Source organism: Hibiscus syriacus, unplaced genomic scaffold, assembly GCF_006381635.1.
Source record: "Hibiscus syriacus cultivar Baekdansim isolate YM2019G1 unplaced genomic scaffold, ASM638163v2 tig00111993_pilon, whole genome shotgun sequence".
In the NCBI taxonomy this organism is placed as follows: Eukaryota; Viridiplantae; Streptophyta; class Magnoliopsida; order Malvales; family Malvaceae; genus Hibiscus; species Hibiscus syriacus.
The window spans coordinates 511,586-627,294 of record NW_024063232.1 but is presented as its reverse complement, the minus strand read 5'-3'; the positions used below and the strand labels follow the sequence as shown (position 1 = coordinate 627,294).

Here is a 115,709-nt window from a genome sequence, read left to right as displayed (position 1 = left end):
TTATATGTTTTATATGCCTCACTAAGTCAACGACTTAGCGTGTGATTGTTTCATACGTAGGTTTCGAGAAGAGTAAAGAGTAATGCGGAGCAAGACAGGTCAGTTCTCCTTACCAAATGTCAGATCAGAAAATATATGTATTGTATATAGAGTGTAGTTGGCATGTAATCTAAAGATATAAATTGTATGAACTCTGATATATTTTTTAAAAGTTTTGAATAAGTTAAATGTTATAAAAGTTTTTAAATTACTCACTATTTTATACGAATAAATGTTTGAAAAGTCAATGTGACACTTCGGACTCGTATCCGGGTCGGATACGGGTTGGGGGTGTTACATTTAATGGTATCAGAGCTACGGTTTAGCCGATTCTAGGCTAAAAATGAAATCAAAAGTGTTTTAAAAAGTGCACATGCCAATACAAAGTGAAAAAAAAAATCTGATCTGATAGGGTAAGAAGTGTGTTGTCTTGTTAATAGAGTTAAATTGTTATGTTATATGATATGATAGATGATATGTGAACATATGCAAATGACATATTATATGATATGAATTGGATGATTATATGCACACGTGATATGTGACAGAAGAAATGATATGAGAGTTTGTAAAGTGAAATACAAGACGATAGACCTGAAGGTAATAACATTCACCTGCCCTGGCCAGGCAGGGAGAAGAGCGAAAACCTCAGGGAATGTCTGTATAAGATTAGAGAATGATTCATGATGTTGAATGATATTCCGATGTGTTTTCAATTGTATACTTCGTTAACTCATAGAATTAATGTATTAAAATAGTTAAAAGAGTTATTAGCACCCGAGCTCAAGGGTGAATTTGAGGAAGGCTCTGTTGTTACAGACCTTTGGATAAATGATATGAAGAAAATGATAGAAGATGTTCATTTCTCCATAGTGGAGAAATTAAATTGAGAAGTTTGTTATTATGTGGATAAGATGGAATATGGTGAACGAGTGTCACCATAAGGACGTTAAAAAGATTAAATGAATTAGTGAGAATTTGTAAAAGAGTTCAAGGATAAGTGCATCAGTAACAAGTGTATAAGGTATATGAAGCCAGAGCTTATGAGTTTGAAACGAAGGGATAATATTGGGTATAAGCAAGAGTGTGGATATGATTAAGAGAATTGGTGCTTCATAGAGTTCAGTACCATCAAAGAGAGTCAGACAGACTCAATTAGTATGGTCTGGTACTGAAAGATTAAACAATGATTTAATCGATAATAAACCAAGGTTAAAGACAACCTTTGTGAATTAGATTAAAAGTTCTGTTAGAGTTATGAAAATTGAAGCGGGAAAAGTGTTATAAAGGGGTGAGATGAGTATTGAGATTTGGTAATTGTTGAAATAATTCCAATTGCAAAGAATGTATATGAATGGTTAGATGAAGGTTTTCTCTTTAGATTAGAAGAATCGATGTTGTTTAACAGAGTTATGAAGTTAGAGTATATTAAGTTAAAGGATTAGAAGCTGATGAAGGAAAATACAATTATAAGAAGATTTTGATAATAAAAGGATAAATGGATAAAGAAATGAAAAGATGGTGTTTAAAGGATTAAATATGATAAAGGGTTATAAGGAAGTGTAGATTATAAGTTTGATTAGAAGTAAGAAAAGTATGTAAGGTTATATTAAGAGATTATGTGTATCGTAATACAGACAAGGATGAAAGAATGAGTAAAAGTTTGGATTGTGGTGAATTAATTAGAAAATGAGGAAAGAAATCAATTGATTGATTTTTGATTTAGAGTGATAAGAATTGATGTTACTGTCTACAGGATAAGTAACATTATATGAATTTTAGAAAGGTCAAAGGAAAAATGCATAATTGAATGAGAGAAAAGACAACAATGGATTGGTATTACTGGTTATTGTTTATATGATAAGCAACAGAAGATGAATGTATAAACGAAAATATAGTTGGAAAACTAAAGGATTGAAAAGCAAGTTTCTGATGATGACAAGAAAGAATAAGTCAGAGAAGCAACATAAGAACATTAGAAGATATGTTCTTATTGAGATGTGCAGTGAAAATTCGAGGACGAATTTTCTTATAAGGAGAGGAGAGTTGTAACATCCCAAACTATGGGTTAGTGACTAAATGGTAAAGTTGCAGAAATTTGGTGATTAAGTAGAAGAATGGATTAGTTCAATGATTTATCTGGAAATAAATCCTAAAAGTTATTAGTAATTATCAAATGAAGTAGAGGGCAAAATGGTCATTTGACTAATAAATGAATTAAAAATAGATATGATAAGGATATATATGTTAGAGGAGATAAGGATGAAGAGATATTCTCTTCATCTTCTTCTTCTTCTTCTTCTTCTTCTTCTTCTTCTTCTTCTTCATGTACGAGAGAGAGAAGAGCCAAGCTTGCAAAGGTAAGATTCCTTGTTAGCTGATTATTTGTTAATTTTAAGAGTGGGTTTTGATCATTAGGTAATACTTAAGCTTATGGAAAGCTTAAGTTGTCCTAAAATCAAAAGATAAAGAAGTTATGAAAGATTAAAGAAAATGAGTTTCTTAAGGAAATTCTGGAAAAGAGTTAGTAAGTGAATTTTGAGAAGGAATTTGACTTGTCATCAATCTAATTAAGGAATACGGAGTGTTAGAATTAGATTTAAAACATGTTAAAAATATGGTATGATTCTTGAAGTTAATAAAGAGGGGAGGATATTAAGGTTAAAGACGATATAATTTATTATAAATGAGTTTAAACATGTATATGAAAGTTAGGAATATGAAAGGGGATGAAATATGAAGCATTTGAGTGAAGAGTGGATGATTTTCGGGTTCAAAAAGAAGTTTTGGGCAGAGTGCATCGATGCACATTCATAGTGCATCGATGCATCAAGGTTAAAACCCAGAAATTTATTTGAAGGTGTATCGATGCACTCTTTTAAAATAAATACATAGAATGCAATTCATGCATCGATGCATAAGTAGTGCATCGATGCATCCCATTAATAGTGAAACATCGAATGCAATTGGTGCATCGATGCATAAGGAGTGCATCGATGCATCTCAGCAATAATACTACATCGAATACCTTTTTATGCACCGATGCATCAGTAGTGCATCGATGCATACCTTCATTAAAAGATGAAATTGACTTTTCTCTTGGTCTAAAGAGTGAACCATTATAGTATATTAGTTATGATACTAATATAGATCTATGTATGATTATGTAGATATAGAACGTGATCCCGTTCTGAATCAACTGAAGGATTAGAATCGAATCAAAGCAAAGCTAAGGTGAGTGCAATTTAATTTGTACTTATATTATTGAATAAACATTTGGCTTGCAATGAGCCAGTAATGGAGTTACTATGGTAAGAAGTAACTCCTATAAATGAAATTATATGATGAATGTGATATGATAAAGCTATAAGAAATGATTTATGTGAATACATACATTGTGATACGTGATATGATATAGATATAGTTTACCATACATATGGTATGTGACCGAAGAATGAACATGTGATTATAGATCAATGATTACATACATTTGGTACGTGACTGAAAAGAAAGATATATGTTCATAAGAAAAAGGATATGAATAAGTAAATTGAACTGTTATGAATGTTAAATCCCATGTTATGTGATAAGAGAGCTAGTGGTATAGTTGGCATGCCAAGGGTCGAGGGTTTACCTATGTTCTTCGGGACATATGGACTGTTTACCTATGTTCTTCGGGACATATGGACTGTTTACCTATGTTCTTCGGGACATATGGACTGTTTACCTAGGTTCTTCGGAATCTATGGACTGGTCATTCGGGACGAATACTGAACTAAGGTTCGGGCCCCATGAGGGAATTGATACGAGCTGTGGTGACAGCATTGGTGCACAACTCAATGTACTCACATACCTTAAGTTCTCAATAGTGTACATGGGCTAATAAAGATATCAAACAAACATATTGAATGGATATGTATACGATGGGTTTATAAATGGTTCAAAGGTAAGTGGTTTTCGAGAAGAGTAAAGAGTAATGCGGAGCAAGACAGGTCAGTTCTCCTTACCAAATGTCAGATCAGAAAATATATGTACTGTATATAGAGTGTAGTTGCAGTAATCTAAAGATATAAATTGTATGAACTCTGATATATTTGTAAAGGTTTTGAATAAATTAAATTTATACAAGGGTTTTTAAATTACTCACTATTTTATACGAATAAATGTTTGAAAAGTCAATGTGACACTTCAGACTCGTATCCGGGTCGGATACGGGTTGGGGGTGTTACATTTAATGGTATCAGAGCTATGGTTTAGCCGATTCTAGGCTAAAAACGAAATCAAAAGTGTTTTAATGGTATAAGAGCTACTGTTTTAAAGCCGATAAGGAATCGGAATTTCGAATCGAATTGGATTGTTACAAAAATTTGAAGGATGTTATAAAATGGTTGGAAATATTATTGTAATATTTTAGATCAGAGAAAGTTGGTCTGGAAATGTGCAAATTTTCAGATTTAACCGAAACAGTGGAATTTAGTGACTAAAACGTAAGTTTTGAAAATTTTAGGTCATTTTCGTAGGTCAAAGTCAAATTAAATTATATTTGACTTTGTAATATCAGATGGCATGGTTTTATGGTGATTTTGGATTCATTAAGGGTGATTTGGTTATCCCAATTAAATGAATTTTATATTCATTTAAAGTGAGATATTATGTTAATTAAGATGAAATGCACTCAAAATGTCTTCTAAATTTGCTTTCTTCTTCTTCAAACCAGACATGGGTTTCTTCAAAGGATCATGGTTGATTTGCAATTGAAGCAACTCAAGTATAAAAAGGGTATATTGTGGACAATAGTGAGGCTCATATATTTTGAAAGAAATAAAGTCTCAAGGTGAGTGCAATACATGCGTGAAATTATACATGGATGTTCTATACATCATAAGGAAGACTTGCGATAAGTCGACCTTGTTTATATCGACATGATTTTATATTATTTTTATAAATTGACATTGAGATGTCAGAGTATGAAATTAAAATGCATTGATCATGAATGAAAAATGTGATTTTTACCATGAATGTTTTCGGGTATGAACTGCCCAATGTTAAATTTGATAATATACTTTGCCATGGATGGATCGAATAAAATAGACTATATGCCCAAGTAAGTCATTGAGGGACAGGGTATAGTTGGCATGCCATAGAGTATAGCAGCTGCAGGTTTATAATACACTTCGGTGTATATGGTGGGCACGACCTTATGTGTAATACACTTCGGTGTATATGGTGGGCACGACCTTATGTGTAATACACTTCGGTGTATATGGTGGGCACGACCTTATGTGTAGCACTACGATTTAAATATTACTCGAATACCCAGGGTCCTCAGGGTTGTATATTGGGCTATAGGCTATGGTTTATGGTTTATTGCTTAATAAATGGTAAGCATACAAATAAGCTTATGAGCTTTTGGAATAATGGCAAGTATATGGGTAAAATAAGCTTACGAGCTTATGGGATAAATGGTAAGGGATTTTATATTATTTTGATCATGGTAAAATGATTTTATGGAAACTCAATTTTTGACATTGAAAATCATGCATGAATTGTATTGCACTGTTAAATGTTTTAATTGCCTCACTAAGTTTATACTTAGCGTGTGATGATTTTCACGCGTAGGTAAAAAGCAAAGAATAAGTATAAAGAGTTCAGAACGCCATCAAGCACCGAGAGGTATATTTCAATATTAGTAAGACATCCTATGATGGAATTTGATTTAGATAGTGGCATGTAACTTGAAAATGTTAAATTTATTTTGTTGAATAAATTTTGGAAATTGTTATAGTGATGAAAGGTTAATTTTTATGAGATTTATATGAAATTTTCGAAAGTTACTGTAGCATGAGCAGTAACCCCATTTTTTAGCAAATTTCCAGATTACAAAAGGGGAACTGATTCCCCTGCTACAGGGAATCGATTCCCCCACTATTCACTGTTACTGTTCACGGGTACTATTAACTATTCATATAAAATAAATGTTTTAAATTAAATTGGTTACAAGGAAACATGATTTATATGACATGGTATTTTTATAATATTATTTACTATTTCAATTAAATAAATTTTAAATCGCTTTTGAATCGTATAATGGTTTTAGAAATTTTGGATAACATCCGTAATCTGTATATGTATAAATATACGGGTTACGGGTGTTACATTTATTGGCATCAGAGCTACATGTTTAGCCGATTCTAGGACTAAACCGAGGTTATTTTGAGTTAAAAAGTGTATACATGCCACTAGGATGTCAAAAGTTACTGATATTTGTATATATACTGTGATGATGTTTATAGGGAGTAAAGTTACTCTTTAATAATGTATGATGATTCTGACTATGTTCAGATGTTGAAATTAAAGACAAAGGTTAGAAAGTTGAAAAGAAAGTCGAGATTGAAGTCGACAAAAAGGAATCTGAAACGACTGTTATAATATACCTTAAAAGGGTGAATGTTGTAAGGGATTTTCTCCAGATTGTGGAAGAAATGCCTAGTTTTTAATTAAGATTCTGAATAGGAGAATCGATTAAAAAGTTTGAATGACTTACAAGAAAAGTCGAATCGGATGAGGATCTAGAGGAGATTTCTGAATCTAGTGATGATTCTGAGGTTCTCCAGGTAAGCTTAAATAAGTGAGAAATATTTAAGCTAGGCAATAATTGTTAAAAGCATTGTTGATTTGAGCAAGAGGAAATACATAAGCGGTAATATGATTTCCGCTAAATGCTTAAAGAAAGTTGAATTATTAGTAAATCAAATGGTTATGAGTTGGTTTGAAAATGGATATCAAGTCTATAAAATTGGATAGAGTTACCTTGTGAAGGTAAATATGTGAAAATGGATTGTCTAACTTTCCATGCTACAATGAATTATTGTTTACATTGAGATGGATTCTCAAGAACTTTAAAAGTGTCAAGTTCGTAATGATAAGAAAAGGAGTATATTTGTTTACTAGTGTGATTTTAGCATTAATTGCTATGAAGTTATTGCTACAAATTTATCAAGTTTCCTTATTGAATGATGTGAACATTAAGACTTTCCTTGGAGATGGAAAAGTTATAAATATTTCCTTAAGGATGAAGTAAGGAATTTCAAAGTAAAAATATTCAATTCTACTTGATATTGAGTGATATTATTGTGGAAGATCATAGGTCATGGTCATGATACAAGTGTTAAACGAACAAATCGTAAAGATTCAGGAGCTTATGTTTCTGATGAATCCGATGGGATTAACGAGTTAAGATCATTTTGATCATGAGTTGGTTATCTCTGCATTAAAGTTGGGTCAATGGTCACAAGAAGCGATTAATTAAAAAAAAGAAAGCAGAGAAATTAAAAATTTTAATGATTGATGAAAAGTGAAATCTTATTTCCATAACTTGGGAATTTCCATAAGTCTTTTTAGATTATTATTATGGGTTACCTCCAGATTGAGAGGTAGAATTCAATATTGATAGTTATCAAGACATTAATCTTGTATCTATGGGTTCATATCGAATGATTTCGATGGAGCTAAGAGAAAAAGAACTAATGCAAGAATTGATAGATGAGGATGCATTAGACTGAATATTTTATACCTTGGGTAAACAGGTATTGGTTATAAAAAAAGGATATATGCAACTATACATAGATTATTGAAAAGATTATTGATAGTTAAACAAAGTAACTATCAGAAACAATATCCTATTTGAGGATGATGACTTGTTTTATCAGCTTAAAAGGAGCAATAAGTTTCTAAAATTGATATTCGAATGGAATATCACCAGTTAAAGATTAAAGAGGAAGATGTCCAAAGATAGTTTTCAAGAACGTATAGACACTACGAGTCGTAGTAAAGCCGTTTGGTTTGAAAAGGCTCAGGTAGCATTCATAGACTTGATGAATCAAGTAATTCAATTTTACTTGGATTAATTTGAGGTGGTTGTATTGATGACATTCGAGTATACTCGAATACGAAGATAGAGCATGATGTTCATATTGTATTGTGCTCGAGATAATTAAGAGTAAAAAATTTTATGCCAAAATGTCAAAGTGTGAGTTTTGGCTATCAGAAGTTGCTCTTCTTGGTTATTATCGAAGGTTTGTGAAAAAGTTTTCGATGGTTGCTTCTCCTTTTATCAAGCTCTTGAGAAAGGATGTTTCATTTGCTTAGACTGAGAAATGTCAAGAGAGTTTTACAGTTTTAAAGAATATTTTAACAAAAGCACCAGTGTTGGTACAACTGGAATTAAACAAAAAGTATGTGGTGTATAGTGATACATCTCATAATGAGGAATTGAACAAAGATGTTCTTTCTGAAACAAATTATAGTTCATTGACTATGCTTTCAGGTGGGAAAAATGTATCAGGATGTAAAGAGTCATTTTGGTGGCCACGTATGAAAAGAAATATTATTGAGTTTGTTGCTACATGTTTGGCATGTCAACAAGTAAAATCTTAGAATCAAGTGCTTTCGAAATTGTTGAAACTGATTTTGTTGAGTTAATCGAATGACGAAATTGGCCAAGAGGGGGGTGAATTGGCAATAAAAAATTTGTGGAAGCTTTTGCAGAAAATTGAAAGTAATTGCACAGCGATTTACAGTGGTTCGACTTTCTCAAACAAAGTCTACGTCCACTACCTTAGCTATCCACACTAAGGATTTTCCAACAAATTCACTAATTTGTTCTTTCTTTTGAGGCCAAAGAGATAACCTTACAATTCCCTCAAGAGTATAACCCCAACTCTTGAGAACACTTTTCTCAAGAGAAGATTACAAATTAGCAAACTTACAAGAAACCTCACAAGGTAAGATGTTTGCACAATTCTAGAACAAAGAAAAGAACACTCAAAGATGAATACAATTGAGCACAAAAAGTGTTCTTGAAAGAAAAATGAATATTGAATGAAAATAGGCTTGAAATGCTCAAACTTGAGGTTTGATGCTTTCTCTTTGATTCTCTCTTGATTCTAGTTGCTTGATGTTTCTTGTTGTTGATCAATGGCTTCTAAGCTTGCTTAAATACACCTTGGATCACTTCTGAACGTTGGGGATGATTAGAGAGATATTATAGCCGTTTTAGTGTGAAAACATTTAATAAAACAGCTTGGAGCGTGGGGGGAATCGGTTCCCCCTCATAGGGAATCGGTTCCCTAAGTATAAAATTCAAATATTTCGACCGTTGAACAGGGGGGAATCGGTACCCCCTTGGGGGGGATCGGTTCCCTCCGAGCATACTGGAATTCTCGGAACAAAAATGTTTAGGGGGAATCGGTTCCTCCTATGGGGGAATCGGTTCCCTCCGAGCATTCTGGAAATCTCAGAGCCAAACCATTCAGGGGGGAATCGGTTCCTCCTATGGGGGGGAATCGGTTCCCTCTGAGCAATCTGTAATTTTTGGCTTTGAATTGGTTCGAAATACTTTGTAAAATTATTTGAAATTGTTTTATGATTAAAACTTAATTTTACACTTAAGTAAGGATTAAAAATGATTTTTGAAATATTTGGAGTAATGTTTTGATATTCGAATAGTTTATCGAATATACTTAGAAAATCATTTGGAAAATCTTAAAATCCATTTAACTTAATTTGTTATATCGAAATATTAAAATGTTTCAACAATCTCCCCCTTTTTGATATAACAAAACATTTTAGTAATTTTAAGATTTTTTGAAATCAAGTTTTGAAATTACTCCCCCTTACTTTAACACTTCTTCATTTATCATGTAAACATTTAACACCTATTCTTCTCCCCCTTTTTGTTAAATCAAAAAGACATTGTAAAACAAGGTTTTGAAATTATTAGCCAATTGATTTATTAATTATAAGCTTAAGCTGCTAAGATCACAATCAAAAGAGAGGTTAGCCATTAGTTTTAAATCAATATTCATAAATAATGTGATATGGCAAAATTGGTCATGTTGCTAATGATGATGTAAATGATGCAAAATGAATAAAACACCAAACATATAAGTTCACACCATTCATAAATCCAAATCCAACAATCCACAAAATCAAACAATTCAAAATGTTGAACAATATTCATTTTGTTCAAAGTTTTAAAGCTAAACATAAAATCAAGCATCCGGATCGGTAGGAGGAAAACGGGCTCGCATAGCAGCCATTTCATGAGTTAGTTCATTGATACGAGCGTTGGTTAATTCATTGTTTGCACGCATCTCCGAAGAATCTCTAATTGTTGAGCTCCCATTGTGGATAAATGAGACTCTATAGAGGAAAAGCGCGAGTCCATGGTAGCGTATCGAAATCGAATGTCTCCATAAAGGATTGAAAATATGGAGGCATTTGATGCGTTTGTTGTGCTTGCTCTCGGGCTGCTCTTCGGGCTGATCAGGCTCATCTTCGGCTTCATCGATATCTTGCATTAATTGCTCAAGCTCGGGATCTTCGTCAGCTTCGGGTGGAGCTTGTGAAGAACTAGCTCCCGGAGTAGAAGATCGAACCCATTCACCGGTTTCTTTGTTCTTTACCCATCCCGCTCTCGTTAAGGAAAGAAGATTTATTTGTTTCTTAAGAGGAAAAACGGCATCTAGACCGACTCTAAGCCCAGCTTTGGAAAAACAGATTACTCAAAAAGCAACCGTAAACTAGAGATGAACAGTGTCTTGTTAGGAACAAGATTTACGGTTTCAACAATTTCAGCAAAAATAATCTGAGGTAGGTTAATTTTAATACGGTTTTCGAAACAATGTAACCACCAAAGATCCAAAGCTCTAAGAGTAGAATAACGACTCCGGATGGTCGAAACCACCAAGAAATCATTAGATGAGAAAACGCTCATGTAGGTCTAAGACACTCGCACTCTCTCTTTTATAACGAGATCCTAAAATTTGTTTTTCATTCGAAATACCATCATTATCTAATCCAAATGTATTGGCTATATATGCAGGGTCAATATATAAGAATTGTCCTCGGAGGTAGGAACGAATTCCTATGGTTTCGGTTTCAGCTTGGTTTTTAACACATACGGCATTAGAGTAGAATATACGAACAAGTTGATGGTAAACGATGGGTTCAAGATCAAATAGTTTATCAAATTTCCATTCTTGTAAAATGGGAAGATATTTAAAATCGATAGCTAACATAGCTTGACGAGAAGGAATACGTTCTTCCCGGATTTGTAAGAATCGAAATATTGATAATAACAAAATCGGTGATTTCTAGACCCAGGATGATTAAAACACGAATTTTGAATAGTCAAGTTAGGATCAGTGGGATTGGGATTAGAAATTGGAATAGAAGGAGGATTTGGAGGTGGATTTGGTTGACGACTAGAATGACTAGATGAAGACCTAGGACGTTTAGGATTTGACATGGTGAAGGAAATCGGAATAGATAGAATAACCTGCAATTTTAAAACAAATGTATGCAACTCAATTAATCCCAAAACTCAATTGAGTCCTCAATATTTCAAGGTTCTCTAAATCAATCCTAATGGGCAAAGTTTTTGAGAAACTTTTGAAAAATATGGTTTTGAGAAACAATATATGTATAGTTTTCATAATAACAACATAATTTAATCAAAACACAATAATTTGAAAAATAACATTTTTTTTAATTTCGAAAATTAAAAATTTTTGAAAAATTCTTGTGTTTTTGATGAAATTAGTTGTAACATCTAGTTTCTAATCCCTAAATAAGCAATGCCCGATCACTATTTCAACATAGAACTAATTACAACTAATCCTATGTTCAAAAATAAAATAGAGAGTTTAGAAAATTACCTTGAAAGATGAAGATTGAGGGGATTTAGATGTTGTTTGCACGACTTTAATGATTTCAACAGGTTTAGAAGATGATATTTGAAGTAAATTCCGATTAATATCGTCGATTTGAGACAAAAATGGAGATTTGAGGGTGTAGGAGGTGAAAAACGGCGGAAGAGAGGGAGAGAAGAGGGTTTAGGGATTTTGGGGGTGTTCTGCCCGATTTTAACAGAACCCCAGGTGGGTATTGATTCCCCTGTGGGGGGAATCGGTTCCCCTTCAAAGGGGGAATCGGTTCCCTCAGGGGGGGATCGATTCCCTCTGCACCAAAATGCTAAAATCCGATTTTTTAAAGCACAAAATGCTAAATTAATCTTTTCTAGTGGTATTGGCAACTCATATATCAAAAATTAATTATGTTCAAACAATTAAATTAATATTTAATCGATTTTTGAACATAAAATTAATTTTCACTAAGAATCACAAACTCCCCCTAACTAATAGCAAGAATGTAATCAAAAATTATTATTATAAGCATTTTTCAAGATTTATTAAAAGTGCTAAAATTATTTTAAACACTAAGTGAAGATAGGTTGGTCAAACCTAATTCTCTCCTAAGTGTCCAAAATCTTTCCTTGTCTAAGGGTTTTGTAAAGATATCCGCTAATTGGTGCAAAGTATCAACAAATTCTAGAACTACATCTTCCTTAGTGACATGGTCTCTAATGAAGTGATGTCTTATTTCAATGTGTTTAGTTCTAGAGTGTTGGATGGGATTTTTGGTGAGACAAATAGCACTAGTATTGTCACACTTGATAGGAATAGTACCTACTTCAATTCCATAATCAAAAAGTTGTTGTTTCATCCATAAAACTTGTGCACAGCAACTACCGGCTGAAATGTATTCCGCTTCAGTGGTAGATAATGCAACACAATTTGTTTCTTTGAAAACCAAGAAATCAGCATATTTCCAAGGAATTGGCAAGTACCGGAGGTGCTTTTCCTATCTAATTTGCATCCTCCATAATCCGCATCAGAAAAAGCATGCAAGCTAAAACTAGTCTCTAGGATACCAAAGTCCTAAACTAGGAGTGTCCTTAAGGTATCTAAAGATTCTCTTAACAGCTAGTAAATGTGATTCTTTAGGACATGATTGAAACCTAGCACACAGAAAACACTAAACATAATATCCGGTCTACTTGCGTTAGATAAAGCAAAGAGCCAATCATTGACCTATATAATTTAACATCTACACATTTACCTCCTTCATCTAAGTCAAGCTTTGTTGAAGAGCTCATTGGAGTGTTATGAGGTTTCCCATTTTCCAGTCCAAACTTCTTGAGCATATCTTTGACGTACTTAGCTTGATTAATGAAGATGCCATCTTTTCTTTGCTTGATTTGGAGTCCCAAGAAAAATGAGAGCTCCCCCATCATGCTCATCTCAAACTCACTTTGCATTAGCTTAGAAAATTCTTGACAAAGAACATCATTAGTAGAACCAAATATTATATCATCAACATAAATTTGAACTACTAATAAATCTTTACCTTTTCTCTTTAAAAACAATGTAGTGTCAACCTTTCCTTTTAAAAAACCTTTTTCAATTAAAAAATTTGACAATCTTTCATACCAAGCTCTAGGAGCTTGTTTTAAACCATAAAGAGCTTTTGTCAATTTTAAAACATGATCCGAAAATTTGAATCTTCAAAACCTGGAGGGTTGTTCCACGTACACTTCTTCTTTTATAAAACCATTTAAAAATGCACTTTTAACATCCATTTGATATAATTTAAATTCATGAAAACATGCAAATCCTAATAACATTCTAATTGCTTCCATCCTAGCTACGGGAGCATATGTTTCATCGTAGTCTATGCCTTCTTCTTGAGTATAGCCTTGAGCAAAAAGTCTAGCCTTGTTCCTCACTATGTTACCACTTTCATCAAGTTTATTTCTAAAAACCCATCTAGTACCTACAGTAGATTTATTACTAGGCCTTTCAACTAATGTCCATACTTTACTTCTCTCAAATTGATTTAATTCTTCTTGCATAGCCATAATCCAATGTTCATCTTTTAATGCTTCTTTGATGTTCTTAGGCTCTATGCATGAAATAAATGCAACATAATTACAGATATTTCTAAGAGAAGATCGAGTAGTTACCCCTTTTGATGGATCACCTATAACTTCACCATCCTTGACATAGTTGTACTCTCTTGGAAAAGATACTTCCCTTTCTTCAATGGTTGGATTCTCGAGGGGATCATGAGTTTCCTCATCTTTTGTTTCTTCCTTTGATGATGATTCTCCAACGTCATGTCTAACGTCATTTGCTTGTACAATACCTACATCATTATTAACAGAAGAATCCTTCCTCGGAAGGGGATTATCATCGAAAACAACATGTATAGACTCTTCTACAACTAAAGTTCTTTTATTAAATACACGATAAGCTTTAGAATTTAAGGAATAACCCAGAAAAATTCCTTCATCACTTTTAGCATCAAATTTACCAAGATTTTCTTTACCGTTGTTTAAAACAAAACATTTACATCCAAAAGGATGAAAGTAACTAATGTTAGGCTTTTTTTTTGAGAATTTCATATGGAGTTTTCTTTAAAATTGGCCTAATCATTACTCGATTTACAACATAACAAGCGGTATTTGTGGCTTCCGCCCAAAATATTTTGGCAAATTATTTTCACAAAGCATGGTTCTAGCCATTTCTTCTAAAGTTCGATTTTTCCTCTCAACAACTCCATTTTGTTGAGGGTTCTAGGTGCTGAAAATTGTGGCTAATACCATTAGAATTACAAAACTCAATAAATCCAAGATTTTCAAATTCAGTTCCATGATCACTTCTAACACTAGTGATAGAGTAACCTTTTTCATTTTGGATTATTTTTGAAAATGTGATGAAATTTTCTAATGCTTCATCTTTAGTACTTAAGAATAGAACCCAAGTGTATCTAGAATAGTCATCTACCAAGACAATGCATATTTTTTCCTCCCAAGCTAGTAGTTCTAGTTGGCCCAAAAAGATCTAAATGGATCAATTGTAATACTCTACTAGTTGATACATCATTAATAGATTTAAAAGAAACTCGTTTTTGTTTTCCTTTAGCACAAGCATCACAGATTTATCATTATCAAATTTAAGCTTAGGCAACCCTCGAACTAAATTACCTTGAATTAGCCGTTGCAAAACACTCATACTAGCATGTCCTAGTCTCCTATGCCATAACCAACTATCATGCTCATCCTTAGCAACTAGGCATAAATTAGTCATATCAATAGAATCTAAATGCACCATGTAAATTTCCTATTCTATGACCAACAAGCATAATCCGATTAGATGCAATGTCAATGACTTTACAACCATTAATTTCAAATAAGACATTGAATCCTTTATCGCATAATTGACTAATACTCAATAGATTATGCTTTAATCCATTCACATATAAAACATTCTTAATTTGTATGGAAGAGGTATTACCTATTGTACCAATACCTTCAATGTGACCTTTTGAATTATCTCCAAAAGTCACTTCTCCTCCATTTTTGGCGTTAAGCTCATGAACCGGCTTTTGTCTCCGGTCATATGTCTTGAGCATCCACTATCAAGGTACCATGAATTTGAATTTGTTTCCCGTGCCTTGTAGCAATGCTCCTTTCCCTACAAACATAGATTAATTTTTGATTTTTGGTACCCAAATTCTTTTGGGTCCATATTCATTAGTTTCCAAAATCCTAGTCCCCTTAGGTATCCATTTGTGTAGGATATTTTTATCTTTAGTAGTAATGAGTTCTTTAGGAACCCACATACTTCTAATGATTTTTCCATTAGAGGTTCTTTGGGGACCTCTATGATTGTAGTTTCTAAAACTTTTTCTAACAAAGTTGGATTTTGAATTTCCACCTTTTTCAAAATGTTTTGTTCCAACTTTATCAAAAGAAGTTTTAAGATCATCATTTTCTTTTGATGATCATCATTGATCTTTGAAAGTAAATTTTGCAAATCTAAATTTTTCTTTTCAAACTCTTCTAGTTTGATTTGCAAATCTTTGATTTTACTTTCAAGATCGTTGTTGGTTTTGGATATGAGTTTGTTTTCATTTTTCAATTTTGAAACATCATTTTTATATTTTAAAAACAATTTCTCATAATCCGAAGCCAACCCATTGTATTCCTCAAATAACTCATCATAAGATAAATCATCAAAATCGGATGAGTTAGAGGTTACCTTAGAATCTTCCCCGAATGCCATCAAGCACAAGTTTGCTACTTCTTGTTCCTCTTCATCAGAACCTTCTTCATCGCTCCATGTAGCCACATGAGCCTTGTGCTTATTCTTTGATTGACCCTTCTTCTTCAATTGTGGGCAATCATTTGACATGCCCTGGCTTTTTGCATTCATAGCAAATGATCGGGTCCTTCTCTTTTGGTTCATCTTTGAGGCATTCATTTCGTTTGAATTTTCTTCCTCGGTAAGGTCTCATCATTTTTCTGAACCGTTTGGCAAACAATGCCATTTCCTCGTCATCATCATCATCATTAGAATCACTCTCATCTTTTGTGGATTTGAGAGCAACTCCAATGTTTTTCTTCTTCTCCTTCTCCTTTGGTGTCTCTTCAACTTTATCAAGGTCCACCTCATCTTCAAGCATCATCTCATGAGTGAGGAGTGAACCGATAAGTTCTTCAAGAGTTAAGGACGATAGGTCCTTAGACTCGATGATTGCCGTCTTCTTTGATTGCCATGATTTTGGGAGGGAGTAGACTAACTTCCTCACAAGCTTTTCATTTGAGATGATTTCTCCATATGATTTGAGACCATTGACAATCGTTGAAAATCTATCCGTCATAGCTTTGATGTTTTCATTTGGTTTCATCCTGAAATTTTCATAGCTATGCGTTAGAATACTAATTTTTTATTTCTTTACCTCATCGGTACCTTCATGTGTGACTTGAAGCTTGTCCCATATTTCTTTGGCGGTTGTACACGATGAAACTCTTCCGTATTCATCTGGTCCAAGAGCACAAAAGATAATATGGATGGCTTTGGAGTTGAGCTTGAACATTTTTGTATCTCCTTCACTCCACAACCTTGGATGAGTGATAGGCTTAATGTATCCTTCTTCTACGGCATTCCATGCTCCCATGTCACTTGCTTGAATGAAGTACATCATTCTATTCTTCCAATAGGCGTAGTTAGCTCCATTGAAGAAATGAGGCTTGTTGACGGGCATCGAATCGAGACCAGAGTCGAAGTTTGAAGCGGAGGCCATTGATGACTTTAATAATCGATATAACTCTTCCCGAATCGACTCAAGAGGCGATAAAACCTTCAAATGAGTTAGGCTCTGATACCAATTGTTGAGTTAATCGAATGACGAAATTGGCCAAGAGGGGGTGAATTGGCAATAAAAAATTTGTGGAAGCTTTTGCAGAAAATTGAAAGTAATTGCACAGCGATTTACAGTGGTTCGACTTTCTCAAACAAAGTCTACGTCCACTACCTTAGCTATCCACACTAAGGATTTTCCAACAAATTCACTAATTTGTTCTTTCTTTTGAGGCCAAAGAGATAACCTTACAATTCCCTTCAAATGAGTTAGGCTCTGATACCATTGTTGAGTTAATCGAATGACGAAATTGGCCAAGAGGGGGTGAATGGCAATAAAAAATTTGTGGAAGCTTTTGCAGAAATTGAAAGTAATTGCACAGCGATTTCACAGGTTCGACTTTCTCAAACAAGTCTACGTCCACTACCTTAGCTATCCACACTAAGGATTTCCAACAAATTCACTAATTTGTTCTTTCTTTTGAGGCCAAAGAGATAACCTTACAATTCCCTCAAGAGTATACCCCAACTCTTGAGAACACTATTTTCTCAAAGAGAAGATTACAAATTTGCAAACTTACAAGAAAACCTCACAAGGTAAGATGTTTGCACAATTCTAGAACAAAGAAAAGAACACTCAAAGATGAATACAATTGAGCACAAAAGTGTTCTTGAAAGCAAAATGAATATTGAATGAAAATAGGCTTGAAATGCTCAAACTTGAGGTTTGATGCTTTCTCTTTGATTCTCTCTTGATTCTAGTGCTTGATGTTTCTTGTTGTTGATCATGGCTTCTAAGCTTGCTTAAATACACCTTGGATCACTTCTGAACGTTGGGGAGATTAGAGAAGATATTATAGCCGTTTTAGTGTGAAAACATTTAATAAAACAGCTTGGAGCGTGGGGGGAATCGGTTCCCCCTCATAGGGAATCGGTTCCCTAAGTGTAAAATTCAAATATTTCGACCGTTGAACAGGGGGGAATCGGTACCCCCTTGGGGGGGATCGGTTCCCTCCGAGCATACTGGAATTCTCGGAACAAAAATGTTTAGGGGGGAATCGGTTCCTCCTATGGGGGAATCGGTTCCCTCCGAGCATTCTGGAAATCTCGGAGCCAAACCATTCAGGGGGGAATCGGTTCCTCCTATGGGGGGGGAATCGGTTCCCTCTGAGCAATCTGTAATTTTTGGCTTTGAATTGGTTCGAAATACTTTGTAAAATTATTTTGAAATTGTTTTATGATTAAAACTTAATTTTACACTTAAGTAAGGATTAAAAATGATTTTTGAAATATTTGGAGTAATGTTTTGATATTCGAATAGTTATATCGAATATACTTAGAAAATCATTTGGAAAATCTTAAAATCCATTTAACTTAATTTGTTATATCGAAATATTAAAATGTTTCAACAGATTTCTATTCCAGAGTGGAAATAGTAAAGAGTCACTATGGATTTGGTTACAGGGTTACCTTTGACATCAAATAAAAAGGATTCCATTTGGGTGATAGTGACCGGTTAATTAAATCGGCACATTTTATTCCGATGTGAATGGACTAGCATGGATAAATAACAGAGTTGTATATCAAGGAGATAGATCGATTACAAGGAATACAAGTATCCATTATATCCAACAGAGATCCAAAGTTCACTTTAAGACTTTGGAAATATTTGCATAAAGTGTTGGGTACTTGATTGAATTTCAATGCGATCTTTCATCCACAGAAGGATGGTAAGTCAGAAAGTATAATTCATATATTTGAAGATATGTTGAGTGCATGTGTGATTGATTCCAAGGAATCATGGGAAAGGAAAATTATTTAATTTTAGTAGAATTTTTCTACAATGACATTATTAAATTAAGCATCAAGATAACTCCGTGTGAAGTTTTATATGGGAGAAAATGTCGAACACCATTGAATGGGTTCAAATTAAAAGATTGAAATTTTGTTGGCCTAGATTTATTGAAAGAGGTTTATGATAAAGTACAGATAATTTAAGAAAATCTCAAGATGATATGTAATTGGTAAAAGTCTTATGCAGACTTGAAGTGATAAGAGTTTGAATTTTATGAAGGTGATAAAGTAGTTCTCAAGGTAACATTTTGGAAAAAAAAATATTGTGCGCTCAAAAAGGCAAAGAAGAACTAAGCTTAAGATTCATTGGATCTTATGAGATAAAAAAAATTAGACTGATGGATTATCAGTTATCATTTATTATGGAGGTAATGGAGAACTAGAGTTGGACAAAGTACACAATGTTTTTCATGTGTCGATACTTAGAAAGTATTGATTGGATCTTTCACATGTTATTTCATCAAAGGAAATTAAGAGCCGACCATATTGATTATAAAAAAATCAGTTTGGATATTAGCTCAAATCAAAGAACTGCGTAACAAGATGATTTCTCTAGTTAAAGTGATTCAGAAATCATAATGTAGAGGACGTTACTTGGGATAAGAGGAGATATGAAAATGTGTAGATATTTTTAAATCAGATTGAAAAATTTGATTAAACAGTTCAAAATAATAATGTGCATGATCTTTACAAAATTCTCAAGTAAAGAGAAAAAAAATTTGAAATTCAAGAAGTTGACAGAAGAGGTTTTTGTATGAGACGAGATTATGTCTTACCAGTTTGTATAACCCTAAATTAGGGTTATGAATCTACAATAGAAAGTGCAATCCTCATAAAAGAGAAGTTATGGTTTCATAGAAAGCTTAAATTCGAGGACGAATTTTCTTAAGGAGGGGAGAATTGTAATACCCCAAAATTTAGATAATGACCAAAATGCAAAATTTGAAAGTTTGATGGTCAAAGTTAAACTTGGGAAAAGTTTAGGGAATTAAGTGATAAATTTCCTAAAAAGATTTTTATTCCATAAATATATGGTTTACTCTTGAGATTAGAGTTTTATGGAAATCACATTTATGGATTTGGAATTTAGTAAAGAAAAATTAGAAAGGGTTAAAGCCGATAAGAATCGGAATTTCGAATCGAATTGGAATGTTACAAAAATTTGAAGGATGTTATAAAATGGTTGGAAATATTATTGTAATATTCAGATCAGAAAGTTGGTCTGGAATGTGCAAAGTTTCAGATTTAACCGAAACAGTGGAATTTAGTGACTAAAACGCAAGTTTTGAAAATTTTAGGGCATTTTCGTAGGTCAAAGTCAATTAATTATATTTGACTTTGTAATATCAGATGGCATGGTTTTATGGTGATTTTGGAGATTCATTAAGGGTTTTTTGGTCTTATCCCAATTAAATGAATTTTATTCATTTAAAGTGAGATATTATGTTAATTAAGATGAAATGCACTCAAAATGTCATCTAAATTTGCTTTCTTCTTCTTCAAACCAGACGTGGGTTTCTTCAAAGGATCATGGTTGATTTGCAATTAAAGCAAGTCAAGTATAAAAAGGGTATATTGTGGACAATAGTGAGGCTCATATATTTTTGAAAGACATAAAGTGTCAAGGTGAGCAATACATGCATGAAATTATACATGGATGTTCTATACATCATAAGGAGACTTGCGATAAGTCGACCTTGTTTATATCGACATGATTTTATTTTTATAATTGACATTGAGATGTCAGAGTATGAAATTAAAATGCATTGATCATGAATGAAAAATGTGATATTTTACCATGAATGTTTTCGGGTATGAACTGCCCAATGTTAAATTTGATAATATACTTTGCCATGGATGGATCGAATAAAATAGACTATATGCCCAAGTAAGTCATTGAGGGACAGGGTATAGTTGGCATGCCATAGAGTATAGCAGCTGCAGGTTTATAATACACTTCGGTGTATATGGTGGGCACGACCTTATGTGTAATCACTTCGGTGTATATGGTGGGCACGACCTTATGTAATACCTCGGTGTATATGGTGGACACGACCTTATGTGTAGCACTACGGTTTAAATATTACTCGAATACCCAGGGTCCTCAGGGTTGTATATTGGGCTATAGGCTATGGTTTATGGTTTATTGCTTAATAAATGGTAAGCATACAAATAAGCTTATGAGCTTTTGGAATAATGGCAAGTATATGGGTAAAATAAGCTTACGAGCTTATGGGATAAATGGTAAGGGATTTTATATTATTTTGATCATGGTAAAATGATTTTATGGAAACTCAATTTTTGACATTGAAAATCATGCATGAATTGTATTGCACTGTTAAATGTTTTAATTGCCTCACTAAGTTTATACTTAAGCGTGTGATGATTTTCACGCGTAGGTAAAAAGCAAAGAATAAGTAAAAGTCAGAACGCCATCAAGCACCGAGAGGTATATTTCAATATCAGTAAGACATCCTATGATGGAATTTGATTTAGATAGTGGCATGTAACTTGAAAATATTAAATTTATTTTGTTGAATAAATTTTGGAAATTGTTATAGTGATGAAAGGTTAATTTTTATGAGATTTATATGAAATTTTCGAAAGTTACTGTAGCATGAACAGTAACCCCATTTTTTTAGCAAATTTCCAGATTACAAAAGGGGAACCGATTCCCCTACTACAGGGAATCGATTCCCCCAGCTACAGGGAATCGATTCCCCCACTATTCACTGTTACTGTTCATGGGTACTATTCACTATTCATATAAAATAAATGTTTTAAATTAAATTGGTTACAACGAAACATGATTTATATGACATGGTATTTTTATAATATTATTTACTATTTCAATTAAATAAATTTAAATCGCTTTTGAATCGTATAATGGTTTTAGAAATTTCGGATAACATCCGTAATCTGTATATGTATAAATATACGGGTTACGGGTGTTTCAATAGATCTATGTATGATTATGTAGATATAGAACGTGATCATGTTCTGAATCAACTGAAGGATTAGAATCGAATCAAAGCAAAGGTAAGGTGAGTGCAATTTAATTTGTACTTATATTATTGAATAAATATTTGGCTTGCGATGAGCCAGTAATGGAGTTACTATGGTAAGAAGTAACTCCTAAAATGTTATTTGATTGGTGATCAATGTTATGATCTGTGTGATTATGAGATATATAAGTTATATGGAAAGTATATGTGAAATAAGATATGAGCTTATATGAATATGTTATATGAATAAAGCTATAAGAAATGATTTATATGAATACATGCATTTGTGATGCGTGTTATATGATGTTAGATATATGTTTACACATACATATGGTATGTGACCGAAGAGAATGAACATGTGATTATAAGATCAATGATTACACGTACATTTGGTACGTGACTGAAAAGAAAATATATATGTTCATAAGAAAAAGGATATGAATAAGTAAATTGAACTGTTATGAATGTTAATGCCTATGTTATGTGATAAGAGAGCTAGTGGTATAGTTGGCATGCCAAGGGTCGAGGGTTTACCTATGTTCTTCGGGACATATGGACTGTTTACCTATGTTCTTCGGGACATATGGACTGTTTACCTATGTTCTTCAGGACATATGGACTGTTTACCATTGTTATTCGGGACATATGGACTGTTTACCTAGGTTCTTCGGAATCTATGGACTGGTCCTTCGGGACGAATACTGAACTAAGGTTCGGTGCCCCATGAGGGAATTGATACGAGCTGTGGTGACAGCATTGGTGCACAACCTCAATGTACTCACATACCTTAAGTTCTCAATAGTGTACATGGGCTAATAAAGATATCAAACAAACATATTGAATGTGATATGTATACGATGGGTTTATAAATGGTTATCAAAGGTAAGTGGTTTGAAATGTGTTACATGAACCATATGATGTTATGTGTGTTTCTTAATGATAATGATGGTATATGTTTATGTATGATTTATGTTATATGAAATATTATATGTTTTATATGCCTCACTAAGTCAACGACTTAGCGTGTGATTGTTTCACACGTAGGTTTCGAGAAGAGTAAAGAGTAATACGGAGCAAGACAGGTCAGTTCTCCTTACCAAATGTCAGATCAGAAAATATATGTACTGTATATAGAGTGTAGTTGGCATGCAATCTAAAGATATAAATTGTATGAACTCTGATATATTTTGTAAACGTTTTGAATAAGTTAAATGTTATAAAAGTTTTTAAATTACTCACTATTTTATACGAATAAATGTTTGAAAAGTCAATGTGACACTTCGGACTCGTATCCGGGTCAGATACGGGTTGGGGGTGTTACAAGCACACTCAGTGCTCCATATGGAAATCTATACACTCAGTATGATTTCCTTACCATTTTAGCACATAAAATGCCCTATCTGGAAATCCATATTTTTAATATGATTTCCTTATCATTTAGCACACTCAGTGCTCCATATGGAAATCTATACACTCAGTATGATTTCCTTACCATTTTAGCACACAAAGTGTCATTCGGTAATCACTATACATACATCAATAAATTATATTATTTTAACTATTACAACATGTATGTACATAATTAAATGCACTCACCTGGTTCGTCTTGTTATTATCTCCAATACGCAATTATGATTACACAGCTACTTTGTCGTTGCCTTTCGTTTTGCTAGACTCGGGAGCTTGATTTCAATCTACTCAAGAATCCATTAACATTCAATATCACTTATTAGTATATTGAAATCTTTCATTTCTTAAACTAAAAGAAAGGTTATTTTCATTTATTTATTTAATGTATGCATCCATACATTTTATAGTGTATCGATGCATCCTCTCACTGGTGCATCGGTACACAGCCTATGCATCGATGCACTATCTACATTCAATGTTTATTTATTTAAGTGTGCATCGGTACACTCCTTGTGCATCGATGCACTTTTCCAGAATTTACATTTTGAGCACGAAAATCACTTAATTCCAGCTCAAATGCTCCATATTCCAACCCCTTTCATACCCTTAACTCCAATACCTTCATCTAAACTCATTTATACACATTTACTACATCTTTAACCTCAAGATATTTTCTTCTACATGAGATTAAAGAATCATACCAATTTTCAACATGTTCTAAATTCAATTCTAACACTTCATATCTCTTAATTAAGTTGATGACAAGTCAAATCTACCATAAAACATTCATAAACCTTCATATTTCATCATGTCACTCAAAAACTCATTTTCTTTAATATCTAATATCTCATCAATAACTTAGTTTTAATCTCATTTAAACCTTCCTTTAGCTTTCATAATAAACAAAGCTTCAATCCCTATAAAAAAATCGAATGAAATAACCATTAAATTGGAAACTTACCTTTGAGCTGAAGGGGAGAGTTTTCCACGGCAAGAAGAGAAGAAGATGAAAGGGTTAACTTCCTATTCCCCTCTTCATCTTATCTCTTAATTCCCCACTAATTGAATATTAAATTCAATTTAATCCAATTGACTAAACTATCCTTTTAATCATCCTTTCTTACAATTTAGTCTAAACTATGAATCCTATTCATCCTCGTCTTTCATTATTTAATTTAATTTAATAAATCCTCGTATTTTTAAATCATTTCAATTTAATCCTTAAATAAATTTTTGGGGCATTACACCAACCGAGTTTACTCCATTCGCAATCGTCAGGATTCGAACTCATGTCATTCTTAAGAGATCTAGCACCTCATCTTACTAGACCAGCTGGTTGTTGGTAAAAAAAAATCATTTTACATGAAAAGCGTCACGAGCATGAGCCAAGTCAAATATACTACGTGTATATATTAATATTATATTAAATCACTAAATAAATTTATGTTTAAAAGTTTATATTTAAACGCTTATAAGTTCTCATATCTAAATAATGTCTGAAAATGATGTATGATATGAAAATTTTATTTAGCTTTTAAATATCATATTATTTAGATATGCGATTTTCAAGCGTTTAAATATATACTTATTGAGTGAATGGAATTAAGATTAATGGATATGTTGTTGTCGTTGCTTGACTAGTGTTCAATTCGTGTAATTGTGTGTTTTTGACCTACACAAATATTGTGTTACTTTTGGCTCATTTTTTTTCTTTCATTTTAGTTCAATGTGTGCCCATACAGTCTTCTCACCTTACGGAACGTGCTTTCAAATATGTCTTTTACGTAACATTAACCGAATAAAAAATGTCTTAATCTAAAAAATAATCGAAAATCAATGTAAGAACAAAAAAATATGTTTTTATTGGATAGTTTTTAGGTAAAAGGGCCTTTTATTAAGCAAATTATGTAATATGTTTACAATTTGTAATGCAATTCATTGTTTAAGCCCTTTCCCTATCGAATAACTAGATATTTATCGAATAGGTTAGAAGAAAAAGAAAGTCCTGGAATATATTTACGATTTGTCCAAAGAGGCGAGGGAGGGTATGATTGAAAAGGACTTGTTAATATTAGATTCTTGCCATTAGAATTGGGTTCAAAACTCAATTTCTTTAATAACCTCTTGATTATTATTTTAAAAATATACTTTTCCTCATTAATATAGATAAATTTTGGATTATGCCAACAAATAACTATAACTGTTTAAATAAAGGTCTCGAGTTTAATTCCTTGTATATGCAGAAAATTTTCGTCGGAAACGTCACCCATTAAAATCATATGTACATCACGAATCAACCAAATTAGTCAGATAAAAGCCCTAGATAACCCCAGGAGGCCAACAAAAACAAAAAAGGACAGCCGATCAAATAGAGGAATATCGTTTGTGGCTAGTAAACAACCACATTAACCATCTTCTAATAGCCGATGGACTCAACAAAACAACACTCTATAGTCATAAGACCATGTTGTAACTTTTAATAGTTGAAAAACTTAATAGAGCATTGTCATACAATCGATGACCATTTGTGTACCTTCCTCGTAGTTGAAATTGATACACTTTCTCACTTAAAATCTTAAACTTCTGATTGACGGATTTTACATTTTTTTTTTCATTTTCATCCTTCAAAAGCAAACTTTAGAAATCGGATTTCCAAACCATTTTTTTGCAAGATCTATAATCATTTTCTTACTTCGAATCTTAACCATCTAATTAACAAAATTTTCGATATTTCTTCAATTTTATCCTCCATACCAAGCAAAGCCTAACATCATTATCAAGGAAACGTAGTATTTGTCTGCCATCACTACATGTTCTTAGAGCATGTCAGGAGGCAAAGGCAATTGCAGCCGTATCAAAATCATCAATAATTTGCAACGACACAAGAACATGAATGGTTCAAATGCTTGTAATGACACCAAAAAATGAGTAATAGTAATAATAATGATAAATCTTCAAAATAGAATCCTCAATTTCAATCAAAGCAACATGAAGTTAACACACATTAAATACACAAAAAAGATTAATGAATTAAAGATCATGTTCAAGATGATGAGCAGCAAGCACTTTTCGTGTTGGCCTCTGGTGCTCCAACATCAATGGTTTTCCCTTCTTTAATACTAGCGGCTGCTGGCTCATCAGAAGAAAGTGACTTCTTACTGATTTTGCGATATATTTCGGAGAGAATGGTCTGGAAAGCCTTCTCAACATTTGTTGCTTCTAGTGCAGATGTCTCGATAAACGAAAGGCCTTCTTTCTCGGCATAGCTTTGACCATCTTCTGTGGCAACTGCTCGGAGATGCTTCAGATCAGTCTTGTTCCCAATCATCATGATTACAATATTAGAATCCGCATGGTCCCTGAGCTCCTTCAGCCATCGGCTCACGTTTTCAAATGTCGTTGGCTTGGTAACATCATAGACCAGTAGAGCTCCAAGAGCACCTCTATAGTAAGCACTGGTTATTGCTCTGTACCGTTCCTGACCAGCAGTGTCCCATATTTGAGCTTTCACAGTCCTTCCCTCGACCTGACACAAGGCACATTGACAACATTTACCTGAAAGCACATGCAAAAAAGGAGGCAGGCAGAAAGACCGAAAACACATTCGAGGCTTTCTTCAAGAAACAGACATACTTAATATGCTCTCTCTAAAGGGACCAACTCTTCCGACAACAGAAACAAAAAGCCTAAAATCTAAAGTTCTTGATATTAGATCAGTTCTAATAACATTTCCAATTTTTACCAGTGATGTAAATAAGAGAATTAAAAAGATCATTGGTAAATAAGTTTAGCACAACATTTTCTTAAGGCCTTTAATCATCCCCCAAATTAGTGCAGATAACCGATGACAAACTCGGCAGTTGCCACCCAGTTTGAGAGAAGTTAAACTCATGGGATCGTGTGTTTCTTTATTCCCCTATGCTATTTTTGGAAATATAAATCTGAAAATTTTTGTTTCACTATGCCACCATTCAACTAAATTAGTCAAGATTCAACATGAATATGTATTTTAAAAAGATAAAAACATAAGTTTTAATTTATAACTATGTCGTTGAATAAGTGATATTATTATTTTTTCTTGTGAATATCTTCTCATTTACTACTATTAATTTCTACAGTCTATTTTCCTCATCTAACTATCTAAAAAGGTGTAAAACTAATTGTCTGAGCCGATCTACGTCTCTCTCTCTCTCTCTCGATATAATCAGTTTTGTTTATTTACTATGCCTAGCCCAGTTAGGCATTGTATCTATCTTACTTTTAAATTCACATCTAGATAGTCGTCCATCAAATCCATCGCAATCAATGAGAAAATTTTACATTTTTGCTCACTTATCTCGTTGATTCAACACAATTCAACCGTATTCACAAAAGATTATCAAAATCAGGACAAATCTGATCCATTTTCAATTAAAATTATCGCTGATTGGCCCAATCTAAAATATAACTGGTAAAAACATTGAAAAACAGTAGAAATTCAAATTAAAAAGCCAAGGAATCAGATCTGACGCATGTCTAGAAAGGGAAATAGTAGATCTAAATCCAATCATCTAATAGAACCTAAAATTACAGTTCATTACAGAAACACGAATAAATAACTAAATAAAAGCAGAAAAAAGGGGATATTTATTACTTGGAGAGTGCGGGTGGCGAATTCGACGCCGATGGTAGATTTAGATTCTAAGCAAAACTCGTTCCGAGTAAATCGAGAAAGCAAATTAGATTTTCCCACGCCGGAATCGCCTATTAATACAACCTTGAACAAGTAGTCGTATTCCTCGTCCGGCCTCCTCGCCATAAGAGTTGAGGATGAAGATAGAAAATGAGAATAGCGGGGGAGTCCTCGTCTTTTCCAAGGGACTGAGACACGGATCAATTACAGAAAATTATAACAATTTACCCATTTTATATTTTTTCCATAAACAAAATATTTTAGGGTAAAGTATAGTAATGGTCACTGCACTTTTCTAAATCTTTCATTAAGGTCCCTAACTTTTAAAAATTGCAATACAATCCTCCCACATTTAGTCCGTTTGCAATATGTTCCCCGACGTAACCGACCGTTTGCAATACAGTCCTTCCACATTTAGTACGTTTGCAATATGGTCAAATTATTTAAGTGAAATTCGAAAGGGAAATTCTTCTAAGTAGCTATTATGCATTCTGCATTACATAGGAAGTTGAAGATGGAACATATTTTATATAATTACACTCATAAATCAATGGGATAGTTGATGGATTTGTAGATGTTAATAAGCATTAAAAATGATTTTAACTTTACCGCCTTCTATTTAAATTGGGATCCATTGACCAGCAGAAGGATAGATGGGCAGAGGTTATAGTCAATTAGCTTAAGTGTGTATGTAGATGGAGATGTTAGCTGCTTCAAGTAGTTTAGGATGTAAAACGATATAAATTTAAAGGAATTTATTAAAAACTGTCATTTTCAGGGTTTTTACTGGATTAGTAGTATAATCTTTTGTAGGGATTGGCTGTGGTATCTGGTTCTTCTTGCTAGTGTAGTGTGTTTGAATTACTTGTAGGTCTTGCATGCAGGAAAACCAAACAAAAATGCCTATAAGGCACTCATTGCCGCTGAATATTCTGGTGTGGAGGTCAGACTGGTTGAGAACTTTGAGATGGGTATCTCAAATAAGACTCCTGAATTCCTCAAGATGAACCCTTTGGGGAAGGTAACCATGCTTATAAATAGTTTGAAACTAGAGAAAAATCCTTTTTATATGTAATGTAACCTTTTTTTTTCTAGATCATTCACTGAAAGGATATCTCTGACTTTAGGTTCCTGTGTTGGAAACACCTGAGGGTCCTGTATTTGAGAGCAATGCCATTGCTCATCTTGCTTCCAACACATTTCTTGTTGGACATATAGTCACCCTTGCTGACGTTATCATGACATGCAACCTCTACTTGGGCTTCTCTGAGATCATGACCAAGAGTTTTACCTCAGAGTTCCCTTATGTTGAGAGGTACTTATGGACCATGGTTAACCAGCCAAATGTCAAGAAGTTTCTTGGTGAAGTGAAGCAGGCAGTGTCTGTGCCAACTGTTCCTTCAAAGAAGCCTGCTGTCCAGCCAAAAGAAACAAAACCCAAAGCCAAGGATGAACCTAAGAAAGAAGCAGAAAAGGAGGTTGAGAAACAGCCAGCAAAGGCAGAAGCCGCTGGGGAGTAAGAGGCACCAAAGCCCAAACCAAAAAATCCTCTTGGTTTGCTGCCTCCGATGATACTGGGTGACTGGAAGAGGCTTTATTCTAACACAAAGACCAATTTTTGTGAGGTTGAAATTAAAGGAATAGACCTGTTGTTTTCGTTGCAACACTTATATAATCCTTGAGCTGTGATTTCTGATACTTATTTCCTGCTTATTTCAGGATTCTGGGACATGTACGATCCTGAGGGATACTCTGGTTTTGTGACTACATGTACAATGAGGAGAATACAGTCTCATTAGTCACGAATGATTGGAGCTTTGGCACGAAAGTATGCTTTTGGGAAAATGTTGGTGAGTGGAGCTGAGCCTCCATTCAAGGTGAAGGGGGTATGGCTTTTCCGTGGGCAAGAGATTCCTCAATTTGTGATTGACGAGTGCTACGATATGGAACTCTATGAATGGAAGAAAGTTGACATCTAAGACGAAGCATAGAGGGCGCAGGAGAATCAGATGATTGAAGATTGTGAGCTTTTTTAGGGAGAACCTCTCTTGGATGCCAAATGCTTTAAGTGATAAGTTATCTCCTAGCTTATGCAGTATGCTATTGTTCTACCATCTCATTTTTTTAACTTGATTTAGTTTACATTAAAATCAAGATTTAAATTATCAGATATGTGGATTCGGAGACTGCTATGTACGTTTTGTTTCATTATTGTTGAGGCAATTATCGTATGATTTGTAATAATTTTATATTACAAATCATGCTATGCCAAAGATTCACCGGTATGCATTGCATATTTGATTATACCTTGCAATAAGGCAAACATGAATTCTAGAAATAACCTTTTTTCCGTTAGAAGATGCCGTAAGTATAACCAATTTGTTAGATGAATGGGAACATAACGAGAACATTTAAAACATTCAAGTTATACACCTAGAGGCATGTAAAATAAACAAGATATTGAGAGGATACTTACTATTAAGACAATAGGCAATACAATGATTATATCTTATTAAGAAGGGCACACATATGTAGATATATGCAAGAAATAATGCAAGATTGTCGGTACAAAGAATGTTGGAGCACATCAGAAGAACATGGCTAAAACAATTAGGGGAAATAGGTTATTTTAACTAATGAAGTAGAGACGTCAAACCTTATGGGGAATGAATAATGCATGAAAGAGGGATCATCGGAGATTGCCCAAAGCTCAAAGGAGTTTGACTTAGCTCTTCCTAACTCAGCCTCCCTAAGCTATCGTCATAATTTCAAGCGACGGTATGTGCAGCAAGCCAACAGGACACAGATTTATCGTCATGTGTCTACGGTCATCTGCCCGTCTTCGCCCTCTTCATTCCTGTACTGTTAAAGGGCGACATACTAGGACTCATGCTTGGGCTCATACTCGGACTCTCTTCCCTTAAGGTACCATTTAGCAAAGCCAACTCCCTAAGCTGCTGTTTCTTGTAGCCATCCAAGGATTCATCCTGGCAATGGTGGATGAGGGGTTAGAGAACAGAAATGGAAGGGTAACATAAAATTATCACAAATTGCTTTTTGTTCATACCACAGGCTTCAGAAGGTTTTCTAGTATTGCAACAGCATACTCCAATCGAGAATTTACCATGTCCTCGGGAAATTCAGCCTCCACCAACACATGCAATGGCTCATTAAGGTGTTCATATCCAGGTTTATCTTTCAGCTTCTCTTCCTGTAGAAAAGTCAACAGCCAGATTGAGAATTTAAAACAAGTGAAGCAGAACAAGTTACTTTTAGTAAAGATGATCACTGCATTGATTGATCACAGTAGTTACCAGCACAAAAATGTAAAAGATTGAGGTTCCATTTGTTTGTTGCTTTTACCTTTTGATTTTGTTGTAATAGAAAAGTCAAAAACACAAAATAAATATGAAATAAAAACAATGGATAAACAGCAAAAATTCTTAACGGAGCCCAAATAAACATGATACAAATATTGGATGCAGAGTACATCAAATGTAAATGGATATGCAGATTACCAGCAAATTTGAAACTAGATCAATTCTCATCGCCTACAATTTAAAATTCCAGCAGAAGATGGATCAAGAGGGAAAATATGGGGTGGGGGCAGGATATTATACTCCTAAGCCTCGCTCAACAACCAGCCACACTCCAATTTTCAAGAGAAAGTAGAAAATACTTGCCTGAACAAGAAGTATCTCAAGACTCAACTGCACACTTTTACCAAAATTACATGTTGGAAATAAAAGAATTAAAATGATTGACTATACCTTTACAGAATCCTTGACAGAACCCTTGCCTCTTATGTACACCCTACACTCTGTCATAGCTTCAACTCTCTTTAGGGAGTTCCCTCGTGGTCCCAAGATTCGGCCAACAAAATTATACTGCAAGAACTTAGTCAGAACTATTATCTTAAAAAAGAAGAAAATGAAAACTTATAATTTTCAAGATAACTTACATTTGGATATTTATCGACAGGTACATCAAGTCTAACAACTCTCTTTACAATAGGTGTTGTTGGGGCTCTTGGCAAACCAGGCCAACCCATTGATGCAGCTTGAATTGGAGCAACTTGTTGCATGTGCCCATTTTCCTGAAACAAGATAATCACATTAAAAGAATTTCATTTTACTTTCATTTAACATTTAATGAGAAACACATTATTTCGGTGTAAAAATATATCACATTGGGGGCCAACAACAAGTATATTGAAATTTACTAACCTGATAAGCAATTGCAAAGTTTGATATAAAAGTTATTCTAAAAACAATTTGGTATGTTTATAACCATTAAACTGCAATACCTCTGTTTGCATTACAGACCATCCCTCCAAATCCATCTGTCTCCCATTGGGATGTTGACCCAATGACCTGAAAGGACTATCATGCTCAATTCTCTCATGATCCACAAAACTAGGAGTAAGTCCTGAGACCCTTCTGATCTCTGCAGTTAAATTAGAAATAATAAAACACTCAATATGTTGTCAAAACGGTCTCAATGGTAAAAATGGATATTTGGAGTTTATTTGTGGCATGGGATACATCTTTTGGTAGAACCCTCTGGTGGCATGCCCTCCAGTTTACTTGTTTTAATTTTCAAGAACCATCTAGTCTAAGAACACTTCAAGCTGTAATAATTTAAAATAACATGTTGCTAGTTTAGGATTATAAAGGTTAACTAGGTGGACAGATAGTGTTACGCTGTTATTCGCTTACAATTTCAGTTCAACGTCATTGACAATCACTGTGTTTATTTCATCATGTGTGGTTTATTCTCAGAAGGAACAAACCAACAGTGTGCTCATAAAGATAAATCTAAAGTAAAATCTAGAGGAGTGAAATTTACATTAGTTAGAACAATAATATAGATGGCAGGTTTAGGCATCCTTGAGATATATCCTTACAGAAAGTTTTACTATTAGAGTGTTTTCCATTCAACCAAAAAAAAAATCACAAGCAGTTTCAGAACTTGCTAATGAATATTATATTGCAGAAAAATGAAAAGAAAAGGAAAATTCAATAACCTTGATTAAGAAGCCTGGTACATAGAGGCAGAACTTGAGTGAAAGGTACCAATTTCTGTTTCTCTGTCCATAATTCAGCGAAATATCTGCCATAGTTGATTGTGAGGTAACAATGAATATAACAATGATTCACAGTAAGACATGTATCTAAGATAAAATAGAATATGAAATAAGAGCATCAACATGAAGAAAACATAACCATCAATTAGAAAACGGAACCTTCTTCCTTAAAACAATCACTCATACCAAAACAACAAGATAGAAACAGAAAAGGTTAAAGCTTTTCCTTAAACCAACTTTGAGAAACCATATCAATCAGAACAAAGAAAGCTCTAATTGTTACATCAATAAAAAAAATATCCCATCAAATATTGGAGTGAAACTTCCCCAAAAGAACAAAAAAAAGGAGCTTTAATTTATTAAAAGTATTTAAATAAAGAAGATGAAAAAACTAACCTTTCACGATCCGTAGGAAGAGAAGAAGCCCTATGAGGGGAAGCAAGGACTCCAGAAGGCGGATACTGAAAGTAACTCCCTGGTGGGATCCTCTCCCCCATCATATAAATCAGCCTTCCCTTATTCCTGCTTAACTCGTTCAACGTATAAAAAAACTCTTAAAAAAAAAAATCTTCAAAATCAAGAATCCAACGTATAAACAAAAATATATAAGGATTAAAGAAGAAAACCCCAGACTTACTTTGATGAAAGGGAAGAGAGAGAGAGAAGAAAGCAAAGGTAAGGTAAGCAAACGAGTAAAAAGGGGCAGAGATGCAAAGTCTGCTGCCCTCTCTTTTATGTGGAGCAGAGTGTCAATCAAAGAGACTAAAGCCCTACTCCCAACAAACACTATATGCTTTCTTTTTTCTCCTTTTATACGCTCTCAAATTTTTACCACACCCACATCATTTTAAATTAGGTAAACTATGCATATGGTCCTCTATTATAGGGTACTACTTTGTTAAGTCATAGATTATTAAAAGTTATAATGATTCTTTGATTATAAGGTATTATTTTGTTAAATTTCTTGATTATTAAAAGTTATAAAATGGTTATCCAACTATTAATATATTTCAAACTCATCCTTTTACATTAAAATATTGATGACAATATGAGTTGGATATTAATCTGTTGATTCGGATATGATAAAATTTAATCCTAAAATGTCAAACTACTATCAAATTTTAATTAGCATGTTAACATTCTGCTATGATGACCAACATTTTTTAACAAATAAAAGAATGAGTTTAAAACATATGAATAGTCGAGTGACTATTTTATAAGTTTTAATAGATGAGGGACCTAAAAAAGCAACACTCAATAATTAAATGATTATTTTATAACTTTTAATAATTAAATGACTCAATAATAAAGTAGTACCTTTCAATAGCCCTAATCATTTTAATTTTCAATTTTTCATGCAAACCCTTTCATTATTTTGCTGTGAAAGTTGTGAATTTATTATTATTATTATTATTATTATTGAATAGAAAACTTGTGAAATTAAATGTTTGGATTTAGTCCATTTAGTTGATTGTTTGTGAATATCAACAATCTTACAAAATCTTCCAAGGTAGGCGTGTGTATATATAAATTTGACTCACGGGTACCAAAGCTCTTGAATTCTTAAAATAATTAAAGTTAATTTCTCTATTTGGTCATTCATCTATTCGCCCGTTCTATTTTAATTATCTAATTACTTCTTTCTCAAAATCACACCTAATATTTTATTTTATTTTATTTTATTTTAATCATTGGTATAATAATAATTTTAATTCTCAAACTAACACAATATATCAAATTGACTTAAATTTAAAATAAATTAATAAATCTTCAATATTTAAAATTCTTATCAATTTGGTCCTTATTTAAATTTAAAAGAATGATTAAATCAAATTATTAATAAATTGCTAAAAGTAATAATGTTTATAAGTGAAGAATAAAGGATGGTATCCAATTACAAAGTGATATAATAACTAATAATAATTCCCTTTATCTCCTATTAACGCCGCCTCCATTTCTTCTTATCACTCCCTATTTTAATCATCGTCTTCCCTTTCCCTTACCTTCAATTTTCAAATCCAATACCAATTTTTAAATTTTCTCTTTCTTTACCTTCCACTTTTGAATCATTTTATACCCAATCCATAATCAAAGAGACTCAAAATTCAGAAACTACAATTGTAACATCGTCCGTCGAATAAGCGGTGGTAGAAGGCAACACCGCCTATTGCCTCTGATATTGATTTTGAAGAGAAACAAGTCAAAGTTGAAGCTATGGAGAAAAATATGGTCGACGAAAAGAAAGTGAAGGTGACTATGTTTGCGTCATTCAAAGATGAAGCCAATATAGTTGGTTAACTTTTTGACGCATAAAAGAAGACTCTCGAAGAGTTTAAGCAACTTCTTCAAGAGGTTATAATAAGAAGGAATTTAGTGTTCCACCTCACATCCTTCTACAAAAGAGCAAGGGGTTTTATTTTTGGATTTTGACATGAAAATAGTACACTTCCAACTTTGAAATTGTAATACCCAAAAATTCCATCTAGTGACCGTTTACATTTCTAAGGTTTAGTAGTCAAAGTATAAATTTGGGAAAAATTTAGGGATCAAAGTGTAATTTTAAAAAGTTATGTAACATGATCCCGTAAATGAATAGTTCACCCTCAATAGTATTTTTTGAAATTTAATTTTTCGTACGGATTTTGTATTTAAAACTATAAAGTGATAAAGTTCGAGAAAAATTCGGATAATCAGATCGAATCGGATTTTTGAGATATTTTGAAGGATGATAAGGTAAGGTTAAAAATGTCATTTCCATATCTTAATTTGGAAGGATTAACTGTCGATAATTGGATTTGAGATAATTTTTTTTATGTTAAATATGAATCGTCAGATTTAAGTGACTAGTTTGTAATTTTTGAAAATTACAAGGGAAAACATAGAAAATCATGATCTTGATATTTTTGTTATAGATATGATGATGTAAAGGATGATGTCCTGAAGTGACATAGATGAAATTATCAAATTTCATTAATGGTAAAATGGTAAATTAATTATAAATGAATTTTAAATTCATTTAATTATTATAAAGCCATGTGTATCATGATAATTATGAGAGAAATAGCTAGAATTTTCAGCTTTCTTCAAGCTTTGGCCGTGACCTTCATTGTAGGTAAGGGAGAATTTTTTAATTTGATTATAAAGCTTTCATTGTTGATTTTTTGGTTAAGCTATTAGATAGAGAATTAATCTACTTGAAATTATTTATCATTTGGTATAATTATTTCATGAAAATCATGCTTGGATGATGAATTTCATGATTTGGGTGGATGAAGAACAAGTTTTGATTTTGGTGATTTAAAGCTTGATTTTTATGTTATTAAGGTTTTATATTTATTTTCAAGCTTATGTGAAGAGTAAAATTGATTGGAATTACATATATAAGTTTCAGCATAGCAAGGGTTCATGGACAATTGGTTGAATTTTGATTGAATTTGATGGTTGAATGCTTAGAATTACATGAGTTTAATCATAGGAGGTTAAAATCATGCTTGAAATTGGATGAAAAGTACACCCTAATTTCTTAATTAGGTTCGGCCAAGATAGTTAGGGAAAATTTTGTGGAAAATTATTTTGAGTTTAGAATTTATGAATGGATGAATATGTAAGCTTTATAAATCTATTTGGACCAATTTGGAAGTAGTTAAAGTAAAAGGACTATTTTTCAATTTTTGGGAATTATGAGACCTTGAAGTGAAAATTTTCAATTATGAGAATTCAATGTTGAAATTTAATATTTGGGTATAGAATTTAAAATTAGAATATTGATTTAAGATCAAATTGCAAATTTGGTAAAGTGTGATGGCTGAATTCTAATGGATTAGGAAATAATGGATTGAATTACAATTATGCAATTGTGAAGGTATTGAATTGAATATATTTTTTACAATGCTGGAATGTTGGGGATTAATTTGAATAAAGTAAAAAATTATGAAGGATCAAGATGCAAGTTGTAAGAATTGAAGAAGATATTAAGGATGCTAAATAATGAAAACAATTTAGATTTTTGAATCTAGCAGTAGGTTTAAAAAATCACTAGAAATTATATAAAAAATGATTAGTAGATTACTTTTATATCGTTGTGTTTTTATGTCCATTTAGTTTTGTTTAAAACAAACGGGGATCAATTTCGAATTGTATAATGAAATATACGGATTTTTGATCGATGATAGGTCAAAAAATATGTCAGCATATTATGCTCAAAACAGATTCTGAAAATTGGAATAGAAAATTCACTATAAATTGTACAAGTTGAATTAGAAGGATTAATTTATATGGTTAGATTCTTGTTCGAGTTTAGTTTCCAATGGAAGAAACGAAATTAAATTACAATGTGTAGATCAATATATAATAATGATTCTTTAAAGGTAGTGCAAGTTGTCATAATATGAAAATTTTAGAATTGAAGTGTAAATGGATTAGAAGTTGAAGAGTAATGTTTAAATGTTTGATTAGAATGTTTGAGTATATTTTTTATGCTTAGAATTGAATTTAAATGGCAAGGGACCATTTTTAATTGTTAAGATCGAGTCATTCAATTTTTGAACAACTTCCAAGTGGGTCACCCATCCTTGGATTACTCTGGTTCCAAGCACCTGATATCACGCCCCTACACGATAGAATCCCTAAGGGTGATCGCTGGACCCTATAACCCAACAATTACCCCCATCGACACTTGGGGGATCGAACCTGCAACCTACTTTGATACCACTTATTAGGATCGAGTCATTCAATTTTCGAACAACTTCCCAGTGGGTCACCCATCCTTGGATTACTCTGGTTCACGCACACTTAACTATAGAGTTCTGAAGCGAATGATCACCATTCCTTCTTAAAACTAATTGGTGATAAGTAGGTGGGTCATTTTAACTTCATATCTTTGTAGCGGGTGATCACTGGTTTTCCCCAAGCTAAGGTGGATTCTTGTTGGGCACCCCCCACAATTCACCACGGCATTGCAGAGCCCCGCATCTATAGCGTGTTGCGGGCGGGCCTAGGGGCTTCGCAAGGCACACGTGGGCCTCGGCAGGTTGGGCTGTCAAGCACCGCCCATACACAATAGAATCCCTAAGAGTGATCGCTGGACCCCATAACCCAACATTAATGAATTATAAATGTTGAGAAGAATTCTAAAAGAATTCATTTTAATGGTTAAATGATGAAATTTGAAAGGATTAATTGAGTTATTAGTTGACATGAATGTTAAGATGATTGAAGTTATATTTAAGTGTTATGGTTAGCACTGACGTGTTGAAATGGGTTTAATATCGAATAAGTATTGATAGAATTTTTTATGAATTTTACCACTAGGTTTTGCTTATGTTAGTAAAATACTAATATATGCTTTGGAATGTATGTGATGTATAAATTACGAACGTGAAGATCATGATCAAAGAAAGGTTAAAGGTAAAGAAAAAGTTCAAGAGTGAAGCTAGAAACGCTAAGTAAGGTTATTATTGAGGTGTTATCAGGTAAGTGCATTTTACTTACTCTATATAAGTATGACATGAGGAAGAATTACGATGAGTCAACCTCGAATGACTTGAAAAGAAATTCATTTTAATCTGTTTTATTATATTTCATATTATTTTGTTTGATGATTTCTTATGAATGATTTCAGGTATGAACTGCCCAATGTATTTTTGTTAGGATTTGAAGATAAATAATTTAACAACAAAAAATGTGCAAATGGGGTTAATTGAAAAAAATAATTAGGGAGTAAGGAGAGAAAAAGATAGAAAAATTTGGCATAAGGATTTAAAGTGGTTCGACTTATCAACCAAGTCTACATCCACTACCTTAACTCCTCACTAAGGATTTTCTAACAAATTCACTAATTTTTTCTTTCTTTTTCAAGGATAAAGAGATAACCTTTACAACTCCCTATCTTTTAAGTTGGCTAAGATAGAACCAAAACATCTTTACAAAAGGTAAAAAAAGTAAACAATAAAACCTCTACAAGGTAAGGTGTTTACAAATTTAGCTTACAAGAACAAAATATTTACAAGAGAATTAGAATAAAGAGTGAAAAGCTATTCTCTTGTGTTTGAATGCTTGAATACGTATTCTAACCCTTCTTCAAGTTTCCTCAACTTGTTTTTATATGTTGGAATGTTCTTGTGGCCGTTTCTAGTCATTGAGAGTGTTTCGGAGCCGTTGGGGGATCAATTTTCGTGCAAAATAAAGCTTCCCAGAACAGAGGGTATCGATACTCCTAAAGGGAGTTTCGATACTACCTTTGTTATATTTAAATTAACTAGCTGTTATTAGCCGTTGGGGCTTAATGGTATCGATACTACTATGTAGAGTAGTATCGGTACCTCATTGGGTATCGATACCATTTTTACATTCTGGAATTTGAGCAATGTTGGTAGTATCGGTACTACCTAGTGAGTATCGATACTTACCTTACCTTTGGTATCGGTACCATATGAACAGTATCAGTATTGTTAATTAGGTATCGATACTGTAAGAACAGTAACGGTACCACTTGTCCAGAAAAACGTTTTGTGCTCAATTCCAAGCTTTAAAGACTTTGAATTATTTTTTGAAAACTTTGAACAAATTAAATTCAAGTCCAAAAACATTTTGCCTTAAATTGTTATATCAAAATATAGTTCAACAATTTTTATATGATATTTTGATATGTTCGTATTTATGAATATTTTAATATTTAAATAATATGTGAATGTGATGGAAATTTTCTTTGTGTTTAATGTATCATACTTTATTTTGTTAACATTTAAAAAGATTTTGATGAGTGAATGATGTATGATACTTGATTGTGATGATATTTGAAAAGATTCTGATAACTAAATGATAAATGATTTAAAGAAAGTGCCCATTGTAAATGCATTGAGAATCATTGGTATAAAAATGTAGCATTTAGCATGTCTAACGTCTTTATGACGGTGGTGTTACTATTAATGATGATTTAGCATGTTTGACGTCTTTGTGACGGTGGTGCTACTATTAATGATAATTAGCACGTCTGACGTCTTTGTGACAGTGGTGCTACTATTAATAATGATTTAGCATGTCTGACGTCTTTGTGATGGTGGTGCTACTAATAATAAAAAGAGAAAATCGCCTCAGTGACCAAAAATGCCTTATAATATACGATTTTAACCAACTTTTTTCGGATTTGCCAAAATGACCAACAAAATCGCAATGCGATCGCTAATTCGCAACGCGATCTCCATTATCGCAAATTCGCGTTGCATTTCGCGTTGCGATAGTTGGAAATCGCGTTGCGATGGTCTACAGTATCGTTGCGATTTTCCCAATTCGCAATGCGAATAAGTAAATCGCAACGCGAATTGGGAAAATCGTAATGCGATACTGACTATCGCAATGCGATACTTACTATCGCAATGCGATAATACAAAATCGCAACGAGATACTAACTTTCGCAACGCGATTCTGACTTTCGCAACGCGATAATACATAATCGCAATGCGATTTTCAAAGCGCCATTAGTATCCTGGCCAAGTATTTTATTTTTAAATTCCAAACACGAATATTAATATATTGGAACACTGAACCGTCCACAGTATATCCCGTAATCGCAACTCATAACCTAAAACCTAAAATCACAACTCAGTCCCATCTCCATCTCTCACTCTCTCACCCATCTCCGACGAAATCCGTCCCCATCTCCGCGAAATCCGTCTATCTCCATCTCTCAGAGCCACCCTCACAATTAGAAATGGAAAATTAACCAAATCAACTAACGAGGGTTAGTTTTTTTAATTATTTTCTTTTTGAAATTTTTGCATTATTATTAGGTTTTTCATATTGAAATTGATGATAAGTTTACTGGTAATTTCAATAATAGATTAACCATTTCACTTAGATTGCTTATTATTAACCGAGAATCGCAACGCGAAATGAAAATCGCAACGCGATTTTAGTTTCGCGTTGCGATTCTCTTGTTGCGATAGTCAAATTCGCGTTGCGATAGTCATTTTCGTGTTGCGATTTTCATTTTCAGTAACTATTCTTCTTCTGCAAATTGAAACTTGAATGAATTGCATTACTTCAACCAAAAAACAAAGACAAATAAGAAATTCACAGTGTTGCAAATTTAAGTTTGAAAAATAAACTACTACTCTTTATGTTTATTATTGTTTTTGGTATATCTTCACAGTGTAGTTTTTGGTATATCTAACTTAGTATGTTTATTGTTTTTGTAGAACTTTTATTCGGCTCAATTAACCTTAAGAAATAAAGTCAGCCTGGCCAAAACAATTGCGTCGAAGCTTTCACATGCACAAAGAAAAATATTTGAGGATACTTGCTTCGGGCCATGGCTGAAAGTACAACATCCTGGTGGAGATGCGATGTTGACACACCTATTTCTTTAAACCATGACTAGGGATCTACCAGATACTATACAACGTCGTGATGAAGAGATATGGTTTGATTTTCCACCGGCGTATACATGTTTTGGGCGGGAGGAGTTTTGCTTAATCACCGGTCTACGCTTCGGACACGATGATGTAGGTCAGTACACTAGACATATTACCCGCCCATCATGGTTATCCCAGGTTTTTCCTGAGCTGGAGAGGCCGAATCTACACGTGGAAGACCTGACGATATTATTGAATAAGAAAGATGGTTTTACTCGGATGGATGACGTCGACGTTGTCCGAGTATGCCTTCTAATTCTTTTGCATGCCGGCTTTTTAGGCAGAGAGGCCAGACAACCTATTCCAAATGATCTAATCAAATTGGTAGAAGACCTAAATGCGTGGAACCTGTTTCTGTGGGGCTCGTATTAATGGAAAGCTACATAGAATAAGTTATCGTCTGCCTTGGATGATCGAAAAAGTTTGCATGGCGATGGTTCCAAATACACTTTGACAGGCTTTATTTGGGCCTTTAAGGTAAGAATTTTTATATAATGTTTCCAAAATTATAAGTAATTATTTAACAATTACTAATGTTTGTTATTATATTGTTTGTAGATTTGGATATTTGAGGCCTTTCCCGCCATGAAGACATATGCAATAAAAACTTCAAATAATATTCCCAGGGCTATTTCCTGGAAGAGGAAACGGACCTTGCAATGGGAAGATTTACTACGGTATACGACAATAAATAATGTAAGTTAACATAAATACTACCATATGTTTATAAACAAGTTATTACTAGTACACGTTTAACTTTGTTTGAGCTTTTATATTGTTAGGAGGCCAATACTCCTCTACAGAGGCTGACACCCACGGAAGCTGAGCTTGCCACTGATTGGTGGCAAGCTAGTAAGCGTTTTTTTGATGGAACGGTTGATGAGCAGCCTCCACTTCGGGAGCCATCACCTCGCCCAGAGCTATCACCTCACCCAGAGCCATCATCTGATGGACCCGACTATACACCTCCACAACGACATCCATCACTTATTCTATCACATCATCGAGCCTCTTCTCCACCATCACCGCAAGATAGGCGACCGACAAAGATGCCACGACGTTTATCCCCTGTTCTTCACCTCCACCTCAACGGGATGAGTTAGGGGAGTTACGTGATGAGGTCAATGCCTTGCGTGAGGAGGTCGGTACTTTACGCAAAGACGATGGTGCATGGCGTGTTGAGGTGTCTACATTACGCGGTGAGGTAGCCGCTCTACGTGAGATGGTAGCATCGTTACAGAATGAGGTTCATACTCTACGCAACGAGGTAAGTTTAAGATTTTTCATACTCGTAATTCATTCGGTTGCTGCTAATACTGCTAAACTGTTTTTGTTAGTATTTGTTTTTGGTTTTGTTTTTGTCTTTTGGTTGAAGTAATGCAATCCATTCAAGTTTCAATTTGCATAAGAAGAATAGTTTACTTTCGCAACACGAAAATGACTATCGCAACGCGGAAATGGCTATCGCAATGCGAAATGAAAATCGCAACGACAAAATCGCAATGCGAAATGAAATCGCAACGACAAAATCGCAACGCGAAATGAAAATCGCAATGCGATTTGTGTTTCGCGTTGCGATTTTGTCGTTGCGATTTCATTTCGCATTGCGATTTTGTCGTTGCGATTTTCATTTCGCATTGCGATAGCCATTTCCGCGTTGCGATAGTCATTTTTGTGTTGCGATTTTAAGTTTCGTGTTGCGAAAGTAAACTATTCTTCTTCTGGAATGTTTATATATGTTGTCCTTTTAAATGTTTATATAAGTGCTTACTTCTAGAATGTTATCTGAGCATTTTGTGAACTATGATAGAATAATGACTTGGGTGAATACAATGCTAGTTTGAAACATATTTGTCTTTGTTTAATATCATGTCTGTTTATTTACTGATTTATGTATTAATTTTTTTAGCGGCCTGATAAGGTGGATGCTTTATGTCGGGTTTTCCTTGCACGACGGAGTTCACGCATCAGACGGCGTGGACGTGCTATTACGTATCCGTTCACCCCAATGGTGCGAAGACTCCGCAAGAAGAAGCCCGACTCACCGGTCATCCCTCAAGAGTCCCCTCCAATAGTTCAAGAGGCCCCTATCCTCCCTCAAGATTCCCCCCACCGTTCAAGAGGCCACTGTCATCGTTGAAGAGGTCCCTCATACCATTCCAGAGCCCGATTCACATGGGGTAATATATCGAAGTATTGAGAAACCCCCACCGGTTCCGGACATGATGGATGAGAGTTGGCTCTCGTATGAGTTACCGGCTAGTACCCTTCCGGTATCTGAAGTGGAGAGGAGACAACTACCGGAAACAATTGTGGATAATACCCTTTGGGCTAAGACCGCGGTTGATTTTTATCTACATGAGCGGAGCCAAGGGTGTTACACTGACATCAGCAAACTCAACGATGAAATGTTTTTATTGCTTGATCGGTCTTGGTGGGGTGTGCTATTAGGGGTTGAAGACAGTGGCTATTTGGATGGGGAGGTAAGTCTTATATTTGTCTTATATATGATTTTGATTAATTTGTTTAAAAATTAATGTAATTCACTAATATATGTATTTTTTTGTAAAACAACATATCGATGCGTGGGTGTCACGTCTACTAATAATAAGGAAGCTTAGGAAAAATAAAAAAAATTCGCTATATACAATAATGCCGGCGGCTTTTCACGCAGTTCACTTGAAGAATCAACGAGATGAATCATTTTCGTTGGGCAATGGACAAGCTAAACTTTATCCTGCATGGTGGGAGGTCGATAAGGTTAGTGTTTATTTTTAAAATTTTTTAAAGGTGTTCATAAATAAGTGCGCAAATAAATGAATTATTACTTATGATTGCAGGTGTTTATCCCTATTTTGGAACGTCTTCACTGGCTTCTCGTCCAACTTCAGCTCCCATCCCTGAAGATAATAGTGTATGACAGCATGATCAATTACATATCACTGTCTGATTTGAGAGATATTTTCAAGGGATGGAGCTCTCATTTGGCTAAATTCTTGGATGGGATTAATTATTGGACTCATTCTGGACACAAGAAGCCAAAGAAGTTCAATGCCACAGTTGTCAGAGACGAGACCGCGCCACAGCAATCGCCGGGAGCCAGAGGGGATTGTGGTCCTCTCGTATGCCTTTGCTTGGCGCGTTTGACGACGGGAAGCACAGAGTTTTTACCTCCCACTGATAGAGATAGAACTGCAGTAGGCTTGTGGTTTCGGCATTATATGGCTAGAGCAATATATTCGAGACGCTGCCTACCTGCATCCGCGTTATGAAAGTGTCCATTGTTAATTGGTAAGTCAAATGCAAGTTTTGTTAACATATATACTCCTTTTGGTTTTAAAATGTTTGGTTAAGTACCTAGAATTCAATAATTTGCTGTTTGTAGGTTTTAGATGTGTAGGAAGTCTTGTTTGAGCAAATGTTTGGTTTCTGCAGGTTAATCCTTAAGTAAGCTGCGTGAAATGGATGTACGGGGTCACAAATTTGTTGATTCATTGATTCAATAATTGATGAAGAAATAAGAATTATTATTATTTTTTGATTGTTTAATTGATTTGTAAAAGATGATTTGTAAATGTTGATTTGTTTAATTGATGTGTACATAATTCTTATTTGTGTTGAAATGTAATAGTTGATTTGTTGATTTTCAATCTGTATTATGTTGAAGGCAAAACAGACTATCGCAACACAAAACTGACTATCGCAACGAGAGAATCGCAATGCGAAATGAAAATCGCAATGCGAAATGAAAATCGCAACGAGAAAATCGCAATGCGATTTTCATTTCGCATTGCGATTTTGTCGTTGCGATAGCCATTTCGCGTTGCGATAGCCATTTTTGCGTTGTGATCGCCATTTTCGCGTTGCGATAGCCATTGTCGCATTGCGATAGTCAAATGAATGTCTAATAAGTGATAACAACTGAACAGATCATAGCAATGTTCAAACTCAAGTTACTAATACATGCCTAACTGAAAATGTTAAAAGTGCACACATAAAATACACATAATGCAAGTTTTGTTAACATATATACTCCTTTTTCATTTCGCATTGCGATTCTGTCGTTGCGATTTGCATTTCGCATTGCGATGGTCAAATGATTTCCTTTCGCAACGCGATTCTGACTTTCGCATCGAGATAATACAGAATCGCAATGAGAGTTTCAAAGTTTGCAACAGGTTTTAGTTTCGCAAGCCAAATTTTTTGTGTATATATCTACGCAGTAGCAACAACTCATAACCTAAATCCCTAAATCGTAACTCATTCCATCTCCATCTATCACTCTCTCCGGCGACATCTGTTCCTATATCCAACGACATCCTTCCCCATGCGGCAACAGGTCTTAGTTTCGCATCTCGTTTGTTTAGTAAATTAATTTACAACCATGAAATTATCTAATGTTGATCATGTTTGGATAGATTTGTGTTTTGGAGGGTCATGGGAGAATGTTCATGGTGTTTTACAATATATGCCTTTACCCATGAATCTTCAACTAAAACTGTCATTAAAGAAGTTAACTTATGAAACTCTAATGTTACGTGTTTCAAAGAAATTGAATTTAGAGCCCCTAAGTGGATTTAGGCTATCTTATCAGAGAAATGGTAAAGTTTATTTGTTAACCGACAATGAAGATGTTGAACGATTCATTGCTTACATTAATGTTTCAAGTGATGATGTTACATTGTATGTTGTTGAACCTAGAAGTAGTATTGTTGGGTCAGTAGCGGGTAGTAATCAACTAAGTGGGTCTCAAAACCCACAACCTTTCTCTAATCCAAATCCAAATCAACTTTCAGCACCAAATTCCGGTTTTCGTATTGACCAATTAGACGATGATGAGCCAAGAGAAAAAATTGTGAGTACTAGTCAGTATTCGAAATTTGATCTTGGTCAATACCCGGACTTTGATATTGGTCAATACTAGGATTTTGATGATGTTTCAGAAGAAGAAACAGACCCTGCGTGTAATGATTTTGATATTGGTCAATACCAAAATTTTGATGATGAAACACCCGTTGCCGAGGAAGATGTTGTTGATGATAATAAGGAGGAAGTTACGACTGTGAATGAACATGTTGAACATCCATTCTGTAATTCATATAATCTTGAAGAAGAAAAAGAAGAAGAAAAAGTCCCCGAAGAAAAGAAAATGCCACGAGAGTATAACTGGAATATGCCAGAATTACTTCAGCTACCGGAAGAAGAGTTGGCAAATAAAGCAGTTGATTGTTACACAAAAGTTATTCGTATCAAGAAAGATGATTGTTTTGATACAAATGAAGACTTGAAGATAGCTTTGTATACGAAATGTGTGGAAGATGGCTATCAACTAAAAGTTAACAAATCAAGCAAAGATCGTTTCGAAACAAGGTGTATGATTGACAAAAACTGTACGTGGCATATGATTGCAAAGAGGATAAAAGATTGCGAAATGTTTAAAGTTAGGACTTTTATTGATAAACATACATGTTCAAGAACCCAAGTTTTTCCTAACCATAGACAGGCAAACAAAAAGGTTTTGGGTGGTTTTCTGGCTGAGTTAATGTTTTTGAATGGCAGGGTATATCGGGGACATGAAATTATGACTGACATGAATGCTCGGTTCAAGATTAGTATATCATATTCTCAAGCTTGGAGAGCCAAATGTTATGCCTTGAAATTGTTGAGGGGGTCGCCAGAAGCATCGTTTGCCCAACTGCCGGCTTATTGTCACAATTTAAAGCTGAAAAATCTTGGGTCGGTAACTCATATCAAAACAGATAGAGATGGACGCTTTGAGTTGCTGTTTATCGCCATTGGTGCTGCGGTTAGTAAATCAATATAATTCTGTTGACTCATTTCTGTTAGTTACATGCATTTCACATTTAAATGATTATATTTCTTGTGTATATTATTTTGTAGATTCGTTCGTTTATTACTTGCATGCGCCCAGTTATTATAGTTGACGGAGCACATTTGAAAGGTCGATACCTTAGAGTAAACTTATTAGCAGTAGCCATGGATGCTAACAATGAGATATTGCCAATAGCTTACGGGGTTGGCAAATCTGAAACCTCTGATTCATGGACATGGTTTATGGGGCATCTTAGGGATTACATAGGTCCTATTAGCAATCTGACAATCATATCCGATAGGGCAAACTCAATTGACAACGCTGTTAGAAGGTGTTTCCCAGATGCTTTTCATGGGTTTTGTGGTGTTCATTTGTATAGAAATCTAAAATCAAGGTCTGCTGGTATAAAAAAGCACAAATGGACATACTGGAAGGCTGTAAAGGCTTATCGGGAAGTGGATTTCAATAAGCATATAAACTGTTTAAGACGTGTTTTGCCTCAGTGTGCTCAAACACTAGAAGATGTCAGGTTTGAAAGATGGTCAAGAGTACATCAACTTGGAGAAAGATATGGTTTCATGACGTCTAATAGTGCAGAATCAATCAACTCTCTAAGTCGTCATTCCCGGAAATTACCCATTACTATGTTAATGGAGTTTTTTCGAGCCTCTATTCAACAGTGGTACTGCAAGAAAAAAAACCATGAAGGTATTATTTCTTTGAATTCGTAACTTATCATATATTTTACTAAGTATTATTTATTTAAATTTACAGGAACATTGGAACATCGTGTTACACCATGGACTAAAAAAAAGATAACGAAACGTGTTGTGAAGTCAACGTCATGGAGAGTTGAACCATGTTCAAACACTTTGTTTGAAGTACTGGATAATAACTTAAATGGGCTTGTCGATCTAAATGCAAGGACGTGTAGTTGTATGAAATGGCAAACATCTGGTTATCCGTGTGGCCATGTTATAAAAGTTGCTCTTCATCTAAACCAAGATGATTCAAGCACATACGCTATGGATTGCTACACTACAGAAGTATATCGACAGACTTATGCCGAGATTGTCTACCCTATTCCACATCCTTCTGAGTGGGACATACCAGATGACTTACAAACAGTTTTGCCACCAGCCATGGACAGAAGGCTACCTGGCCGACCAAAAAGTCACGATCGTATACCATCTAAGGGTGAAGAGAAGAAGAGATCGACATGTAGTCGGTGCAAGGAAAGTGGTCATACAAGGTTGACATGTGGATCACCAGTGCCATCACAATCATCTTTTCCTCTACCAAAATATGGATCATCATCAAAATCCAAAGCTCATATGGTGTCAAGAAAAAGGCAATCAAAATCGCAATCACCTTTAAAATCCCAATCACAACTGGCTTCACCTTTTGGGACTGTTAACTTAGGTGATTTTTAAATGCAAATGTTGTATTATGTAGATTTTATGTGTGAACTTTTAACATTTTCAGTTAGGCATGTATTAGTAACTTGAGTTTGAAAATTGCTATGATCAGTTCAGTTGTTATCACTTAATAGGCAATCATCTTAATGTCTATCGCAACACGGAAATTACTATCGCAATGCGAAATGAAAATCGCAACGAGAGAATCGCAATGCGAAATGAAAATCGCAACGCTAATTTCGCAATGCGAAATGAAAATCGCAACGAGGGAATCGCAATGCGAAATGAAAATCGCAACGCGAATTTAATTTCGCGTTGCGATTTTCATTTCGCGTTGCGATTCCCTCGTTGCGATTTTCATTTCGCATTGCAATAGTACTTTTTGCCTTCAACATAATGCAGATTGAAATCAACAAAATCAACCATTACATTTCAATCAATTAAACAAGCACAAATAAGAATTATGTTAACATCAATTAAACAAATCAACTTTTACAAATCACCTTTTACAAATCAATTAAACAATCAAAAATAAGCAATAATTATTAGAGAAAATAACACTTCTACTATTGAATCAACTTTGCAGCCATACATCATTTTCACGCAGCTCACTTCTGAGATTAACCTGCATAAACCAAACATTTGCTCAAACAACACTTTCTACACATCTAAAACCTACAAACAACAAATTATTGAATTCTAGGTACTTAACCAAACATTTTCAAACCACAAGCCTATAAACATACCAATTGTTTATGGACATTTTTATAACGCAGATGCAGGTAGGCAGCGTCTCGTATATATCGATCTAGCCATATAATGTCGAAACCACAAGCCTACTGCAGCTCTATCTATATCGGTGGGAGGTAGATACTTTATACTTCCTATGATCAAACGGTCCAACGCCAAGCATACGAGAGGACCACAATCCCCTCTGGGTCCTTTCGTTTGTTGTGGTGCGGTCTCGTCTCTGCTAACTGTAATATTGAGCTTCTTTGGCTTCTTGTTTCCAGAACGAGTCCAATAATTTATCGCATCCAAGAATTTAGCCAAATAAGAGCTCCATCCCTTAATAATATCTCTTAAATCAGCCAATGATATGTAATTTATCATGCTGTCATATACTATAGCCTTAAGGGATAGGATCTGAAGCTCGACGAGAAGCCAATGGTTACGTTCCAAAACAGGGATAAACACCTGTAATCATAAGTAATAATTCATTCATTTGCGCACTTATTTATGAATACCTTTAAACTCAATCTAAAATAAACACTAACCTTATCGACCTCCCACCATGCAGGATAAAGTTTAGCTTGTCCATTGCCCAACGCAAATGATTCATCTCGTTGATTCTTCAAGTGAACGGCGTTAAAAGACGTCGGCATAATTGTATATCGTGTATTTCTTTTATTTTCCTTAAGTTTCCTAATTATTAGAAGACGTGACACCCACGCATCGATATGCTGTTTTACAAAAAAGACATATATTAGTAACTTACATAAATTTACAAAAAATAATCAAATTAAAATATAAGAAAATATAAGACTTACCCCTCCATCGAAATAGCCATTGTCTTCGACCCCTAATAATACGCCCCACCAAGACCGATCAAGCAACAAATAGATATCATCATTGAGCTTGCATATGTCAGTGAAACACCCCTGGCTTCGCTCATGTAGATAAAAATCAACTGCGGTCTTAGCCCAAAGGGTGTTATCCAGAATTGTGTCCGGTAGTTGTTCCCTCTCCACTTCAGATACCGGTATGGTACTGGCTGGTAACTCATACGAGAGCCAACTTGAATCCATCATGTCCGGCACATCAGAGGGTTTCTCAAGAATCCTACATATGACGCCATGTGAATCGGGCTCTTGAATGGTGGGAGGGACCTCTTCAACGATGACAGTGGCCTCTTGAATGGTGGGAGGGGACTCTCGAGGAATGATAGGGGCCTCTTCAATGATAGGAGTGGACTCTTGAGGGATGACAGTGGCCTCTTGAACGGTGGGAGGGGACTCTCGAGGAATGATAGGTGCCTCTTCAACGATAGGAGTGGACTCTTGAGGGATGACAGGCGAGTCGGGCTTCTTCTTGCGGTGTCTTCGCACTATTGGGGTATACGGAGACTTAATAGCACGTGCAAGCCATCTGATGCGTGAACTCTGTCGTGCAAGAAAAACCCGACGTAAAGCACCCACCTTATCGGTCCGCTAAATAATTAAATACAAATATCCGTAAATAAACGAACATGATATTTAAACAGTGAAAACAAAGACAAATATATTTCAAAACTTCAACCAAAAGACAAAACAAAGACAAATACTAACTTCACAGTGTTAAAGAATACACAGTTTAGCAGAATTGGCAGCAACCGAATAAATTTACTTCAACCAAAAGACAAAACAAAAAGACAAATACTAACTTCACAGTGTTAATAAACAATTTAACAGTATTGGCAGCAACCGAATAAATTTACTAAGCAATCTAAGTGAAATGGTTAATTTAAGTGAAATTACGAGTAAATTTATCATCAAGTTAAATATGGAAAATCTTAAACTTACCTCGTTGTGTAGAGTATGAACCTTATTCTGCAACGATACTACCATCTCACTTAGAGCGGCAACCTCACCACGTAAAGTAGACACCTCCACACGCCATGCACCATCGTTATCGCGTAGAGTACCGATCTCCTCACGCAAGGCATTGACCTCCACACGCCATGCACCATCGTTATCGCGTAGAGTACCGATCTCCTCACGCAAGGCATTGACCTCATCACGTAACTCCCTTGACTCATCCCGTGGAGGTGGAGAACAGGGAGATAGAAGTCGTGGCATCTTTGTCGGTCGCCTATCATGAGGTGATGGTGGAGAAGAGGCTCGATGATGTGACATGATAGGTGATGGCTCTCGTTGTAGAGGTGTATAGTCGGGTCGATCAGGTGATGGCTCTGGGTGAGGTGATGGCTCTCGAAGTGGAGGAAGTGGAGGCTGCTCATCATTCGTGCCATCAAGAAAACGCTGACTAGCTTGCCACCAATCAGTGGCAAGCTCAGCCTCCGTGGGTGTCAGTCTCATTAATGGAATGTTGGCCTCCTAAAAATATAAAAACTCAAACAAAGTTAAACGTCTACTATTAATAACTTGTTTATATATGATAGTATTTGTGTTAACTTACATTATTTATTGTCGCATATGGTATTAAGTCTTCCCAATCCAACGGACGTTTCCTCTTCCAGGAAATAGCCCTGGGAATATCATTTGAAGTTTTTATTGCATATGTCTTCATGGCGGGAAAGGCCTCGAATATCCAAATCTACAAACAATATAATAACAAACATTAGTAATTGTTAAATAATTAATTATAATTTTGAAAACATTATATAGAAATTCTTACCTTAAAGGCCCAACAAAGCCTGACAAAGTGTATTTCGACCCATCGCCCCGTAAACTTTTGCGGTCATCAAAGGCAGACGACAACTTAGTCCAGGTAGCTTTCCATATATACGAACCCCACGGAAACAGATTCCATGCATTTAGGTCCTCTACCAATAATATTAGCTCCTGAGGAATAGGTTGTCTGGCCTCTCTGCCTAAAAAGCCGGCATACAAAAGTAGTAGAAGGCATACTCGGACAACATCGACGTCATTCATCCGAGTTAAACCATCTTTCTTATTAAACAATTTCTTTATGTCGTCGACGTGTAAGTTCGGCTTCTCTATTGACTCATCAGGAAAAACCCTGGATAACCATGATGGGCGGGTGATATGACGAGTGTACCGGCCTACATCATCGTGTCCGAATCGTAGACCAGTGATTAAGCAGAACTCCTTCCGCCCAAAACAAGTATACGCTGGTGGAAAATGAAACCATATCTCTTCCTCACCACGTTGTATACTGTCGGGTAGATCTCTAGTCATGGTCTGAAGCCACAAATGGGTCAAATTAGCATCTCCACCCGGATGCTGTACTCTCAGCCATGGCCCGAAGCAGGTTTCCTCAAACAATTTTCTTTGTGCAGGTGAAAGCTTCGAAGCAATTGTAGTGGCTAGGCTAACTTTATTCCTTAATGTCAATGAAGCCGGAAAAAATTTCTACAAAAACAATAAACATACCAAGTTAGATATACCAAAAACTACACTGTCAAGATATACCAAAAACAATAAACATAAATAGTAGTTTATTATTGAAACTAAAATTTGTAACACTGTTTTGTCTTTTGGTTGAAATGAAAATCGCAACGAGATAATGAGAATTGCAACGCGAAATGACTATCGCAACGAGAGAATCGCAACGCGAAATGAAAATCGCAACGCGAAATGAAAATCGCAACGAGAGAATCGCAACGCGAAATGAAAATCGCAATGCGATTTTGGTTTCGTGTTGCGTTTTTTATTTCGCGTTGCGATTCTCTCGTTGCGATAGTTATTTCCGCGTTGCGATTTTAATTCTCGAAACTATTCTTCTTCTGCATTACTTCAACCAAAAGACAAAACAAAGACAAATACTAACTTCACAGGCTAAACAGTTTAGCAGTATTGGCAGCAATCGAATGAATTTAATAAGAAATCTAAGTGAAATGGTTAATCTATTATTGAAATTACCAGTAAACTTATCATCAATCTCAATATGAAAAACCTAAAATAATGCAAAAATTTCAAAAAAAAAAAAACTAACCCTCGGAGGTTGATTTTCCATTTCTTAATGATTGTGAGGGATTTTTGACTGTGAATGGTTGTGAGGGATTTCGCCGGCGATGGGGACGGAAATCTTCGGAGATGGGGACGAATTTCGCCATAGAGAGTGAAAGATGGAGATGGGACTGAGTGTTGTGATTTTGGGTTTGAGGTTATGAGTTGCGATTACTGTGGACGGTTCAGTTTCTGATTTATTAAGAAAAAATTCGTGTTTGGAATTTGAAAAAAAAATACGCGTTAATACGAATGGCGCTATGTAAATCGCGTTGCGAAAGTCAGAATCGCGTTGCGAAAGTCAGTATCTCGTTGCGATTTTGTATTATCGCATTGCGATTTTCCCAATTCGCGTTGCGATTTACTTATTCGCATTACGAATTGGGAAAATCGCAACGACACTGTAGACCATCGCAACGCGATTTCCAACTATCGCAACACGAAATGCAACGCGAATTTGCGATAATGGAGATCGCGTTGCGAATTAGCGATCGCATTGCGATTTTGTTGGTGATTTTGGCAAATCCGGAAAAAGTTGGTTAAAATCGTATATTATAAGGTATTTTTGGTCACTGAGGCGATTTTCTCTAATAAAAATTAGCATGTATGACGTTTGTGTGATTGTGGTGCTATTATCAATGGTACGTAGCACGTCTGACGTTACTGATGTAACAATAGTGCTATTTATGTGTATGATCTTCTGACTCAAATACTTTATATTCTCAGTGGTTTATATTGGGCTATAAAATGAAAAAGTAAAAAGTGTATGCTATTAGATGAAAATGAATGATACAGGCTACGAAATGAATTAAATGAATAATACATGCTATGAAACAAATGAAGTGAATGAAACATGCTATGAAATGAATAAAGTGAAAGGTAAAGGTCTGATATGAAATAGAAATGTACTAGTTGATTGATTTGATTGAACATGAGTTATATGAGTTTAAAAAATGTAAATTGTTTACAAGGCAGATAAATTGCATATGATATACTTACATGTGATTCATGTGCTATGTATTCTCATTTATCATACATTGAACTGTGATATGAAATGATATGTGAACATACATGTTTTAGTGAATTGGTGATAATATCTTTATTGAGAATTTGATTGACATTGAATATTTTATTTATGATATGATGAATTACAAATCAGTATTTTTATATAATGCTATTATATTTTAATATATTTATGTATGTTATTTTTAGCTATATACATGTTTTATTTTAATTATTATTAGAATTATCATGCCTCACTAAGTATATATTTAGCGTGTGATGATTTTCACGCGTAGGTAAAAGTAAGCATACAGAGTAAGGAGCTAGGCTAACATCAACTTTTGAAGATCAAGTATGCTTCAGAATCAATATGATATCTTTTTGAATGATGATTATACTAGTTGACATGTATACTAAATAGTTGTGCTATTTAAAAACAATTACGTTTGTATTTAGTTTCGATAGATAGTATTTATTATTACTGTTTATAAATAAAGATTAACTAATTAATATTAGTTATATGATTTTTAATGATATCGAAATGAAATATTTTAAGATCCTTAATAATAATTGAATTATTTTATAAAGAAACAAATTTTTACTGATTTTCAAAAAAAGACTAATTTATAAATTTTATGTGACATTCTGGACTCGTATATGGTAACATATACGGGAATGGGTGTTACAGAAATACTTCGTAAATTGTGATGTCTTACTTGTTCTACGTACATGTTGAGCATTTGAGTGTTGAAACATATTTTTCTTATCCAATTTGTAGTTTTTTTGTTAAACAGGTATAAGTTTAATGTTAAACGATTGTATGTTGCCCCATAAGCCTTGGAAATTGAGTAAGACTTAAACTAAAATGCTTAAAAGGATTTCAAAACGATTCTTGAACTTGAAAAATGAACACTTTAAACTATGTCATTAGACATCAATATTTTGAAAGTCATTGATATAAATCTTAGATGAAAGTATGAATTTTGACTTCAAAAATTCATGACGTTAAAAGGTTCGATTAAAAATTTTAATCAATGGTCGGTTAACACTAATAAAAGTAAAAGGCTAATTTTGTAATATATTTGAGTCCCCCCCATATTTTTTGGGCTCAATTTGTCATTTGGTCCTTAAATTATGTACATTTTTTCATATTGATCTTTTTTACTTTAGATTGGAGGTGTTACATGATACATTCTAATAGGTGTTTATGTGTCAACCATTTTTAATAGTATTGATAAATCATATGGATTAATTTGGAAAAAGTAATATCTTTAGATATTTATCTGACCAAAAAAGTAAAAAGGACCTAAATAAAGAAGTTTTGTACTTTAGGGACCAATTTATGTACTAAGACTAGTTTTTTAAAATTATTTAGCCTAGCATAGAACGAAGAAATAACCAAAATATCATAAATTATAATTTACCATTTCTTGGAACTTCTTTTTGTACATTAGATGAAAAAATAAAACAATTTATCTTCTCAACTTGCCAGCTCCATTCCTATTAGCTCCTAATAAAGCAAGAAGTTCAACTGGGGGCACTTGCAAAATGGAGATGTCTTCTTCTTGAAGTAGAGCTAGATTCACCAACTTATTAGCACATTTATTGTCCTCACGCTAAATATGTCTTACTTCTACCACCCAACCTACCTTAAGAATGTTTATGCTATCATTAACCAGAATGTTTTTTTTAGAGTTCCTCCATCCGTTCCCCCATTAAAAAGGTCAACAACCCATTTTACATCCATCTCTAGGATCAAATTGCTTAAGTCAGGATTTTTTGCTAGCATAAGGCCCTGTCGAGCCCCCCAATTTTCTGCAGCTGAGCTATTCACCTTCCCTAAATACAACATGAACCCACTTCTCCAGTCACCATTGTTGTCTCGGATTAGCACTCTGCTGCAGCCACTCATGTATTTGTTTTATAAGCACCATATGTGTTTAAAATCCAACCTCCCTCATGTGGTTTTTTTCCATTGTACCCAACATGGATCCTTGGTCATCCTTTTTTATAGGGCTGTCAAAGCCTTCTCTATATCCCTGGTAAACTTTTGTTCATATTGTACCACTTTATACGGATAAGCTCTCACGTCTTTAAACACCCTATCATTTTTGCTTTTCTAAAGTCCCTAAATGGCTGCCATGAACAAAGGATCCCATTTTAAACTATCTATCCCGGATTTCTTTGAGAGAATTTCTTTTCGATTAATCTTTAAATTCCATCGAAGCAAACTGACTATAATGCTCCCTAGCTTTTAACTCATCCCAAAAGGTTTTTGGGATGGGATACGTCCGGAAAATATGATTAAGAGATTCAATTTCATTACAACAATCTTTACGATTTGCTTCTTGCGTCATGTTCTTCCTGAGTTTGTCGTGGTTTGTGATTTCTAGGGTTAGGGTTTTTGAAGGCATGAAGGGGACTTTAGATCGAACTAAGGTGATTCTCCGTCACTTACCACCGTCCATCACAGAGTCCATGCTTGTTGAACAAGTCGATTGTGCCTTTTTTGGCCGTTACATCTGGCTCTCCTTTCGTCCCGGAAAGAGTGGCTTAGTCATTTTTTTATTTTAATCATATTCTTAATCGTACTTTTTTAGTACTTTCTTATCCTAGTATTTCTTGCTTCTGGTTTTTGTTAGTGGAGATTATTTCGTTATGGGTTAATTGCGGGTCTCTTGCAAAGGGGCATGTTTGGTCTTGCTTTGCTTAATCAAAGTCATAGTGTCTCTCATATAGTAGGAGTGTTTCTCCTGTATTGTCGTCTTTTTTTCAGGCTCTTGATTCTTTGGATCAAATTTGAATAAATCCTTTAGATACTGCCGAGAGACCAGGGTAGTGTTTATAATCTACTGAAAAAGTCAACCAACAGAAAAATAATAATTAATTTTTAGTTATTTAGTTTTTTTAATGTCTTTATAATCCTGAATAAAACCATCCAATAGAATTTTTCAATGAATAAGTGTGTAAAATGATAAATTTTATTTTATTTCTTTTAATACTATATTATCCTTTAAATTTTACATTTATTAAACAATTTGATTATATCTAATACTTAATTTTAATTAATATACCTATCAGATTTTATAACTTAAATTCAGTACTTAATTTCCAGTTTATCAAACAACATCTAATTCATTCAGTTGGTCTTGCATTATTGAAATGCTTCTGCCTCCAAGAGTGGAGTCATTTATATGGCAAGTTGTTCTTCAGAAGTTGGCAGTGAAGACAGAACTAGTCAAAAGAGGAGTACAGGGTATTGAAGATGTGTTATGTCCTCTTTGTAAGATAGTGGAAGAGTCTGCCTCTCATTTCTGTTTCACTTGTTTGGTTGTGTGGTCTTTATGGAATAAATTTATGAAGTTCTGGAGGATTAATTCTGTTTTTCATGCTAATGCTAAAAGCTTTCTTCTAGCCTGGGACGATTTGAAGACTAACTCAGCTATATGGTCATTTATACCAGGGGTTGTCCTTTGGACCACTTGGAAAATCAGGAATTTTATTGTGTTTGAAGGAGGAAGTTAGACCAAGGCGAATACTTCTTCTTAGCAAGGTTTAGGCTTGCTTCATGGTTTTTGGCTAAGTATAAAGATGTTTCTATCCCTAAGTATTCACTTATATCTGATCATCGTCTCCTCCTCCTAAGGGCTTTATCAAATTAAATATTGATGCTGTTACTTCCAGTGACTGGAAGAGAAGTGGGTTAGGAGGATTTTTAAAAGATGTTTCAGGTTCAATCTTAGGTTCTTTCAAGGAATCTGATGGTTCGGGGCCTCCAACCTTGATGGAATTAAAAGCTATTAAGAAGGGTTTATCGTTATTTGTCTCATTTCAAGAGCTGTTCAAGGATCGTTTGATTATTGAGAGTGACAGTAGGGTAGCAGTGGACTGGATCAAGAATGTTGAATTAGTCTAGATGTTTATGCTTCTATTGTTAAAGATATTGTTGATAGACTTAAAGCTTTTGAAGGTGTTGTTAGATGGGTTAATAGAACAACTAACCTAGAGGCAGATGCCCTAGCTAAGGATGGAATATGTTGATTTATGTTTTGTTGTTTAGGGATGTTTTTTGGTTTTCTACTTCATATTAACGGAGTTATATGGTGTTGTAATTCCTTTGTACTTTTTATGATATTAATAAAACTATGAGGTGGCGTTTGGTTCACTGGAATGTTTCTGAGGGAATTGAAATATGTGAATGAATTAGAATCTGTAGGAATTGGAATCTGAATCTGAAACCTGTTTGGTTGGCAGGAAATTGAATTGAAATCTAATTTCATATTCTGTTTGGTTTGCAGACATGTCAGATGAATTTGATTTTAGTAATGTAAAATGACAGAATTGCCCTTCTTGTTTTTTTCTCTTAATTTTAGTTTGTTTTATAACTTACATGTAGCAATATATAATAAAAATTTAAAAGATATTAAATTTTCATTTTATTGATTGATTTTTCATTTTAATAAACTATAAAAATATACTAATAAACATCATAAGTTAAAATCATCCCAATTAGGGATGGCCATGGGTCGGGTTTTTGGTCCACCCGACCCGACCCGACCTGAACAAAATAAAGTTTAACCCGACCCGACCTGACCCGAAATAATAAAAAAAATATTTTTATTCAATAAAACAATGACTTAATTGAAAAAATTATATATAGAGGGGTATTATTGTAATTATTCCTAATTATATAAGGTAAAATTATATATTTTTTTCGGGTTGAGTAGAGTATTTTTCACCCTAAACCCAACCCGACCCAAATATCAAACTTAAAAAAACCCCGACCCGACCCGAATATCACACGTAAAAAACCCTGCCCCAAACCCGACCCGAATATCACACTTAAAAAACCTGACCTGAACCCAAATTTTTTTTAAAAAATCCGACAGGATCCCGAATATTTTTGAAAAAATCCTGACCCGACCCGAATATCACACTTACAAAAACCCGACCCGACCCAAATATCAAACTTTAAAAGACCCGAAGCCAAAATTTTTATAAAAAAATCCGACCGATACCGAATTGTTTTAAAATAAATCCGACCCGAACACCAAAAGATTGATGAGGGTATTATGATCAAATTTCACATTCCCTCCTGCAAAGGATTTCAATTCCATCACGTTATGGATGGAATTTACTTTCCCTCCTTGATGGAATTGGATTCCAATTCCCCCTTTGAAAACTTGAACCAAACATGGGAAAGTGATGGAATTGGATTCTAATTCCCCCTAATTCCAAGGGATTCTAGCGAACCAAACGCCACCTAAGGAACTCTTTTCCTCCTTCCGCTGATTAAGGAGCTTTTACGAGCTCAATTAATCATGAAGGGGTTTTTAACAAGGCTTACTATTCTTATAAAAAAAATTCTTTTGCAGTCAGAAGAATCTTTCTTATTCTAGAGTGTATGTGGACTTCAAGAGGCCAGAGGATGTTTTGGAGTTTGTGGAGTTCATTAATGGTTGTGTGTTTGTTAATGAGAAGGGTATAATTCTTGAACTTCATAAAAGCCTATTTAGCATAGCATACATTTTTTTATAAGCAATATCATTTTATTTTTCCTTGCAATAGGATAAAATTTCATCCTCCCTCAATTCTCAAATAGGCTAATGAATCTGAAACTATCTTTTCACATGCACCTCAGAAATCTCTTGTGTAGTTTGGGAATGTTAGAACACCTTGATTGCCTGATAAAAAATATTTTTGACTAGTTTATGTAAGATATCACATTTTCTTAATAAAATGTTTATCTTAACCTCTACTTGTAATAAACTGATGTTGCTCAAGGATTTCATAGAAAAAATATCCCTCCACTTTTTTTCAGGGGCTCAGTTTAAAGCTGTTGTTGAGTATGCACCTTCTCAATGTGTTTCTAGGCACTGGTCTAAAAGGGATGGTCGTGAAGGGACCATATCCAAAGGTAATAAGCTAATTTTGTTTACTCATAATTGGAAGAAAGTGGAATTGTGAGAGCTTATGTAGGCCACTATTTTTCTGTCATAAATGCAAGTGTTTCTTTTATGAATATCTAGATCCTGAGTATTTGGAGTTGTTGAATTTATTGCAAAGGCAGCTGAGAATCATCCTAGCGCCGAGATACAATTAGTTAGATGAATCTTATTCATATCTCTAAAGTTGTTTTTGAAAATAGGGGAATAAACTTCTTTTTGTTCTATTAACTGACTGAAACTTGTCATTTCTATGTATTACTATTTATAAGTCATGCCATCAATGGCCTCTTTTTAGGTGTGTCAAAGGATACTCCCATAATTACACCTTTAATGGATTTTCTTAGATAAAAAAGAGCTGCTAAGGGTGCATCTCGGGTAATTTTGCAATTCCAATAACAATATAGTCAACAAAAGTAAGGAGCACAATTGTGATTATCATAGTTTAGTGTTTTTGTTGCAAAACTTTAGCATTTTGAGTCTAATAGGCATCTTTTTGGTTCGCTATAAATATGATTTTATAGAGAAAATGCCAGCTTAAAGTCTTAAATTCTATCATTGACTTAATTGCTGAAAAATGATAAATATCTAAAGATTCAATACTTTTCTGTTTATACCTTTTAACATATTGACATATGGAGTGAAGTCCCCCCCTAAATAAAACTTTTCCTCTCCTGGCTTTATTTCTTTAAATTTGATATTGTCAATGATTCATCATATGCAACTTCCCAATTCTAATTAAAAAAAAATTCTCACAAAGGTCACTGTCTAATGGGAAACTAAGCAAAAGGGCTGGTGGGTTATTTGGTGGAACTTCAACTTCAACATCATCCAAAAGAGGTTCTGAAAAGTGACAGGGTAGTACAATGGTTCTAAGCATATCTTTAGTTATTTAGGCAAAACTACATAATGTTTCCGAGTTGATATCTTTCTCTCACATAAACTGTTGGAGTTTGTTGAGTTAATCGATCGACGGAATTAGCCAAGAGGGGGGTGAATTGGCAATTAAAAATTCGGTGGAAGCTTTTGCAGAAAATTGAAAAGATTTGCACAACGATTTAGAGTGGTTCGACTTTCTCAATCAAAGTCTACGTCCACTACCTTAGCTATCCACACTAAGGATTTTCCAACAAATTCACTAATTTGTTCTTTCTTTTGAGGCCAAAGAGATAACCTTACAATACCCTCAAGAATATACCCCAATTCTTGAGAACACTCTTTTCCCAAAGAGAAGATACAAATTTGCAAACTTACAAGGAAAACCTCACAAGGTAAGATGTTTGCACAATTCTAGAACAAGAAAAGAACACTCAAAGATAATTACAAATGAGCACAAATGGTGTTCTTGAAAGCAAAATGAATATTGAAAGGAAAATTGGCTTGATTTGCACAAACTTGGTGTTTGATACTTTCTCTCTTGTTTCTCTATGATTTCTTGTTGATCAAGGGCTTCAGAACTTGTTTAAATACACCTTGAATCACTTCTGAACATTGGGGATGATTAGTGAAGATCATATAGCCGTTTAAGTGTGAAAGCAATTAATTTTTCTAGGTGGAGCGTCTCATGCATCGATGCATGATCAAGGATGCATCGGTGCATTCGTGTAAAATTCAAATATTTTGACCATTGGGACACTTAGTGCATCGGTGCACTAAGGATGCATCGATACATAAAATGCATTCGATGTTTGAAAAATAGCCTGATGCATCGATGCATGGAGAATGCATCGGTGCATGCCTTTGAAAAACTGATTTAAGGCTTGATTTTGGTTCAAAATACTTTGTGAAAATTATTTCAAAAATAGTTTAAGTACAAATCACAATTTTTACACATTTAGTAAGGATTAAAATTGATCTTGAAAAACTTGGAGTAATAATTTGATATTCGATTAATTGAATCGAATATAATTTGTAAAATCATTTGTAAAATCTTAAAATTCATTTAACTTAATTTGTTATATCGAAATATCAAAAAAATGTTTTCAACAATCTCCCCCGTTTTGATATAACAAAACATTTGAGTAATTTTAAGATTTGTTTAAGAAATTATTTTTGAAATTGATTTTGAAAAACTTACTCCCCCTTACTATAGCACATCAAAAACTTACTCCCCCTTACTATAGCACATCTTAAATTTTCTCCCCCTTTTTGTTAAATCAAAAAGACTCTATAAAACGTTAGCCAATTGATTTATTAAAAATAAGCTGCTAAGATCACAATCAAAAGAGAGATTAGCCATTAGTTTTCATAAACAATATTCATAATAAAATGTGAAATGGCATAATTTGGTCATAAATTTCTAATGATGCAAAATTAATAAACAGAAAGCGTTAAAATGTCAAACCAAATATATATAATAAGTTCAAGCATCCTCAAACAAACATCCAACAACTAATCAAGTTCAAAGTACCAAACAAAGCACAAAAATCAAAATCAATCCAAGTTTTAAAAACAAGAAAACATGACAAGCAAGTCTACTCCATCGGAGGATCGGGAGGAGGAGGATAATGAGCTCGAACTTCAAGAGTCAGAGCATCCATTCGATCACGCATCTCCCTCTGAAACTCAGAAATCGTAGACTCAATGGAGGCAAAACGTAGATCAAACGACTCTAGAAAAGATCGGAAATAAGGTGGCGTTTGATCATCTTGCCGAGCTGGTACTTCCTCGTCAATATCTCTCATAAGACTTTGAAGCTCTGGATCATCATCAGCGTCAGGAGCTGGAGGAGGAGGATGAGCACGAGAAGAACTAGGAGCAGCTCGTGAAGAACTAGCTCCTGGGGTTTGCTTACCGGGTCGAAAAGGCCATAGTCCGGTGTTCTCATCCAATTTCCAATCCGATTTCTTTAAGGATGTGATATTGATTGGGTTTTGGAGCGGGATAGGATTGTCAAGGGAGACATCTAGGCCGAGTTTGATAAACAAATTGCTTAGTAGACAACCATAAGGTAGGGTTTCTACATGCTTTGAGGGAATGATGTTTATGATATCGACAAGCACGCTAAAGACAATATGTGGAAAATTAATTTTCTTTTTGTTCTTTATACAGTGCATCCACCATAAGTCTGTAGTACGTAGTGTGGAGTACCGACCTGCGGATGGTCTAAACCACCAAGAGATCATTAAGTGAAGAAATCGATCGTGGTGAGACCTAAAGGTACTGACACTAGCATTAGGGAGATATGGATATTCTACATCTTCCTTCTCATTAAATAAACCCTCGTCATCTAAACCAAAATGAGATGCGATAGATTCAGAAGTAATAGTGATATATTGTCCTAAAAGATAGGATCTAATCGCTATAGTACCGCACTGAGTTGTGTTCTGAATACAAACCGCATTGGAATAAAAGATGCAGACAAGTTGGTGAAAGACGATGGGTTGAAGAGAAAAGAGTTTATCAAACTTCCATCGGCGAAGAATTGAGAGGTATTCAAATTCAAGTTTTATCATAGCTTGTAGAGAAGGAATACGCTCTTCCCTAATACGATAGGATTGGAAGGAGTTCATGTACCTAGAGTACAATTCATCCCTACGGTTTTCAGGCATATTAAAACAAGTACTAATGAGGGATGAAGGAATATTGGATGGATTTTGAGGTATAGGAGTGGGAGGACGGTTTTGGTGAGACCGACTCGAGGATGACCTAGGGCGTTTGGGATTAGACATGGTTAGGGAAATCGGAAAAGAAATATCACCTGCAATTTAAAAACACATGTATGCACAAAAATCAATCCCAAAACTCAAATGAGTCCTCAATAATTCAAGGTTCTCTAACATAATCCTAATGGGCAAAGTTTTGAAAACTATTTTAAAATAATATCATAATATGTATAGTTTTCATGAAAACAACACAATTAAATCAAAACTATCACTTAATTTTAATTTTTTTTAAAAAAATTCAAAATTTTAATTTTGAAAAATTATGTGTTTTTGATGAAATTCGTTGTAGAAACTAGTTTAGAATCATCATATAACCAATGCCCGATAAATATTTCAAACTAGAACTAATCTAAACGTGTCCTAAGTTCAAAAATTAATAAAATAGAGTTTTTGAAAAATTACCTTGAAAAATTCGGATTGAGGGGAATGTGGAGATGTTTTGAGCGATTTAATGATTGTAGCAGGTTTGTAGGATAAAAATCTTTAAGAATCCGATGATTTCCCAAAGATTTTGAGCAAAAATAGAGATTTGAGGGAGAGGGGGACGAACGGCCGTGTGTTTAGTGTTTTAGGTTTTGAGAAAAATGAAGAAGATAAAGCATTTTAACCTAAAACCCGATGGATGCATCGGTGCATGGTCTTATGCATCGATGCATATTCAATGCATGCATCGGTGCATCATGCGGATGCATCGATGCACATTCAAAGGGATGTATTGATGCATTGTTAAGTGCATCGGTGCATTAAGCACAAAAATGTCAAAAGAAAAATCTGTTTCAAATGCTTAAAAATGCTAAATTAATAGGCTCTAGTGGTGTTGGCAACTCATATATCAAAAATTAATTATGTTCAATCAATTAAATTAATCTTTAAACATTATTTGAACATAAAATTAATTTTCACTAAGAATCATAAACTCCCCCTAACTAATAGCAAGAATGCAATCAAAAATTATTATTATATGCATTTTTCAGTATTTATTAAAAGTGCTAAATTATTTTAAACACTAAGTGAAGATAGGTCAGTTAAACCTAATTCTCTTCTAAGTGTCCAAAACCTTTCCTTGTCTAAGGGTTTTGTAAAGATATCCGCTAATTGATGCAAAGTATCAACATATTCTAGAACTACATCTTCCTTAGTGACATGGTCTCTAATGAAGTGATGTCTTATTTCAATGTGCTTAGTTCTAGAGTGTTAGATGGGATTTTTAGTGAGACAAATAGCACTAGTATTGTCACACTTGATAGGAATGGTACCTACTTCAATTCCATAATCAAAAAGTTGTTGTTTCATCCATAAAACTTGTGCACAACAACTACCGGCTGAAATGTATTCCGCTTCAGTGGTAGATAATGCAACACAATTTTGCTTCTTTGAAAACCAAGAAATCAGCATATTTCCAAGGAATTGACAAGTACCGGAGGTGCTTTTCCTATCTAATTTGCATCCTCCATAATCCGCATCAGAAAAGGCATGCAAGCTAAAGCTAGAGTCTCTAGGATACCAAAGTCCTAAACTAGGAGTGTCCTTAAGGTATCTAAAGATTCTATTAACAGCTAGTAAATGTGATTCCTTAGGACATGATTGAAATCTAGCACATAAGCAAACACTAAACATAATGTCCGGTCTACTTGCAGTTAGATAAAGCAAAGAGCTAATCATTGACCTATATAATTTAACATCTACACATTTACCTCCTTCATCTAAGTCAAGCTTTGTTGAAGAGCTCATTGGAGTGTCATGAGGTTTCCCATTTTCCAGTCCAAACTTCTTGAGCATATCTTTGACGTACTTAGCTTGATTAATGAAGATGCCATCTTTTCTTTGCTTGATTTGGAGTCCCAAGAAAAATGAGAGCTCCCCCATCATGCTCATCTCAAACTCACTTTGCATTAGCTTAGAAAATTCTTGGCAAAGAACATCATTAGTAGAACCAAATATTATATCATCAACATAAATTTGAACTACTAATAAATCTTTACCTTTATGCTTTAAAAACAATGTAGTGTCAACCTTTCCTTTTGAAAAACCTTTTTCAATTAAAAAATTTGACAATCTTTCATACCAAACTCTAGGAGCTTGTTTTAAACCATAAAGAGCTTTTGTCAATTTAAGAACATGATCTGGAAATTTTGAATCTTCAAAACCTGGAGGATGTTCCACATACACTTCTTCTTTTATAAAACCATTTAAAAATGCACTTTTAACATCCATTTGATATAATTTAAATTCATGAAAACATGCAAATGCTAATAGCATTCTAATTGCTTCCATCCTAGCTATGGGAGCGTATGTTTCATCATAGTCTATGCCCTCTTCTTGAGTATACCCTTGAGCAACAAGTCTAGCCTTTTTTCTCACTATATTACCACTCTCATCAAGCTTATTCCTAAATACCCATCTAGTACCTACAGTAGATTTATTACTAGACCTTTCAACTAATGTCCATACTTTACTTCTCTCAAATTGATTTAACTCTTCTTGCATAGCCATAATCCAATGTTCATCATTTAATGCTTCTTTAATATTCTTAGGCTCTATGCATGAGATAAATGCAACATAATTACAAATATTTCTAAGAGAAGATCGAGTTGTTACCCCTTTTGATGGATCACCTATAATTTCACCATCCTTGACATAGTTGTACTCTCTTGGATAAGATACTTCCCTTTCTTCAATGGTTGGATTCTCCAGAGGATCATGAGTTTCCTCATTTTTCGTTTCTTCCTTTGATGATGGTTCTCCAACTTCATATCTAACGTCATTTGTATTTATAACACCTACATCATCATTCACACAAGAATCCTTCCTTAGAAGGGGATTATCATCGAAAACAACATGTATAGACTCTTCTACAACTAAAGTTCTTTTATTAAATATACGATAGGCTTTAGAATTTAAGGAATAACCCAGAAAAATTCCTTCATCACTTTTAGCATCAAATTTGCCAAGGTTTTCTTTACCGTTGTTTAAAACAAAACATTTACATCCAAAAGGATGAAAATAACTAATGTTAGGCTTTTTATTTTTGAAAATTTCATATGGAGTTTTCTTTAAAATTGGCCTAATCATTACTCGATTTACAACATAACAAGCGGTATTTGTGGCTTCCGCCCAAAAATATTTTGGCAAATTATTTTCACAAAGCATGGTTCTAGCCATTTCTTCTAAAGTTCGATTTTTCCTCTCAACAACTCCATTTTGTTGAGGGGTTCTAGGTGTTGAAAAATTATGACTAATACCATTAGAATTACAAAATTCAATAAATCCAAGATTTTCAAATTCAGTGCCATGATCACTCCTAACACTAGTTATAGAGTAACCCTTTTCATTTTGGATTATTTTTGAAAATGTGATGAACTGTTCTAATGCTTCATCTTTAGTACTTAAAAATAGAACCCAAGTATATCTAGAATAGTCATCTACCAAGACAAATGCATATTGTTTTCCACCCAAGCTAGTAGTCCTAGTTGGCCCAAAAAGATCTACATGGATCAATTGTAATACTCTACTAGTTGATACGTCATTAATGGATTTAAAAGAAACACGCTTTTGTTTTCCTTTAGCACAAACATCACAGATTTTATCATTATCAAATTTAAGCTTAGGCAACCCTCGAACTAAATCACCTTGAATTAGCCGTTGCAAAACACTCATACTAGCATGTCCTAGTCTCCTATGCCATAACCAACTATCATGTTCATCTTTAGCAACTAGGCATAAATTAGTCATATCAAAAGAATCTAAATGCACCATGTAAATGTTCCCGATTCTATGACCAACAAGCATAATCCGATTAGATGCAATATCAATGACTTTACAACCATTAATTTCAAATAAGACATTTAATCCTTTATCGCATAATTGACTAATACTCAATAGATTATGCTTTAATCCATTCACATATAAAACATTCTTAATTTGTATGGAAGAGGTATTACCTATTGTACTAATACCTTCAATGTGACCTTTTGAATTGTCTCCAAAAGTCACTTCTCCTCCATTTTTGGCGTTAAGCTCAATGAACCGGCTTTTGTCTTCGGTCATATGTCTTGAGCATCCACTATCAAGGTACCATGAATTTGAATTTGTTTCCTGTGCCTTGTAGCAATGCTCCTTTCCCTACAAACATAGATTAACTTTTGATTTTTGGTACCCAAATTCTTTTGGGTCCATATTCATTAGTTTCCAAAATCCTAGTCCCCTTAGGTATCCATTTGTGTAGGATATTTTTATCTTTAGTAGTAATGAGTTCTTTAGGAACCCACATACTTCTAACGATTTTTCCATTAGAGGTTCTTTGGGGACCTCTATGATTGTAGTTTCTAAAACTTTTTCTAACAAAGTTGGATTTTGAATTTCCACATTTTTCAAAATGTTTTGTTCCAACTTTATCAAAAGAAGTTTTAAGATCATCAATTTTCTTTTGATGATCATCATTGATCTTTGAAAGTAAATTTTGCAAATCTAAATTTTTCTTTTCAAACTCTTCTAGTTTGATTTGCAAGTCTTTGATTTTACTTTCAAGATCGTTGTTGGTTTTGGATATGAGTTTGTTTTCATTTTTCAATTTTGAAACATCATTTTTATATTTTAAAAATAATTTCTCATAATCCGAAGCCAACCCATTATATTCCTCTAATAACTCATCATAGGATAAATCATAAAAATCGGATGAGTTAGAGGTTACCTTAGAATCTTCCCCAAATGCCATCAAGCACAAGTTAGCTACTTCTTATTCCTCTTCATCGGAACTTTCTTCATCGCTCCATGTAGCCACATGAGCCTTGTGCTTATTCTTTGATTGACCCTTTTTCTTCAATTGTGGGCAATCATATTTAACATGCCCTGGCTTTTTGCATTCGTAGCAAATGATTGGGTCCTTCTCTTTCGGTTCATTTTTGAGGCCTTCATTTCGTTTGAATTTTCTTCCTCGATAAGGTCTCATCATTTTTCTGAACCGTTTGGCAAACAATGCCATTTCCTCGTCATCGTCATCGTTATTCGAATCACTCTCATCTTTTGTGGATTTGAGAGTAACTCCAATGTTTTTCTTCTTCTCCTTCTCCTTTGGTGTCTCGTCAATTTTGTCGAGGTTCACCTCATCTTCGAGCATCATTTCATGAGTGAGGAGTAACCCAATTAGCTCTTTAAGAGTTAAGGACGTTAAGTCCTTAGACTCGATGATTGCCGTCTTCTTTGATTGCCACGATTTTGGGAGGGAGTAGACTAACTTCCTCACAAGCTTTTCATTTGAAATGATCTCTCCATATGATTTGAGACCATTGACAATCGTTGAAAATCTATCCGTCATAGCTTTGATATCTTCATTTGGTTTCATCCTGAAATTTTCATAGCTATGCGTTAGAATACTAATTTTAGATTTCTTTACCCCATCGATACCTTCATGAGTGACTTGAAGTTTGTCCCATATTTCTTTGGCGGTTGTACACGATGAAACTCTTCCGTATTCATCTGGTCCAAGAGCACAAAAAATGATATGGATGGCTTTGGAGTTGAGCTGGAACATTCTTGTCTCTCCTTCACTCCACAACCTTGGATAAGTGAGAGGTTTGATGTATCCTTCTTCTACAACATTCCATGCTCCCATGTCACTTGCTTGAATGAAGTACATCATTCTATTCTTCCAATAGGCATAGTTAGCTCCATTGAAGAAACGAGGCCTGTTGACGGGCATCGAATCGAGACCGGAGTCGAAGTTTGAAGCGGAGGCCATTGATGACTTTGATAATCGATCTAACTCTTCCCGAATCGACTCAAGAGGCGATTAAACCTTCAAATGAGTTAGGCTCTGATACCAATTGTTGAGTTAATCGATCGATGGAATTAGCCAAGAGGGGGGTGAATTGGCAATTAAAAATTTGGTGAAAGCTTTTACAGAAAATTGAAAAGATTTGCACAGCGATTTAGAGTGGTTCGACTTTCTCAATCAAAGTCTACGTCCACTACCTTAGCTATCCACACTAAGGATTTTCCAACAAATTCACTAATTTGTTCTTTCTTTTGAGGCCAAAGAGATAACCTTACAATACCCTCAAGAATATACCCCAATTCTTGAGAACACTCTTTTCCCAAAGAGAAGATTACAAATTTGCAAACTTACAAGGAAAACCTCACAAGGTAAGATGTTTGCACAATTCTAGAACAAGAAAAGAACACTCAAAGATAATTACAAATGAGCACAAATGGTGTTCTTGAAAGCAAAATGAATATTGAAAAGAAAATTGGCTTGATTTGCACAAACTTGGTGTTTGATGCTTTCTCTCTTGTTTCTCTATGATTTCTTGTTGATCAAGGGCTTCAGAACTTGTTTAAATACACCTTGAATCACTTCTGAATGTTGGGGATGATTAGTGAAGATCATATAGCCGTTTAAATGTGAAAGCAATTAATTTTTCTAGGTGGAGCGTCTCATGCATCGATGCATGATCAAGGATGCATCGGTGCATTCGTGTAAAATTGAAATATTTTGACCGTTGGGACACTTAGTGCATTAGTGCACTAAGGATGCATCGATGCATAAAATGCATTCGATGTTTGAAAAATAGCCTGATGCATCGATGCATGGAGAATGCATCGGTGCATGCCTTTGAAAAACTGATTTAAGGCTTGATTTTGGTTCAAAATACTTTGTGAAAATTGTTTCAAAAATAGTTTAAGTACAAATCACAATTTTTACACATTTAGTAAGGATTAAAATTGATCTTGAAAAACTTGGAGTAATAATTTGATATTCGATTAATTGAATCGAATATAATTTGTAAAATCATTTGTAAAATCTTAAAATTCATTTAACTTAATTTGTTATATCGAAATATCAAAAAAATGTTTTCAACAGAGTTGTAATTTAATGTGGTAAAGATGTGTAAATTTGGTTATTTGTTGATCGGATCCATTTTATTTTTCTCTTTTAATATTAGATCTAGCCTACCATGTAGAGATCCATGATAGGTTTCATGATCAGATATTGTAATTTTCTTGGTCATTAATGTCAAGTTTTTTTGGTGGTAGTATGTTATAAGGGATAGCTTGAAAAATGCAAGTGGCAAAAACAAGTCAACTTACATTATGGTTTCCAAAAGAGATGATCAACAACTTTTTGATAACCCTGCTACTTTAGCTTCATCCGTACGAACTGAAATATCTTAAGAGGAAAGTGGTATGAGTGATATTACATAGATGTTGTTGAACTAGGAGCTTGGAACTTAATCATAAAATGATACTCCATTCGAACTGGTGAGATGAATGAATGGAGCGATGGAGAGAAGAAGAAGTTCCAACTCAATTCAAAGGCTATGCACAATCTATTTTGTGCATTAGGCCTGGATGAATATGAAAGAGTCTCCTATTGTTCCAATGCCAAGAAGATATGGGACAAGCTCCAGGCCATTCATAAAAGAACCGATGAAGTGAGGGAAACCAAAAGCAGTCTTCTTAACCATAGCTATGAGAATTTCAAGATGAAACCGGATGAAGACATCAAAGCTATGGCGAATAGATTTTCTGTAATTGTAATGGTCTCAAGGGATTTGGAGAAGTAATCCCTAATGAAAAGCTTATGACGAAGATGATATACTCTATTACAAAGTCTTGGCAATTGAATAAGATGACGATTATCAAAGCTAAGAACCTAAAAAATCTCTCTCTTGATGAGCTTATTGGTTCTCTTCTCACTCATGAGTTGATAGTAAAGCAGGAAGAAGAGATTGAAGAAAAGAAGAAAAAGAAGAAGGAAGTAGGAATTGCCTTCAAATCAACCAATGAGAGCAATCAAGAAACAAGTGAAGAGGTGGATGAAGAAGATGATGAAGAAGAAGATATGGTCAAACTCTTCAAAAGATTCAAGAGATTCATGTCTTCTAAGGAAGTGAAGGATGAATCGAGCAAAAAAAAGAATCCCTCGGTGTGCTTCAATTGTCAAAGAATGAGACATGTCAAGTATGATTGTCCCATCCTAAAGAAGAATGATCAAGCAAGAAAAAGACATTTGTGGCGGCTTGGAGAGATGAAGATGGTTATAATGATGAAGATGAAGTAGTCAACATATACCTCATGGCCATCGGAGAAGATTCAAATGTATATTCTAACTCAAATGAATTAAATATATATTCTTTTGATTAGTTACAAGATGCTTATAATGAGTTCTATTTGGAATTTGAAACCATGAATTTCAAATATAAGAAATTAATTTCAAAACTTAAAGTTGAAAATGATTTGTGTTGAACTATATTTTGATATAACAATTTAAGACAAAATGTTTTTGGACTTGAATTGAATTTATTCAAAGTTTTCAAAAATAATTCAAAGCCTGTTGAACTTGGAATTGAGCACAAAATGTTTTTCTGGACAAGGAGTATCGATACTGTTCTTACAATATCGATACCTCATGAACAATACCAATACTGTTCATATGGTACCGATACCAAAGGTAAGGGAAGTATCGATACTCTCTAGGTAGTATCGATACTACAATCATTTCTCAAATTCCAGAATGCAAAAATGGTACCGATACCCAAAGGGGTACCGATACTACTTTACATAGTAGTATCGATAGCATCAGGCCCCAACGGCTAGTAACGGCTAGTTGATTTAAAAATAACAAAGGTAGTACCGATACTCCCTATAGGAGTACCAATACCATCTGTTCTGGGCAGTTTTATTTTGCAGAGAAAAATATTCTCGACAGATCCAAACCACTTTCAACGGCTAGAAATGACCACAATTTCATTCCAACATATAAATACAAGTTCAAGACACTTGAAGAAGGTTTAGAACACCTATCCATGCAATTAAACACAAGAGAAGAGATTTTCACTATTTATTACAATTCTCTTATAAATATTTGTGTTTTTAGTGAGCTAAATTTGTAAACACCCTACCTTTGAGAGGTTTTATTATTCATTTCTTTTTACCTTTTCTAAAATAAGATTGGTTCTATCTTAGTCAAGTGAAAAGATAGGGAGTGTAAAGGTTATCTCTTGATCCTTGAAAAAGAAAGAACAAATTAGTAAATTTGTTAGAAAATCCTAAGTGAGTAGCTTAGGTAGTAGAAGTAGCCTTGGTTGATAAGTCGAACCACTATAAATCCTTGTGCCAAATTTCTCTATCTTTTACTTTCCTTACTCCCTAAACAAATTATTGTCATTTCACCCCCTTATGTAATTTTCGGTTGTTTTAATTGAGCCTCTTCAATCCTAACAATTGGTATCATAGTTTGACTCATTAGAAGGTTTAATCACCTTGAGATGATCCTCTTATTCCAATGCCAAGAAGATATGATATAAGCTCTAAGTCACTCAAGAAAGATCTGATGAAGTGAGGGAAACCAAGATAAGCCTTCTCAATCATAGCTACGAAAATTTCAAGATGAAACTAGACAAAGATATCAAAGCTATGGCATATAATTTTTTCATAATTATCAACGGTCTAAAGGGATTTGGAGAAATAATCTCTAACGAGAAACTTGCGAGGAAGATGATTTACTCTCTTCCAAAGTCTTGGCAATCGAAGAAGATGGCGATTATCGAAGCTAAACACCTAAAGTCTCACACTCTCGACGAGCCTATTGGTTCTCTTCTCACTCATGAGTTGGTGGTGAAGGAAGAGAAATATGATGGAGGTAGGCATTGCCTTCAAATCCACTAATGAGAGCAATCAAGATTCAAATGAAGAGGTGGATGAAGATGATGATGGAGAAGAAGAGATGGCCAAGCTCTTCAAAAGATTTAAGAGATTCATGACTTTTAAGGAAGTGAAGCATGAATCAAGCAAGAAAAAGAGTCCCCTGGTGTGCTTTAATTGACATGTCAGATATGAGTGTCCTCTCATGGCCATCGATGAAGATTCAATGGTAACTTCTAACTCAAGTGAATTATATTCTTATTCTTTTGATGAGTTACAAGTTGTTTATAATGAGTTGTATTTGGAATTTTAGACCATGGATTCTAAATATAAGAAATTAATTTCAAAACTTAAAGTTGAAAATAATTTGGTTTTGAAAGAAAAAATTGATTTTGAAAATCAAAATGAATCTTTGAAAAATAATTTAGAGCTTTCAAAAGTCAAAATCAATGATTTAGAAAAAGAAAATTTTTGATTTGAAGGTTAAGCTTGAGAGTTTATCAAAAGAAAAAGAATTAATTTCTAAAAACAACTCATTATGTATAAAAATGGAAAAATGCTCACATTGCCATTTTCATGGTCACATGGAACATGCTTGTCCTATAAAGAAAAGAAAATCTTTTAAAATTAGACAAGTATGAGTTCCTAAGGGAACAAGGGGCATTGAAACTAACGTTCAAGGATCAAAAGCAATTTGGATACCAAAATCAACTTAAATGTCTCTTGTAGGTGTGTGGGAGCAATAATGATGAAAATGAAGTTATTCAAATGCTCTAGCCACACTTGAAAAGGAATGGGTAACCTCTAAGCTTAATGCTTTTGATTTTGATTATTTGGTTGCTCATTTAGTTTAAGCATACATGAGTTTTGATTTTAAATAATTTTATGCTTTCTATCTCATGTATGTTAAAAAGGTGTTATGATGAACACTTTAAAGATTTAATGATTTTTCATAATTTTTATTTCAACATAATTAATTTTGGTCAAAATTGGGTTTAAATGAAAATGACATTTCTCTAACAATTGATATCAATTTTTCAAATGCTTTGATTTTACAAACTTTAGTTTGTGACCTAAATTGAAATGTTTATGCATGTAATTTAAAAATGCAAATGATATCTTTCTAACAATTGATATCAAAATTTTCAAATGCATAACATTTTTGGAAAGCTTTATGCACATGCATTTAATTTCAACAATTGATATTGCATAAAGTTTATTAGACTTTGATATATTGAATTTCATTTGCTAGTAACATGTTTGTTATTCTTTGTTGAAATTCAATTTTGTTTGAGTGTCATGCTTTTAAAGTCAATTTTTTGTTTGAAATGTTATTTTTGAGCAGGAGCTTTTTAATTTTTCAAATGCTTTTAAAAGTTAAGTTTATCACTTACTCTCCAATATTATTTTAGAACTTTAAAGTTGAATTATTTTTGATGTAACAAAAAGGGAGAAGTATGGTTTTAAAAAAATTCAATTTCTTAACAAAAAAGGGGAGCAAAACATTTTCATGCATTTTCCAACATTTGATATCTTTTTCATGAAATATTTTATTAAGGGGGAGTTTTTCCAGAAATAATTTTTTAAATGATTTGTTATATCAGAACAGGGAGATTGCTGGACTATATTTGCATATAACAATTTAAGGCAAAATGTTTTTGGACTTCAATTAAATTTATTCAAAGTTTACAAAAATAATTCAAAGTTTATTTAACTTTTAATTGAGCACAAAATGTTTTTCTGGACAAGCAATATCAATATTGTTCTTACAATATCGATTTCTCATGAACAATACTGATACTGTTCATATGGTACCGATACCAAATGTAAGGGAAGTATCAATACTCTCTAAGTAGTTTCGATACTACCATCATTGCTCAAATTACAGAATGCAAAAATGATACCGATACCCAAAGGAGCATCGATACTACTTTACATAGTAGTATCGATACCATAGGTATAGTATCGATACCATCAGGCCCCAACGTCTAGTAACGCTAATTGATTTAAGAAATAACAAAGGTAGTACCGATACTCCCTATAGGAGTAGTCTGGGAAGTTTTATTTTGCAGAGAAAAACATCCCCAACGGCTCCAAAACACTTTCAACGGCTAGAAACGGCCAAAACTTCATTCCAACATATAAATACAAGTTCAAGACACTTGAAGAAGGGTTAGAACACCTATCCAAGCGATTAAAAATAAGAGAAGAGATTTTCACTCTTTATTCCAATTATCTTGTAAATATTTGTATTTTTACTAAGCTAAATTTGTAAATACCCTACCTTTGAGAGGTTTTATTGTTTACTTATTTTTACCTTTTGTAAAAAGGGTATTGGTTATATCTTAGCCAAGTGAAAAGAGAGGGAGTGAAAAGAGAGGGAGTGTAAAGATTATCTCTTGATCCTTGAAAAATAAAGAACAAATTTGTGAATTTATTAGAAAATCCTAAGTGAGGAGTTTAAGTAGTGGAAGTAGACTTGGTTGATAAGTCGAACCAATATAAATCCTTGTGCCAAATTTCTCTATCTTTTACTCTCCTTACTCCCTAAACAAATTATTATCATTTCACCCCCTTGTGCAATTTTCGGTTGTTCTAATTGAGCCTCTTTGATCCTAACAATTTGGTTTTGAAAGTAAAAGTTGATTTTGAAAAACAAAATGAAACTTTGAAAAATTATTTAGACCTTTTAAAAGTCAAAATCAATGATTTAGAAAAAGAAAATTTTGATTTCAAAGTTAAGCTTGAAAGCTCAACAAAAGAAAAAAATTAATTTTTAAAAATAACTCATTATGTTTAAAAATGACAAAATGCTCACATTGTCATTTTCATGGTCACATGGAACATACTTGTCCCATAAAGCAAAGAAAATGTTTTAAAATTAGACAAGTATGAGTTCCTAAGGGAACAAAGGGCATTGAAACTAACGTCCAAGGATCCAAAGCAATTTGGATACCAAAATATAGTTAAATGTCTCTTGTAAGTGTGTGGGAGCAATGGTGATGAAAGGGAAGATATTCTAATGCTACTTAAATGTCTCTTGTAAATGTGTGGGAACAATAGTGATGAAAGATAATATATTCTAATGCTCTAGCCACACTTGAAAAGGAATGTGTAACCTCTAAGCTTAAAGCTTTTTTTATTTTTGCATAATTGGTTGTTCATTTGGTTTAAGCATGCATGAGTTTTGATTTGAAATAATTTTATGTTTTTTTCCCATTTATGTAAAAAGGTGCTATGATGAACAATTTAAAGTTTTAATGATTTTTCATAAATTTTAGTTTATCATAATGAATTTTGGTCAAAATTCATTGTAAATGGTTTTTTTTTGCAAAATTTAAATTGTTGACCTTAATTTAAATGTTTATGCATCTGATTTATTAAAAATGATATATTTCTAACAATTGATATCAATTTTTCAAATGCATAACATTTTTGGATAACTCTACGTACATGCACTTAAATTCAACAGTTGATATTGCATAAAGTTTATTAGACTTGGATATACTGAATTTCATGTGCTACTAACATGTTTGTTCATCATTGTTGAAATTTAATGTTTTTTAAGTGCCATGCTCTTAAAGTTTTATTTTTGTTTGGAATACTTTTTTAAAGGGGAGCTTTTGATTTTTCAAATGATTTTATGATAAAATTTATCACTTACTCTCCATTGTTATTTTTGAGCCTTAAAGTTGAATTATTTTTTATATAACAAAAGGCGGAGAAGTTAGGCTTGAAAAATTCAATTTCAAAAATGAAAAAGGGGGAATTTTAATTTTTTCTAAATATTGCTCTTTTTCATTAAATGTTTTATTAAGGGAGAGTTTTGCCAAAAACAATTTTTTCAAATGTTTTGTTATATTAAAAAGGGGAGATTGTTGAACCATGTTTTATAATATTTTTATATAAAAAATTAAGGTAAAATGTTTTTGGACTTAATTAAAAATTTTCAAAGTTTTCAAAAATAATTCAAAGTCCAATAAACTAGAATTTGAGCAAAAACAAGTTTTTCACGTACAAAGTATCGATATTGTTCTTACAATATCGAAAATATATGAATAGTATATTGTTCATCTGGTACTGATACCCTAGGTAAGAGAAGTATCGATATTCTATAGGTAGTATCGATACTACCAGTTTGCTCAAATTCCATAATGCAAAATAGGTACAGATACTCAAAAAAGTATTGATACTACTTTACATAGTAGTATCAATACCATGGTCACAGTATCGATACCGTCAGGCCCAACAGCTAGTTTTATTTAAAAATAATAAAGGAAGTATCGATACCATAAAGTGAGTATCGATACTCACTGTACTAGGGAACTTTATTTTGCAAAGAAAACATCCTCAAACGGCTAAAAATTATCCCCAACGGTTAGAAATGACCACAAACACATTCCAACATATAAATACAAGTTCAATACACTTGAAGAAAGGTTAGAACACCTATCCAAGAAATCAAACACAAGAGAAGAGTTTTTCATTCCAATTTTACTTTCTCTTGTAAATATTTTTGTTCTTGTGAGCTTTAATTTTGTAAACACCCACATTTGAGAGGTTTCTTTGTTTACTTCTTTTTACCTTTTGTAAATGGGTTTTGGCTCTATCTTAAACAATTGAAAAGATAGGGAATTTGTAATGGTTACTCTTGATCCTTTAAAAAGAAAGAACAAATTAGTAGATTTGATGGAAAATCCTAAGAGAGAAGCTTAGGTAGTGAATGTAGACTTGGTTGATAAGTCGAGCCACTATAAATCGCTGTGCAAAATTTTCCTATCTTTTTATTCCTTACTCCATAAACTTTCAAAAAGTAATTTCACCCATTCTTGACATTTTTCGGTTGTCAATTTGAACTTCATAAATCCTAGAAGATGCCTAATATAAATCATTATATTTTTCCTTCATTCCTTTAATGGGCTATTATTCTTTGTTGTTTTCGGGTATGTGTTACTTGGCATTGATAACAGTTGGATTTTTTTTGTTTTGTCGTTGTATCCTGACGTTTCATGTTTGTAGTTAAAATTTCTCATTCTCTTTTCCAGGAGTTTCTGGAATTACTGATACTGGTAGAAAGAAAGTTTCACTTCGCAAAGGGAAAGAAAGAGAATTTTCTCATATGAGCCACTTGTTCATTTTTTACCATGTTCTATTGGCTCTACCATTCAGTCTTCTTTGTTCTGATAGAGGCTTGAAGTAAATGTGTAGTGTTATTGGGTTGTGGGAGAAATAAATAATTCTACTCTCATTACACTCGTTCTATTAGACTGTTATTTTTGAATGGACACATGAAAGAACTATCGTACTTAATCACCATGGTGTTTAATGTTGCATTTCTTATGATTATAATTCTTTGTGCAGATGGCTGGAAACATGCTACATCAACAAGATATTACATTGCCAATTACAAATATACTTGGCTCAACTCCTGTCAAGCAGAATTCTGGACGTGAGGGAAGAATGATCAGAGACATACTTTTAAACAAGAATGCTCGTCAAAGTCATGCTTCTCGTGTCCAATCAGAGCAGCAAATTCTAACCTCAAATTTAGAAAAGGATAGACGACCTTCTCGGTATTCAAATGCACAATTAATTTTGAAGGATACAAATAATGCTTTAGATGATAAGGTTGGGAATGCTTTGCATGGAAGCGAGAAGCCTAAGAGACGTAGGAGAAAGAATGATAGACCAAATCGTAGTGTATAGACCTTTCGCCATTCTAATGGATCTTATGAAAGTGATGAATCATAGTCATCATCTGCTTCTCAGTTTGCTCTGATACCTTTAGAGTATTAAGAATGTTTGTTAAATCTTTGTCGTTGTTGTTCCTTGGGAGAATCATTACCCTGGGGATTTTCCACTTGTTGTTCATTGGGAGAATCATTACCCTGGGGATTTTCCACTAAGTGTAGTTGATTGCTATCGTGCGAAAAATGAAATTGTGCACTTGCATGTGTTTAGAATTTGCATTATGTGCTCAGTAACAACAACAAGATAGGATTGCAGAAAACACAATTTTCCTTTAGAGAGAATAACGTTTATGTTTCTTTTTCCTTTTCAATTGGCATGGGCTTATGATGTTACTAAAGTTGATTTATCAAATGCCCAGGTTATGCAAGTTAAAACTGTCATAAGTGGACGTAACAGTTCTTTAGATAGTGGTTAGCTTTGATGTTGGAAGCCAAGCAAATTCTCTATCATGTATTTGTTTGGATTTCATTAATATTTCTTGCAAGTTCATGCAGGATCCACTAAACATGGTAATCAATGTGGACTAGTTACTGATGGATAATCTGTTATAAGAGATGGGAAAACAGGGAAAAGAGGCAATGCTTCTTTCTATGGTTCTCATGAGGTGATTATTGTTGTGCTGGAATATTATGTTCAATAGCCTTATGCTACTCTAACCAAAGATTAAATTTTTTGTTGAATAATCAAGTAAAGAAAACATAAAGAACACAAGAATTTGAACGAGGTTCAACAATGTGCTTACGTCCTCGGTGCCTTAAACGACGCTAGAATTTTTTATTCAATTCAATGTATCATAGGTTTATGTTACATATTCTTTTATAATAAATAAACCTTGGTACATATTTACAAAAATAACCCTGTACCATATCGCGGGGCCACAGCCCCCGTACCCCCAACCCATATAATCATAACCCCCTCTACGAGACTTTCCTTTACCGATATATTTATGAGCTATACCTAACTAATCTCCACCTTGGTGAATATCCTGCCCCTTAAGAAACATTCAATGTGGGTTGGGTTACCTTACTTTTTTTAACAACTCGAAATATTCAACAAGTCCAAGCAATGCATGAACCTGTCTGTCGTAACTGGCTTGGTGAACATATCAGCGACATTCTCATCAGTATGTACCTTCTAAAACAAAATCTCTCCAGATGCAACCAAATCTTTGATCTTGTGAAACCTTACATCAATATGCTTGGTTCTAGTACGATATACCTGATTCTAGCACGGTATACATGATTCTTAGCCAAGTGAATAGTACTTTGATTGTCACAAAGCAACTGAACTCTACCTTGCTGAACACCTAACTCCTTCACTAAACCAGTAAGCCATAAAGCTTCTTTTGCAGCTTCAGCCGCTGTCATGTATTCAGCTTCAATTATAGATAATGACACAACAGATTGAATAGTAGACTTCCAACAAATAGGCCCTCCACTAAGAGTAAAGACATACCCTGTCGTATATCTTCTATTATCCAAGTCACCCGTATAGTCTGAATCCACATATCCTACAACCAAAGGATTATCCTACTGACTACCAAAAATAATTTCATGTCCCACAGTACCCTTTAAGTACCTAAAGATCCAATTGACTGCTTCCTAATTTTGTTTACCAGGTTTACATATGTACTTACAAACTTGACTATCTGCATGAGCTAAATCAGGACGAGTACATACTATTGCATAATCAAGCAACCAACAACATTAGAATACAGAACCTTTTCCATATCTTCAGCTTCCTTATCTATCTTAGGGCACTGTTCTGATGAGAGCTTAAAGTGATTCGCCAATGGAGTGCTCACTGGTTTTGCACTGCTCATCGCAAACCTTTCTAGCATTTTCTCAACATAACCCCGTTGAGATAGCCACTATTTCCTTGAGTCTCTGTCCCTGCAAATTTCCATTCCAAGAATTTTCTTTACAGCACCTAAATCTTTCATATCAAATTCTTGACTTAATAAAGTTTTCAAAACAATAACATCATCCATGTTATTCACAGCAATTAACATATCATCAACGTACAGTAATAGAAAAAAAAGAACCATCATCAAGGCTCTTAACATAGACACAACAATCATATTCACATCGTTTGTAGCCAATCTTGATCATATAGGAGTCAAACCATTTGTACCATTGTCTCGGAGACTGTTTCAACCCGTACAAAGATTTCTTTAATCTATAAACTAAATGCTCGTTTCCAGGTTGAGTGAAACCTTCAGGCTGCTGCATGTAGATCTGCTCCTCTAAATCACCATGCAAAAAAGCAATTTTAACATCCATCTTCTCTAAATGCAAATCCCAACTAGCCACCAATGCATGTACTGCTCGGATTGAAGTGTGCCTGACCATAGGAGAAAAAATTTCATCATAATCAACTCCTTTCTGCTGTGAAAAACCCTTTCCTACCAAACGATCCTTGAATTTATCCCCCTCTTTTTCTGTTGCTGCTGGTTTCTTCTTAAACACCCATTTGCAACCAATAGGCTTCTTACCCTCAGGAAGGTGAACTAACTCCCATGTACGATTGTGATTCAAAGACTCCATCTCCTCAACCATGAAAGCCATCCACTTTTCATTTTCCTGACTAGTAACAACATCATGAAAAGTAATCGGATCATCACTGTTAACAGTAAGTGCAAAAGAGACCAAGTCTTCAAAACCCAATATGTTCGGAGGCTTTATATTCGTCCGTCTCACCCTGTCTCTGGCGAGACTATAATTCTGCAAATCAACCGTAGCAGAACCACCAGAAGTCGGTTGAGAAGATTCTGTTTTCTCAACTAGAAACTGCTCGAAATCCACCACTATTGTGTATTTCTTCTGCTGCAACATGGGCTGTTCATCAAAAATAAAATCTCTACTGATCACAATTTTCTTCGTAACTGGATCCCAGAACTTGAATCCTTTGACACCTTTCTTGTAACCCAGAAAAATGCACTCCTTCGATTTTGCATCAAGTTTGGATCTCTCATCAGCAGGTACATGCACATAAGCAGGACAACCAAAAATCCGTAAGGATCAAAAGTAACATTATGACTAGTTCATACCTCTTCTGTAACTTTCCCAGCCAATAATGCCCTTGGTGATATATTGATAAGATAACACACCATGTTAATATCTTCTGCCCATAAGTGTTTGGGAAGCCTCGTATTCAACCGCAAACATCTGGCTCTTTCATTCAACGACCTGTTCATCCCTTCCGCAACACTATTCTGTTGTGGTGTCTTGCACACTGTAAAATGTCTCTTAATCCCATGCTCCTTACAGAAGTTTAAAAACTCTGAATCTGTGTACTCCGTACCATTGTCAGACCGCAAATATTTGATTTTTCGTCCTGTTTGGTTTTCTACCTCAGCTTTCCATAGCTTGAACTTCTCAAAAACGTCAAACTTCAATTCAAAAAATACACCCAAACTTTTCCGTGAAAAATCGTCAATAAAAGTAATATAATACCTAGATCCACCCAAAAACAATGTCGTGGAAGACCCCCATACATCAGAATGCACATAATCAAGAATCCCTTCAGTTGTGTGCTTCTCATTCTTGAAACAAACTTTAGTCTGTTTACTAAGAACACAATACTTGCAAAAATCGAGCTTACAACTTTTAACACCATGCAACATATTTCTTTTATGTAATTCAGCCATAACACGTTCACTAAGATGAGCAATACGCATATGCCTTAGTTTGGTAGTATCATCATAGGACTCAACAGAATGAACTCCAGCTACAACGATACTCCCTAATAATCTATAATTATTCCCTGTAGTCATCTTTACTTTCATCACAGTCAAAGCTCCTTTAACAATCCGAATGGTTTCCCTATCCTCATCAGCCTTAGGGATAAAACCATTCTTGTGTAAAGTGCCCAGAGAAATCAAATTCTTCTTCAAATCTGGATATGTCAAACACCACACAACGTCCGAACAAAACCATCATACATCGTAATTCTGACATCACCAATACCAACAATATTGTAACATTAATCATCACCCAAATATACATAACTATAATTAACCGGCCTGTATGTCGAAAACTATTCCCTATTTGGCGTGATGTAATAAGAACATCCAGAATCAAGAATCCAAGCATCTGTGAATTGAGTCATTGAAATAGAGAGCATATCACACTCACTGCAATCAGAATTGTCATCCTCGACCACATTCACAGACTTGGATGAGTCATCACGCTTCTCATCAGTCTATTTTTTCAACTTCGGATAGTCTCGCTTCATATGTCCAGTCTCATTGCACTTGTAACAGTGAATTGTCTTCTTATACCTAGATTTGGATCTGCAATTCCGCTTCCCAGACCCTGCCTTCCCTGGCTTCCATCCATGGTCTCGATTACCCTTGACATATAAGCTATCAGCTTGAGAGCATTCCCCTGCATTCTTCTTCCGTTGGTTCTGAGCCAACAAGGCTGTAGTAATCTCCTCAACTTTGATAGTCTCTTTCCTATATGTAAGAGTAGTCACCATGTGTTCGTAAGAGGGAGGTAACGAACACAACAGAATCATCACTTTGTCTTCATCCTCAATTTTCACATCAAGCCGAGCCAAATCAGAAACGGTTTGATTGAAGGCATTAACGTGTTGCGCCAAATCATGATCATCCTGCATCTTCACCCATACAGTCGCTGCTTTAGATACAGTTTAGTCGTTAAGGATTTGGATATAAACTGACTTTCCAACTTCTTCCAAATTTCATTTAGAGACGACAAATGCATGAAGTGATACATGACTTCGTCCGCCAAACATAATCGTATGGTTCCTGTCGCTCGCTGCTGCAATTCTTTCCAATCTTCCTCCTCCATCGACGCTGGCTTTATAGGTCGTAAACCTTCAGGATCCCTTGCTGCACCAACAGATCTTGCAGCCTTGTTTGCCATAATCTGAAGTTACCCTGACCATCGAATTTCGTAACTTCGAATTTGGCTCTTGACATCTGATACCAATTGTTGAATAGTCAGGTAAAGAAAACAGAAAGAACATAAGAATTTAAACGAGGTTTAGCAATGTGCTTACGTCCTCGATGCCTTAGACGGCACTAGAATTTTTATTCAATTCAATGTCTCATAGGTTTAGGTTACATCTCTTTTTATAATAAATAAACTCTGGTACATATTTACAAAAATAACCCTGTACCATACCACGGGGCCGCAACCCCCGCACCCCCAACCCACATAATCGTAACCTCCTCTACGAGACTTTCCTTTACCGGTATATTTATGAGCCATACCTAACATTTTTGTACTCTAAATTTGCATAAACAAGTCTGGGTACAGAAATCTAGTTCAAGTTCTTAGTGAATATTTAGAACGGTAAGCATTTAGTTATTATGAACTATTTTTTTTATGATTTGAAATTGTTGGCCAGTGCATTACCAGCTTGAAAAGTTCTAGTTTAGAGCATGATGTGAAATATTTTTTTCAAAGGAAGTATGTAGTTAAAATAATTTCAGGCTGTTGGAATAACTGTATTGGGAATTCAGGGAAACGGCCATTTAAATTAGTAATCAGTCTGTGTTTCTTTGAGTATATTTGAAGGTTTAAGCCTTTTGCCAGGTAATGACTTGAATATTCACCTTGAATTTGTTTGGGTGGTTGCCAAGTGAACTCAAGACTCAAAATGTGGTTTAATTCTGTTGCTAACTTATTTGAACTAGGTACAACGCAACCATTAGTATGTTCCTATTATTGCTTCTGCTTTTTATGTCAAAACACAACATAAGAATCTTGATGGAAGTTTTACAAATTATGGCAAAGGTGTGATGTAAAAGAAAAAAGATTGGAAACTGAGGCTTGAAATGTTAAAATATGTATTATTGATAGTATTACGAATGTGACACTGATTAGAAAGCTCATTCAAGAGTATGAAATATTGGAGTCTGCTTGAATTCATCTGGGTAAAAAACTTATTTATCTTGGCTGGGGGTCATTTTGGTTTGTTGAACTGGATTGTGTCTTTATAATTGATTTAAGCTTTCCCACATAACTGATCCCATAAGTTTTTCTTAGAAGTTCGCAATATATTCCAATTTGCAAAGATAACTTCGGTTTATTGTCGGAAAAAGCTGCTATACACATTGCATGGTCCATACCATTCTGTTCGAGTTGTCTGATGTAACATTTTTTTCATTTGATCTTTTGTCAAGGTACTGTGTTATATTCATTCTCTCTTTGATCATTATTTTTGCAGCAAGTGCTTATTCACTTGAATTTTGAGCATTCACTTGAATATGCATTCGCTTAGCATAATATATCGGCAGCAAAGTAAAGAAAAGGTTCGTTAACCTATAGAGGTTGCAGATATGATTGTAAGTAATACTCTGGGGAAGAAACCCTGGTGTTAATACTTGGTGGATTAAAGAATTCTTGATCTTAGTCAAAGATGGCTGAGAAATAGGAAGTTATCATTCTGTTTTTGTGTGGAACCACTGTTTATAGGTTACTGCGGGCCTTTGCAGATATTGTTCAGTTGAGGTATTATGAATCCATTAACTCAACTGGAACTGTAAATATAAATGCAGAGCTGTGTGGGTTGTTTTTTTTAATTATAAATGGGTTATTGTGAAGAAGAGAAGAGATTGCTCTGGATCCTTGGCTTTGAGTGGTTTGGAGGAATATGGTAAAATGAAATTTCCCACACATTGCTGTTTGGAAATTGGACAAGTCTCTCAGTTTCAAATAAAATTGAGGTTTTCTGGGCATAAAAGAAAACGAACACTTGTTATGCATGGTTTTTAGTTATTCATGACTGACACTTGTGCCTTGGATACTTTTGACCTTTTTTTTGCAGTATTGTAATTGGCTTAAATGAAAGGAGCTGTTAAATTGGATTTATTTGAGAAATGATTATATTATTCTGACAGATGGAATTCCTTCATTTAAACAAAGAAAAGAAGAAGAAGAATTCAGTGGATTTGTTTCACCTGAATTTAAGAATTTTTGTGAGGTAAATATCAGTTCATGCTATATTCCATTATTATACGTAAACTGCAGTCCAAACATTCACTCTCTCTCCACTGTATGATGCTTTTCCTCTAAAATAATAAAAGAAAAATATATTAATCGATCGGATCGAAGTCAAGCTCTGGTTTGTTTGTCTTAATAGGTCCTTCGTAACTGACAATATCGTTTTTCATTCTTCTAGGATGGGCACGGATTCGAATCCGATGGATTTTGACCGGATCCGACTTGACCCCACCCGAATTCGAACCATGTCCATCCCTATCCCCACTTGCTTTTCTTTTGGTACAAAATTCCTAGAAGTTCTATCCTACATGAAGAAGTAATATTCGTGAAACCTTTCGCCATTTGTAAGATTCCTAACGTGGCAGTAGTGTACACATTTATTTATTTATTATGTTTATAAATTAGTATTAAAATAAATTTCATAAAATAAGATGGTTCCCAAAGTATTTATGCATCAAACCAAACTAATTATCATATTGTTAAAGGATAACAAAAAAAGCTACATTTAAAACAAATTAATCGATATGAGGGCGTGATTGACTAGGAAATTTATTCTCCATGTGTTCAGGATTCCTACAAATACTGCATAGCTTCAATTGTCTGATTTTTTTTCTTGATGATTAATCAAATCCTCATCACAGTAAATCCTCGTTAATCATGGATAACCCTTTTTCTCACATTATAATGCAAAATGTGGTTGTATTGTAGGTTCATCTTCAACTTTATCTGGATCCTTTTCATTTCCAATGGGAGGAAACTCATATTGATAAACATTGAATATGGTTTCAAGTAAGTATACAAGGTCAACGAATTGCATGTAGTCAATCCGTACAGAAGAACAAGTAGCAATGGAGTGGGCAGATGGGTATTTGAATGTTTGGAATACTCCGTAGCTGCTTGTTCTATCATGTAGATTAATGACGTATGTGTTGTGTTGTATGCCTTCCAATGGCCTCGTATATTCCGAAACATTGAATTTATTTTGTTCAATAGAGACGCATGTCACATTCGTCGCATTTGAGTGTTGCACAAAGGTTTGCAATTTTATATGGAGTTCTGGGTGGATTGTGTGGCCATTTGCAATCCAATCAATTGCTTGTTTTCCCAATGTTGTAAACAGGGTTGCCAAGTGATAATATGTAGCTTTGAAAATGGAAGTGATAGGCAAATGCCACACTCCCTTCAGTGATGAATTAATCGCCTCAACCAAGTTTATTATCATGTGACTATATCGTCTACCCCATCAAATGATCAAAGTCATTTCTCCCTTGGGATTTTAGCAAGATAGTTATAACCTTGTTCATTTTGAGACAACTAATAACCTAATGTACAGAATACGAGTGGCCTATATATTAAAAATGCAACATTTAATTATAAATAATAAGTAAAAATATATCCTAAACCTAAAAGAGTGAAAGACGTACCCATTCGAAACACCTTTACGTGTTCATCTTCGTTCCTAAACCTTTGTGAATAATTTGCAGTTGTATGGCGTAAATAATACGGTGATAAATATAGGGAGGTTGCCAAGACAATCTCATATGCTTGATTGCATATCTGATCCATGCGTCCCTATCAGAAATAAGACATATCTAACCATCCCTATCATGCAAAAACATGTAATAGAACATATTTGTGCAAGTAATTAAGGAAGAATTCCCAAGGGTCTATGTATTCATTTTTGACTATTCCAAAGGTGATGAAAATAGTTTTCCTAATGTTGTCTTGTGTAATCGCCAACAATAATATTTGTATGTATCTTCCGTACAACTAAGTACCGTCGATCTGAACTATCGACTTGTAGTGGTAGAATACATTAACAAATTCAATCTAGTCCAAAAACAGTATCAATATTGTTCATATAGAATCGATACTGTAAGAACAATATCGTTACTACGTACTCAGAAAATTGTTTTGTGCTCAAATTCTAGTTTAATGAACTTTGATTTTTGAAAGCTTTGAACAAATTCAATCTAGTCCAAAAACTTTTTTCCTTAATTTGTTATATCAAAATATTATAAAACATAGTTCAACAATCTCCCACTTTTTGATATAACAAAACATTTGAAAAATTGTTTTGGCAATACTCCCCCTTAATAAAACATTTCATGAAAAAGAGAAATAATTGGAAAAATATTAAAGATTCCCCTTTTTCATTTTTGAAATTGAATTTTTCAAACTCATACTTCTCTCCCTTTTTGTTATATAAAAAATATTTCAACTTTAAAGTTCAAAAATAACAATGGAGAGTAAGTGGTAAATTTTAGCATAAAATCATTTGAAAAATCAAAGCTCCCCCTCAATAAATGCATTCCAAACAAAAATTTAACTTTAAAAACTTGACACTTCAAAGAGTATTAAATTTCAACAAAGATAAACAAACAAGTTAGTAGAACATGAAATATCAATTATAGTATTTAAGTGCATGTGCATAAAGCTATCAAAAAATGTTATGCATTTGAAAAATTGATATCAATTGTTAGAGAGATATCATTTGTAATAAATTATACGCATAAACGTTTAAATTAAGGTCAAAAATTAAAATTTGTAAAAACAAAGTATTAAAACCAATTTTAACCAAAATTCATTATGATGAACTAAAAATTATGAAAAATCATTAAATTTTAAAATGTCCATCATAACATATTTTCAACATACATGAGATAGAAAACATAAAATTATTTAAAATCAAAACTCGCGCATTCTTAAACTAAATGAGCAACCAATTATGCAAGATAATCAAAATAAGCATAGAGGTTATCCATTCCATATCAAGTGTGGCTAGAGCATTTGAATATCTTTATTTTTGTCACCATTGCTCTAACACACCTACAAGAGACATTTAATTGGATTTTGGTATCCAAATTGCTTTGGATCATTGAACGTCAGTTTCAATGCCCCTTGTTCCCTTAGAAACACATACCTGTCTAATTTTAAAACGTTTTCCTTTCTTTAAAGGACAAGTATGTACATTGTGACCTGAAAATGGCAATGTGAGCATTTTGCCATTTTTAAATATGATGAATTGGTTTGAGAAATTAATTCTTTTTCCTTTAACTTTAAAATCAAGATTTTCTTTTTTCAAATCATTGATTTAGATTTTTGAAAGCTCAAAATCATTTTTCAAAATTTCATTTTGCTTTTCAAAATCCAATTTTGCTTTCAAAAGAAAATCATTTTAAATTTTGAATTTTGAAATCAGTTTCTTATATTTGGAATTCATGGTCTCAAATTCAAAATACAATTCATCATAAGCATCTTGTAACTCATAAAAAGAATATGAATTTAATTAATTTGAGTTATAAGATACCTCGGGCTCTTCAAGAGCCATTAAGCACACCACATTTGTTGGTTCTTCTTTCTTGTTTCCATGAATCTCTTCGAGCTTATTCCGTTCTTAGGCACTCCACTCCTTCGTCTTCTTCTTTGGAGAATAGTAGTCGTTCTCGATCATCTCCCATGCATCAAGGTTATTGGATTGGATGATAACTTCATTAATTTTCCAATGATGGTAGTTAGCTCCATTGAAGTATGGAGGCTTGTCGATTGATTGGGAGTCTTCCATGTGGAACGAGCCGGCGGAAGCCATCATCTCGGTTGTGTCGAAAATGGATACAACTTCTACAAAGATTGTCTCAAGGTTGTTAAACCTTCTAATGAGTCAAGCTCTGATATCAATTGTTGGGATTGTATATGAAGCTTAAATTGAAAACTGAATAATTTTCCAAGAGGGGGTGAATTGAATTTTTGAGTTTAGGGAGTAAGGAGTAAAAAGATGAGACAATTGGCACAAGGATTTATAGGTTCGATTTCTCAACCAAGTGTACATTCACTACTTAAGCTCCTCACTTAGGATTTTTTAATAAATTCACTAATTTGTTCTTTTTTAGGGCAAAGAGATAACCTTTACAACTCCCTAGTTTTCAAAGGTAAGCTACAACTAATCCCCTTTTACAAGGTTAAATGAAGTAAACAAGAAAACCTCTCTAAGGTAAGGTGTTTACAATATTTAAGCTCACAAGAAAACAATTAAAAGATTTACAAGAGAAAGGAAAATAAGAATGAAAATAAGAATGAAAATCTCTTCTCTTGTGTTTGATTGCTTAGATAGGTGCTGTCCAACCTTTTTCAAGTGTCATCAACTTGTTTTTATATGTTGGAATGAGTTTATGGTCATTTCTAGCCGTTGGGGATTAATTTTCTGTAAAATAAAACTACCCAGGAAAGGGAGTATCAATACTCATTTAATGAGTATCGATACTACCGTTGTAATATTTAAATAAACTAGCCGTTGAAGACTGTTGGGCTTGACCATTATCGATATTATTCTTCATGGTATTGATACCACTGTGTAAAGTAGTATCGGTACCCCTTTGAGTATCAGTACCTATTTTGCATTCTAGAATTTGAGCAAATTGGAAAACATCTGGTAGTATCGATATTACCTAGAGATTATCGATACTTCTCTTACGTTTGGTATCGGTACCACATGAACAGTATCGATATTGTTCATATAATATCGAAACTGTAAGAACAGTATCGGTACTACGTACTCAGAAAACTATTTTCTACTCAAATTCTAGTTTAATGGACTTTGAATTATTTTTGAAAACTTTAAACAAATTCAATAAAGTCTAAAAACATTTTGCCTTAATTTATTATATTAAAATATTATAAAACATAGTTCAACAGACAACACCAACACAAGAACGTCTCTCCATAGATACCGAGAAATCATCGAATGGGTCAAAAACTTTATGTTCTTGCAACCTCATATAATGCTGAGAATATGATACAACTACACTAATACTATATAGACTGTACGTTGAATATTTGTGTTAGTGATAGATTTAGGTCAAAGTCAAAGCTAGCTACTCAATAATGCCTTGGCATCGAAGATGATGATGCACCCAAGTCATGTGTATACTTTTTGTACTTAATAAGTTGAATTCATTACGTAAATTACTTGTTGGAATATGAAAATTAGGATAGGAATCAAAATATGCCCTTGTTCAATTTGAGAGACTAGCAACATCATTATCATTAGAAAAATTTGCATATAGCTCAAGGGTCCCTCCTAATGAATACTACATGTGGCAATCCAACATCATGTCCACATCATCATCGTCTTCAACATTGTATATTGAGTAAGTTAATGGTTCCAATGACATCGATAGTCGGTACTTCAATGGTTCAAGTTTTTTTCCCATGATCATGTGGAACATTATTCTTGACTTCTTTCATCAACTTCTTATACGTTAATTTCTTCAATAACATTATCGTCACAATATATGCGGATTAAAAAACTATGCCGTGAGATGCATCACACATCATTTTGCCATCATAGTATACCAAAGAAGTAACACTCCCTCTTCTCGAAATATTTTGAAAATATCTACGATCATGGAAAGATTGTCATATCCATTATTGATATTGTACTGACTTCAAACTATGTAATAATCGAGAAGTGTCAAATAAAATTATGATTAAAATAGTTGTTGATAAATTCCTTTATCGTTGCCTTCACTTCAGTTTTGTATGATTTGCTTGTTTAATTTTACTTGCTTGAAATAAGGATTCAAATGAAAGTCTTATTTTTAAAAAAAATAGAGTTTATTAACATGATGTGGAAAGGACATGGGCATGTAAAGATTCTTGAGGTGAAGTGGCAATCAACTCATGTTTTGCAGAATGTGAGTTCTTTATAGATTCCTAACGTGGTAGTTTAATGTGAAATGAAAAGGATTCACGTTGCGTAAGGCACGAGTTTGCTTCCACGTCACATTGAGGTTCTTGCCTATTTAAATTCCTTTTGTTCCACTGAACCTAACCATTTTAGCGAAACCTTCTTCTTCTTTTTCATAAATGATTTATTCATTCTCATAAAACTTATAGTTTAAAAAAGACACACTCTTCCAGTGGCATCGTTTCTTTATCTGCGCTAAGATAGGCATCATAAGTGTCTCTACAACATCAATATAACCGATATTGTTCTTCATGGTCAAGATGAATCTGTACGATGTGAGGTTTTTGCCTACTTCTCGGTAAACTTTTGAGTTTTTTTAGGTTCTCGTGCATTGTGTAAGACATTATCCTCTGGTGTCAATTAGGTCAAAGTGAACACCCTTTGAGAAACGTTGTTAAACTTTTTCCTTTGTGTTTTGTATCAATGAGTTTCCTTTGGGTTTCTTTGGGGTGTTGGTATCCTTTTATTATAGAAGATATCCTCTTTTGGTGACAACATCTACTTGTCTCGTGTGCTAAGATATTCATCACACATCAATAAGTTCAGATAATTTTTGGAGTTGTTTATGCCATATAAGTTATTTACAAAAAATATATTCATTAGTTTTTAATTTCTTTTCATTTGAAAGTGTTTTGAACTCGATTCGTACCCCGCTTACAATTTCTCGTATGTGCCCATATTAATTTTAATTGGAAGATAAGTTGCAATACTACGCTTCTAAGCTCAAACATTACACAAATGTTTTTATTAACTTCCCAAAAAAACTCAATGAACATGTTTATCAATCCATTTTAGCTTGTTTTTCATGCACAAACCAAGCATTGGTACCATTTTGAATGCAATTTTTACCTCGCTTATAATGTCTCGTATGTGTTGATATTAGACTAAATTAAAAGATAAGTTCAAATATTATGCATTAATCTTATAAATTATGAAAAATTTACAATTTACGACCCGAGAGAACGCCTCGAACATGGATGAAGAAAATGAATGCGAGTTGCAATTTACAATTTATGACCTCACGTTTTACAACCATCGAGGTCAATTTTGTCACGTTGGATTTTATTCGAATCAGAAGTCACGATTTTTCAAAATACCTCGCGTCCTGTGTAACGTGAGTTCCTTTCTGACACGTTGGATATTATTCGATTTAAAGGTCGCGCCTTTTCAACAAACCTCGCATCCTGCCAAATACAAGTTCCATTGATTTTTTGCTTCGGAATGAGTGTGAGGATTGTTATAAATAGGGGACCATTTGGAAGGTTTCCTAAACATATTTCAAAGAAAAATGACAAAGAAAATATGTATTAATATTGTGGAGTTATTCGCGAGAGAAGCGTTATAAAAAATTCTTGTGCATGTAGTTTTTAATTCTTTTGTCGATTTTGTAAACACACAATTGAATTGCAAGATTTTTCATGAAGCCGCGGATCACAATTACATTTTTCAAAATGTTTCAATGAAAAATTTTGACGTCATGTCGTGGAATCAAGCCGAGAAAACATTTCACGAAAAATGCCTTACCACTAATAATCATGAAGCTTTATATAGAGACGACATGTATAATTATTTTAGGGGAAGGAACTCGGAGTTCGGTATGTATTGTTTGAAGAAAGCAACCAATAAAGGTAATATCAAAGCCACATATGTCTATGGTCTTATTTTAATTTATTTTGGGGGCGAAGTAAGAGTGAAAGACTTCAAATCGTGAAAGCTCTCAATCTCGCCAATTCTAAGAAAATAAATTTAGAAGTTATTCGTTCGGAGATGAATCTGGTTTTAGGCTTAATGTCGTGGAGTAGTCACAACATTACCTTCCTAGAATAAATCGAAGCCTGTAATTGTCCAAACAACTGTCCGCGTAATTTATACAACCAAGTTTGGCAACCAATGAACAACCTATGTGCTTGTTAAGATTCTTGTTTTTTGAACCATAAAGCTATTTTATTTTGTATCATTTTACATCTGTATTGAATCCTAATTTTAATAAGCAATTTCAATTTATTTATAACGATAGTGTTTCTAATTATTTATACAATAAAAGTAAAATGGTTAAAATAAATTCGATAAACCTAGCATTACGCAAACTGTGAGGTCATTTCAAAAGACGCGATACTTCAAATTCTCGAGGAAGTTTTAATATCTTGAGAATCTCGTATTTCGTAGAATATGAGATCATTAATTGAAATATTAAATTGTATTCCCTAAAAAGTATATCTATGTTGGAGGAGACTCACGCCTCGTAGAATGCGAGGATGTTAGACGAGTTTTGTAGGACTCGAGTTGTCCTACGTCTGTAGTTGAATGGGTATTTTTCCAAAAAAAAAAAAAAAAACTTGTACGGGGTACTCTTCCAAACAATTATTTTTTTGGGTTATTAAACTAATAAGGCCGTACATCTACGACCATCAGCTACTACACTGAGACGGGAATTTTTCGATGATCCATTCGAACCCGGATCCTACTTGCTTTGATTGTGACGTTTATGGTTTTCCCGCGAACTATAAGACACTACAACTTATTTCTTTTCATCATACACTCGTGTAATACTCTCATTAGAATCCCCTTCCCCCTGAACCGATGAACTTCCTTTAGGTCTTGTTTCACTGACATACTTGATCCCAACCTTATTCCTAGGCTGAATTGGGGTTACTCGAAGTCAGTCCCCAAATTGATTTTCAATAGCTTTCTGAATCCCACCACAAATACCTTATTCAATAGCATGACCAATTATCTTGCAGTTGTAACAAAAAATTGAGAGATTTCAACATGCAAATTCTCGATTGATCATCTTCCTTTGTTTCCAATGATGCATCTTCTCAGAGGCTTAGCAGTGTCAATTTCCACACGAATTCATAAATAATCCTTCATCTCCATACATCTTATCTCATGTCAATGGAAATCGTCATACCAATTTTGTTGTCGATTTTGATGCCAATATATTTGTATTTGTTAACCATCCGGTAGGGATCCCATGAACCATAATCTAAAAAGCGACCTGCATAAAATCATAATCAGAAGGATAATAAGTAGGGACAAAATTCATCATTGCAAATTTTGGTCATCAAAACACCAATAGCACCGATTCATAATTTCTTATTTGTCTTCAATGGGACAAATTTAACAAGCAAAAAAACTGTCGTTCAACGACGTCATTGTAAATCCCATGATCCATTCCCCACATACCACAAAGAACTATCATCAAGCCATCCTTGTTGAAACCTTGCTTTGTGATTAAATTTCCTTATCAAAACCCTTATTGCTCAGTCTGATCATGATTCCATCATTTAAGACCACTCAGTATTGGATATTTATTCCTTACTATTAACTTCAAGGACCCTCACAAGTGGATGTATATGAGAAGAAATTTTAGACCGCCATTATTCCAAGGATCAAACTCTTTTGCTGGAGGCTTAGTCTCAATGCACCACCAACAATTAGTAAGCTCCTTGTGAATGGGCTATATTTTGATTTGTGTAAACTTTGTGGACTCAGGATCAAGACCGTCCTGCATGCTTTACTAGACTACATCTGGGTTAAAGATGTCTTCGCTTGTGGTGAGTTTGTGTGACTATAGGAGCTTGTCATAACCATTTTTTTTTTAAAACAATTAAATATTATTTTTAAAAACAATTATGACTTTAATTTGGAAAAATGGGTGATTTTGCATTGATTTGAATAAAATTAAAAAGAGTCGCCATCAACCTTTGGGTTAGGTAGGTCGAATACCTAAAAACGTCTTTTAAAACAATTTTAAGAAAAATCATTTTTTAAGACAAGATTCGATCTGCGTTACCAAAGATTCATTTAAATGGATTCGGGAGTCGATTACGTGCGGGGAAGGGTAAGCACCCCATAACGCCCAAAAACTGGTACTGTGTCGCTTACAGGTTGTCGTAAAATGGTGGAAACTATAAATCGAGTATAAAGTTAAATTACGATCCATTTATTGATATTTAATTAATTTACTTCGAGTTAACTATTTAAAGAAAATCCTTTAACTCGATAAGAAATCTTGAAATTTGCAATCCTCCGTCGGGAAAGCTATTTCAACTATTTCTCTTTTGTAAAAGAATATTCTACCATTGATTATGTAAAAAAAATTGCGAATCAAATATAACTAAAAACGATGTTTACATACGAGTAAATTGATTAACTAAAAACGTGAATTGAATATAAATTAAAATTTGAAATTTACATTCACATAAAATAAAATAAATTGTCACTTAAAATAACACATATTGCATCGTTTGAACAAATTAATTAGCAAAATATACTCAACTTATTTCAAGTTTATATGTCGTTAAAATGCCGTACCGGATCACACCACTTCGACCAAGTGGTACTTTCCACGCTCATTCTACGCATATGTATTCTTGAAAATAAAATCGAAAATCAAATATTTCATACATAGATACAAATATAATGAGAATAAATGTAATTGGAAATACAAATATTTACATTAAATGGAATTAAACACATTATTTACATAATACAAATAACCATGTAATATGTAAAATACATTCATATATAAATGACTAAAATAAAAATAAATAACCATTACAAACCAAAATAAAATACAAAAATAAGTAATTAAGGGACTAAAACAAATTAAAACATAAATTCGTAAGGACCAACAATAAATTTACCTAAAATATTTATACTAAAACATTAACCATAATGTAAACAAAGTAAATTAAAAAATACTAATTAAAATAAAGAAAGGTAACATTCAGTGACTGAAATGAAACATTTGTAAATATTAAAACCAGAATCGAACATAAACAAAAAATATTATGATAAATAGCATGAGGGACCGAACAATAATTAAACCAAATACCCAACAGTGACTAAAATGTAAAATACATAAATATCCTGTCCAAATTCGAACATTCACAAAAATACACAGCACCCGAAATTAGTGACTAAAATGAAACTATTACAAACATTGGGACCACAGTCAAATATCCACAAAAATGACATAACATACATTAATAGGACTAAAATAAAATATTTATAAATGTGATGGCCAGATTCGAATATCAAAGAAACATACATGAAATATTAAATCAGTGGCTAAGATGTAACATTTATAAATATTGAACCCAGAACCAAATATACACAAAAAATGATATAACCTAGGATAGTGACTAAAATATAAAAATGAAAAGATAAAGGCTCAAATTGAAATAATGTAAACTTCATTTCATGGCTAAATAACACGGTTACAAAGCATCAGGGACCAAAAGAGTAGTTACCCCTTTATATGAAAACACAGAAACCCTTTGGCTTAAACGACGCCGTTTTGGGTCCATCATAACCCAAAATAAGGGTTTTGAAACCCTTATTTTTCTCATTCTCAGCCGTTCTCATCTCTTAAAACAGAGAGAAAAAAAACTCTCAAGGTTCTCTCCCTCTCCGCCTCTGTCTCCGCCGTGGAGAGAAAATAGAGAGGCCACGGCCGGCGCAGCCGGCGGCGATGGCATAAGAACAAGACCCAAACCCCAACCTTTAACAATCCCCTCTCTTTTATACTCTAAAACAGCCTCTCCATCACCCTAAAATCAAACGAAAACCCTTATTCAAACCCTAGATCTAAAATGGGAAGGGTTTACCTTCGGTGGAGCTCGGACAACACCGTTAACGACCGGGTTTTGGATCCAAGGTAAGATTTCTCTATTCCTTTCCTTCTCTACTTTGTTTTTTTTTTCTCTGGGCTTCCTTTTTTTTTTGTACCAACTTCTCTGGTTTTTTTCGAATCCTTTCTCGTTCTTTTCCCTTTTTTTTCAACCGAATGACCCCTCTTTATGGTTGCCCCCTTGGATTTTTAAGGGTTCTTTCGGTGATAATGGTACCTAAGGCTTAGGGAAATTATGGGTTGTTGATTTAGGGTGATTGAATCCCGGATTTTCGGGATTATAGGGATTTTTTATTTAGATTTATTTTTGTTTTTTTATTGGGTTTTTCTCTGATTTGCTGATTGATTTGGTATGTTGTCACTGTTGACTGCTTGAGGGATGGGCTCTGATCGGCTCGGGAAGCTTTCGACGATGGCTCGTCGACTGGGAAACTGGGACTCACTGGCGGCAGTGGCTTGATGGATGTTGGCTTGAACGGCTACTGGAACGTTGAAGAGGCACGACGGCTGGATTGGATTAGGGTTGTGAAACCCTATTTACCATCGATCTGGACCGTTGAATGGGTCCAGATCGAATGGTCTACGTTGGTGCGGCGCTGGGATGTTGATACCCTAAGGTTAGGGTTTGCAGTCGGGCTGCTGAGTGATGGGTATTGGTTGGGCCTTGGTTGGGGCCCTGTTGTATTGGGCTTTGGCCTGTAAAATATGTAATATGTAATATTAATAATATAATAATAAATAATAATAATAATAATAATAAAAATAACGATAAAAAAAAACCCGGACAAAAACGGGTGTCTACAGCTGCCCCTCTTTGCACATTCTTGTGTTAACAAGAATAGGGCAAAGATGATAAGACAACACGTTTTTGTCTAGTTCTCTTCCATTCATACATAGAAATTGGATAATATTGGTTGTTGGGGACGACACTGCTCATACGTGATGAAGAGTTTGGGTCGTCTAAAGGTGACACGGCTCCTACGTGATGAAGAGTTCTTGGCTATCTAAAGGTGATAACACGGTTCCTACGTGATGAGGACGGCTGGTTATCTATGGTTGACACGGCTCCTACGTGATGAAGAGATCTGGTCGGGGAATGACACGGCTCATACGTGATGAAGAGTTCTGGCCATCTAAAGGTGATAACACGGTTCCTACGTGATGAGGACGGCTGGTTATCTATGGTTGACACGGCTCATACGTGATGAAGAGTTCTGGCCATCTAAAGGTGATAACACGGTTCCTACGTGATGAGGACGGCTGGTTATCTAGGGTGACAAACTCAAAGATGTGTTTCAATAGAAACAAACTCAAAAATTGGATTTTGATAAACATTGTCTCGATGGAGACAAAATTCGTTTCAAGAGAAACGATCTCAAAGATATTTGCTTTGTTTCAAGTGAAATAAACTCAAAGATAAGTTTTTCAAAAGCAACTGTCTCGAAAGAGACAAAATTCGTTTCAAAAGAAACAACCCAAATATGGCATTTAAAGGGAATTGTCTCAAGTGAGACAAAATTTGTTTTTAAGGGAAATGTTCTCAAAGATCGGTGTTTCATGGGAAATTGTCTCAAATGAGACAAAATTCATTTCAAGAAAAACGATCTACAAGATGTTTATTTTGTTTCAAGGGAAACAGATTCAAAGATGGTAAATTTTGTTTCCAAAGAAACAAACTCAAAGATGATCTTGTTTTAAGAGAAAATGTTTCAAGAGACAAAATTCGTTTGAAGGGAAACGACTCAAAGATGTCATTGAAAGGAAACTGTCTCATGCGAGACAAAATTTGTTTTAATAGAAACGATCTCAAAGGTGGGCATTTTCAAAAAAAGTTGTCTCGAGAGACAAAATTTTGTTTCAATAGAAACGATATCAAATGTGGGTATCTTCAAAAGAAGTTGTCTCGAGAGACAAAATTTTGTTTCAAAGGAAACAAACTCATAGATTTTTTCAAAAGAAATTGTCTTTAAGAGATAAAATTTTGTTTCAAAAGAAACATACTCAAAAATGAATCACATCTTAAGTGAGACCAAATTTGTTTCAAATGAAACAATCTCAAAAGTTAGTTTTTCATTAGAAACTGTCTCAAGAGAGACAACATTTGTTTTTAAAGAAATAGACTCAAAGATGATTTTGTTAAGAGAAACAAACTCAAAGATTTTCAAAATGAACATATTTAAAGATTTACTTCAAGAGAGACTATCTCAAGAGATACAAAATTCATTTTAAGAGAAACAGATTCAAAGATTTTTTTAAAAGAAATTATCTTAAGAGAGACAAAATGTTGTTTCCAAAGAAACAAACTCAAAGATTTTTGTTTCAAAAGAAATTATCTTAAAAGAGACAAAATTTTGTTTCCAAAGAAACACACTCAAAGATTTTTGTTTCAAAAGAAATTATCTTAAGAGAGACAAAATTTTGTTTCCAAAGAAACAAACTTAAAGATTTTTGTTTCAAAAGAAATTATCTTAAGAGAGACAAAATTTTGTTTCAAAAGAAACAAGCTTAAAGATTTTTGTTTCAACAGAAACAATCTCAAAGATTTTTTTTTCACAAAATTGTCTCAAGAGAGACAAAACTTTGTTTCAGACTCAAAGATTTTCACGAAATTGTCTCAAGAGAGACAAAACTTTGTTTCAAAATAAATAGACTCAAAGATTTTTCAAAAGAAACGACTCAAAGATATTTATTCAAAAGGAACAAACTCCAAGATTTTTTTCAAGAGAAACTGTCTCAAGAGACACAAAATTTTGTTTCAAAATAAATAGACTCAAAGATTTTTTCAAAAGAAACAACTCAAAGATATTTATTCAAAAGGAACAAACTCCAAGATTTTTATTCAAAAGGAACAAACTCAAAGATTTTTTCAAAAGGAACCAACTCAAAGATTTTTTCAAGAGAAACTGTCTCAAGAGACACAAAAATCGTTTTAAAATAAATAGACTCACAGATTTTTTTCAAAAGAAACAACTCAAAGATATTTATTCAAAAGGAACAAACTCCAAGATTTTTATTCACGGGAAACTGTCTTTAAGAGATAAAAAATCGTTTTAAAAGATTCAAATATTGTCGATTTTGTTTATATGGAAATAATCTCAAAGGTGTTTTCAAAAGTGTTTATTTTGTTTCAAATGAAACAATTTCAGGATTTGTTAAAAGGGGAAACTGTCTCGTGCGAGATAAATCAGCTTTGAAAATCTCAATTGATATTAATTTTTCTTTAAGTACAACAACCTTGAAATTTGTATTATGAGAGAAAATGACGTCTCAAGCGAGACGAACTTTGCTTTAAGATATAGTCTCAAATGAGACAAAATTTGTTTTTAGAGAAATTGTCTCAAGCGAGACAAAGTTTGTTTTTGAGAAAATGATCTCAAGTGAGATCAACTTTGTTTAATGTGAAACAAATTCGAAATTTGGATCTCAAAGGGAAAAGGTCTCAAGCGAGACGAAATTTGTTTTGAAAGAAACAAGAATCTAAGGTGAGATTAATTTTGTTTTTAGTGAATCAAATTCAAAATTTGTATCTCAAAGGAAAAATGTCTCAAGCGAGACGCAATTTGTTTTAAAATTTTCAAAATTTGTGAAAAAATGTCTCAAGCGAGACATAATTTGTTTTAAAGAGAAAGTTGTCTCAAGCGAGACAAAATTTGTTTTTAAGAAAACTGTCTCTAATGAGACGACACTTTGTTTTTTTGTTTATTTTTTTTTAATTTTTTTTTTAATAAGATAGTCTCAAGAGCTCATAGTCTGTCTATTGATTCCTGCATGTTGAGGAAACGTCTTCAGAAGATCTGATTGTTGACTTCAGGAAACCAAATATGTGGATTGCATTGTTCTTTCAAGTTGAAAACATCTGGTTATTTCCGAGCTCTTATTTCCTGAAAAGATCATAATGATGCATTTTTGACTAACTATCTTGGATGTTATGATAGATGTCAATATGAAATTTATTTGATTGATTTTTTTTTTTTTTTTTTAATTTGTCCTCAAGTGAGGAGAAAAATGTCTTTAATACATATGATGATAAATGTTTGATACAAATTTTATGTATCATGTATGTATGTGTATGTATGTATGTATGTATGTATGTATGTATATACTTTTCTCGATCTAGAAGGAGAATAGTTGCGAGAGTATTCTTCACTCTATCATTGATTCAGCTTGTCTGCATTTCCACTAGGGTGTACTCTTGCAAACTTAGACCTGAGACAATTTGTTTTCCTTGCCCCATCAAATTTTGCCCCAACAATTTGGCTTCTCTTGCCCCAGCTTCAATCTGGAGCTTCAGATAAATATTTTTTGAATTCCAAGATACGCCTCCAGAGAGATTATCTTGTTTGAAAATGTCTTTCTTCTTCTTTTATTTTCAAAAGTCTGAAAATATCAATAGTTTTGAAAAATGTTTAATCAAAAGTTTTGAAAATATTGCCCCTTTTTAGGTTTCACAATTGACAAATCATAGAACAAGAGTTCATTGGATATCAAAGAATTAATTACAATTGTAATCCTTCAATAAATTATAGCTATTTGACAAGTGTCAAGATCAATGCTATCTTTGAGAGATGGTTAAGTAAGGAAGGATAAAAAAAGTCTCAAGTGGTTATTTTTGGTCAAAAGTATAGTGTTCTCATTTATTTGATGTCCTCTGATCTGATGGAGCAGCTTCTGTACTCAGTTATTGGAAGTGTTCTCTGACTCCCAACTCTCATGTTCTCATTCATGTTGTGTGATGCCTCATCAAGGGATTTGAGCAATCGTCTCCTATGTAATAATCTTCATATTCGAGCCGCCCTTTCAGGTTTTCAACTCGAATCCTCCTTTGGTTTCAAGACGTTAGTCAGAATTTTACGTCTTTAACCCCCCTTTGTTATTTTTCTCTATCATGCATTAAAGATTTTAGAAAATCTTTATGAGTAAAATATTAATCCTGATAGGCGGGATGAAATATGAGGATAATCTCTTCCGCTTAGAAATCCATGTATGATTAGAAGGGACTTGTAAGGCACGTAATGTAGGTCATAGTTCAGGGTTATGAAAGAAAGGGATAAAAGGCCCAAACATGTGTTTTAAGGGTATTTGAACCAAGGATCAATTAACTCTGATGCCTTCGATCTTGTTTTGCTCAATTTGAATCTACTCGCATGTCTTTCTCTTGATGTTTTATGATCTTCGAGTCAAGTGATTCTAGAGTGATTGTGTTTGATTAATCTTACGGTTTGAAGCTCAATGCGTCATTTAAGTCAGGAGACTCTTTGTCTGTGTTCTTTGTCCTCTTTTGTTCTGTGCTTTTTCTTTGATTTTTGCTTTGATTTTCTCTTTGCTCTTTGTTTTTTCTTTGGTTTGATCTTTGCACTCTGCGTCTGGTTCACCTTTCGGTATCTCATTTGGATCAATTTTCTTCACTCAGATTTCTTTCACATTGCCCCCCAGTGTGGAGGGTGATCCTTGGTTAGGGTTGAATCGAAAGAAAATATCCTTCAGGCTCAAAGGGGACACAAGGGATATATTTTCTCCTTTTGTGAAGGGATAAAGAAAGAAAGCCGTTCATCATCTCATACACAGAAGTCCTTGCAGAAGAGGTATCCTCAGGGGAATAGATTTTCAGGATTAATTTTTATTTAAGTGAAAACAGTAATTAATGCATGATAGAATTATTTTGAATGAATTCTATTTTTTTCTTCGCTTCTTGCTCTCAACATGTCTCAATTGCTCATGCTCGTCTTCAGAAAATTGATGCGAGATGCCCCACACTGTGTCTTCTTTGTAGGAAGGTTTATGTTCAATTGAACATCTTGTACTCAATGTCTGTAGGTTTTATTGGTAGAAAAAAAGTTGGTTTTACGTCTAAGAAGACGATTGTGACTTTATTGACTCAAAGAAAGGTACGGGTATGACTTTTGTGTCTCGAAAATAAATGCAGTGTTTCAAGGTCGAAAAGAATATTTCAAGGTCTCAAAGAGATAGAATGTCAAAAATTGGTTATTTGGTAGTGACCAGGAATTATTTCGGGTAAAAATCGAGATTTTATTTTAAGGTTTTAGACAGGATAAAATAGGTCTAATCTTGCCATATGTCAAAAATCTATAATTCTTGAAGAATTAAAAGGATTCCTAACTCATTTGATATTCAAAGAACTAAAGATTAAAATTTGTTCAATTATTTAACCTTAGAATGTATCATCATTTCAGTCATCAAAGATTAAAAATATTTAAGCAAATATTGAAGAAAGAACAAAAACGAGTTCAAACAAAACAATCTCTATGGATGCAAGTGGTTGATGCAATGACTCTATTTTTCTTTGATTGTACATGCCCCTGAATCCATTATGTTCTGGATCTTGCACTTCAGTGCCTTACAATTTTCAGTAGTATGCCCCGAGATCCCAATGTGATAGTTGCATATGGCGTTAATATCATGGCCTTCAGGATATGGGGTCTCTCTTGGTTTGGATTGAACTGGAGTCACAATGTTCCTCTCAACTAGAATTGGGAGCAATTCTTCATATGTCATTGGGATTGGATTGACGCGACAGAAAGCCTTATGAGGTTTGATCCCCAGATTAGCTAGATAAGATCCTTCAATGTTAATATCATCTCTTTCCTCATTGTCGGAATGACTAGTGCCCCCTATCTGGCCATTCTTGACTGCTCTTTCGATCATTTCTCCACACATGACAATGTCAGAAAAATTCTTAGTGGCAACCCCTATCATGTAGTCGATATAAGGAGATTGTAATGTATCTATGAATATAGTGATGAACTCTCTTTCAGTCACTGGTGGATGCACTTGAGATGCAATATCCCTCCATCGTTGTGCGTACTGTCGAAAACTCTCATAATTCTTCATCCCCATATTCTGAAGCATTGTTCGATCGGGAGCCATATCAATCATGTGCTTGTATTGGCCCAGAAAAGCACTAGCCAAATCCCTCTAGGAGCGAACTTGAGAACGACTCAGTTGGTGGTATCACCTTGAAGCAGGTCCAATCAAACTGTCTTGAAAGCAGTGGATCAACATCTGATCATTGTTAGTGTATCCAGTCATTCTTCGAATAAACATCGTGAGGTGGGCATTGGGACAACTGGTTCCCCTGTACTTTTCAAACTCGGGCTTCTTGAATTTGGGCGGGAGCACCAAGTCGGGAACTAGTACTAGTTCTGTTGCATCCATCCCGTTGTGAGAATTTTGTCCTCTCATTCATGGAATGTCTCTCTCTGCACCACTGTTTCAAATTCTCTGGGATCTCGTTCTTGGCTCTTCTCGTCGCTTGGTGACTAGGAATCCTTTTTCTTGGTTGAGCTCAGCCATCTTTGCTACCATTTGGTCAACTAGGTCTTTTTGGTTTTGCAAGATACGATCCACGGTGGTCTTTTGCATCTGCTCCATTTTAACCTCCCATTCTGCTTGCAACTTTTGCAAACTCTCGTTCAACTCCTTCTTCACTTCCTCAAATTTTGCATCCATTTTCAATACTGTGTAAATGCAATTGCACAGTTAGAAGTGCTTCCTCAAAGTTTCCAGCAAGGTATGATTAATGCATGTAAACATGCTTAAATGAATGTTATGCAAAATGCAACGATGCAAATGCAAATGCAGAAATGTTGATCCCAACAGTGAATATTTTAGAACAATTTTTCACCAGAAATAAAAGTTTTCACATTACAAGACAGTCCACTTTACAGACTTGACTTCTCCTAGATGTTGAATCTGAAATGGGTCGCTGCTTCATCTTGGATCTTCATCCTTGAAAATGATGCCCCTCAAGCGTTTTGTACACGGACTCTTTTAATGCCCCGGCGATGCTGAAGTCAGTGCATCACTCTTCGATGAATAACGTCGGAACGATCGTAAATAATAATCTGCTGCTGGATTAAACCCCAGACTTCAGTCTTAAATGTTGCACGATCTTCGAGCTCACTGCTTTGTCTCGGATCTTTGTATTTGGAACGGATGCCCCTAAAACATTCTGTAACCTAACTCTGTTAATGCCCCAGTGGTGCGGAAGTCAGTGTGCCGCTCCTTGATAAATAGCGATGAAACGATCGTAGATAAAAATCGACTGCTGGATCACTCATCGGATCAGTGGCTCATCATCTCAGTCTCGAATGATGCACAATCTTCGAGAAAATCTCATTCTTGTACTCTGGACTTCTTTTTAGCCCTCGATGCATGTCTGTGTATGCGATCGCTTGATTGAAAACTTTTATCTCTTCTTGTGAAAATTTTCTCTCGAATATCCCCTTACGGATCAACACTTTTGCATTATGATGATGCAATGCAATGCAATGCAAATGACAAAATGACACGAACAAAAGAGAAGAAATAAGTTAGTATACACAAACAAAAGAGAAAATAAGTTAGTACATGTAAAATAATTGATACAAATAAAAATGTAATTCAGAGATGGATATAACACCTACCCCGTCATGATATCTACCCAAACATGCTTTCAATTAAATAACAATCCTACCCGGACATGCTATCTACCCAAAATGATCTATTTTCAAGAAATTGGTCCTAACCGCATGGTATCTAGTTCGCATGCTTTATTCGGAAAAAAAAAAAAAAATTCTACAAATTTAAAAGGTTAAGGTTTAGAGTCGTTCTTCCTTCGTGTACACCTATTTTGGGTACCTACTGACGGACAAAGGTTCAGTATGATTATACCTAGGGTAATCGTTCGACGGTTCATTATATGCTTGGTTTTGGCTCTAACGGGGAAAAGGGTACTCGAATTGTCCTTGATGTCGGTGCCCCCTTGGGCTGCCAGACCCTCGATCCTCACCCATTACAGGTTTCAAACGGAACGAGTTCAATTCGAGGGGATTCACTGTCTTATACCCGTACGAGGAATAAATCCCTACGAAGGTATAAAGTATGTATCCCATGGGTTATTTGCTAAAACTCATACGAAGAATAAATTCTTACGAGAGTGAAGCATTCACCCCAACTAATTTGGATCGAAGCTCGTGTCTAGAGCTTATGTTATGCCAATGCGAGTGATGTGTGTGAGGAGGAACATACTTACCTTCGACTCAAAAGGAAAACAAAACAAGGAAAAATGATAAAATCCTGACAAAGCTGAAAGCCAAAAATAAAATGTTAGTACGACAAAAAACGACAATTAAAAATTTCAATAAACGGGTCATAAATTAACTAAAACTAGAAATCATAATTTCCACCAAGATGACAATATGTAAACGACATACAGCCTGACTCTCTAAAAAAAGGTTCCCAGTGGAGTCGCCAAGCTGTCATAACCATTTTTTTTTTAAAACAATTAAATATTATTTTTAAAAACAATTATGACTTTAATTTGGAAAAATGGGTGATTTTGCATTGATTTGAATAAAATTAAAAAGAGTCGCCATCAACCTTTGGGTTAGGTAGGTCGAATACCTAAAAACGTCTTTTAAAACAATTTTAAGAAAAATCATTTTTTAAGACAAGATTCGGTCTGCGTTACCAAAGATTCATTTAAATGGATTCGGGAGTCGATTACGTGCGGGGAAGGGTAAGCACCCCATAACGCCCAAAAACTGGTACTGTGTCGCTTACAGGTTGTCGTAAAATGGTGGAAACTATAAATCGAGTATAAAGTTAAATTACGATCCATTTATTGATATTTAATTAATTTACTTCGAGTTAACTATTTAAAGAAAATCCTTTAACTCGATAAGAAATCTTGAAATTTGCAATCCTCCGTCGGGAAAGCTATTTCAACTATTTCTCTTTTGTAAAAGAATATTCTACCATTGATTATGTAAAAAAAATTGCGAATCAAATATAACTAAAAACGATGTTTACATACGAGTAAATTGATTAACTAAAAACGTGAATTGAATATAAATTAAAATTTGAAATTTACATTCACATAAAATAAAATAAATTGTCACTTAAAATAACACATATTGCATCGTTTGAACAAATTAATTAGCAAAATATACTCAACTTATTTCAAGTTTATATGTCGTTAAAATGCCGTACCGGATCACACCACTTCGACCAAGTGGTACTTTCCACGCTCATTCTACGCATATGTATTCTTGAAAATAAAATCGAAAATCAAATATTTCATACATAGATACAAATATAATGAGAATAAATGTAATTGGAAATACAAATATTTACATTAAATGGAATTAAACACATTATTTACATAATACAAATAACCATGTAATATGTAAAATACATTCATATATAAATGACTAAAATAAAAATAAATAACCATTACAAACCAAAATAAAATACAAAAATAAGTAATTAAGGGACTAAAACAAATTAAAACATAAATTCGTAAGGACCAACAATAAATTTACCTAAAATATTTATACTAAAACATTAACCATAATGTAAACAAAGTAAATTAAAAATACTAATTAAAATAAAGAAAGGTAACATTCAGTGACTGAAATGAAACATTTGTAAATATTAAAACCAGAATCGAACATAAACAAAAATATTATGATAAATAGCATGAGGGACCGAACAATAATTAAACCAAATACCCAACAGTGACTAAAATGTAAAATACATAAATATCCTGTCCAAATTCGAACATTCACAAAAATACACAGCACCCGAAATTAGTGACTAAAATGAAACTATTACAAACATTGGGACCACAGTCAAATATCCACAAAAATGACATAACATACATTAATAGGACTAAAATAAAATATTTATAAATGTGATGGCCAGATTCGAATATCAAAGAAACATACATGAAATATTAAATCAGTGGCTAAGATGTAACATTTATAAATATTGAACCCAGAACCAAATATACACAAAAAATGATATAACCTAGGATAGTGACTAAAATATAAAAATGAAAAGATAAAGGCTCAAATTGAAATAATGTAAACTTCATTTCATGGCTAAATAACACGGTTACAAAGCATCAGGGACCAAAAGAGTAGTTACCCCTTTATATGAAAACACAGAAACCCTTTGGCTTAAACGACGCCGTTTTGGGTCCATCATAACCCAAAATAAGGGTTTTGAAACCCTTATTTTTCTCATTCTCAGCCGTTCTCATCTCTTAAAACAGAGAGAAAAAAAACTCTCAAGGTTCTCTCCCTCTCCGCCTCTGTCTCCGCCGTGGAGAGAAAATAGAGAGGCCACGGCCGGCGCAGCCGGCGGCGATGGCATAAGAACAAGACCCAAACCCCAACCTTTAACAATCCCCTCTCTTTTATACTCTAAAACAGCCTCTCCATCACCCTAAAATCAAACGAAAACCCTTATTCAAACCCTAGATCTAAAATGGGAAGGGTTTACCTTCGGTGGAGCTCGGACAACACCGTTAACGACCGGGTTTTGGATCCAAGGTAAGATTTCTCTATTCCTTTCCTTCTCTACTTTGTTTTTTTTTTCTCTGGGCTTCCTTTTTTTTTTGTACCAACTTCTCTGGTTTTTTTCGAATCCTTTCTCGTTCTTTTCCCTTTTTTTTTCAACCGAATGACCCCTCTTTATGGTTGCCCCCTTGGATTTTTAAGGGTTCTTTCGGTGATAATGGTACCTAAGGCTTAGGGAAATTATGGGTTGTTGATTTAGGGTGATTGAATCCCGGATTTTCGGGATTATAGGGATTTTTTTATTTAGATTTATTTTTGTTTTTTTATTGGGTTTTTCTCTGATTTGCTGATTGATTTGGTATGTTGTCACTGTTGACTGCTTGAGGGATGGGCTCTGATCGGCTCGGGAAGCTTTCGACGATGGCTCGTCGACTGGGAAACTGGGACTCACTGGCGGCAGTGGCTTGATGGCTGTTGGCTTGAACGGCTACTGGAACGTTGAAGAGGCACGACGGCTGGATTGGATTAGGGTTGTGAAACCCTATTTACCATCGATCTGGACCGTTGAATGGGTCCAGATCGAATGGTCTACGTTGGTGCGGCGCTGGGATGTTGATACCCTAAGGTTAGGGTTTGCAGTCGGGCTGCTGAGTGATGGGTATTGGTTGGGCCTTGGTTGGGGCCCTGTTGTATTGGGCTTTGGCCTGTAAAATATGTAATATGTAATATTAATAATATAATAATAAATAATAATAATAATAATAATAAAAATAACGATAAAAAAAAACCCGGACAAAAACGGGTGTCTACAGAGCTGATGCAGATCTTTGATATGGACGGGTTCACAAACATGGTGGTTGTGCTTTGGAATATTTGGAATAGACATGACATCTATGTCCATGAAGACTGACTACAACCAGCTCGGGTGATATCTGATAATGAAAAAAAAATTTCTTGCAGCTTTTACCACTCACTAAAAACAGCTTTAAACAATGTGTTAACCACTTCTCCAAGGACTCTTTGGTGGTGCATGCCAAGCCTAAATCAAGTGAAGATTAATGTTGACGGTGCCTATAGCATGCTGAATCGTGAAGGTGCGATTGGGATACTGATTCGAGACTAATGAAATGGTCATTGCAGGTTTGGTGTGTCGTGTGCCATGCCTTTACGATGCAGAGCTGATTGAAGCCCCCACTTTTCTTGAAGGACTTCGATTGGCAAATGAGCATCAATGGGACTCGATTGTTATGGAGGGTGACACGACCAACATAGTACATAAGTTGGCAAATCCTCGATCGGACCTTTCTATTGTTGGACGAATACCCACATGATTTAATTGGCTGCTTCAATAGTTTTGGCTACCGATAAACACACCGAAGTGGAAACGTTGCAGCCCATGGTCTTCCCCGTTTTCCTTCCAACTTTGAATTTATCTCGAAGGTATTGCAAATGAAACGGTGGATGTTATTTGAGTAAAGGATGCTCTTTGATTCTCATATATCTTGTCCAATCTAACGCTCGCTAGATATACATCTTTCAACAAACTTGTACATGTGCCGTTCTAAAGAGATGAACCACCGTTAACTATCAATTCTAAACTCTCCATTAACAATCATTTATATAGAATTGAAATAACTAAATACTTTATTTTATCTATTTTATATAAAAAATGCTTAGAACACCGAGTATTAAAAATGTCGGAATCAAACAAAACAAAGCAGAGCAAGAACGGAAGAGAATGAAATAAAAATAAAGAGTAAAGAGAAAAAAGTTGCTAAGGGAAAGAAAGAATACAATACGAGGGTTCCATAAATCCAAGTGGAAGCAAAGGTAAAGGCGATGGATGGCGGCGATTTCGAGGAGGCGACGAGAGCGAAAGGCAAGTTTCTTTCGTTTCGTGTGCTGTGGGAGGATTAGGAAGAGAAGGGAATTTAATATAGAGACAAAAAGCAAACAAAATAGAAAGTGGCGTCTGGTGAAGCCACGTGGCGTATCATCAGTGGTTAGGTAGGAGAGAAAGACGAGGAGGAGGAGGAAGGGCTGCTTTCCCTTATTCTCTCTCTCACGCGCTGCCATGTCAGAGTGGTAACCCCTTCCGTCCCGTCCCCCCATTACCCCGGCAAATCCGTATCGTATGCTTTCCTCTCTCTATAAAACCCTCGATCCTTTCTCTTTACAACTTCTCTCTTTTTCGTGGAGTTCGGTTTATAATTATTATTAATTTGTCAGTTCTCTATATTTATTTCATTTTTTTCTCGTGTCTTCGCCTTTTCTCTCTCTTTCTCGTATCTCTCTATTCGCTCCCTTTGTTCTATGCTTTGCTATACCTAATACCCCCTTCTATCTCCTCTAGCTGTCTATATTCACTACATCTTTCATTCTGTTACTCTTGGTATTGTTCCACTTGGTTTTGATTCTTTGATCCACGAAGGAGGTGTTGGTAAGCTTCTTTTCCTATCTGGCTATTGATTATTTTCCTTTTTTGGCTTGGGGTTTTCTAATTTTGGTGCTTTGAGCTGCATTCTCTGTCTATTCTGATATTTTCTTGCATTTTCTGTGTCGTTTTTCATGTTGGGAGGTTGTGTTTATGTTGGATTGGATTGAATTTTGGTAGTTTTTGCAGTAATTTGGGAATTGGGGTTCTGTGAGTGAGTTTGTGAATGAAGATGAGTTTCTTCAGATGGGGTTTTCAGTTCAATGTAAGCTGAATGTTTATTGCATATATTGAAAATTTGAAGCTCATTGTTGTTCAATTTTGATCGTTTTCTTTGTTAATTTTCTTTGCATTTGATGAAGTCGTTTGTTTTTGATGCTCATTCATAGACTAGACTAGATAATAGCTTCTAGTTATTACATTTCCCAAGCTGTTTTAATTTACTCCTGGGATTTAGGCTTGCATTTGTTCTTGTTGCTCGTTCAATTGAATGTTTAGGAATGTGTCAAACCACCGTCATTGTTGTTTCTTATTTTTGTTTCTTCATTTTTCATCCCAGAGGTGTCGCCTAGATTAATTATGCTATTTCTATCGTATTATCTGATTCCATTGTTCCCTCTGCTTTATATGGAATATCAGTTCGACTATGGTTTGGCTATTATGTTCACTTTTTTAGCTAAACCTTAGTGGCTCTCTTTTGGCATGAACATGGATTAATTCTTTGACTTTAGTTTTATGAACTTTTTGATATTGGTACTTCAACTTTGACATTTTAGAAACAAACACTGAGAATAAAGTGGGATTTGATGTTGCCTAGTAGGATTAGCAGCAAGTGAAGTTGGATGAAAATTAGAAATGACTAATCTGAAGTAAGTTTGTTTGAGACGTTGTCTAGAAACATGAATAATTGAGCAATTCAATATCATGGGTTTATGTTTTAATGAATTCAGTATGATTCCCCTCCCCTCTCTCTTTTTTTAGTAAATAAAGTTTTCTTTCTTTTCAGAAATGCTTTCAGTAAGTTTAGTGCATGCTTCACCCTCCTTTGGAATAATAAAAACATTGTTGCTTGGTAACTGCTTTTCTGTCTTCAACAAGTTATATTGCTGAAAATGTAGGTATTTCACCTTGATTCCTTGCAGGGGCTAAGATTGCAAATTGGAAGCTTCATTGCTCTGTCTGTGACTTGACATTCTTTCTGCTGTTCATAGACACAATGTTAATTCTCCTGATTAAAAAAGGATGAAAGATATCAGTTCATTGAATAGTAAAATGATTAACCGGAACTGGGTCCTGAAGCGCAAACGAAGAAAGCTTCCATGTGGCCCATCACTAGCAAATGGTAAAGAAGAAAACTTAGTGTCAGAATCTCCTAGGAGTTCTTCAGCTAAACGTAGGCTGAAAGGAGAAAATAGCTCCGGCCAGTTATCTAAAAAGAAGGGAAATGATGGGGTATGCTGTTTTTTGTTCTTGTTCCTTCATTTAGTTGTTTCCCCATTTGCAATGTAGTTCTTATCTTATTTTGATTTATTTGTTCGTGGTGGATGTTGCTAAACTCTCTCCTTGGCCTTTTTCTTGAAAATGTTCATCAATATGTTTGAATTTTACTCAAAATTTGATTGGTCAAGTGTTAAGAATTTGGCTAGATGTTTATCAAGTATCAGAATCAACATGGAAGAAGTTAAAATTTGAGTTATACATGCCGTTCCATATAATTTTTCACACAAGAGTGAATGGGCTCAGAACAAGAACTATTGGTGGATTTGGGTTTTCACATATTTTTCCATTGCAATATGCTTAGTGCTCTTCTTCTATGCATCAATTCATGTGACCTTGAGTACCTCTGACTGACCATGATTATGGATTGTGTTTTCAAGAATGTTTCATTCTTCACTTGTCTTCCGCTCCTTGCTCTGCTTGAGAAGTGTTTATGCACTTTTTCTGTTGGAAAATCAAAGAAAATCATTATAGTATCATACTGCATAATAGTGTGTGGAAAAAAATCCAACGGAATAGACATTCATTTGCAATCTCATGTCTTGACTGTGTTTTATAGGCATATTTAAACCGCTTCTTACAACTGTTCGCAAATTTTATTGTCTCCAGTACTACTATGAATGTGTTATTTGTGATCTCGGTGGCAACTTGTTGTGTTGCGATAATTGTCCCAGTACTTATCATCTACAATGCCTTGATCCACCTCTTAAGGTATGGTATTTAAGCTAACTTTAGATGATCCTCTTCTTTGTTTTATGGCTACATTAGCTATTACTTTTTACTCATTTTCTTTCTTCTACTGTATCCATAATTGTAGCGCATCCCAACGGGAAAGTGGCAATGCCCAAAGTGCTGTAATACTGATCCACTCAAGCCCACCCATCTGGATTCAATTTCCAAACGAGCAAGATCGAAAACAATCAAGACAAAAGCTCAAACTGGAATAAAGTCTCCTGCTACTGAAAAAGTGTCCCCGATTTTTGGAACATCTATTATTGCAAAGAAAAGACCCTCCTCTAGTAAAGGAAAATCTGATGTAGCTCAGGAAGTTGATACTTTCAAAAAGGAACCAGAAACCTCTCATATAGATGTACCTTCTAATCCAAGTCTTGCATCCCTTGGTGTTCCTGAGGAAGGTGGTTCATCTTGTGCGAATGTTGGTGATGGAAATAAGCCTGTTGCATATCCGACAGGGTTATATGCTGAAAGAAAGTTTACTCCTGTAGCTGGTGGCTCATTATGTGTGGATATAGAGGATGGAGTGAAGCCTGTTGCATCTCCAGCAGGTTCATCTGCTGAACAGAAGTTAACTCCTGTAACTGGTGAGGTTTTGTCTCATTCTAAAAGCACAAATTCAGAGAAAAAAGAAGCGCTTGAACCGAAGAATGAATTGTCTTGTGATAATGAGGCACCCAGAAACAAAATTGTTCTTGCAATTGGTTTAGCCAAAAGGAAAAATAGAAAAAGAAAGCAGAAAGTCGGTAGTGAGGCAAGTCAAAAGAAGCATAAGAGAGATAAGGGTAACAATGCCGTTAGAACTTCCAAAAATAAGAGTTCTAAAGAAAATAGTATTGATCCTGGAACTAGTAAAAGTCATAAGAAGCGGAAACCTGTTAGCCATGGGGTTTCTGCATCTTTGTCAAAGGATGATAACGGGAGCAAGAATTTTGATTCTCAGAAAAAAGATGAGGTATGTTCTAATCTTCTAGGTTCCCCCTGCCCCACTTGGTGGTTGGAGGTCTTTTATTTTCTTTCATTTGCTCAGGTGAGTTTTGGAGTGAATGGTGTAGAGGATGATAGTGTTTGTGTGTTTTTTTAACGAGTTATTGTAGAATTGTTTTGTTCTGTAGAAGTATTTGTGATTAAATGGATTCTTCTTTCTGAAATGTACTCTTGCATATGTGATTGGGGGGAAATGTTGGTCTGGAGTAGAGTTTGCAGCTGTATTCTTTGGGGAGAGATAATAACTGGAAAGTTACTTCTATACTTCACATGTTCTGCATATTTTAACTAGAATGTCAAGTTGAAGTTGTCTGTTGATTTTAAGTTGGTGTTCAAACTTTTGGTTTAAATCAGTTTGATAAATGTCCTTAAATCCCGCTGTCCGATATAATTATTTCCCCATTGAAGCATAAATATACAGCTACAGCTTAGGATGGTCTTTTTTCTTATTGGTGCTTGCATAAATTTAGTACTCTTTTGTTTATGTTGGACATTTAAGTCAACTTCCTAATGTTAATGCCTTGAATATATGATACTCACATTAATGCACTAGTATATGATTTCTTACAAAATACAGTTGTCTTCATAAGTAAGTGTTTCTCATTTCTGATGTGATCACATCATTGTGACTACTCTTGGAATTCTTTCTGCTGATTGTTCAAATCTCGCTAATTTCTTGAGCAGATGCTTCCTGAGGCTGCAGCACACCTGTCCATTGAGTTGGATAAAGGTACTCTCAGTGCCCCCCTGATATGTGAAGACAGTGTTCCTGCTGAAGTTCTGCAGGTTAGTTGACTTATCTGTATTGGTTATAGACTCTTTACTTTTGTGGTTGATCACTGGCCATTTTCCCCAAATTTCACACTTTTCTGCTTCACAGGTTGATCGGGTTCTAGGATGTCGGGTTCAAGGTGATAATG

At 34.3% G+C, this 115,709-nt stretch overlaps 3 protein-coding genes and 2 pseudogenes across 6 annotated transcripts in view; 3 read left to right on the top strand and 2 right to left on the bottom strand.

The window, feature by feature from the left end:
- Positions 1 to 26,314: 26,314 nt before the first annotated feature.
- On the bottom strand, positions 26,315 to 28,210 carry LOC120173919 (ras-related protein RABA2a). Its single transcript, XM_039180953.1, has 2 exons — positions 27,990 to 28,210; positions 26,315 to 26,882 (listed from the first exon to the last, which is right to left on the bottom strand). Exons 1-2 carry the CDS (start codon positions 28,152 to 28,154, stop codon positions 26,400 to 26,402), a joined length of 648 nt encoding a protein of 215 aa, XP_039036884.1. The 5' UTR covers positions 28,155 to 28,210; the 3' UTR covers positions 26,315 to 26,399.
- A 513-nt stretch (positions 28,211 to 28,723) lies between these two features.
- On the top strand, positions 28,724 to 30,100 carry LOC120173943 (annotated as a pseudogene).
- A 372-nt stretch (positions 30,101 to 30,472) lies between these two features.
- LOC120173927 (KH domain-containing protein At1g09660/At1g09670-like) lies at positions 30,473 to 33,912 on the bottom strand. 2 transcript variants are annotated; one of them, XM_039180962.1, is made up of 8 exons: positions 33,752 to 33,912; positions 33,511 to 33,639; positions 33,055 to 33,140; positions 32,335 to 32,474; positions 31,990 to 32,124; positions 31,799 to 31,915; positions 31,096 to 31,239; positions 30,473 to 31,015 (listed from the first exon to the last, which is right to left on the bottom strand). In XM_039180962.1, the coding sequence occupies exons 2-8, from the start codon at positions 33,612 to 33,614 to the stop codon at positions 30,857 to 30,859; spliced, it is 885 nt and encodes a 294-aa protein (XP_039036893.1). In that variant the 5' UTR covers positions 33,615 to 33,639; positions 33,752 to 33,912; the 3' UTR covers positions 30,473 to 30,856. The 2 variants fall into 2 exon arrangements, with proteins under 2 accessions (XP_039036893.1, XP_039036892.1); XM_039180961.1 differs by having other exon boundaries at positions 33,511 to 33,636.
- Positions 33,913 to 56,841: 22,929 nt separating this feature from the next.
- On the top strand, positions 56,842 to 85,906 carry LOC120173931 (annotated as a pseudogene).
- A 25,484-nt stretch (positions 85,907 to 111,390) lies between these two features.
- The window catches only part of LOC120173925 (protein CHROMATIN REMODELING 4-like), a 19,361-nt gene continuing 15,042 nt past the window's right edge, over positions 111,391 to 115,709 (top strand). The window contains exons 1-6 of one of the 3 annotated variants that reach the window (XM_039180959.1): positions 111,391 to 111,576; positions 112,713 to 113,022; positions 113,677 to 113,778; positions 113,885 to 114,757; positions 115,474 to 115,575; positions 115,670 to 115,700. In XM_039180959.1, coding sequence (XP_039036890.1) covers positions 112,813 to 113,022; positions 113,677 to 113,778; positions 113,885 to 114,757; positions 115,474 to 115,575; positions 115,670 to 115,700 — 1,318 coding nt within the window. In that variant the 5' untranslated portion in view covers positions 111,391 to 111,576; positions 112,713 to 112,812. Of the gene's footprint in view, positions 111,577 to 112,712; positions 113,023 to 113,676; positions 113,779 to 113,884; positions 114,758 to 115,473; positions 115,576 to 115,669 lie in introns of all 3 variants that reach the window. The other 2 variants (XM_039180957.1, XM_039180958.1) reach the window with 2 other exon arrangements.

Bases quoted from the DNA above. Each gene is read 5' to 3' on its own strand.
- LOC120173919 (XM_039180953.1), bottom strand. From the start codon at position 28,154: ATGGCGAGGAGGCCGGACGAGGAATACGACTACTTGTTCAAGGTTGTA. The intron at 26,883-27,989 runs GTAATAAATATC...GCCTTGTGTCAG, and splicing joins TCGCCACCCGCACTCTCCAA to GTCGAGGGAAGGACTGTGAA.
- LOC120173927 (XM_039180962.1), bottom strand. From the start codon at position 33,614: ATGATGGGGGAGAGGATCCCACCAGGGAGTTACTTTCAGTATCCGCCT. The intron at 32,475-33,054 runs GTTATTGAATTT...ATTTAACTGCAG, and splicing joins TACCAGGCTTCTTAATCAAG to AGATCAGAAGGGTCTCAGGA. The intron at 32,125-32,334 runs GTATTGCAGTTT...ATCTTGTTTCAG, and splicing joins GGTCTGTAATGCAAACAGAG to GAAAATGGGCACATGCAACA.